General features: G+C 47.3%; 4 protein-coding genes and 1 non-coding gene across 5 annotated transcripts in view; 4 read left to right on the forward strand and 1 right to left on the reverse strand.

Annotated features, from left to right (window-relative positions):
* LOC130112225 (probable ATP-dependent RNA helicase DDX5) overlaps positions 1-4,892 on the forward strand; it is a 7,905-nt gene extending 3,013 nt beyond the window's left edge. Inside the window, exons 6-13 of the mRNA XM_056279500.1 lie at positions 1-22; positions 203-363; positions 580-752; positions 1,008-1,118; positions 1,337-1,398; positions 1,503-1,562; positions 3,063-3,284; positions 4,079-4,892. The exon at positions 1-22 is cut by the window's left edge and continues 120 nt beyond it. Of these exons, the coding sequence (XP_056135475.1) occupies positions 1-22; positions 203-363; positions 580-752; positions 1,008-1,118; positions 1,337-1,398; positions 1,503-1,562; positions 3,063-3,284; positions 4,079-4,530 (1,263 nt within the window). The 3' untranslated portion in view covers positions 4,531-4,892. The remainder of the gene's footprint in view (positions 23-202; positions 364-579; positions 753-1,007; positions 1,119-1,336; positions 1,399-1,502; positions 1,563-3,062; positions 3,285-4,078) is intronic.
* An 18,886-nt stretch (positions 4,893-23,778) lies between these two features.
* polg2 (polymerase (DNA directed), gamma 2, accessory subunit) lies at positions 23,779-36,872 on the forward strand. The gene is made up of 8 exons (XM_056280355.1): positions 23,779-24,405; positions 26,332-26,437; positions 27,421-27,526; positions 30,182-30,370; positions 31,909-32,049; positions 32,632-32,712; positions 33,050-33,150; positions 34,363-36,872. Exons 1-8 carry the CDS (start codon positions 23,949-23,951, stop codon positions 34,526-34,528), a joined length of 1,347 nt encoding a protein of 448 aa, XP_056136330.1. The 5' UTR covers positions 23,779-23,948; the 3' UTR covers positions 34,529-36,872.
* Positions 36,873-41,807: 4,935 nt separating this feature from the next.
* LOC130113518 (small nucleolar RNA U3) lies at positions 41,808-42,023 on the forward strand. Its single transcript, XR_008810307.1, has one exon. It is a non-coding gene; the product is annotated as a small nucleolar RNA U3 (small nucleolar RNA).
* Positions 42,024-46,453: 4,430 nt separating this feature from the next.
* On the forward strand, positions 46,454-63,656 carry vps37a (VPS37A subunit of ESCRT-I). The gene is made up of 12 exons (XM_056280188.1): positions 46,454-46,928; positions 50,812-50,886; positions 51,144-51,261; positions 51,794-51,897; positions 52,327-52,537; positions 53,166-53,236; positions 54,433-54,560; positions 54,700-54,758; positions 55,140-55,208; positions 61,363-61,506; positions 61,768-61,856; positions 62,123-63,656. Exons 1-11 carry the CDS (start codon positions 46,816-46,818, stop codon positions 61,846-61,848), a joined length of 1,173 nt encoding a protein of 390 aa, XP_056136163.1. The 5' UTR covers positions 46,454-46,815; the 3' UTR covers positions 61,849-61,856; positions 62,123-63,656.
* Positions 63,657-69,378: 5,722 nt separating this feature from the next.
* mtmr7b (myotubularin related protein 7b) lies at positions 69,379-116,878 on the reverse strand. Its single transcript, XM_056279664.1, has 14 exons — positions 116,855-116,878; positions 115,090-115,215; positions 104,767-104,929; positions 102,177-102,334; positions 100,523-100,651; positions 91,970-92,104; positions 88,878-89,010; positions 88,305-88,414; positions 88,026-88,151; positions 87,273-87,322; positions 85,150-85,350; positions 78,852-78,986; positions 77,178-77,304; positions 69,379-69,726 (listed from the first exon to the last, which is right to left on the reverse strand). The coding sequence occupies exons 1-14, from the start codon at positions 116,876-116,878 to the stop codon at positions 69,379-69,381; spliced, it is 1,965 nt and encodes a 654-aa protein (XP_056135639.1).
* Positions 116,879-144,179: the final 27,301 nt, after the last annotated feature.

Below are 144,179 nucleotides of genomic sequence, written 5' to 3' on the forward strand. Positions count from 1 at the left end.
CAAATCAGAGACCTGGAGAGAGGTGGGCTTACATAACTAAGTACTATGTTTCATGGATTGTTTTTTTGTTTTTTTGTCATCGGCCATTTACTGAAAATGTGATTCCATGTAATAATTTAAAACTCTGTGATTTGTTGGCAATGTCAGTTAAATGTAGATTTCCTTTAATTCTGTTTGTCTCCATTTTGTTCGGTTTTTTTAGGTGTTGAGATTTGCATCGCTACCCCAGGTCGACTTATTGATTTCTTGGAGTGTGGTAAGACTAACCTGCGCCGATGCACATACCTTGTGCTGGATGAAGCTGATCGCATGCTGGACATGGGATTTGAACCCCAGATCCGCAAAATAGTGGACCAAATTCGGGTACACAGCTGCGTTGTTTCCCCGTCACTGCCTTTTAACATTTTAAGAAATAAAAAAGGAAAAAAAGGTTCCCTTGTTTTTTAAAGAACACTAATTTTTACTAGCTGAAAGATTTTTTTTTTTTAACTGTATTTAAAGGTTGCAAAAATATCCCTAAACTTTAGTTAAACAATGAATCGGTTGTTGCTAAACTTTTCTGGGTTGTTCTGCTCTCAGCCAGATCGTCAGACCCTGATGTGGAGTGCCACCTGGCCGAAGGAAGTTCGCCAGCTGGCTGAGGACTTCCTCAAAGACTATGTCCAAATCAACATTGGAGCACTGCAGCTCAGTGCCAACCACAACATCCTACAGATAGTTGATGTCTGCAACGACATGGAGAAGGAGGACAAGTGAGTTGGCTGACTCTACAGCAAAGAATATTCATGCTGTACATTTTGTTGTACTATGTTCCACCAGCTAGTTTTTGATTATGGAGACGTGGTAAGTGGCTTATGGAATTTAGCTGCCACCATGATAAACCTAATGTGCTGCTAAGGTTGCAAAGTATTAGAAAATGGTATTATTTAACTGGATAATTGAAGGTGCCATTATCAAGTGGGTGAAGTTTGGTCTCAGACTTCTCTTTTCCCTCTGTCCTTGCCAAGACTGATCCGTCTCCTGGAGGAGATCATGAGTGAGAAGGAGAACAAGACTATCATATTTGTGGAAACAAAGAGGCGCTGCGATGAGCTCACCAGGAGGATGCGAAGAGATGGGTATGGATCACACTGAATTCTTATCATAACTGATTGTTTTTTATTGTTTTGTTTTTTTTTAAAATTATTTTTAAGAGGGGAATTGGCTTCCTTTCCCAAATAAAAGCAGAATGGTTTCGTTGCAGTTTCCTATGAGTTAATGATGTTTTCACCAGGTAGATTTTTTTTTTCTCACGATGGACTGGTGGTTTTTCATGTGCATATTTGGTGTGTTACAGCTGGCCAGCAATGGGAATTCATGGAGACAAGAGCCAGCAAGAGAGAGACTGGGTCCTCAATGGTAATAGTTGACATGTATAGCCAAATATTTTTTGTATAACCATATTGCAAGTTGTTTTAGAGTAATATTCATCTCCAAACTAATTTTGTATTCCTCTTCCTCAGAGTTCAAATATGGAAAGGCCCCCATCCTCATTGCTACCGATGTGGCTTCCCGTGGCCTTGGTCAGTATGTCTTTGACTAGTCCCAATTGGTTTCTTTTCAATGTTACAAACTCTTTTTTTAAAGAAAGTGCTTTTGCTTTCTTTAACTTTTTTCAATGCATTCTCTGAGTTTTTCTCACCTAAAGGTGCAGTCTTTGAGGCAGGCGCTAGGCATGACAGTCCCAGGCCTCGAGAGGGAGAAGGAGGACATATTGGAAGTGCACCACTGGCTTGCCACCCAGTGGGCCTAGAGAGGTGAAAGCTCTTGTGTGCCAGTGATCTTCAAAAGGCGGTGTGGCTAAGCCTTTGTCTTTGATAAGTCGTTTGATTACGCACACATCTGTTCTCTGTCCATGGAATTTACCTGACAAATGCCATCCAGCAAGCCAGCTGTTTCCAACTCAAACCTATTAAAAAAAAAGAAAAAAGAAAAAAAGACATGCTTGATGCTGTGACTTTCGCCTTGCATGCTGTTGTATTAGAGAGCACTGTATTGCAAGTCACTTGTTTGAGATTTGGAACAATTGTTGCCTTTGGAGCAAACCAAACCTGTACCAAGTAGTATGGGTGTATGCAAGCCTGTATAAGCTTTTCGTCGTCGTCGTTGTTGTTGTTTTTTCCCCTTCAAGATGCTGGTTTTTTTTAAATGGAGAGAGCAGTTAAAGCTATTGTTCATTTGTTGCTGAAATTGGTAAGACCTGGCACATGTGTTTAAGGGGTTTTGGGGACATCTAGTGAGAGGAGAGAGTGAGACAGCTCAAACCAAAGTTCCTCCCTCGCCTGCGTTTTAAAGTCATGTCGAGACCTGCCAACGAGAGACATTTTCTCAAGTGAACACCGGCTTCTGGGAAGATCTTGCCTTGACGAGTGTTGTGGGGCGGGGGGCATGGGGTGAGTTTCACAATGCAAGAGTTCAATACTTGGGCTTTTTTTGTTTTCTTTTTTTGAGGCCCCTGTCAAATTAGTACTTGGTCTTGGCAAGACATGCAGTGCGGCCTATTAATGTCAAGCTTTTTTTTTTGAGCGTACCGGGAAAAAGGGGCCTCTAGAAATGTACCACTCGATGGTCCTATATTGGCACATTACAAGGCCCAAGTGCATATAGTGGCCCAACTGCGTAGAAGCTCCTGGATATCACTTGACAATTTGTGGGGGATTTCGCTGCACTGGGAAAGGACTAGTGAATGCATACTCCTTTATGGTAAGACTTCAGATCAGTTTGTTTTCCTCCCTTGGTAACGAGAGGGAGGTCGAATGTTGTATTTCACTTTTTTGGCTCTGGTAAGCTACTGGAGTGTGCATCGTTTCTCTCTTCCCACAGTAGTAGTCCTATGGACTATTTCTGTACATGCTCTTTTGCTATGTTTTAACTCTCTTCCTCCACAGCCTGACCTAATGACCACTTTTTCCCCTAGGCTCCGCTGTTGCTAACTCATTGTCCCTTTGATTTGGCTGTTGTGGTGTGCAAAATCCCATGTGGCCGCATCCCTTTTGTTTTGCCACACTGCAACACTTTCACAGATGTGGAGGATGTGAAATTTGTCATCAATTATGACTACCCTAACTCCTCTGAGGATTATATCCACCGCATTGGACGCACTGCCCGCAGCCAAAAAACAGGCACAGCCTACACCTTCTTCACCCCCAACAACATGAAACAGGCAGCCGACCTGATCTCTGTACTCCGAGAGGCAAACCAGGCCATCAACCCTAAGCTGATTCAGATGGCAGAGGACAGAGGAGGTAAATTTTTCATGGACATGATATCTTCAATGATTTGTTGACGTAAATCGTGTGTGTCGTGGTGGCAGGAAAGCTGTGTGCAGTTATGGTTAGTGCTGTGGCCTCGCAGCAAGAAGGTCCTAGGTTCGAACCCCGGGGTTGTCCAACCTTGGGGGGGGGGGGTCATCCCAGGTCCTTTCTATGTGGAGTTAGCATGTTCTCCCCGTGTCTGCGTGAGTTTTCTCCAGGTGTTCCAGTTTCCCCCACCATCAAAAAGACATGCATGTTAGGGTTAATACTCCTGTCTCTGCCCTTAACCGAGGCTTGGCAAGACGAACTGGAGTTGGTCCCTGGGCGCTGCATGGCAGCTGCCCACTGCTCCTAGCTACACAGCTAGGATGGGTTAAATGCAGAGGAAGAATTTCCCCATGGGGATCGATGAAGTAATAAAATAAAAATAATAAAATAAATGCACACAACCATAATAACTATTGGTGTCTATGTTAGTGGATGCAAATTACGTTAGAAGTGTTTGGAGGGTATTTCACTTTTAAAAATTTTGAAACGAAGATCAGTGTTCAGGTCAGTATTGCTACCAAGGGATTTCTTTGGTGCACAACATTGAAAATGGTGGTCTTTGTTCACTGTGGATAAGAGTTGTTGGCCAAGTGTGTTTGACTTTTTTCAGGTTGAAGTTTTTGTAACTTTGTTCTTTGTGTTTCTCAACATTACTATCACATTGTTGGGTGGTCATTTCTTTTTCAATATATAAAAGTGGCTTTAGTCTGAATCTCCTCCCTCCCTTTCTTTTACAGGTCGTGGAAGGGGGGGCAGAGGTGGCTACAAGGACGACCGTCGGGATAGGTATTCTGGGGGCGGGAGGAGTAATAACTTTGGCGGTAGTTACAGGGACAGGGATGGCGATAGGGGGTATGGCAGCGGGCCCAAGGGAGGCTTTGGTGGCAATAAGAGCCAAAACGGCGGCTACGGCGGCAATAGTGGTGGCTCTAGTGGTAGCTATGGCAGCAACAACTACAGCAACAGCAACGGACAGGGAAATTTCGGTGCTCCGTCTAACCAGGTGGGTGGCTTTGGTAATCAAGGCTTTCAGGGCCCCCCTCAGCAGTTCGGGTCTGTTCAGAGGGCTGGTCAGAACGGCCTGAACCACCCACCATTCCCTTTTGCCCCTCAACCACCACAACAGGGCCAACAACCACCCCCACCTCCGATGGTGCCCTACCCCATGCCACCACCTTTCCCACAGTAGATATGATACATGCACAATATACAGAACCAACTTGATTTTTTTCTTTTCTCCGTTGTCTTCACATCTTACCGTATGATTATTATAACCCTTTATACTGCTTTTTTTTTCTTTATTTTTGCTTACAGCAGGGTTGGAATTATCGGTAACCCAGAGCATTAAAAGGAGTCAAAGTACAAGTCTCCTATAGTGCAACTATGATTGCTGCACTTTTTCCTTGACTGTTTATGTTACATTCCTCGGTAATTTATTTTTACTAGGTAATGCAATATTTTGAGTTTGTGCTATGTTTAAATTGATGTTACTAAGATCGTAAAGAAAGGGCTCACATGGCCTCAAATAAAAAGAAGATGGAAATCTTGTGACCTTTTTGTCACTGTGTAAAGTTTGGGTGGGTTAATTGCTGGAATTATGATTGTTTCAACTTGGATTTTCATGGAGCTAAGCGAGGAGTGTCCAAACCTTTAAAACTGATCCCTAGTAAGCTATACAGTAGGCCCTGAAAATCCATTTGGAAATGGTCTTGACGTTGGCTAGACCAGAAATGAAAGTCTGCTTTAATGTTAGGGAGGATGATAACTGAGAATAGTTGGCATAAAACCTTTATAACAATAGACAAATGTTCCATATTCTATCATTGTGTAGCTAAAGTCTAGCATATCCAGGAATACAGTAACTGTATTATTGTTCTACTACAGAAACTCTACTTTTGAAAAGAACTGTCTTAAAGACCTCATGAAATCCCATGGCCAAGAACAGAATTTTCTCTAGGGAGCCAACTGGATCTTCCTTGCAAAGAAAGCTTGTCTTTTAGACTTGTTTTTCAGATTTCTTTCAAAAATCCGAAGCCATGAACATATAATTCAATGGAGATAAGATAATGCAAATTTATAAAATGTAACGCATTATAATGAAATTGAGAAGCCATAGCAAAAACAAACATGGAAGATTATTTTTCCTTTTTAAAAAATTCACAGATCTAGCACAGTATCTTTCTACCTCAGCTGAAGATGTTTGGTTCTTGTAAATGTCGCAAAAAGTTGAGGGAGGTGTATTGTAAAGATGAAAGGAAATTGGATGAGGACAAAAAGTTTCTTTGGATGCCAAAGTACAACACCATGTTTAGAATGTTACTTTGTTAGGTTTGTAGCATTTTTCCCCCACAACGAGACTTGTGATAAATAACAATTCACAGCAGCAGACTAGGCTTTTTTTACATAATTGCATTATATTAAGATACATACATTCAGGGCCGTTTCTGAACATTTTGGGGCCCAAAGTGACATCTTACAGTGCCCCCCAAAACCTAAACCACTGTCACTTTAACCCCGTAACGGATGCAATTTGCGTCCAAATTCACATCCCTTCTTCTTGGTCTTATGGAATCCCTCATAAGATAGTCTCACTAATGGGGAAGTTTTTTGACCACTGGAAATGCATTTCATACTCGGCAATACCATCTCCAAGGGGTTCCCTGTACAATCTGAAGTATGCCAAGGTGGCATTCTTTCCCCCATTCTCTTCCTGTCATCGATTGGATTATGCAAAAAACAAAAACGGACCCTCTCCAGCCAGCTTGAACATCTTGCTGTCCTTTCCACAAACGTAAAACATTTGCAAGAAAAAAGTGATCGACTCACCATGTATGCTCAACAAACAGGCGTCATGATCAACACCACCAAAGCCCAAGTGATGTCCCATTAGCACCAACACACACACACACACGCATCGCTGTACATAATGAGCCACTTGAAGTCATTGATGAATTTTTGTACCTGGGAAGTCTGATTAGTTGGGACAATGGCGCCCAAAAAGATATCCAGCGCAGACTAGGGAAAGCTTGCAGCACATGATTAAGACTCCATAACAGTTGGAAGTCCAACATCTACAGTCTCAAAACCAAGAATCGCTTGTATAAAACCCTGGGCAAGCTGGTTGCTCAGTGCTAGCGAATAACCATATGCGGCTTGAACAAAGTCAGCTCATTCTACAATGACTTGTCTGCAAAAGATCTGCAATATGTTCTGGCCCAATAAGACAAAGTAAGGCACTCCATATACTCGATGCCGAAACGTAATCTCAGAAATTAAACCTAGGTGTCTAAAATGGCTTGGAGACTATGAATGCCCCCAGAGCGGATCCCCAAAGTGGCCCACAAATGGACACCACCAGGAAAAAGGAAACGAGGCCGACCGAAGATGAAGAACGGTAGAAGCTGAACTGCTGGAGGTGGGTCTCATGGGACGAGGCACAACTAGTTGCTTAAGACTGATAGGTAGAGGAACGCTATCGATGTCTTATGCCCCATAGGCTGCGAAGAGCAATCAGGACTCGGCAACAATTTATGTCATTTCATCTTATGTACTAGTACGTACACAAAAGAAACGAACTTCCGTTTCCCCCCAGCCCCACAGCAGTGCAACACAAAAGACAAAAACACATATCCAGAAACAACACCACCAAAAACTAATTAAAACTGAGAGAACAAAGCAGAAACAGCCAACAACACAGTCCACCCAGTACAACACAGTCCAAAAACTCCACTGTCCAGAGAATGAACGCCATCCAGGATGACTCGGAACTGCCGGTCTGCATGGGCTAGCAGTTAGATTAGCCTGCCCCGCTTATGCGTCCTGTCAGACCGCCCTCAGTGTTTCCTCTTCCGGCGCAGCTCCAGGCAGGGCCGTGGTCCTAGGGCCCATCGGATGTAGCAGACCAGGCTCCCTCAGCCGATCCCCCGTCAGCTTTCCAGCCAGACACCTCCGACACACCTCTCCCGTATTCCACACGATGGCGCAAATGCATACGCAGACAAAAACACTGCACAGTCGCCGCGAGGCCGCAGCCAGACCACCTCGGTGTTTCCTCCTTGGCAGGGCCGTGGGCTAACAGTTAGCTTAGCCTGCCCCGCTTGCCTCCTCTTCAAGCCCACAGGACACAGCAGACCAAGCTCTCCTAGCCACGCGAAATCAACGGTCAAAATAAAAACTTCATACGATGACGCAGACATAGACAAAGACACTGCATCATCGGTACTGGGTGAGGCCGCAGCAAACGCGAGTGTGCACCGCCATCTTCAGAGGAGATGCATGAAGAGCATACGTAAGTATTCTCTGTTGAATTGCTCACCAAGTATTTGCAGCGAGGTAGAGCGCATATCAAATGAAACGGCATGACTTGAGCATTCCAATGATGCTAGTTGCTTGTCTATGCGACATGTTCGCAAGAAAAGTAATTTTGAATTTAATCATACCAATCATTGATTGGCTCATGCGCAAACACAGGTCACCTCAAGTCACTTTGATTTATTTTGAACATGTAACAACAACAAAAATATTAAAATGAACAATAAACCTTTACAACAAACAACAAATTCTCATCAACACATTAAATATTACATGTTCAAAAAGGAGTAGGAGGAGGTATGAACTTATTCCTACCCCTTCACCATTCATCAATTAATTCATAATTTTTATCATATAGTTTATAAACAATTGTACTAATTATATGTACAACCCAAAGGTACAACCCAAATATCAACCAGTGTCAATAATAATAAAACTTGAAACAGTTATCACTGCCCTTCCTCAACGCTATGCCTACATCTTTTTGAACTGAAGTTCCACATCCAAACCATTCCACAAAATCACCCCACAGATGGAAATACACATACTCTTCATAGTCCCGTATTTCATTTTTAACATGTGCCTGCACATTGTTTTTAATGACAGTATATTGAATTGAATTGTTGTACGAGCAGTTTCTTTAAACTTTCCTCTCAAGTAACAACCCCCCTCTCTGTCGAAGAACTTTTTTTTTTGTATATTACCCGGCAGTAAATTATTTCTTGCTTTATACATTATTTGTCCTGTTAAATTCTACGAGATCCATGAACTTAAAAGGTATGGGACTTTAAAAAAAATCGTTGGTGTGTTTGTGAAATCCTACATAGTTAATTATCGTTATGATCCTTTTTTTTGCAGTACACATAATGAATATAGGTTGCTTTTGTAGGCGTTACACCATACCGCAACACAGTAATTCAGATATGGCAATACAAGTGAACTATATAGTGTGTACAATGCTTTATGATCCAGAATGTGCCTTGTTTTTCCCAGGACTGCAATACTCCTTGCCAGCTTTGCTGGCACATATGAGGTTTCCAGCAGATTTTGTGGTCTATTATCACAACTAGAAATTTATTTTCATATACTATGTTAACATCGTCTATCATCATTTGTACTTGAGTGTTTACAATTTCCGAACAACCTAATCTTTGTTTTGTCCAAATTTATAATTTGTTTGTCAAACCGCCTTTTTAATTTTATCATTTCTGTTATGATCACCTCCAAAACCTGCTATAAATTCTCCCCAGGACAGAAAATATTGGTGTCGTCCACAAATAGAAAAAACTCGGAATATTTTTGATACCCTGCATATATCATTTATGTACAGAATAAATAATTTCGGGCCTAATACTGACCCCTGAGGGACTCCACAATTAATATCCATGCATGTGGATTTATGCTCACTGAGCTTCACAAATTGTTGCCGGTTTCTAAAATAGCCTCTCAACCAGTTCAGCACAACTTCTTTGATACCATATCCTTCCAATTTATCAAGTAATCTATTGGGATCAATGGTATAAAAACCTTTTTTTAGATCTATAAATTCCTACTGCATACTTCTTTGTGTCTATGCAATTTAGTAAGTTCTATTAATTCAATTAGCACCATTGATGTTGATCTGTTTTTCCTGAGTCCATACTGGCTGCCAGTCAGCAATTTCAGCTTCTCAGTGAATTTGTCTCATCTGCCAGTCAAGAGTTTTTCCAATATCTTGGAGAATTTGGAAAGTAAAGAAACGGGCCAGTAATTTGTGAAGTGGTGTCTATCCCCAGTTTTATATAATGCTATAAGGTTTGCAATTTTCATTGTGCTTGAAAATTTACCAGATTTAAATGACAAGTTACAGATGTGAGTTAGTGGTTTTGCAATACCATCAATATCTTTTTTGATCATTATCATATCAGTTTCTTTCCAGTCAGTAGAACTGTTGTTCCTATATTTGCTTATAATGTCCATGATTTCCTTTTCTTTTACTGCTCTAAGAAAAATTGAACTCGGATTTCTATCTCCATAATCACCATTAGTCTCCTCTTTGGTTGTTTCTGGGTCATTGATATTTTTGCCAATTTTGGTCCCACACTTATAAAGAATTTATTGAAACCACTAACCACATCATCCATATTATTAATGGTCTTGTCGTTATCAGTAAAATACTGAGGGTAGCTTGAATCTGTAGATCCATTTCTAATAATGCTGTTTAATACACCCCATATACCTTTAATGTTGTTTTTATTATTCTCTAATATTTTATTATAGTATTCCTTACATAGCCTCATAATAGTAGTTAACATATTTTTATTTCTTTTCTGTCTCTTTAGTTCTATACTTTATGAATTCGCTATAGAGTACTTTCTTTTTGCAGGCGTTTTGTATCCATGTATGTTTGTAATCTTTGTGATCCATGGACTATGTATATTTTTGTTTCTTACTGTATTGTTTTATTAGGCAATTTTTGCGATATAATTGAATATTTTTAAGAATGTGTGATGTGCTTTGTCGACGTCTTCATCATATATTGTTCTCCAATTTTGTGATAGTAATTCATTTATAAGTGCATTCATGGATTCATTTGCCCTTACTCGTTTGTAGTTCAATTGGCATCCTTATCCATCTTGTAGTTACTGTCATGGACAGTAAAAACTGGTAAATGGTCACTAATGTCATTAATAACCCACTCCATATTGTCTTCCTAAAACATTTGGGAATATATTACCTATCAGCATGGCACAGTGACATAATTCTGCTAGGTCTAGTGATTTTTGGATATAAGCTCATGCTGTATATTGCATTGATAAACTTACGCTTATTTGGGTTTAACAGATCTATATTGAAATCCCCACAAATGAACATAACCCTTTGAATTGTTTTAACAAAAATGTCTTTCATCCAATCTTTGAATATTTTAATATTAGATTCCGGTGCTCTATATATACAGCTCACAATTACATTTTTATTTTTTTCCATACAGATTTCTATTGTAATGCATTCTAGCACATCATCAACCGCTGTTACGCGTTCCACCACATTATGATTGTTTGCAGATGACATTGTGCTGTGTAGTGAGAGTAGGGTGCAGGTGGAGGAGAGCCTGGAGAGGTGGAGGTATGCACTGGAGAGAAGAGGAATGAAAGTCAGTAGGAGCAAGACGGAATACCTATGCGTGAATGAGAGGGAGGACAGTGGAATAGTGAGGATGCAAGGAGTGGAGGTAACGAAGCCGGTTGAGTTTAAATACTTGGGGTCAACTTTCCAAAGGAACAAGGAGTGCAGGGGAGAGGTGAAGAAGAGAGTGCAGACAGGGTGGAGTGGGTGGAGAAGAGTGTCAGGAGTGATGTGTGACAGAAGGGTACCAGCAAGAGTTAAAGGGAAGGTTTACAGGATGGTAGTGAGACCAGCTATGTTGTATGGTTTGGAGACAGTGGCACTGATGAAAAGACAGGAGGAGGAGGTGGAGGTGGCAGAGTTGAAGATGATAAGATTTTCACTGGGAGTGATGAAGAAGGACAGGATTAGGAACCAGTATATTAGAGGGGCAGCTCAGGGTGGACGGTCTGGAGACAAAGCAAGAGAGACGAGATTGAGATGGTTTGGACGTGTGGAGGAGAGATGCTGGGTATACTGGGAGAAGGATGCTGAATATGGAGCTGCCAGGGAAGAGGAGAAGAGGAAGGCCAAAGAGGAGGTTTATGGATGTGGTGAGGGAGGACATGCAGGTGGCTGGTGTGACAGAGGAAGGTGCAGAGGACAGGAAGAGATGGAGACGGATGATCTGCTGTGGCGACCCCTAACGGGAGCAGCTGAAAGAAGAGGAAGAAGATAAGTTATTGTGTTGGTGTTACAAGTTCATAAGCGGTGCGATGTTACACCAAAAATGTTCTAATCCGCTGTGGCGTCCCCTAACAGCAGCAGCCAAAAGTTTTTTGTTTTTTTACTATACAGGTTTTTTTTTAAAACGTATTATTGAAGATGCCCCGTGAATAGAGCTGCAAACACTCCTTTCTCAAAATGTTAACGAAAAACCCCCTGTTCCCCAGCCAGTATTTAAGTTCATCTAAGCACACTGAAGGTTGTGACTACAAGTACTATTCTGGTCAAATGCATGAGTAAACCATTTGTATTTTGTAGACTTCTTCTTGCTCAAAAGTGACTGAGATGCAGTCTTGGCTAACCCTCATATTCAACTGTAAAAAGTTCACAACAATTTGAATACAATTACATTGCCACAACCACTGTTAAAACGTCTTCATATTTAAGTCACTTGACATCTAAAGTTTAAAAAACGTCTGTCTTGTTTGCCATCAGTAAGAAAAGGAAAGACGGCACTAGACGTGTTGAACGTGTTGAGCAGAGCAACACCAGGCTCTGTTTTGTTTTCAGGCTGTGGCAGTGTGAGACAGGCAGGTGACTTCAGATGCAGTAAGACAAAATGTAAGGCCTTGACTTGAGTAACAGACCATGGTAGGCAGACAAAGCAGGTCAGAACCGTTCATCATTTCCCCACCGAAGCTGGCCCAGAAGCCAATCTGAAGCAGCAGCCGAAAGTAGTAGTACTAGTAGCAGTAGTAGTACTAGTAGTAGCAGTGGTAGTAGTAGTACTAGTAGCAGTAGTAGCAGTAGTAGTAGCAGTGGTAGTAGTAGTACTAGTAGCAGTAGCAGCAGTAGTAGCAGTAGTAGTACTAGTAGCAGAAGTAGCAGTAGCAGTAGTACTAGTAGCAGTAGTAGCAGTACTAGTAGCAGTAGTAGCGGTAGTAGTACTAGTAGCAGTAGTAGCAGTAGTACTAGTAGCAGCAGTAGTAGTAGCAGCAGTAGTACTAGTAGCAGTAGTAGCAGTAGTAGTAGTAGTACTAGTAGCAGTACTAGTAGTAGTACTAGTAGCAGTAGTAGCAGTAGTAGTACTAGTAGCAGTAGTACTAGTAGCAGTAGTAGTAGTAGATGATTGCAGCTTTTATCCACGCACTAAGCCAAGTCCCCTCAGTCGTTGTTCCTCCTGTTCGTAGCAGTGGGCTGGTATCGGCTCAGCTCTCTGGGCCAGGCCAGTCAGAACATTCCACCATCGTGGTTGTGACGTTGCCAGATTCCGGACAGCTTGCCCTGCCCTGCACAGTTAGGAGAAAAGACCTCCTGCCCGCATGGCATGGTGAGATGGTGTAATCACAACTATTTCCTTCAAGCACCCCCCCCCCCCGGGGTAAAGGCTAATCTGAAAATCTGTAAGTATTATATCAAATAATGGAAGATCTGGGTAGCCTAGAGTGGGGAGGGGGGTACCACATGTATGGCTAGCCCTCAATAATAACCGGTGCTCCGGCCCACTTCGAGCACTACAAAGTCTTTTTCCTTCCTTCCTGTGCACCGGCGCTTCTCATCAGCTGCGGGACGGTGCTCCTTTCTGCCCTCTCCGTACCAGCTTCTCCGGGCACTTCATGATGACCCCAAATAATAATGACCCTACATAATAATGATCCCTAAATAATAATCACCCTACATAATAATCACCCTACATAATAATCACCCTGTATAATAATGACCCTGTATAATAATGACCCTACATAATAATGACCCTAAATAATAATAACCCTACATAATAATGATCCTACATAATAATGACCCCAAATAATAATGACCCTACATAATAATGACCCCAAATAATAATCACCCTACATAATAATGATCCTACATAATAATGACCCTACATAATAATGACCCTACATAATAATGTCCCTACATAATAATGACCCTACATAATAATGACCCTAAATAATAATAACTCTACATAATAATGACCCTACATAATAATGACCCTAAATAATAATGGCCCTACATAATAATGACCCTAAATAATAACCCTACATAATAATGACCCTACATAATAATGACCCCAAATAATAATCACCCTACATAATAATGACCCCAAATAATAATCACCCTACATAATAATGATCCTACATAATAATGACCCTACATAATAATGACCCTACATAATAATGTCCCTACATAATAATGACCCTACATAATAATAACCCTACATAATAATGACCCTAAATAATAATAACTCTACATAATAATGACCCTACATAATAATGACCCTAAATAATAATGGCCCTACATAATAATGACCCTACATAATAATGGCCCTACATAATAATGACCCTACATAATAATAACCCTACATAATAATGATCCTACATAATAATGATCCTACATAATAATGATCCTACATAATAATAACCCTACATAATAATGACCCTACATAATAATGATCCTACATAATAATAACCCTACATAATAATCACCCTACATAATAATCACCCTGTATAATAATGACCCTACATAATAATGACCCTACATAATAATTACCCTGTATAATAATGATCCTACATAATAATAACCCTACATAATAATGACCCTACATAATAATGATCCTACATAATAATACCCTAAATAATAATGACCCTACATAATAATGACCCTACATAATAACTCTACATAATAATGACCCTACATAATAATGACCCTAAATAAGTTAACACAGCAGTTAGTTTCCAGTAAAAAGGAAACTACAAAGCATTCGTATCAAGTTGGTAAATCTCTACTCATATGAACCGTCAGCGGCGCCGCGCCCGCCGAACCGAACCGAACCGAACCTTGTTCCGGAGACGGACCAAGTCCTCCTGAAGCCCGGCGCTTAATAAAGTGGACGATGCCGAGTGGCAGGGAATACTCAGGGAGGGGGGGAGGTGGGAGAAAAGAGAGGGAGAAACGTCCAAACTTGCCGAACAGACTCGCTCCTGCTGCAGCGCGGTCCGTCCCCCTCGGCCGGCCGGCCGCCTCCCTCTCGGTCCAGTAGGCCCACGGCTCATGACGGTCACCGATCCGCCGAGGAAGCGCCCGCCCACCACCCGGAGGCAAGGCTTGACCCTACATACAAACTGCATTACCCAGGGGGCACCGCGGGACGTCACCTGTTTCCGCTCTCGCCTGCCTGCTTTCCTCTTGGCGGCGGCCCGTCTCACAGGCGGTTCTCCGGGCCAAACGAGCCCCGCCAACTTCCGCCTCTGCTGGGACGATGACAGCCTGGAGGACCACCGGACATGGAGCCCGGTGGCGCAGGGCTGCTTAGTTTGGGTAATGCGCTATAGAAGTGGAGAGAAGAGAGCATCCGGGTCCGCCGGGGATACAAGGACCGTGGTGTTACGTAAGGCCACACGTGGCTATCATGACTAGAGTGACAGCTGTGGCGAGAAGCACCAGGCCGCATAACCAGGACAGGAAGTTCTTAGAAGATGAGCTCACATATGCTCAAAGGCAGGATAAGCCAGATTCCCTTATGTAAGGAACCATTTTTATTATTGTTGTTAGAATGTCAAGACCACCATTAGAGTTGGTCATTATAACCTTTGTTATGCAGAGAACACTAGCAGCACATCAAGACCACCATTAGAGTCGGTCATTATAACCTTTGTTATGCAGAGAACACTAGCAGCACATCAAGACCACCATTAGAGTCGGTCATTATAACCTTTGTTATGCAGAGAACACTAGCAGCACATCAAGACCACCATTAGAGTCGGTCATTATAACCTTTGTTATGCAGAGAACACTAGCGGCACATCAAGACCACCATTAGAGTCGGTCATTATAACCTTTGTTATGCAGAGAACAGTAGCGGCACATCAAGACCACCATTAGAGTCGGTCATGTAACCTTTGTTATGCAGAGAACAGTAGCGGCACATCAAGACCACCATTAGAGTCGGTCATTATAACCTGTGTTATGCAGAGAACACTAGCAGCACATCAAGACCACCATTAGAGTCGGTCATTATAACCTTTGTTATGCAGAGAACAGTAGCAGCACATCAAGACCACCATTAGAGTCGGTCATTATAACCTTTGTTATGCAGAGAACACTAGCAGCACATCAAGACCACCATTAGAGTCGGTCATGTAACCTTTGTTATGCAGAGAACAGTAGCAGCACATCAAGACCACCATTAGAGTCGGTCATTATAACCTTTGTTATGCAGAGAACACTAGCAGCACATCAAGACCACCATTAGAGTCGGTCATTATAACCTTTGTTATGCAGAGAACACTAGCAGCACATCAAGACCACCATTAGAGTCGGTCATGTAACCTTTGTTATGCAGAGAACACTAGCAGCACATCAAGACCAGCATTAGAGTCGGTCATTATAACCTTTGTTATGCAGAGAACACTAGCGGCACATCAAGACCACCATTAGAGTCGGTCATTATAACCTTTGTTATGCAGAGAACAGTAGCGGCACATCAAGACCACCATTAGAGTCGGTCATGTAACCTTTGTTATGCAGAGAACAGTAGCAGCACATCAAGACCACCATTAGAGTCGGTCATGTAACCTCTGTTATGCAGAGAACACTAGCAGCACATCAAGACCACCATTAGAGTCGGTCATGTAACCTTTGTTATGCAGAGAACACTAGCAGCACATCAAGACCACCATTAGAGTCGGTCATGTAACCTTTGTTATGCAGAGAACAGTAGCAGCACATCAAGACCACCATTAGAGTCGGTCATGTAACCTTTGTTATGCAGAGAACAGTAGCAGCACATCAAGACCACCATTAGAGTCGGTCATGTAACCTTTGTTATGCAGAGAACACTAGCAGCACATCAAGACCACCATTAGAGTCGGTCATTATAACCTTTGTTATGCAGAGAACAGTAGCAGCACATCAAGACCACCATTAGAGTCGGTCATGTAACCTTTGTTATGCAGAGAACAGTAGCAGCACATCAAGACCACCATTAGAGTCGGTCATGTAACCTTTGTTATGCAGAGAACACTAGCGGCACATCAAGACCACCATTAGAGTCGGTCATTATAACCTTTGTTATGCAGAGAACACTAGCGGCACATCAAGACCACCATTAGAGTCGGTCATTATAACCTTTGTTATGCAGAGAACACTAGCAGCACATCAAGACCACCATTAGAGTCGGTCATTATAACCTTTGTTATGCAGAGAACAGTAGCGGCACATCAAGACCACCATTAGAGTCGGTCATGTAACCTTTGTTATGCAGAGAACAGTAGCAGCACATCAAGACCACCATTAGAGTCGGTCATGTAACCTCTGTTATGCAGAGAACAGTAGCAGCACATCAAGACCACCATTAGAGTCGGTCATGTAACCTCTGTTATGCAGAGAACACTAGCAGCACATCAAGACCACCATTAGAGTCGGTCATTATAACCTTTGTTATGCAGAGAACACTAGCGGCACATCAAGACCACCATTAGAGTCGGTCATGTAACCTTTGTTATGCAGAGAACAGTAGCAGCACATCAAGACCACCATTAGAGTCGGTCATTATAACCTTTGTTATGCAGAGAACAGTAGCAGCACATCAAGACCACCATTAGAGTCGGTCATTATAACCTTTGTTATGCAGAGAAAACTAGCAGCACATCAAGACCACCATTAGAGTCGGTCATTATAACCTTTGTTATGCAGAGAACACTAGCAGCACATCAAGACCACCATTAGAGTCGGTCATGTAACCTTTGTTATGCAGAGAACAGTAGCAGCACATCAAGACCACCATTAGAGTCGGTCATGTAACCTTTGTTATGCAGAGAACACTAGCGGCACATCAAGACCACCATTAGAGTCGGTCATTATAACCTTTGTTATGCAGAGAACACTAGCGGCACATCAAGACCACCATTAGAGTCGGTCATTATAACCTTTGTTATGCAGAGAACACTAGCAGCACATCAAGACCACCATTAGAGTCGGTCATTATAACCTTTGTTATGCAGAGAACAGTAGCGGCACATCAAGACCACCATTAGAGTCGGTCATGTAACCTTTGTTATGCAGAGAACAGTAGCAGCACATCAAGACCACCATTAGAGTCGGTCATGTAACCTCTGTTATGCAGAGAACAGTAGCAGCACATCAAGACCACCATTAGAGTCGGTCATGTAACCTCTGTTATGCAGAGAACACTAGCAGCACATCAAGACCACCATTAGAGTCGGTCATTATAACCTTTGTTATGCAGAGAACACAAGACCACCATTAGAGTCGGTCATTATAACCTTTGTTATGCAGAGAACAGTAGCAGCACATCAAGACCACCATTAGAGTCGGTCATGTAACCTTTGTTATGCAGAGAACAGTAGCAGCACATCAAGACCACCATTAGAGTCGGTCATTATAACCTTTGTTATGCAGAGAACACTAGCAGCACATCAAGACCACCATTAGAGTCGGTCATTATAACCTTTGTTATGCAGAGAACACTAGCAGCACATCAAGACCACCATTAGAGTCGGTCATTATAACCTTTGTTATGCAGAGAACACTAGCAGCACATCAAGACCACCATTAGAGTCGGTCATGTAACCTTTGTTATGCAGAGAACACTAGCAGCACATCAAGACCACCATTAGAGTCGGTCATGTAACCTTTGTTATGCAGAGAACAGTAGCAGCACATCAAGACCACCATTAGAGTCGGTCATGTAACCTTTGTTATGCAGAGAACACTAGCAGCACATCAAGACCACCATTAGAGTCGGTCATGTAACCTTTGTTATGCAGAGAACACTAGCGGCACGTCAAGACCACCATTAGAGTCGGTCATTATGACCTTTGTTATGCAGAGAACACAAGACCACCATTAGAGTCGGTCATGTAACCTTTGTTATGCAGAGAACACTAGCGGCACATCAAGACCACCATTAGAGTCGGTCATTATAACCTTTGTTATGCAGAGAACACTAGCAGCACATCAAGACCACCATTAGAGTCGGTCATGTAACCTTTGTTATGCAGAGAACAGTAGCAGCACATCAAGACCACCATTAGAGTCGGTCATGTAACCTTTGTTATGCAGAGAACACTAGCAGCACATCAAGACCACCATTACACTGTCAAAGAGGGATGATTGAAGACATCCTGACGTCATCCTTGTGTTGATAGAGAGGCACCTGCTCCGCCAACATGTCCTGATCAACAAGGTCCCTGGCTAAAAGCAGGACTCCGCCCTGTGTGATGGACTGGCGGCCTTTCCAGGCCGCCTGTCCAGGGTGTCTCCCCGCCTGCCGCCCAGGGACTGCTGGGATAGGCTCCAGCTGGGATAGGCTCTAGCTGGGATAGGCTCTAGCTGGGATAGGCTCTAGCTGGGATAGGCTCTAGTTGGGATAGGCTCCAGCTGGGATAGGCTCTAGCTGGGATAGGCTCCAGCTGAGATAGGCTCCAGCTGGGATAGGCTCCAGCTGGGATAGGCTCTAGCTGGGATAGGCTCCAGCTGGGATAGGCTCTAGCTGGGATAGGCTCTAGCTGGGATAGGCTCCAGCTGGGATAGGCTCTAGCTGGGATAGGCTCTAGCTGGGATAGGCTCTAGCTGGGATAGGCTCTAGCTGGGATAGGCTCCAGCTGGGATAGGCTCCAGCAGTCAGGAGAAGCGGTTCAGATAATGGATGGGTGGATGGCATTTACTGATGCAAGTAGATTGTTGACTAGATCTGTAAATGGTGTAAAGACAGGGAGGCCTTTGTCTGAACTCTAGTCGCTCTGCAGACCGACTCAGACTTTGTTGATGCGTCAGTAAAAGTCTTATTGTGAAGGATCCTCGTCTCATTGTGTGTGTGTGTGTGTGTGTGTGTGTGTGTGTGTGTGTGTGTGTGTGTGTGTGTGTGTGGTTTTCTTTCCAATTGCCCTGTATCATTGGCCACCACAGGAACTAAGGGCATCCCGGTCTGATGACTTTAGTGTACATAGTCAAATATCTTTTACTCACAATCAAGGGGGCAACCATTTCAGTGATCGATCAGTTCATGTGGTGAACATCCTCAGCAACATCTCCTACTATCTGTTATCCACTGCAGCAATTCGGAGGGGCATAATGATTTGCTGATGTCGTCAATACACACGCCAATACGTGGTGGGGGGGGTGGGGGGTCCGTAGCCAAATGGCTAAAGAGCATACCACATGACCACACTGTCACAACGTCGCCCGTTCGAGTCCAGCCGGAGACTTCTGTTGCATGACATACCCTCCCCCCCCTTTTTCCTGACTATCTCTCCACTGCCACGGACAAATAAAAAGGTCAAGAAAAAACCCAAACAAACAAAATAATAGTAATAAAAAACAGCCGTGAATAAGGGGAGCACTGACACTTCTCCCACTTCAGGCATTGATAATGGCCGAGATAAGAGCTTAACGAGACAGCTCACCCCCAAAATAAAAGCAATACTGTTTTCCTCGTATCTGCTGCGCTCTTTATCCACCCAGGTTGTTTTGGTGCGGGTTGCAGAGTTCTGGAGGGATGTTGCCGTAGAGATGTCCGCCTTCTCCCCAATACAATAGAACTGGATGGCACAAAGCGCCCAAAAATACATGTGAGAAACTGAAACTGCAATGTGTGTTCCCAGAAGTCCTGAGCTGGTTACCCGAGATGGTCCACAGACCCTGTGAGCAGCTGCTTCATGTGGGAACTGTTCTGCTAGTGTAACGGGGGGAACCAGCTACACCTACGGGAAGCTGATCTGTGGCCTTTGGTTTTGGGGTGAACTGTCCCTTTAAACCTAAAGGTAGTGTAGGTTTCCAAAGAATGAAGCCTCGGCTTGTCGCTCTAACCACTCCCTTCGTCTGTATCCACATTAGAACCAAACAAACACACACACACTATATATATATATATATATATATATATATATATATATATATCCCCCCACAGGACCACTCTGTAAAGGTTAACTGTTTACTTCGACTCAAGATATATTTGGTACAGACCGGCTGTCGATTAGCAAAAAAAAAAAAGAAGAAGGTTAATAAGAAGAACAGGGGCCCAGAGGTCAAAACACTGTGGCTCCACGCGCTCCTCGCCTGACTCCACCCGCATTAGTCTCCAACCCTCCTCGCGAGAGGGTCAAAAGACAATTAAAGGTGCTTGCAGCTACTGAGAAGCAACAATTATTCACACACCTTTTCAGTGCAAGGAATCAAACAATTAACTCATTGCATGCTAATTATTCAAATATTTATATTTCATATTTTATCAATAAACCGGTTAGTGCGGTCGCCTCACTGCAAGAAGGTCCTGGGCTTGAGCCCCGGATGGTCCAGCTTTGGGGGTGGTCCTCTGTGTGGAGTTTGCATGTTCTCCCCGTGTCTGTGTGGGTTTTCTCCCACAGTCCAAAGACATGTAGGAGTGTGTGTGTGTGTGTGTGTGTGTGTGTCCCTCTCGGCCGGCCCTGTGATGGCCTGGCGGCCTGCCCAGGGTGTCTCCCCGCCTGCCGCCCAGTGACTGCTGGAAGAGGCCCCGGCGACCCTGAGAGCAGGATGAGCGGTTAAGATACTGGATGGATGGATCAATAAAGTGCATTAGGCTCCTACATACAGGTAGTGAAATGACCCTGACACTATCCTAGGAGGCTCACAGGGTTAATGACCCTGACAGTATCCTAGGAGGCTCACAGGGTTAATGACCCTGACACTATCCTAGGAGGCTCACAGGGTTAATGACCCTGACAGTATCCTAGGAGGCTCACAGGGTTAATGACCCTGACAGTATCCTAGGAGGCTCACAGGGTTTATGACCCTGACAGTATCCTAGGAGGCTCACAGGGTTAATGACCCTGACAGTATCCTAGGAGGCTCACAGGGTTAATGACCCTGACAGTATCCTAGGAGGCTCACAGGGTTAATGACCCTGACAGTATCCTAGGAGGCTCACAGGGTTAATGACCCTGACAGTATCCTAGGAGGCTCACAGGGTTAATGACCCTGACAGTATCCTAGGAGGCTCACAGGGCTAATGACCCTGACAGTATCCTAGGAGGCTCACAGGGCTAATGACCCTGACAGTATCCTAGGAGGCTCACAGGGCTAATGACCCTGACAGTATCCTAGGAGGCTCACAGGGTTAATGACCCTGACACTATCCTAGGAGGCTCACAGGGTTAATGACCCTGACAGTATCCTAAGAGGCTCACAGGGTTAATGACCCTGACAGTATCCTAGGAGGCTCACAGGGTTAATGACCCTGACAGTATCTTAGGAGGCTCACAGGGTTAATGACCCTGACAGTATCCTAGGAGGCTCACAGGGTTAATGACCCTGACAGTATCCTAGGAGGCTCACAGGGCTAATGACCCTGACAGTATCCTAGGAGGCTCACAGGGTTAATGACCCTGCATGAGAATGAATGACTAGGCATACTTCAGCAATAAAGCTTTTCATTGACAAAGCACGAAATAACTAGGACATGTTCAAGAATATTAACAAATCAAGTATATTAATGTAAAAACGACAAAATAAATACAAATAAATATAATTAAAAGTAATTAAAATCTTAACGTTTAAACACATATCAACAGTTTAAAAACTGCATCTCAGTGAAGTGAATTCAGTGTGCTAAGGTGATAGTCTGCGAGGGATGTGTTCATCACGTTCACGTTTCCTATTTCTCTTTTCTGCCAAGTCATCAGTGACGTCATCGTATGGCAGCCCCATCTGTGAAAAAAACCCACCCCTAACCCCTCTAGTGGTTAGGGGTGGCTATTGCAGTTGCGTATAACGCAAATAAAACGACCCCACCCCCAGTACATTATTATAGATTTTTAAAAATAATTTATTTAACAATTTCAAATGTACAAACAACATGGCACTAACGTTTCCATATTAGAAGCATAGGACCAGGTGCATACAAAGGAAAGATAGAAAAAAGGAGAAAAAAAAACTAAAACAGATGAGAGGTTGAAATAACATCCATATAAAATACATTAAAACAAATTAACAGGGCTAGGGCTTTTTTTTGGTACATTATATTCCTTTATACCAAAAAGCTGCACTGCATTTTTGTTTTTCATGACTTTAAGTGTCTTTGTATAAGCAAGAATTTCCTTGTGAAACACGCAAAAGTTGGGTTTCACGTTCCTATATATTTTGATCTGTGTATATAAAACTTCCCAAAAATAAGAATGTTGTTGACCAAAAAGTCAACGTTGCTATTGCTCATGACGAGTCCATAAACAGTGTCCTTCAGGGAAAAGGTCTCCAGCTGAAAACCCCTTGGGTAAAGCCACGCATGCGCCTCAAGCCATGACGTTTCTGCATACACGCAGTGGAAAAATAAATGATCCGTCGTTTCACTATCATCACAAAACACACAATTAGGTTCAGACAACTTTTGACAGTTATTGGTTTCGATTCCAAATCGCTGTCGTCACAGTTCAGTGGATGGATACACTCCATTTAACATTTTAACATGGATTTCCTTTGCGTTTGCAACATTATTAGATAACTAGAAGAACCCCGCTACATTGTAGCGGTACCCCACTTCAAGTGGGGGTGGAAAGGGGCTAAATGGCAAGTAGTAGACGATGGTCACCAAGCATATTTCACATACATGACATTGCATACACGATAACATTAAAGGGGGAGAGGGTCACATTTTCCAGGTTAAGGGGGGGGGGGTCCCCAGAAAAAAATGTTAGGTGAAAAAATCAAAGATGCTCAGAATCATCTGAAATGCCGAGAAAAGTGGTTTTTAGACATTTTTAGAAAAATGCATATTTTGCATATTTATGCATAATTATGCATAATTTTAATTTTCTGGGATTTTTCCCTTACTCTCCGAGACAACACCTACCACCTCCAAAAAGAATTAGGATCATAAGTGCTTTAGTTTTCGGTCCCGCTATCTACACTAAAACACACACACACACACCACACATTGTGACAATATATGAGTAGATTAACGTCGACATCGAGATGCCAGACGCAAACGGGCCACGCATCACCCGGAAGTGCCGCATTCACATCCGGGTTCATAAACCAGCGCCATGGAAGACTTCGCGGAGACTTTCTCTCTGAAACCACGTGACAAGATGTCGCCAAAGGCGCCGCAGCTTTACTACCTAACCGTAACCACAAACTACTTGTATGGACTTCCGAGCTTTACTCATAAACCCAGTGACTGAGTCTGTAGACGGCACGAAAACCGACTTTTGCGGATCCGCCTCGCAACCGCCCCGGGGTCCCTGCCGGTCACGTGGTTTCCGAGAGAACGTCTACGGCGGGCGGGACGCGTGTTCGCCCTGGAGTTCAGGTCATTGAGGGGCCGTCGCAGAGTTTTACCAGCTGTTCTGTAGTTTCCCAGCGGGGTGCCATTTGAAAGAGGAGCCGGTTAAATCATGAGGTCACCGGCCACGGTGAGCCACCACACCGTCTCCCCCGGTCTCCAGGATCAGCTGTCGGGTTGACCGCGGTCTTGCCGGCCGGCTTGAGAGCATGTTTAGACCCGCGCGGCGCGGGGCGGCGCGCTCCCTGTCGCATGGCCGCACATGGTGCACGGCGGCCGGTCTCACCACCAGAGACTCCGACCACGCCGCAGCACTGATGGAGCTCTGCGCCGACAGACACTACATAGCACGGGGGCGGAGTCACAGAGACTCGTTCCTGCGGGGACTGAGCTGCAGCTACGGGCCCCTCGGAACCGAGCTGCACAGGAACATACTGGATCAGTGGTGGAACTCGGTAAGCAAGTCCAACGCTCGGGTGTTCGGGATAGGCACTCTGAATGCCCGCCGGGACGGGGCTGATGCAGGGAATGGGACCTTAAAGGTTGTCGACAGTAGGAGCCTGAACCAAGTACTGGACCTGCAGGAGTTAAGCAAGGAACAGCTCGTACAGAGGTTGCAGAAACTTCTCAAGAGCTCTGCGTCTCTGACAACAAACTTCCTGACTGGTAAATTATTTACTATATATATATATATGTATATATAAGCTTTATTATGTTATTATTTAATAAAATATTTATTGTGTTGTCTATATCACTGCTTATGTCCAGGAGATAGGGACCACCAGGTACTCCCCCTACTGAAACACAATGATGACTCAACCTGTTGAGGCATCAGCTGTGCTCCTACGACCTCCAGAGGTTACGGAAATGGTGATGATGATTACTGCTTGGCATCCCCCTCATCACATTTTCTTTTTGCATATATTATAAATCCATATAGAGCAGCACAGTGGTTATCACGATCGCCTCACAGCAAGAAGGTCCTGGGTTCGAGCCCCGTGGTAGTCCAACCTTGGGGGTCGTCCCGGGTCGTCCTCTGTGTGGCGTTTGCATGTTCTCCCTGTGTCTGTGTGGGTTTCCTCCGGGGGCTCCGGTTTCCTCCCACAGTCCAAAGACATGTAGGTCAGGTGACTCGGCCGTACTGAATTGTCCCTAGGTGTGTGTGTGTGTGTGTGTGTGCGTGCGTGGCCCCTGTGTGATGGCCTGGCGGCCTGTCCAGGGTGTCTCCTCACCTGCTGCCCAATGACTGCTGGGATAGACTCCAGCGCCCCACGACCCTGGGAGCAGGATAAGCGGTTCGGATAATGGATAATGGATAATGGATGGATGTTATATGCCACATAATGATCGTATAATTGTGTAGCTCAGTACAGCAGCATTACCAGGCATACAACTAGTTGGTGGAAAAACACATCGTGTCAGGAACCAGTCATGTCAGAACCGTTTCACACATCTACAGATTATGAGGCAGTGGGCCCCTGGGAAGGATGTCGAAGTCAATTAAGTTCACCTTTAATATTAACAAAGACATAGCCTAAAAACTGACAGCACGCTGTCATTGACAGGAATGACTTGTGTCCTTCACAAATCACAACTCTGCAGTGTGAAATAAAAAGTTACTAACATGCCCCCCAAGACCCCACGGGCCCCTGGACTTGTACCTGCTAAGCCTTTTCAGTAATACATCGGTGCACAGTATAGAAATCTGATTTTGTGAATCAACAAAAACTGCGAGTGCTGTTGCATTACGTTTGTCTGTGGGCAAAAATGGTGTGATGGGGGCGTCCGGGTGGCGTGGCGGTCTACTCTTGTGCCTACCAACACAGGGATCACCAGTTCGAATCCCCGTGTTACCGCCGGCTTGGTCGGGCGTCCCTACAGACGAATTGGCCGTGTCTGTGGGTGGGAAGCCAGATGTGGGTATGTGTCCTGGTCGCTGCACTAGCGCCTCCTCTGGTCGGTCAGGGCGCCTGTTCGGGGGGAGGAGGGGGAACTGGGGGGAATAGCGTGATCCTCCCACGCACTACGTCCCCCTGGTGAAACTCCTCACTGTCAGGTGAAAGGAAGCGGCTGGTGACTCCACACGTATGGGAGGAGGCATGTGGTAGTCTGCAGCCCTCCCCGGATCGGCAGAGGGGGTGGAGCAGCGACTGGGGACGGCTCGGAAGAGTGGGGTAATTGGCTGAGGGCAATTGAGGAGAAAAGGGGGGAACCCCCCCCCCCAAAAAATGGTGTGATGTAATTGACATTGTCCTTACCATCCTCGTCAAATCAGAATCGGAACCTGTTGTATTCACCAGGCATGTTTCCATGTCACTGTGAATTGGACTTGCGGCATTGCTCTCTGTGGTGTGGCGGCACCACGTTTTTAACAGAAGTAATATAGAACATCAGAAATATTAGAAATGTGTTGTAAGTTCTTTCCTTGTATATCAGCGTGCTAGATCTCTGTATCTGCAAAGATTAGTGTGAGTGCAAAATGAGTAAGGAAAGATCGTCCAATGCTCATTCCTTTGTCTTTCCTGAAAGTCTGGATTCTTCTGTCTTGATGCAGCAGGTAAGCTTCCTGTGTCATACTTGTGTTGATCTCAGGTGCCTTGGATCAATACCTTCCCTCGCTGGAACTGGTGAACAGGAAGCTGCCCTTCGGCCTGGCTGAGAGCGGTCCGTGTTTCCAGACCTCCGATGGCCGTGGTTGGTGAGCTATCAGCTATCAGTGTTGTCACGTTCATAAACGGCCTCTCTCTTTCACATTCGACGTTTCTGCAACGCTGAACCTGCAGCCAGCTAATTTGGCCAACTGGCATCAGAGCAGGAAGAATGATGTTGATTGATTACATTTATCACTACTACTGCTACTGACACTACTACTGCTACTACTACTACTACTTTCGGCTGCTCCCATTAGGGGACGCCACAGTGGATCATCCGTTTCCGTATCTTCCTCTGTCACACCAGCCACCTGCATGTCCTCCCTCACCACATCCATAAACCTCCTCTTTGGCCTTCCTCTTCTCCTCTTCCCTGGCAGCTCCATATTCAGCATCCTTCTCCCAACATACCCAGCATCTCTCCTCCACACATGTCCAAACCATCTCCATCTTGTCTCTCTTGCTTTGTCTCCAAACCGTCCAACCTGAGCTGTCCCTCTAATATACTCGTTCCTAACCCTGTCCTTCTTCATCACTCCCATGGAAATCTTATCATCTTCACCTCTGCCACCTCCAGCTCCTCCTCCTGTCTTTTCATCAGTGCCACTGTCTCCAAACCATACAACATAGCTGGTCTCACTACCATCTTGTAAACCTTCCCTTTAACTCTCGCCGGTACTCTTATGTCTGTAATGGTTGATTAATGGATTAATTAATGGATGTTTAAATAATAATTCCCAGTTCCAGCTGTGCTCTGCAAACAGGGTCTGAGGGAACCAGTTTTAAAACATAGTGGCTGTAATTTCCTGTAAACGTGCCCAGTGTGGAAAAACGTTCACGTATTTGCAGTAACAGTTTCAAGTGATTATTTCCGCTGTGCAGTGCATGAACCTATTTAATACAGTCAGATCTGTGGCTGATTGTAAAGCACACAGTGGACGGTCACAATATTCCTGCAGTGCTTTATAGATCTAAACTGTTCTTTTGTATTTAATAAGATTTGTTTCTGCTGCTCCTTCCGTTCTGCCAGTCCAGCTGAGGTCACCCAGACGTCGCTGGTATGGTTCTGCTCCCCCCGTACGTCCTCCCAGTGGCTGGACCACTGGGCACGACAGAGGCTTCAGTGGTGGAGGAAGGTGAGTTGGTGAACAAGTGTGATTCCCCTGAGTGTCCAGGTGGCGGTCTATTCCGTTGCCTACCAACACAGGGATCAGCGGTTCGAATCCCCGTGTTGCCTCCGGCTTGGTCGAGCAACCCTACAGACACAAGTGGCCGTGTCTGCAGGTGGGAAGCCGGATGTGGGTATGTGTCCTGGTCGCTGCACTAGTGCCTCCTCTGGTCGGGCGGGGCGCCTGTTCAGGGGGGAGGGGGAACTGGGGGGAATAACGTGATCGTCCCACGCCTGGTGAAACTCCTCACTGTCGGGTGAAAAGAAGCGGCTGGTGACTCCACATGTATGGGAGGAGGCATGTGGTAGTCTGCAGCCCTCCCCAGATCGGCAGAGGGGGTGGAGCAGAGACCGGGATGGCTCAGAAGAGTGGGGTACTTGACCAAGTACAATTGGGGGGGGGGGGGGGGGGGAGAAAAAACCTTTTTAGGGCAAACCCAGTCTTATAATTTGCCCTCCACAGGCTAAGGAATGGTTGTCCATCGTATCCGATGATGACCATCTTCTCCTATTTGTGAGTTCTTTGGTGGGTGAATACTCCACTCCGATCCTGGATGCACAGTTGCGGTTGCAGACCGGGCATGTAAGAGTGGTGCTGGGGGGGAGGGGGTAGGGGGGGTAGCTTTGTGAGCATGCCTCTTCACACGCTTTGCTACACGGTGTTGTGTGCGCTGGTTTTCCATGTTCTTCACTCCCTGTGAGACGTGAGAGCGCCAGATGGTGCGGCAGGAGGTAAGTTCCTCCAGAGAAGAGGGGCTGGTCTGGCATCTCTTCAGTCAGTGTGGTCTTCATTTGGTCTTTGAGCTGCTCCTTCTGCCCACCAGCAGTGCGTTGACCAAGGTGTAGTTGGCCGTACAGCACTTCACGGGGGAGTCGTTGGCTGGGTGTGTGAATGACACCCCCAAGCCACCTGAGTTGATGGTGGTTTAGGGTAGACTCCACCCTGCAGCTGCCTGCCCGCTCCAACACCTCTGTGTGTGGCACCCTGTCCTCCCAAGTACTGCCGAGGATCCTCTGCAGACACCTCACGTGGAAGGCCTCCAGGCTTCTGAGATGGTGGCTGTAGATGGTCCACGCCTCACATCCATAGAGTAGTGTGGACACACACACACACACACACACACACACACAGATCAGGCTATTTCAGTTCCACGTAGCTGCTCCTCTTTGTTGCCCGGATGACTCCCTCCTTGTTCTCCCTGCCTCCAAACTAAAATTCAACAAAATGATGTTGAGAGTTTGATCGTCATGCCGTTGCTACACCATCCACATACCAGAGAGATGATTACTGTCGTGAGAAATGTCCTTACCGTCAGCGTGTCTTGTAAGTGTTATATGAGGTGTAAGTAGCTCGTTTAGTTCCTGTGTTTTTAGCTGAGTTCACCGTGTAAAGTGCAGGAGATAAGCAAGAGAGACGCTTTACAAAAGAAATTAATATGCAGTCCTCGCGTTGGCCCATAGGAGTATAAAAAAAATAGCAGGGTTGATTACTTACTGCTTTTCATGGTTCATTCATTCATTCATTCATCTTCAGCCACTTCTCCGGGGTCGGGTCGCGGTGGCAGCAAGCTAAGTAGGGCGCTCCAGACCTCCCTCTCCCCAGCAACGCCCTCCAGCTCCTCCTGGGGGTCCCAAGGTGTTCCCAGGCCAGATTGGACATGTAGTCCCTCCAGTGAGTTCTGGGTCTACCCCGGGGTCTCCTCCCAGTTGGCCGTGCCTGGTAAACCTCCAAAGGAAGGTGCCCAGGAGGCATCCTGATCAGATGCCCGAACCACCTCAACTGGCTCCTTTTGATGTGAAGGAGCAGCGGCTCTACTCCGAGCTCCCTCCGGATGTCTGAGCTCCTCACCCTATCTCTAAGGCTGAGTCCAGACACCCTACGGAGGAAACTCATTTCAGCCGCTTGTATCCACGATCTCACCCTTTCAGGTGCTTCACAAAACTTCCAGTCAAATATTTTATCCATCCATCCATTATCTGAACCGCTTATCCTGCACTCAGGGTCGCGGGGATGCTGAAGCCTATCCCAGCAGTCATTGGTTGGCAGGCGGGGAGACACCCTGGACAGACCACCAGGCCATCACACACACACACACACACACACACACACCCATTCATACCCACGGACAATTCAGTACGGCCAAGTCACCTGACCTACATGTCTTTGGACTGTGGGAGAAACCGGAGTCCCCGGAGGAAACCCACGCAGACCCGGGGAGAACATGCAAACTCCACACAGAGGACGACCCGGGATGACCCCAAGATTGGACTACCCCGGGGCTCGAACCCAGGACTTTCATGCTGTGAGGCAACCGGGCTAACCGCTGTGACACTGTGCCGCCCAAATATTTGATAACTTAACAATATGTGGAGATGAATCACATCCATTTAATTATTATTCCTGTAATTCATATTACAACTACAACATTTACAAAAGCGTGTTTGCTTCATCAGTATTTGATGGCTTTAGCTTGGACACCAAATTACTACCAGCTTGAATAAAAATGAAATCATGTCTATTCTCATCCACTTTTCTACCGTCCTTTTATCTGCCCACCATTCATTCCTCAATTCATCCATCCATCTACCCACCTCACTCATCTTTCAACCCATCCTTTTACAGTTTGCTTTGGCTCCATCGGACTTCAGCTGCAGTGACATCTCGGGGGAGGAGGAGCCGGGAGGGAAGGCGTGGCGTGGGGTGAAGATCGTCTACCATTTCCCGTGGGGGCAGGAACCGCTGGAGACGCTACAGAGCCGAGGAAACGCTGAGCTGCTGCAGATGCACGAGAGCGTGAGCGCCAAATTGCAGGTGCCGTTTACATTGTGTGGTTCAAACATGAGCGCCACATAACCTGGCAGGCCAGACCGGTCTCCAGTCTCCAACTCAGAAACATGGGTCTTCACAGACTGAGCCTGGCCTTCCTCTCTTAGAAACATTCCCCCCCCCCCTTTTATCTCCCCCAATTGTATCTGGCCAATTACCCCACTCTTCTGAGCCGTCCCGGTCTCTGCTCCACCCCCTCTGCTGATCCAGGGAGGGCTGCAGACTACCACATGTCTCCTCCCATACATGTGGAGTCACCAGCCGCTTCTTTTCACCTGACAGTGAGGAGTTTCACCAGGGGGACGTAGCATCACGCTATTCCCCCCAGTTCCCCCTACCCTTGAACAGGCGCCCTGACTGACCAGAGGAGGCGCTAGTACGGTGACCATGACACACCCACATCCAGCTTCCCACCCGCAGACACAGCCAATTGTGTCTGCGGGGACACCTGACCAAGTCGGAGGTAACACAGGGGTTCGATTCCCCCGTCCCCGTGTTGGTAGGCAACGGAGTAGACCGCCACGCTATTCTACCTGGACGCCCCTTAGAAACAGTTTCATGTAAAATTTTGCTGTTTGGTTTTTTTGATGACAAATCCCCCTGGGATCTGACTTGGGCTTGTTCTTTCTTTGGACATGTGATTTATTTCTTTTTAAATCTCCATCAGTGAAACGGAGGCCCGACCCGATCTGCAAGAAAAACCAAAGGGACTGAGCAGCCAGATTGGTACGACTCGTGAAGCTAACTCTGCACCCTCCAGCACCACTGTTTCACAGCAGCTGTCAAGACACCGTCACTGGGGGGTGTCCGCGTGGCGTGGCGTGGCGTGGCGTGGTGGTCTATTCCATTGCCTACAAACACAGGGATCGCTGGTTTGAGTCCCCGTGTTACCTCCGGCTTGGTCGGGCGTCCCTACAGACACAATTGGCCGTGTCTGCGGGTGGGAAGCCAGACGTGGGTATGTGTCCTGGTCGCTGCACTAGCGCCTCCTCTGGTCGGTCGGGGTGATTGTTTAGGGGGGGGGCAAAGCGTGATCCTCCCATGCACTACATCCCCCTGGTGAAACTCCTCACTGTTGGGTGAAAAGAAGTGGCTGGTGACTCCACATGTATGGGAGGAGGCATGTGGTAGTCTGCAGCCCTCCCCGGATCAGCAGAGGAGGTGGAGCAGAGATCGGGACGGCTCGGGAGAGTGGGGTAATTGGCCGGGTCCAACTGAGGAGAAAAAGGGGCAAAATCCAAAAAAGGAAAAAAAAAGGCAGTTTTGAAGCGATGTACTCTGCGTATGTAACAATACGGAGGAGAGTACAGTCCGTACAGAAATAAAGGGACAGACTCCTGTTCAAGTACTGCAGAGGACACCACAGCATCATCAGGTTGATCATATTCGATGAGGAGCGACTGCTCTTGTCTTTTGACTTGAGACATTACATCTACACTGCATGTTGTAAACCCACGATGCCCGATGTGCTGGCAGCGATGGGATAACCAAGCAGCGTTCATGTTCTTCTGATCCTGATTCAGTGTCTGGATGATCATAAACTGGTGGTGCCCCACGTTGTCTCCATCACTGGGAACATGGACCGCGGTATGTTGGCCTATCTCTTTAATTCACTGCAGCAACAGAAGAAAGAGGACACCGAGCAGAAGCTGCAGCAGAGAAAGGTGAAAATCCAGAGGAAAAGTAGTTGTGTTCATTACGCTTCTGTTGGTGTATTTTGTGTGTGTGAGAGTTTTCACAGGCAGAGGTTTTTTGGCGCCACGGTGACGCAGTGGTTAGCGCGGTCTCCTCACAGCAAGAAGGTCCTGGGTTCGAGCCCCGGGGTAGTCCAACCTTGGGGGTGGTCCCGGGTCGTCCTCTGTGAGGAGTTTGCATGTTCTCCCCGTGTCTGTGTGGGTTTCCTCCGGGGGTCCAGTTTCCTCCCACAGTCCAAAGGCATGTAGGTCAGGTGGATCAGCTGTACTACATTGTCCCTAGGTGTGAATGTGTGTGTGTGTGTGTGTGTGTGTGTGTGTGTGTGTGTGTGTGTGTGTGTGTGTGTGTCGGCCCTGTGATGGTCTGGCAGCCTGTCCAGGGTGTCTCCCCGCCTGCTGCCCAGTGACTGCTGGGATAGGCTCCAGCATCCCCGCGACCCTGAGAGCAGGATAAGCGGTTTGGATGATGGATGGATGGATGGATGAGTTTTCACTTCCATGTTTACCTGTGGCGTTACTCTTAAGGGAGATGTATTTTCCTGTTCATTCGAGGTCCTGAAGTTGCATCCGTTGTTGGCTCCTGTTAAAGTGGCTTTACACCTGGGCGGGGCAGCCACTGTGGAGCTGAGACAGGTAAGATGACCACCTGGTTCTGGCAGAACACTTGGTTCTGGCAGAACACTTGGTTCTGGCAGAACAGAGCAGATTGGTTGAATCGTTGTTGTTGTGTTGTGTAACCGCATGCTGACAGCCTGATGAAAAGAACGTACCAGGTCATGCACCTGAGTCATCACAAAGCCATTTATCGAGAGGCTTTTTTCATGAGGAACAGTCAATGGTTTTTATTCATTTATCTATCTGTCTGTCTATCTGTCTATCTGTCTATCTGTCTGTCTATCTGTCTGTCTGTCTATCTATCTGTCTGTCTGTCTGTCTGTCTGTCTGTCTGTCTGTCTGTCTGTCTGTGCAGGTTTGTGAAGGTCTGCTGCAGGACTTGGTCGAGGCCGGGATCTCCTCGTGGCCTGGGTATCTAGAAACCACAGCGACATCAGGGGAGCAGTCAAGCGCCAAGTAAAATTCTAATTGAAAAAAGTTGTTTGAAACAACTGAACGGAATGGCTCCTTACAGAGTAATGTGGTCTTCTGGAACCTGGAACCAAAAAAAAAAGAAGAAAAAAGGGGGGGGGGGGCTATAGAACCTGATAATGTAATAAAGTGCATTTGCATGTCCAACTTTGACCTGTTGGTGGCGCTAGAGCTCTGGAGCTAGAGTTGCCAACACAGTATCACCACTTGAACCCATTAATAGGTGGTCTGCTGTTAAATTATTACAATATTGGGGAATTATTACATTATCAGGACCTGCAAAATGAAGGCTAACCTGATCATGTAATAACCTCCTGTTAATGCAATGCTTTATTACATTATCGGTAAAAAGTTTGTTACATTATCGGGAAATGCACTTTATGACATTATCGGGAAGTTATTACATTATCAGGTTTATTGCATTTTCAATGGCCTCAAGTGCATTTTTTATTACATTATCAGGGTTATTACATTATCGGGGATGTATTACATTATCAGGTTCTACAGGGGCTTCCTTAAGTATTCTGTGTGTGTGTGTGTGTGTGTGTGTGTGGTTACGTGTGCTCAGATGTGAAGGACTCACAACTAACAGGAGATGCACAACTGAAAGTTAGAACAACAGGATGGTCGAGGGATCATTATAGAAGCAACAGATACGGACCGAATAAGAGCCTGAAAAAGGAAATGGCGGGACGTCCGCGTGGCGTGGCGGTCTATTCCGTTGCCTACCAACATGGGGATCGCCGGACTGAATCCCCGTGTTACCTCCGGCTTGGTCGGGCATCCCTACAGACACAATTGGCCATGTCTGCAGGTGGGAAGCTGGATGTGGGTATGTGTCCTGGTCGCTACACTGGCTCCTCCTCTGGTCGGTCGAGGCATCTGTTCGGGGGGGGGGGGTTAGCGTGATCCTCCCACGTGCTACGTCCCCCTGGTGAAACTCCTCACTGTCAGGTGAAAAGAAGTGGCTGGTGACTCCACATGTATGGGAGGAGGCATGTGGTAGTCTGCAGCCCTCCCCAGATCAGCAGAGAGGGTGGAGCAGAGACCGGGACGGCTCAGAAGAGTGGGGCAATTGGCCAGGTGTAATTGGGGAGAAAATCCAAAAAAAAAGGAAATGGCTTTAGACAGCGAGAAGGAAGCATACCAGAGGGATGCTGATTCACTGTGCTGGTGTTTGGGTCCCTGTGTCTCCAGGTATGACGAGATGGGGGTTCTGTTCACCGTGGTGATCGACGAGAGCACCCTGGAGAGCGGTCTGCTGCAGGTGCGCAGCAGAGATACGACCGTCAAGGAGATCATGCACATATCAGAGGTCAAGAGGTCCCTCAACAGATACATAGCTGCTGCCAAGAACGTCTGAAACGGCGTTTTCCCCGAGGGCGGCTTCATTTTGAACAGTACCCCCCCCCCCCCCCCGCTGTCGCCGTACCGCCAACACCAACTCCACCTCCCGCAGCACAGAGCTGAATGGCTTGATATGACCGTTTCTGCTGCGTCTGGACCACATCTGTTACGGTGCCCGAGCTGATGGATAAGATGTGACCCACTCTGCCACGGTGCAGGATGTGGATTATGTTGTTTGTTTTGGTGACTGGTTATCTGGGACGATATCCACTTTATCCTGTGCAGGATCAGAGGCAAGAGGCAGTATTGTCACAGTCGGTCAGAATTTAGGAGTTGCTAAATCAATCCCTCAACCGGATCATCAGGCCCACGGCCCAGTGTTCAGTTCCACAGTCTGCTGATCTGATATTGAATCATTGTGTCTTTATTATGTTTTACATTTTGGTAATTTCATGCTACTTCCTTTTTTTATTGGTGGCTCTGATATGCTAAAAAATGTGCATTTCTGCAAAGTCACTTGTTAGCGACTCTTAACCAGAATAACAGCCTCAAAACAGTAAACATTTCCACAGATTTTTTGGTTTGTTTTTTTTTTTTTTTTTTTGGCTCATTGGAAATAGAAGGGGCAGCATGGTGGCGCCTCACAGCAAGAAGGTCCTGGGTTTGAGCCCCGGGATAGTCCAACCTTGGGGGTCGTCCTCTGTGTGGAGTTTGCATGTTCTCCCCGTGTCCATAATAATGTCTGTGTTTTATTTTGAACGGCCTCGTTTTTCCCAGTAAAGAAACTGTCATCACAATTCCCAGATAGCAGAACTGCTGTGGCCCCGACCCGTCCCACACCCGTCACTTCATCCGGCCCACATACCGCGTGGACTGATGGCACTTGGGCGTTCCGCTCCTGTTTGTCAGATCTGGGCCAGAACCAAGCCATAGCAATGCTGCATGTGCCACATATTTGCCAAAGGTGGCCATATTTGTGTTGTGATATTTGGGGCCAGATCCACCATTTACCACACGGGCCACTTCAGGGTCACATCCAGATCACATGTTGTCCAGAGCACCGCATCTTTGCCAGAAAAGGCCCACATGTGATTTGGCATATTTGGGCCATATTTGCTACTGTACATGTGGGCCACTTCAGGCTCACATCCATGTTGTCAGGACCAGAAGAAGACCATCAGTGCCGCATCACTGCCTGAAGTGGCCCACATCCGGATGCTGTCTGGGTGGCGTTGTTGGTAATTTACTCATGTTAAAAAGGGTTGACAAGTTATTTTAAGAACATGACTGGATCCTAAGATTTCCCCTGTATTTTATGGTTGAGACTGTATCTGTATTTATCAGAGCAGGAAGTTAGAAACGCTACACAGCGAAAACTAAGTGAGGAATGAGTTGGGGACATACGTCATTAACATGGATGGATTTGTTTTGCTTTACTTGAGTTGTTGAAGTGGGTTGTTGAAGCAAAAGTTACATACATGTTGTCTTTATTGGTGAACAATTTGTCCACATTTTAAGAACGACTGTACCTGCGGTGGGTTTCTGAGTGGCGAGGCCGGTGGTTTATGACCTAACGAGTTCTGTAAATTCATTGAAACAGATGAGGAAACTTAAGGCTTTGCATGCCCAGGTTGGGAACATCACAATCTCAGATGTTTGCAAAAATGGCAAGACGAAAAAGTTTCAAGATTTAGTTTATTGTCATTTCTTTGTGTACCTGCACACATGATAAAAACGAAGTGCCGTTTCTGCCAGCTCACAGCAGTGCAACAGAAAAGACAAAGAACATATATCTAAAAATTCCCTAAAAGTGATACCACTAAAAACACAAAAACAGAGAAAAAAAACAAAAAAGCACAAACAATTAACAACGCAGTCCATTTACACCGTTTGATTTACAATCCACATTTGGGCCTCAAACTCAGTTTACCTTCCTAATTTCAACAGGTGCACTTCCGTGTTGACGTTTTCCTCTGACTGCTGACAGCTCTGTAGTTCCTCCCCCATTGCCTCAGGTTGAGAGTCTGGGTGTCCTCCTGGACAGCACATTGTCTTTTGAAGCCCACACCAACAATGTTACTCGGTCTGCATACCTCCACCTATGCAATATTAACCATCTTCGCTTGTCACTGACACCTACCAGCACCGCCATACTCACCCACACCCTGGTTACATCCCATGCTGACTACTGTAATTCTGTCCTCTTTGGTCTTCCCCTCAAGTGTCTTCATAAGCTTCAGCTGGTCCAGAATCCAGCTGCCCGTATCAGTACCAGAACTCCTTCCATAGATCATATCACTCCTGTTCTGCAGCAGCTCCACTGGCTCCCTGTTAAATACTGTACTGACTTCAAGATCCTGCTCCTCCTCACCTTTAAGGCCCTTAATAACCTAGCTCCTTCCTATCTGTCTGAACTCCTTCATATCCACATGCCCTCCCGCACTCGCAGATCCTCTTCTGCTCTCCAACTCACTACACCATCGGCCCGCTGGACTACCATGGGGTCTAGAGCTGGACTACCATGGGGACTAGAGCCTTCAGTCATTCTGTCCCCTGCCTATGGACCTCTCTCCCACAAGACATTCACAACACTGACTCTCTTTCAACCTCCATATCCCATCTCAAAACGCACCTTTTCACACTGGCATATTCAGTCTGATCCACGCTGCACTGAGTTTTGTGCAGATGATGATTTTATATTATCTGTTGTGTTAACTTTTTATTGTCTACCTGCTTTGTTTTGACTTTATGCTGTCTGATACAGTGCTGCTGGGTTTTTTTTACTGTGTTTTCTGTAAGGTGTCCTTGAGTGCTCTGAAAGCTGCCCACAAATAAAATGTATTATCATTATTATCTTTGTGTGGCACTATGACTGGTAAAGGGAGAGAGGTGGCTGACATGATGGAAAGAAGAAAGGTAGGCATACTGTGTGTGCAAGAGACCAGGTGGAAGGGGAGTAAGGCCAGGAGTATCGGAGGTGGGTTCAAACTCTTCTACCATGGTGTGAATGGGAGGAGTAATGGGGTAGGGGTCATTCTGAAGGAAGAGTATGTCAAGTGTGCTGGAGGTGAAGAGAGTGTCAGACAGAGTGATGAGTATGAAGCTGGAAATTGAAGGTTTATTGCTGAATGTTATCAGCGCATATGCCCCGCAAGTTGGGTGTGAGATGGATGAAAAAGAAGAATTCTGGAATGAGTTGGACGACATGGTGGAGAGGGTACCCAAGGAGGAGAGAGTGGTGATTGGAGCGGACTTCAATGGACATGTTGGTGAAGGGAACAGAGGTGATGAGGAGGTGATGGGAAGGTATGGAGTCAAGAAGAGGAATGTGGAAGGACAGATGGTGGTGGATTTTGTGAAAAGGATGGAAATGGCTGTGGTGAATACATATTTCAAGAAGAGGGAGGAACACAGGGTGATGTACAAGAGTGGAGGAAAGTGCACACAGGTGGACTATATCTTATGAAGAAGGCACCATCTAAAAGGGATTGGAGACTGCAAGGTGGTGACAGGAGAGAACGTAGCTAGGCAGCATCGGATGGTGGTCTGTAGGATGACTTTGGAGACCAAGAAGAGGAAGCGAGTGAAGACACAGCCAAAGATCAAATGGTGGAAGTTGAAGAAGGAAGACTGTTGTGTGGAGTTCAGGCAGGAGGTAAGACAGGCACTGGGTGGTAGTGAAGAGTTGCCAGATGGCTGGAAAACCACTGCAGAAATAGTGAGGGAGACAGCTAGGAAGGTACTTGGTGTGTCATCAGGACAGAGGAAGGAAGACAAGGAGACTTGGTGGTGGAATGAGGAAGTACAGCAAAGTATACAGAGGAAAAGGTTGGCAAAGAAGAAGAGGGATAGTAAGAGAGATGAAGAAAGTAGACAGGAGTACAAGGAGATGCAGCGTAAAGCAAAGAGAGAGGTGGCAAAGGCAAAGGAAAAGGCGTATGGTGAGTTGTATGACAGGTTAGACACTAAGGAAGGAGAAAAGGACTTGTACCGATTGGCTAGACAGAGGGACCAAGCAGCAGAGGATGTGCAGCAAGTTAGGGCGATCAAGGATAGAGATGGAAATGTGCTGACAAGTGAGGAGAGTGTGCTAAGAAGGTGGAAGGAGTACTTTGAGGGGCTGATGAATGAAGAAAATGAGAGAGAGAAAAGGTTGGATGATGTAGGGATAGTGAATCAGGAAGTTCAGCGGATTAGCAAGGAGGAAGTGAGGGCAGCTATGAAGAGGATGAAGAGTGGAAAGGCAGTTGGTCCTGATGACATACCTGTGGAGGTATGGAGATGTTTAGGAGAGATGGCAGTGGGGTTTTTAACTAGATTGTTTAACACAATCCTGGAAAGTGAGAGGATGCCTGAGGAGTGGAGAAGAAGCATACTGGTACCGATTTTCAAGAACAAGGGTGATGTGCAGAACTGTAACAACTACAGAGGTATAAAGTTGATCAACCACAGCATAAAGATATGGGAAAGAGTAATAGAAGCTAGGTTAAGAGGAGGAGAGGTGATGATCAGCAGCAGCAGTATGGGTTCATGCCAGGATAGAGCACCACAGATGTGATGTTTGCTTTGAGAATGTTGATGGAGAAGTATAGAGAAGGCCAGAAAGAGTTGCATTGTGTCTTTGTAGATTTAGAGAAAGCATACGACAGGGTGCCGAGAGAGGAGGTGTGGTATTGTATGAGGAAGTCAGGAGTTGCAGAGAAGTATGTAGGAGTGGTGCAGGATATGTATGAGGGAAGCGTGACAGTGGTAAGGTGTGTGGTTGGAATGACAGATGGGTTCAAGGTGGAGGTGGGATTACATCAAGGATCGGCTCTGAGCCCTTTCTTGTTTGCAATGGTGATGGACAGGTTGACGGACAAGATCAGGCAGGAGTCTCCGTGGACTATGATGTTCGCGGATGACATTGTGATCTGTAGCAAGAGTAGGTTAAGGAGAGCCTGGAGAGGTGGAGGTATGCACTGGGGAGAAGAGGAATGAAAGTCAGTAGGAGCAAGACGGAATACCTATGCAGGAATGAGACGGAGGACAGTGGAATGGTGAGGATGCAAGGAGTGGAGGTGACGAAGGACTATGAGTTTAAATACTTGGGGTCAACTGTCCAAAGTAACGGGGAGTGCAGGAGAGAGGTGAAGAAGAGAGTGCAGGCAGGGTGGAGTGGGTGGAGAAGTGTGTCAGGAGTGATTTGTGACAGAAGGGTACCAGCAAGAGTTAAAGGGAAGGTTTACAAGATGGTAGTGAGACCAGCTATGTTGTATGGTTTGGAGACAGTGGCACTGATGAAAAGACAGGAGGAGGAGCTGGAGGTGGCAGAGATGAAGATGATAAGATTTTCACTGGGAGTGATGAAGAAGGACAGGATTAGGAACCAGTATATTAGAGGGACAGCTCAGGTTGGACGGTTTGGAGACAAAGCAAGAGAGGCAAGATTGAGATGGTTTGGACATGTGTGGAGGAGAGATGCTGGGTATACTGGGAGAAGGATGCTGAATATGGAGCTGCCAGGGAAGAGGAGAAGAGGAAGGCCAAAGAGGAGGTTTATGGATGTGGTGAGGGAGGACATGCGGGTGGCTGGAGTGACAGAGGAAGACGCAGAGGACAGAAAGAGATGGAAACGGATGATCCGCTGTGGCGCCCCCTAACGGGAGCAGCCGAAAGTAGCGGTAGTATTATTGTTATCTTGGTAACTCTAGTTCCAGAGACATCACTGGTGTGAATATCAGGCCCTTGTTTGGTTTTACCCGGCATTAGAAGGGTGATATTAGCGACGGCGTCCATGGGATTTGCCTTTGTATCTGGGTTTGAGTTTGTGTCTCTGCAGATCAGCAAGAGGGCCATTTGTGCTTCTAATGCCCTGTTCCTTCACGGCCAGCGGTACGCCACTGCCATCTGGTGGTAGGAAAAAGATTGGCAGATTGGCAGCGGTTTTGAAAGAGGATGTCAACATACGATCCCATGCATTCCAATGAACAAAGTTAATTAACTTTTCAGAGGTCTCCAGTTTTTATTGTTAATTAGGTTATTTGGGCTTACAGCTTTTTTGTATCTCTTTCATGCTTCGCATCGTATGTTGGCTGTAGCTTGGGACACAGTGCTCTCAGTAGCGACGCCACGCCCATGCGGGTTTTCATCGCAAGCAAATACAGAAATAACCGCTTTCACTAATTAACGGACGTTACGCAAGGTGTTCTAATACATGCAGCCGCTTGATGGGATGTGTGGTTAAAATGACAAAATACAACACACATGTACCGAACCAACAGGGGAACAAGACATTTTACAAACTCTGCAGAATCAAAGAGGACAAGAATCAGAAAATCCCAACGCAGGCAGACAAAACAGACAACAGTGAGGTCACCTGTAGGCCTTGGCGTGGCTTCCAGCCTACACCCCACCCCTCCACCCACCACCACCACCAAGTCAAAGAAATACACATGTAACACACACAGTATTCTGTTCAACCAGAATCCAACAGCACCCTCCCTCCCCAGTCACAACAAACGTGCCCCCCCCACAAATCCACAACAAACTTCTTCTCTAACACAGCCATACAACACATGTTAACATCTCTTCCCATTATTCTCCTAAAACACTCCACACCTCAGCTTTCAGAGTTGACGCGCCGGTCAACGACAGCGAAGGGTCGCGTGTGAGTCTCGCGGAACCTAACAGCAGTGCCACGTTTCAGTCCGGAAGATATTATTCGTTGCACCGCGAGTCCGTTACAGCATTCCCCTCCCCTGCCCATCTACTGTAACGTAATTACATATATAACTGGACAGAACAATACGGAATATAGATAATTGTGTATTGGTAATTTTGTAAGAATTACAAATATCCCATAAATGATTTGAAATGAATGAATGAGTGAAAGACACTCGGACGATCGTAACGGACGTGACCACGTCATGCGTATGCTAACGCCTTCGGCGGGCGCAAAGGATTGTGGGAGCTTCCAAATTGCGGATTGTTTGATAGAAATAAGGACGTTGCGTGGCGCATTCCGCGTCTTAATTGCAGGGTTGTGGTCTGCATAATAAGCCGCCGGAGGTAATCCCAAAATTGAAATTAAGTGACCAATTAATCCAGACAATCCTTTATTTAATGGGTTGATTGACGTGAGTCGCTCAGCGGGGGGGCTCGGCGTATCGGAACCGGCGGACGGGCTGAGGTTTCGGCCGCGCTGGTTGTTGTCCGCCGCTGAAGTCTGCCCGGGTCTTGCGCCGCCGTGCGGAACCCGGACCCAGAAGCCTGTCCCGGGAGGTGGGGTGACGCCGCGGCGGAGGTGGCGGGTTAAGACTATACTTTCAGGGATCATTTCTATAGTTCCTAACTTGAGAGATGTGTTTCGAAAGTGACGAGTCCCGCCAACCACGATGACGAGACGTGGCGTTCTCCTCTGAGCGCGAAGCGGGCGGCCGGTAGTGATTCAATTCACACGCCGGCCGCCATTGATGACCGTTCTGCACCCCCTAGCGGAGCGCAGAGGAGGAGGACGTGTTCTGAGTGGTTGTCGCTTTGTGTCCAATATTAAACGATCCGGATCACCTCCGAACCTCCTCCCAGCACCTATAGTCTGTAGTCGCTTTGTGTCCAGTATTAAATGATCCGGATCCGAGAGCCGGATCACCTCCAAGCCTCCTCCCAGCACCCATCACCCTGCAGAGGGGTCCGCAGGGGACCCGTCACCCCGCTGTCTGCAGGTGGAGGGAGGGAGCCCCGAGAGGGAAGCTCCAGGTCGGAGGCAGAAATCCCCCGGCGGTGCCATGACAACACTTATTATACACCGCATATCAGCGCGTGTACTGTCCGGTTACTTTGTAACTACCACACATACTAAACAAGAGCATACCTGAGTATACTTGCAAGTATACCACCAGTACAGGTACTTGAATCTTACTTGACCTTTAGCTGAAGTTGACTTAATAAAACAAACTTCCGGATGAGGGAACGTAAACACGATCTCGGAGGAAGATTATGTATCGTCAGAAAACACCGAGGACAAGCGCAGAACTTCCCAGTGTATCCACCAGAGGCGCTCGTCTACGGAACAGCTGCAGGAGAGGGGGAGACGTGTTTAACGGCAGCGCGCTGAGCGGGTGGATGGGTGGGTGGATGGACAGAGAGGTGGACTGCAGTAACGTGACGCATGACGCATGACGGGGGAGGTGCCCTGTTGGACCCGTGCTGCGTTTATTTTGGTTTCTGTGCACGGGCCTTTCTTTTCTTCTTTCTTTCTTTCTTTCTTTCTTTCTTTCTTTCTTTCTTTCTTTCTTCTTTTTCTTTTTTCACTTTCGTTTCGGTTTGGTTTGTTATGTTTTGTTTTGTTTTGGTTTGTTTGGTTTGTTTGGTTTTGTTTTGTTTTGGTTTGGTTTGTTTTGTTTTGTTTTGTTTTGGTTTGGTTTGTTTTGGTTTGGTTTGGTTTGTTTGGTTTTGTTTGGTTTTGGTTTGGTTTGGTTTGGTTTGGTTTGTTTGGTTTTGGTTTGGTTTGGTTTGGTTTGGTTTGTTTGGTTTTGGTTTGTTTTGTTTTGGTTTGTTTTGTTTTGTTTTGTTTTGTTTTGGTTTGTCTGGTTGGTTTTGTTTTGGTTTGTTTTGTTTTGGTTTGTTTTGTTTTGTTTTGGTTTGTTTTGATTTGTTTTGTTTTGGTTTGGTTTGTTTTGTTTTGTTTTGGTTTGGTTTGTTTTGTTTGGTTTGGTTTGGTTTGTTTTGTTTTGGTTTGTTTTGGTTTGTTTTGGTTTGGTTTGGTTTGATTTGGTTTGTTTTGTTTTGTTTTGTTTTGGTTTGGTTTGGTTTGGTTTGTTTTGGTTTGTTTTGGTTTGGTTTGTTTTGGTTTGTTTTGTTTTGGTTTGGTTTGGTTTGTTTTGTTTTGGTTTGTTTTGGTTTGATTTGGTTTGTTTTGTTTTGTTTTGTTTTGTTTTGGTTTGTTTTGGTTTGGTTTGTTTTGGTTTGTTTTGTTTTGGTTTGGTTTGTTTTGTTTTGGTTTGTTTTGGTTTGGTTTGTTTTGGTTTGTTTAGGTTTGGTTTGTTTTGGTTTGTTTTGGTTTGTTTTGTTTTGGTTTGGTTTGTTTTGTTTTGGTTTGTTTTGTTTTGTTTTGTTTTGTTTTGGTTTGGTTTGGTTTGATTTGGTTTGGTTTGTTTGGTTTTGGTTTGGTTTGTTTCGGTTTGGTTTGGTTTGGTTTGGTTTGGTTTGACTGATAACACTGGTCAACACAATGTTTCTTGCATGGGGTTTTTCAACGGATTCTAGCTCACTTTTGGGTGCTGAATCCAAATCTCGCATTAGGTTTTGCCTATCACATCAGGTTTTTGAACTATGAAAAATCATAATTTCTGAGAAAACAGCAATTTTACACTCGGAAGTTAAAAAAACACTGTTGCATTAGAAGATCGGTAGATGCAAAAATGATTACAATGAATCAATAAACACTCGGCCTAGCATGAAATTGCTTAGGAAATGAATAGGGGTAATTTTTATCCCCACCAAGATTGCCGGACTAGATGGTCAACTTTTGTAAAATGCTGAGTAAGGAGTGTACAGATAGCACGAAAACGTGATGTGACGGAACAAACCTGAGCCCAGATTTGGATTCAGCAGCCCAACATTAGCCAAAAACTGTCTCCAAAGTCCATGCAAGAAAAACAACCTATATTTGTGTAGACCAGGGTAGTGTATAAAGAGGGGGTTGGACCAGAAACGGCCTTTACTTCATCCTACACCCTTTCCGACACGGACCAGTTCTTACCTGGGTTGTTACGCTGTTACGTCCGTTTGTGTCGTGTTGCTGCCTGTGTCTTTATTGTACTTTGTTATTTTAAATGTTCAGGAGAGGAAGGAAAGAAACTAAATCCTCGGTTTTAAAGGCAGACGAGATGTTTAGGCGACATTATTTGTGTGTTTTCTCTCTGTGTGTCGGCGCCCTTACTCTTTAACTCGTGTTTAGCACGATTTCTACATGTTTCTATAAAGCGGGAAAAAGAAAAGAGAAAAAGAAAAAACTACAGTATGACGTTCAGGTTTGGGCCCCTGGTGTGCAGGACGTTCAGGTGTGTCTGCCCTTTGTGTTGTGTGCACTCTGCTGGAGGTTGGCATGGCCATGCCACACCAGTTTCCAGGTCTGGAAGTTGTCTTCATCACAGTTTAGTGTCTAGTCTGTGTGCTGGTCTGTGTGCTGGTCTGTGCGCTGGTCTGCGTCCTGGTCTGCGTGCTGGTCTGTGTGCTGGTCTGTGTGCTGGTCTGTGTGCTGGTCTGTGTCCTGGTCTGTGTGCTGGTCTGTGTCCTGGTCTGTGTGCTGGTCTGTGTCCTGGTCTGTGTGCTGGTCTGCGTGCTGCTCTGTGTCCTGGTCTGTGTGCTGGTCTGTGTGCTGGTCTGTATCCTGGTCTGTGTCCTGGTCTGTGTGCTGGTCTGTGTCCTGGTCTGTGTCCTGGTCTGTGTGCTGGTCTGTGTCCTGGTCTGTGTCCTGATGAAGAACGTTCTGGGGTGCTGCGAGCCAGTCCGAGCAGGCTGCACCGACTTTAATGAATCTTCATGCTCTGCACAGAGTATGAAAGTACAAAAGAAGACAAATCGGTATGAAGCTTAAGATCCAAACATCCTTCACTTCAAGAAAACGTGTAAGGAAAGAATAATTAGACAGTATGGAGTCGTCAGGTAACGGGGTTTCAGTTGATGGGAAATTACCGTGTGTGGCTTTTTGGTTCTTTTCATTTCTCATGTAGCTGTACGTGTTAGTTGTTGAGTGACTGGCTGACAGACCATCTAGTGTGTAGTGTGTTTATGTGTGAGTAAGGGGCAGTGTGTTGTGTGTTTATGTGTGAGTAAGGGGCAGGGGGCAGAACAAGGGTTTCTTCTCCCTGCTGCTTCTCTATCACGGAATGTGTAAACCGAGGTGTGTTTGTTCATGAGTTGCCTGTTTCTCTCTGGAGCTGTGCGTCACCACGAGCACAATAACTAATCATGAACATGACAAATTAGCTTGGTTTTGTGATCCGTGTTCCACAACAGCAGGCGGTGGTAGTGCACCTCACATCTGGATGCCTACTGCCATTAATATACAAGAATCAGAAACAAGACCATTGAGAGCGATTCAGAATCAGAATCAGAATCAGAATTATTTGTTGAGACTCCAGTTCATCGCTAGCCAGTTTACAATACAGCCATTCAGACAGCAGACCAGGCATTTTAATGGAGGTACAACAAACATGATATAGAATTCAGATGATGGGTCTTGCAGTATGATTTTTATGGGTACCGGCACACATTGGCCTTGAGGGAAATGAATAGTAGATAAGGTTGCAAAGAAGGCTACAAAGCACAATCACATTGACTTGGTAGTTACTTTAAGCTAGACAGAAATAAAGAGCACTATTAAGCACAGACTGAAGGAGAGGTGGCAAAATAAATGGGAGGAAGAGAGGAAAGGGTGATGGTTTTACAGAGTTCAGAGGAAGGTGGGAGAAATGAGGTGTGCAGGAGGGAACAGCAGAGATGAGACAGTCATGTCAAGACCCAGATTTGGACACACTGGACTAAACGGTACACTTTTCAGTACAGGCAAACGCAGTGACTACTGTGTGCACGAAGAAATATTAGAGGATGTTATGAAATGTTGTCAGAAATATGAGGCAGAAAGACTGACTCAAAATCTCAGAAAAATAAAAAAACACCATTTGATTTAGTAGATATTCTACCGAAGAAGTCAACCGAGCGTTATAAAGTCTTGTTTAAGTTTCTTAGAGTAACAAATTTAATTAAGACGAGCTGAGGTTTTTTGTTTTTAAATAACAGAAATTCATATCCACACTCCATACCAGCTGGTGGCGGTAATGCGCCGATTCGTTGTTTGCCAACCGCCAATATACACCAAGAAGAAGAGAATTAGACGCGAAGAAGAAGAAGAAGAAGAAGAAGTACGTAATAAGTTGATTAAACCGTGTCCCTACACGGCAAGTCGTCTCGCTTCTCACGCTACTTGTGACAACAATAAAAGAAAGGCGCATTAATTCCTAAGGACACAAATAAAATCCCCGTTTCCTCCGTCGGCCGGGGCTATGCCATCTTATTCAGTCACGTAGGATTACAAACTCGTTACGGCGGTTGAGAAAACCTAGTCAGTCAGCTAGCTAGCGTCAGCTAACAGCTAGCTAGCGTTAGCTAACAACAGCTGCTAAGGCGGTTAGCCCGACGCCAGGTTTAAGCTGTGCGCTAGCTAGGCGCGTAGCCGCGTATGTGTCCGTCTTCCCCTCGTAGGTGTGAGGCCGTTTTTACCCCGTCGCTCATCTCCGGACGTGGTCTCGCCAAGAGAGGATGAACTGGCTCTTCCCCCTGTCGTCCAAAAGCTCCGGACCGCTCCCACCCGTCAACAGCCTACAGCAGCAGAGACAGCGGCAGATCGAGTCCCTCAAGGCGGCTCACGCCAGGTAACCCACACCGCTGCTTGCAGACGCGCCGGTTGTTATTAACCGCCTTGTTGTCTTACGTGTTTACTGGCTGATTTGTTATGGCGGCTCTTTGTTGACCTGTTAGCTGTTCAGGCTGGTTTGTGTTTGCTGCTGACTGACTGGTTATTTCATGTTCATGTTCATGATGAGTTACTGTGCTCATGGTGACGCACAGCTCCAGAGAGGAACAAGCAGCTCGCCACCAACACACCCCGGTTACACGTTCCGTGGTAGAGAAGCAGCAGGGAGAGGGACCCCTGTTCTGCCCCCTACTCACACATAAATACACAACTCACTGCCCCCTACTCACACAGAAATACACAACTCACTGCCCCCTACTCACACATAAATACACAACTCACTGCCCCTTACTCACACATAAATACACAACTCACTGCTCCCTACTCACACATAAATACACAACTCACTACCCCCTACTCACACATAAATACACAACTCACTGCCCCCTACTCACACATAAATACACAACTCACTGCCCCCTACTCACACATAAATACACAACTCACTGCCCCTTACTCACACATAAATACACAACTCACTGCCCCCTACTCACACATAAATACACAACTCACTGCCCCTTACACATAAATACACAACTCACTGCCCCCTACTCACACATAAATACACAACTCACTGCCCCCTACTCACACATAACTACACAACTCACTGCCCCCTACTTACACATAAATACACAACTCACTGCCCCCCTTACTCACACATAAATACACAACTCACTGCCCCCTACTCACACATAAATACACAACTCACTGCCCCTTACTCACACACAAATACACAACTCACTGCCCCCTACTCACACACAAATACACAACTCACTGCCCCCTACTCACACACAAATACACAACTCACTGCCCCCTACTCACACATAAATACACAACTCACTGCCCCTTACTCACACACAAATACACAACTCACTGCCCCCTACTCACACATAAATACACCACTCACTGCCCCTTACTCACATAAATACACAACTCACTGCCCCCTACTCACACATAACTACACAACTCACTGCCCCCTACTTACACATAAATACACAACTCACTGCCCCCCTTACTCACACATAAATACACAACTCACTGCCCCCTACTCACACAGAAATACACAACTCACTGCCCCCTACTCACACATAAATACACAACTCACTGCCCCCTACTCACACATAAATACACAACTCACTGCCCCCTTACTCGCACAGAAATACACAACTCACTGCCCTTTACTCACACATAAATACACAACACACTGCCCCCTACTCACACATAAATACACAACTCACTGCCCCCTACTCACACATAAATACACTACACACTAGATGGTCTGTCAGTCAGTTACTCAACAACTAACACGTACAGCAACATGGGACATGAAAAGAATCAAAAAGCCACACACGGCAATTCCCCACCAACTGAAACCCCGTTACCTGACGACTCCATACTGTCTAATTATTCTTTCCTTACACATTTTCTTGAAGTGAAAGATATTTGCACCGCCCTTTAGATCCTCCTCTAAAGACTTCCACAGCTTGACGCCACATACTGAGATACACATCTGCTTTAAAGCAGTACGTGCGTACTGACGTTTAGAATGAAATGTCCTTCTGTGGTCCTCGTCCTGTGAACTAAAAACAAATAACTTTTGTAATCTTCTGGTAATACTCTGCTCTTTACCCTGTCCATAGCTGACACTGTCTGTAACTCAACTAAACCTTTAAGTTTCATGAATCCTGACTTAATAAACATCCATTGGTGTTCTCTTGGATCCACTTTATGAATAGTGACTACTGACTATGACTGATATGTAGTTAATGTTGACTTGTGCTGGCTGATTTTGGGCTGATTTTGGGTTTTAGTGATGGATTTATTACGACTGACTCGTCATGCCGGCTGTTTTGACTGGTTTGTGTCGTTAGCTGTCGTAAAGCGGTTGCTCCGGATGTAAACAGCGCTGGGTGTTTGCCCCCTGCCTGGACTCGGCCCCCCACTCATGGCGTGTTCCTCGGCTATGTGGCTGGCGCCCATCACCAGGCAGGCAGCGCTGACTAAAGCACACAGCTCGCCTTTTGTGTGGCGTTAACCAGCCATCTAGTAGTCTCGCCTTGTCTGTGAAACTTGATTCCGCAGTAAAAATGGGCAAATTAAAACCGACTGGAGGAACTGACGTTAAATTACTTCATCAGATCGGAACCAGACCCAGAACACTTTATTCATCCCCCGAGGGGAAGTTGGGTTCTCTTACAGTCGCTTGTAAGAAAAAACTTACAAGATAACAAGAAAATAGAAACAAATAGAAATAAAAGATAAACTAAGAAATAGAAATAAGAACAAAATATATCAACAAGCATGGTGCACATAACACCCTATCTATACTGCAGTACCGCAGGCAGCACACAACCACAGCACAGACAAACGGACAAACCAACAACCCTCATGGTAGTGGCATATTGGTTACGGGCAACAAGTGAAATGAGAATTAAATACCGGTTTGCCAGCAGCGTCATTCACCTACTCAGGACCGTTAACGTTAGCATGTAGTATTTTTGGGTTGGTGACTCTCGTGTTGTGGCTTGCTGGTACGGAGTGGGACCAGTCCTTCATTTGTCATGCTGAGAGGAGCTTAATGTTTCACTCGCAGCTCAGATTAAAGTCTTAATGTGTTTAGTGAAGGAGCCTTATCCTTCAGCGACGAATCTTCTCTCATCTGCATTCATTAATGAAATACCCCCTATATGAGAATATACTCCTGTCAGTCAGATGGAGTTCGCTGGCAGTCTCTCACTCATTGTGAAAGTTGCCAATGAGTGTAAGAGACTGAGGATTGTACAGTCTACTGTCATTTGTGTTACTATTTTGTGGTAGCACTGGGAAGAAGTGGAGATTGGGGAGGATGGATGGAAAGCTTATCTAAAATCAGTTTATCAAAGCTCTGCAAGACTTGTATATTTACTATATGTGGGGTTCTGTGCAAAATATGAAAACAAATATCCTCTCGTAGGACAAGAAAATATCTGTCTGTCTGTTTGTCTGTCTGTCTGTCTATATCTGCAGTTGACTGGGAAGAGGGTGAACCGTTTGGCATATTCTTAATAGTTTGTGGAAGACAGACACACTAGCACTATTGATAAAATGAGCAATAAAATGCTGAAGAAAATGAAACTGAAAAACTTTCCAAAGATAAAGTGGGTGACTACCAGTGAATTACAGGAAATCATTTAAACAACTGGTAAAATAAACTATATCAGGGTTGTTGCAATAAGCCAGTATTTATATATGATATCCCAACAATGAAACGGTAATATTATCTAAAAATCTTACCTGCGATGATATTTCTTATAGCTTGTAAAGTTTAGGCCTAGCAGTTGGTGGAATTTATTTTGAGAAATATATTTGAAAATCATTGCGTTCTTTCTCAGCCGCTGTATATCCTCCCACTTCACCTGCAAATGCACGCCTTACAAATTTTAAATATTATTTTGAAATGATTGCCTCGTGGCTTTATCATGTTTTGCCATAATAAGTGGAAAATGTGGATATCACCACTTCATTTATCAGACTTTACCTGCCACTCCATGTTGGATTTTTTTTTTCAATCACGTCTAGAGAGTCGTACTCTTAATTTGAGGAACTCCGTTTATTTATTTATTTTCAACAAAGTTCTGGTCTCGCAATTTCTTAATAATTTGGTCAGATCAGACAGTCATTCCAACTCTCTGGTTTGGTTTCTGTACAGAATAATTTCTACAGGCACAATTTCTTTAGCTGTGTGTGGGTCCTGAGTGGTTGTGGATTATGATATTCCCATGTCTTTGTCTTTCTGCTTCTAGCCTTGCAGAGATCCAGAGGGATGTGGAGTACAGGATACCGTTCACAGTCAACAACTCCACCATTAGTGTTAATGTGTGAGTTTATGACCTCAGATCTCTTTGCATCTTTGTAGTGAAACATGAGACTAGGCTCTGAGCTGGGTTCACTGTCCATGTGCACCACAAGTTTATATGGGGTACAAGATAACTATGAAAACACACACACATATACACTTAATAATTGTACACTATGGACAAAGCAAGAGAGCCTTCAGCTTGATTGACCTACTGGTAAACCTGAAAACCTTCTCTGCTTGTCTCCTTCTCTACCTCCCTCTCGCTTTCTCTTCTAGCCTGCTTCCTCCTCAGTTCCCGCAGGAAAAGCCAGTAGTCAGTGTTTACCCTCCTGTTGGTCACCATCTAGTTGACAGCAACAATGGCACCATGGTCACTAGCCCCCTCATCACCAATGTAAGTAGTTGGTTATTTGACTGTGTGTGGGACTGGTTTGCTAGGTAGTAGTTTACTTATGCCCCTTTTCCACTACATGGCACCGGCTCAACTCAACTCAACTCAACTTGCCCTTTTTTGTTTTCCATTACTGGAAAGTACCGACAGTTTGGTAACTGTTTCCACTTTTCTGGTACCACCTTTGTTGAGGTTCCAAAAAAACTGGAGCAGGTACCAAAATCAGTGCAGACCTCTGACTGGTCGTGGTAATGGAAAACGACACAGAAGCAAGTTGAGTCGAGTTGAGCCGATACCATGCAGTGGAAAAGGGGCATTAGTTAGTTAGTCGACTTTAGTGGGATAGTAAAGTTTACCTTAGTTAGTTGGAGCAGACTGCTCATGGTAAGGTGGTTTAGCATCTTATCAGCAAATCAAATCAAAAGATGCTTTTTTTCCCCCTCATTCCTCTCATTTTTCTAATTTAACTTTTTTGTTTTCTCTTTTCTTCCTCATCTTTTCATTTGCCCTTGTGCTGTCTCCCGGCGTGTTGTAGTTTGGAATGCACTCAGACCTAGGCAAAGTCATTCAGAGTCTACTGGATGAGTTCTGGAAGAGTCCGCCTGTCCTGATGTCTGGTGGCTCCACTGGCTTTCCATAGTGAGTACCCTTGAGTCGTATAGATTTGAGATAAGTACCATCTTGAATTGCTGGAGGTTAGTGTTACACAGAAGGTTGGAACATTTAACAAGATGTCTACTGGAACAGTGATTCATGTGATGTGACCATGCCAAATCACCTCCCGTTTAAGGTCACATACTTTCACATTAGATCATCATGTAGCATTTTTTGAGTGTCTGTTCTCTCAATTCATGTGCTGTAAAAGGTGCTATAATCAGTTGAATAGGCCCAATGCTCATCTTCTGCTTGGATTGAAAATGGCTGCTCAACACTCAACTAAATTTGAAATGAGGAGACATTTTATTTCATTTATATTTTTAAATATTTCTGTTTAATTTGATTTTATGCTCTTTGTAATCTTGGCGATCTTGTTCTGTGTCATATCTCCTCTTCTCTTTACTACCCTAGCAATTTGTACAAGCCGTCAGGCATGGCTCCGTACCCTCCCCAAAGCTATCACTACAGTCCTCGCCCCCCGGGGCCCAGCCCAGCCCCAGGCCCAGCCCCAGCTCCCATGCATCATCAGGGGGGAGACACCACGCATGGGCCACCTAGAGCTCCAGCCCCATATGGACTGATAACTGACCTGCCACTAGCTGTACCTACTGGAGACTCGCAGGTACGATGTTGATTAATACCATGGACACAGGCATTTTACAATTCATTTAACATACACACAGGCTTTTTGCTGTTTTTGAGGCAGTGTCTAATACATTCTGAGTTGAAAATGATTCTACTTTGTTGTGCTTTGAACAGAAAAATGCTCTGCGTCACTTTCATTCTATTCTCTTGTATTGTTGGACGAAAAGAGGCGGGTCTTGATTTTTTTGTTTGGCTCCATTGATAACGTTTGTAAGCAAAAATGGACCCAGATGGATCTTTTTTCTTTTTCTTTTTTTTTTTGTTTCTCGACTCTCACTTTACAGAGGAGCAAAAGCAAGGGCTCTCTGGCTGCTTATTCAGGTAATGAAAAAATAACACACCGAATTTTGTGGTGGAATAAGTCAGCTAATATTTTTAACTACACCAGCCAATTAACTGACAGTAGTGGAGTTTTTAAAGTGCCTCTGTCACAGCTGGCAAAATCGAGGCACGTGGCACACTTCGTGCTTGTGTATGGAGTGCGTCCAAGCTGATCGAGCCCTTATTCGGTCCAGTCTAAACACGTATTGTACATTGCACCAGGAAGGAACATATTGTTAGGAATCCTTAGTGTTAACATTGTCTGTTTGTCACCCTGCACGTAGGTTGGACTGAACGGCCACATGTACAAGATGCCTGAGATCCCCGAATTCTTCCCTGAACTCTCTGAAATGAGGTAGAGTCCAGGGTACCTGCTTTCACACAGTATTCAGTGTTACATTTCTTCAACAAAGCTTCAGTAGTGTGGCTTAAGGAGAACCGTTTCATGATGCTGTACACATTTTTTTAATCCCTGTGGTGAAGCTGCACAGTGTTGCAGCAGTACACATTTACAGCGCCAAAGCAAACAAGGAGCAAAACACACTATTACACAAGGCCTCCCCAGACTGATTACATAGACGTGTTTGTCTTAATGAATGAGGTTAGATGAACAATATGAGTCATGACTTTATTTCTTTTTTGTTTAATGTGCATTTTATGTGTGTTGGTGGTGGACTGTTTTGTTTTATTGCTTAATAAACTGTTTTTATAAACGGTTTTATCATTAAGTATATGATGGCGGTGCGAATTCATGTTTGTGGCGGCCTCACCCAGTACCGTCCATGCAGTGTCTTTGTCCACGTCTGCGTCTTAAGTTTTGTCTTCGTTTGGTGGCTGGGAGAGCGGGGCAGGCTAAGCTAACTGCTAGCCCATGCAGACCTGCAGTTCTGATAACACCGAGGGCGGTCTAGCGACGGCCTCACCTGGCGCTGACTGTGGTGTTTTTGGTGTCGTCGTGAGGAGTGCGGGGAGGGGTGGCGAGGGTGTCTGGCTGGGAGAGCTTGGTCTGCTTCATCTGGTGGGCCCGGGGACCACGGCCCCTACCTGGAGCCGTGCCCGAGGAGGAAACGCCAAGGGCGGTCTGACAGGACGCGGAAACAGGGCGGGTTAAGTTAACTGCTAGCCCATGCAGACCGGCGATTCTGACAGTCATCCTGGCTGGCGTTTGTTCCCTTGGACAGTGATTTTTGTTTAGTTGGATATGTGTGTTAGTTTGGATACATGTGTCAGTTTGGATATGTGTGTTCTTGTAGTTTTGGATGTGTTTATGTCTTTGTGTTGTTCTGCTGTGGGCTGGCGGAAACGGCACATGAAATGAAACGACAAACAAAGTGTTTCTGATGTCTGATTAGTTCTGCGTATATTTTTATGGTGTTTCGAAGCTCGGCTTGCACTGTTTTACTATTGTTGCTATCAAGTTTGTACCAAGTGACATAATACAAAATCTATGAATGATATTGCTTCCTCTTGACGTGCTTTTCTTTCTCTGTTTTTCTGTCACCCTCTTTTCCCCTCCATCTGTCTGATGTGTCTTCCTCTCCCTCACCTCAGCGTCTCCCAGCTGAAGGACATGTCAGAACAGGAGGATTTGTTGCTGGAGTTCTTTGTGAGCCTGCCGCAGCTCAAGCAGGTCACCAGCGACAAAGAAGACCTTGTTACCAGCATAGTGGACTTGGCCAGTGAGCCCCCCCACCCACACACACACACACACACAAAGATGCACACACTTTCCCCAACCCCTTGAATTCACACTGAAACAGAAAGCTTGGGCAGCATTCAGTTTTGTCTGGGCTTACGTGTCTTTTCTGTGCTCCTCAGACAGGAATCTTCAGATGGAGCCGCGGCTGGAGGGGAAAAGACAGGAGATGCTCTACAAGGTCAGCTATTGCACCTTTCACTCACACACACACAAGCTGAAGCCTCCAGTGATGCCATTAGCCACGTTTCTCAGACTGTTGAGCGAATGTTTGAAAAGACGAGAATGTGAATCGGGTGTTCTTCTCATTACAATCTTCATCATTCAGAACATTCTCAGAGGAAACTGAAGGGCTGATGAGATTTTTTTGTCAGTAGAGGAATTTGAAAACTCAGTTTCCATTACTTTTTAATCGCTTTATCTCTTTATTAACATGTCAGCTTTTCCACTTCCAGAAAACAATAAAAATTTATTAAATATATTTCTATTTCCTTTAAACTTGAAAATTTGCGTGGGAAACAGGTGATGATGTTCTATCTTGTATTCACGTCTTTGTCGGCAGTGTGAGCACCTGACGCAGATGAAGTGCGCCTTTGAGACAAAGACGCAGAGACAGCATGAGCTGAGTGAGGTAAGAGGCTGCCGTCTGCTAGGGGGGAGGATCACAGAGTAACTCACGATACCATACCATCACGAGACGCCGCCTACGATAACCATAGTGTCACGACCAGGGTTCGAAATTAGTTGTTTTTAGGGCAAGGCAACTTTGCCTTGGATGACGCCTAATTTTACCAGGGCACTAAGGCAAATAGCCAGGGCACCAAAGGCAACTGAGAAATCCAAGCCCACAACCCCATTGCGCAAATAAATACCACGAGAAAATATTACAAGATTGATTTCAGAGGTTACTTGAAAAGGTTTTATAACTAAAGTTGTAATAAATTCCACATATACAAACGTGAAATATTTGTCAGTAAAGGATTATACCAAACCCGCACCACCTCACACACACTAACATCTGAATGCACATGCCTAAATTGCTAGTTTGGTTAGCTAGCTAGCAGCATATAGCAGTTGGAGACATAACAAAAGCATTAAGGCAAGGGAATTACAGCGGGAAAACAAATTCGGGGGAGGTAACGTTATACAGGAATATTTGCGGAGGCTGAGTTTATTCAGAGCATGTAATCAGTTTATTCGGAATATAGGCTTAAGTACCAGAATATAGACCTAATATAGTCACATGTTATGATCGATGGGAATATGGTAAAATTATGCATGTAACTTATCTTCAAACTCACCTGTTAGAGCTGCTTAGCTAGCTAGCTAACGTAATGTTAGACCATGCGTTACACCCTACACCGCCGCTCGCCAACCCAGCAGTGATGCTGGGCAATGGTAAATGAGCACACAGGGTCAGGGGTTGTGAGTGACATAACTGAAATGGGAGGAACGTGGGGTCACTTTCGCACGGACACAGACAGCAGAAACTTGGCTTGAAACCGGTTACAATGAGGGAAAAAACGGCTACGAAGGGCACAGCAGCAATGTTGCCTTTACAACTAGTGCTTTTTACAAGGGCATTAATGCTAAACGGGAGGGCTTCCACGGCAACTGCCATAGATGCCGTGGGGAATTTCGAACACTAGTCATGACACATCGATTCTGCGATATGCGATACGCTGCAGGACAGTCATCACGATACATCGTTACATCGCGATACATCATGTTACATCACGATACATCACGTTACATCACGATACATTGTTACATCAAGATACATCACGTTACATCACGATACATCATGTTACATCACGATACATCATGTTACATTACGATACATCACGATACATCATGTTACATCACGATACATCATGTTACATTGCGATACATCACGATACATCATGTTACATTACGATACCGGAGTAGCTGAAGAAGAAAAGACACTCAGGAATTATGTCTTCGCTGCACTGTGGTCTCAGTTTCACAGAATTTGACAACTGAAATGACACAATGTTTAACAAAGTGCAGAGACTTAGCTTAGTGCCTCTTTAACACACTCACACACACACACACACACACACACACACACACACACACACACACTGACTGCAACTTGTCCGTGTCTACGCGTGCCATCATTCCAGTGTAAAATAGTCATAAACCGGTAAAAGGCCTGACTGCCAGCTAGCAGAACAGTTCTGGGGTTAAATGTTTGAAGGAAGGATACAACTGTGCTTCACTAAAATATTTTCAATCTGCATGAATTAACTTAACAGAAAAAAAGCAACAAATACATTATGCAAAAAGTGATAAATATATACACATAACAAATAAACAAACATAAAAATACTCAGCTTTGCTCTCATCATTGCATACAACTGTGGAATAGCTTCCCCCCGCCCTTTTTCTCCCCAACTGTATTGGCCAATTACTCCACTCTTCCGAGTCGTCCTGGTCTCTGCTCCACCCCCTCTGCTGATCCGGGGAGGGCTGCAGACTACCACATGCCTCCTCCCATACATGTGGAGTCACCAGCCGCTTCTTTTCACCTGACAGTGAGGAGTTTCACCAGGGGGACGTAGCGCGTGGGAGGATAATGCTATTCCCCCCCAGTTCCCCCTCCACCCCTCGAACAGGTGCCCCAACCGACCAGAGGAGGCGCTAGTGCAGCAATCAGGACACATACCCACATCCGGCTTCCCACCTACAGACACGGCCAATTGTGTCTGTAGGGACACCCGACCAAGCTGGAGGTAACATGGGGATTTGAACTGGTGATCCCCGTGTTGATAGGCAGTGGAATAGACCGCTACGCTACCCGGACTTCTGGAATAGCTTTTTCAGGGAAATATTTTCGACTCGGTACGTCATCTTGGTTCCAGTGTTTGAAGCATTCAGCGTAAACCTTCATTGTCTACGACACTGGGCGAAGGTCCTTGCAAGTAACCCCAGCGATAGACTTGGTAATACTGGTAGACTTGGTAGTACTGGTAGACTTGGTAGTACTGGTAAACGTGGTAATACCGGTAGACTTGGTAGTACCGGTAGACATGGTAATACTGGTAGACTTGGTAATAATGGTAGATTGGTAGTACTGGTAGATGTGGTAATACTGGAAGACTTGTTAGTACTGGTAGATTTGGTAATACCGGTAGACGTGGTAATACTGGTAGCCGTGGTAATACTGGTAGACTTGGTAATACTGGTAGACTTGGTAGTACTGGTAGACATGGTAATACTGATAGACTTGGTAGTACCGGTAGACTTGGTAATACTGGTAGATGTGGTAATACTGGTAGACTTGGTAGTACTGGTAGATTTGGTAATACCGGTAGACGTGGTAATACTGGTAGCTGTGGTAATACTGGTAGACTTGGTAATACTGGTAGACTTGGTAATACTGGTAGACATGGTAATACTGATAGACTTGGTAATACTGGTAGACATGGTAATACCGATAGACTTGGTAGTACCGGTAGACTTGGTAATACTGGTAGACTTGGTAATACTGGTAGAAGTGGTAATACTGGTAGACGTGGTAATACTGGTAGACTTGGTAATACTGGTGGCCCTCGGGGATGTAAAGGGACGCTTTGCTTAAAACATCGTATTTATTGTAGGTTGACTTCCAGTTGTGGTCACGTTAGCCGTTGTCTCCACGACGAGGTCAGGATGATGACGAACAAGGTGGCTGTTATGTTGGTGGTGTTGCCTGTGTGCTTAACCTTCACGAGACAGTTGTTGCATACCGCGTAGTCTCTATCGAGTTTGTTTGTCCCATCAGTATTGTAAAAGCCACAGTGGACCCAGACTTTCAACTTGAAAGATGGCGGTGCCTCTGATTTGCCTTCTCCCGTTGTCCACGCTGTCTGCCATTTCCCCCCTGTGAGTTTCTTCTTCTTCACCACAAGTTTACCTCATTCATTTGATAAGCGCCACCATGAGGAGTCACGAAGTAGTGATTTGTAAGTCAAATTGGTGGGGGAGTCCATTGAGAGCGCCTGCATATTTTAATAAGAAATATCGATGTTTGGCGCCAGTGTATCGATAACGTATTGCAAGAGGAAGTAGTAGAATATATTCCCGTATCGATATTTTGTCCCACCCCTACCATCTACCTTTTCAGAAAAACACACTTTCACAGTCAACTTTCCTGCTGCCTTTTTACACCTGTCAGCATGGAAGATAGCCTTTCTCCAGGTTTGGGTCTCGTTTGGATTTTATCAGTACAGACATTACTTTTGATACTGCTTTTCTATTCCAGTACTTATGGATACTGCTCTCCTTAATTTTGGTTGAGGGAAACACATAAAAAGCATTAACAGTACTCTTCTAATTTAGGCCGTAATTGTGCATTAGGAAGGAAATCTAGAAATCCAATGTAAGAAGTCAGTAACACAATAAAACTAATCAAAAAGGCGGAAAAACATCATGTGAGCCAAACGCAGCCTCGCTGCTGTTGTCTGTGAATATCAAGAGGGTTTAGTGAAGTACAGACACTGGGGAAACATTGCCTTGCAATCTCATTAGCTTCATAATTACATTCTAAACAATAATAACTAATTGGACTTCTTTCGTCTAATGCATGTTAACCTTGACAAACGGAGGACAAGTCGGTCTCGTCTCCTTCACGGGGCAGCACGGGCTGAGAGGCAGAAGCTCAGGCGCTACTTCAGGTTTATGCCGTACTGTGGTTGGAGATGTTTGTTAGATTCTTCGCACCCAGCAGGTTGTGAAATGAATGTGTTTTTGCAGAGTTGTTGTCAGTTGTATTAAAGTGGACCACTGAAGTTTAATGGCATTTTATTTTGTCCCACGAGTCAGGCGCAGTGTCATTGTCAGGGACCTTATTGCATTAGGAAATCGCCTATGCAGCATTTTTTTTTGTGGATTTTTTTCTCCCCAATTGTACCCGGCCAATTACCCCACTCCTCCGAGCTGTCGTGGTTGCTGCCTCACCCCCTCTGCCGATCCGGGGAGGGCTGCAGTCTACCACATGCCTCCTCCGATACATGTAGAGTCACCAGCCGCTTCTTTTCACCTGACAGTGAGGAGTTTCACCAGGGAGACGTAGTGCGTGGGAGGAGCACGCTATTCCCCCCAGTTCCCCCTCCCCCCTGAACAGGTGCCCCAACCGACCAGAGGAGGCGCTAGTGCAGCGACCAGGACACACACCTATATCCGGCTTCCCACCCACAGACACGGCCAATTGTGTCTGTAAGGACGCCCGACCGAGCCGGAGGTAACTCAGGGATTTGAACCGGAGATCCCTGTGTTGGTAGGAGACTGCATGATATTTTGTCTTTCATGGTGGTCACCATATCAGATTAGGCAATCATGGTGCCATACATTCTTGCTGTGTCTTGGCTGGGAGACTTGCAACACTACAAATATGACCCTGACCAATCATTGTATGCTGTCTTTCACGATCTTGCGCAAGTTCATAGGTCGTCGGGGAGGAGGGTCAATAAATTGTCAATCGTGGGTACAGAAATGCTGTGTGTGATGGTCTCATGTTCCGAAATGAAAAATAAAGAAACGATTGTGGACTCTGTTGCGGCTAGTGCTACTTGGGAAGTGATAACCTAGCATAGCTTAAGCAGCTACTCTCTGGGTTGCTGAAGTGTCTCTGCAATTTCTCGCCAACATTTAGCCCATCTTTTTTTTGACTCTGTCAAGGTACTCCCTCGAAGAGACCTCAAAAAGGCCTGCAGGGGTATTGTTGCCACTGCTCAGCGAACCTTTCCTCGGAGAGCACTCTATCATCCTGCTGGTCATTGTCAAGGAACATGTCGTAGGAGATTTCTGACGAGGCAGGAAAATGCAAAAAATTTTGACATATTAGCCCGACACTGGAAATTTGTCGGCAACGACAAAATTGTCTTAAAATCAGGCTGAAATCGTGTAGTCTGATCCCGGCATTAGAGAGCATGCACCTCCATAAGGCTCCCCTTGTCCAGGAGCTTATTGGTGTATCTCTCCTGATCAGTCAGGAAGCGGTACCAAATTGGCACCAGCTCAATTTCTGATTTATTTGTTTGGTTTTTTTGGGGGGGGGAAATCCCCCCCTTTTTCTCCTCAAATGTACTTGGCCAATTACCCCACTCTTGCGAGTCATCTCGGCTCCACCCCCTCTGCTGATCCGGGGAGGGCTGCAGACTACCACGTCTCCCTCCTCCCATACATGTGGAGTCACCAGTCGCTTCTTTTCACCTGACAGTGAGGAGTTTCACCAGGGGAACATAGTGTGTGGGAGGATCACGCTATTCCCCCCAGTTCCCCCTCCCTCCCGAACAGGCCCCCTGACTGACCAGAGGAGGCGCTAGTGCAGTGACCGAGATATATACCCACATCTGGCTTCCCACCCACAGACACGGCCAATTGTGTCTGTAGGGATGCCTGACCAAGCCGGAGGTAGCACGGGGATTCAAACCAGCGATTCTTGTGTTGGTAGGCAACGGAATAGACCGCTACGCTACCCGGACGCCCTATTTGTTTTTACTATGATGTTGTTTTGTCTATCCTCTGTGTTTTGTCTTATCCTCTTCTCCTTTATCTTGTAATCCCTTCTTGTTTAATGTTGTCATTTTGTCTTCATTTGATTGGTGAAGTACTGTGTAAATCTTTATAGATTATACAGATGAGGTGTTCTATTACAGATCTGCACAAGCACTCGCAAACAGAACCAAAACACCCGCTGAACCTCACTCCCTCTCTCTCTTGTCCCTCTGTATCTCCCTTGTCATTCTCTCCACCCGGTCTCTCCTCCCGTCCTCCTAAAGAGCTGCAGTCTGAGTGCGCTGCAGGCTCGCTTGAAAGTGGCTGCCCATCAAGCAGAGGAGGAGTCTGAGGAGACGGCGGAGAACTTTCTGGAGGGACGCAGCGAGATCGACGACTTCCTGGCCAGCTTCATGGAGAAGAGAACGGTAAGAGGGATATAGAATCCAGTTTACACTCTTTACATAAGGACTTCATGGAAATGCTTTTAGTAAAAGATGGATGTAGTGTGTTGGTGAAGTTGGCAGGGAAAGGCTTCTAATTGTTTTTGCGGTTGTGTAAGATGTACTGAAATGTTCCTGTTGAAAACTGAACTCACTGTCATGCAAGAGGGGGAGATTATTACCAAAGTTACATCATATTATTGCAAAAAAACGTCCGTTGCCAATTTCATGTTTGTCCTTCCACAGCTTTGCCACAGCAGAAGGGCCAAAGAAGAGAAATTGCAACAGTCCATCAACACACATGGACAGTTTCCCACTGGCCATTAAGACATAAGGTAGGATGCTCTTTTGCAATCACATGCAAAGATACACTGGCTCAGTAGCCACACAAAAAACCACACTCAACAGAAGACATCAGTCTTTCTCCATTAGTTTCAGATGGAAGGTAACTAACTTAATGGCTTTCAGCTGAACGGCAAAACGTCACCACAGATCTTCTGCTTCCACTTTATAAGATTTCCTCATTTCCTTGTCATGGAACAGATTTGTCATGTCAGCATTTTGTCCTCATTCAAACCATCCATATATCTTTGCTCCTCAGATGGGTGGAGATCTGATGGTGAATAGGTGTCATCTTAAAAGTCTGAAAGCTGGAGACATGGATGATAAGCACACTAATTCAGCAATGAGGAAGATGAAGAAAATACTGAAGGTGATGATGGCAATGACGTTTGATGATTTTTATGATGCTAGGCTTTAAGACAGTTTTATATCCGCTGTAGGGCAAAGAAAAACTATGAGGTTGTTCCAAGGACAGAAAACGGTGTGATCACAGATGCCCAGAACTGCAAGTGTGCATGACACACATCAGCTTGTGTGTTTTGCCCTTTTTTTCTTTTCTTTTTTTAAAGAATCACCAGATAGCGTGTAATTTTTACCACACATGTATTCCCCCTCCAGTATGGGTTCTTGGCAGGTATGGAGATACTATCTATCCCTTTGCTTTTCCTTAATCTTACCGCTGTCAGTTTCCTGCCAAACAAGAGCAGAGCCGGCTCTAGAGAAACAAAGCCGGCTCTAGAGAAACAAGGCCGGCTCCAGAGAAACAAGGGCGGCTCTAGAGAAACAAGGTCAGCTCTAGAGAGACAAGGCCAGCTCTAGAGAGACAAAGCTGTCTCAAAAGAAGCAAAGCCGGCTCTAGGGAAGCAAAACCACCTCTAGGGAAGCAAAGCTGGCTCTAGAGACAAAGCCGGCTCTAGAGAGACAAAGCCATCTCCAGAGAAGCAAAGCCAGCTCTAGAGAAACAGTCGGCTCTAGAGGAATAAGACAAGGTTTTGTCAATGCGTGCACATTCAGATATAATGGAAGATATTTAACTGTCTTTGCCCAGTTTTCCATTGGGCAAATAAATGCTGCCGTGAAGCTGTCATTAATGCCTGAATGTCTGTGACTGCTGTCTTCTGACACCACTGTCCAGTCCTTGCCTTATCGTCCTGGAAAGACCGAACTAAACACGGCAAACTTTGCAGAGAGAAGAAAACAATCTGGAAATGTCAAAAGATGCCTTGTTTAAAGCGGTATAAACACTAACTGTGTTTGACTGACAGAACTGATTCTTTTTTTTATTTCATGTCCCCTCTCAGGCTCAGGTTCTGTTTACATTGCTGTGTAAGTTAAACGCATATAGCTTGACACCTTATCTGTCCTGAGAGCAGGCCATGTAGTGAACTAGGAAGTAAATCAGCCCACTGTTAGTCAGAAATAAAACTGGTCCAAAGTGCCGAGTCAAGTCCACTTTAAAACAGACTGAGCGAGGCGGCGGCAGCGTTGTTATGTAAGCCCGTATTGAGGCGTGGAAAATTCTTCCTGTGAAAATGTCTGAGCAGTTTTGACCCCGGCGGCGTCCATCAAGTTGGAAACTTCCCATTTTGTTCGTAGAGGGCCGTGAATAATTGACGAGGAGTACTGTTGAATTTGAACTAGCTTATGGGCCTTTTTTAACACTGCAGAAATACTTCATTCTGATGATGAATCATGAATACTGTACGTATATGTTAATAATGGGCTTTATTGTTATCAGAGACTCAGAAATATTGTATTATACATTATTTAATTTGTTAGGGTAATAAAGCGTTTAGAATAAACCTCCTGTTTGTGACGTTGATGTACATTTGCATGCACACATACACCCAAAAGCGGGCTGCCATGTTTTTATTTTGACATTCAAACATATATTTGATAGTCAAAAACATAATCCATGTAATTTGTGTTATGTGTACACACTTTGTGTCACCACAGCCACCCTTTTTTCCCCGTTTGTTGGTGTTGAGTGTTAAAAATTTATTTATTTTTTAAATTTGCTCCCTCTGGGTTGGGGATGAGTTGTTGCCTCAAGTGAAGGAGTTCAAGTATCTCGGGGTCTTGTTCACAAGTGAGGGTAGGATGGAGCGGGAGATTGACAGGTGGATTGGTGCAGCATCAGCAGTATTGCGGACGTTGTACCGGACCGTTGTGGTGAAGAAGGAGCTGAGCTGGAAGGCAAAGCTCTCAATTTACCAGTCAGTCTTGGTTCCAACCTTCACCTATGGTCATGAGCTTTGGGTAGTGACCATAAGGGTGAGATCACGGATACAAGCGGCTGAAATGAGTTTCCTCCGTAGGGTGTCTGGGCTCAGCCTTAGAGATAGGGTGAGGAGCTCGGACATCCGGAGGGAGCTCGGAGTAGAGCCGCTGCTCCTTTGTGTCGAAAGGAGCCAGTTGGAAGTGGTTCAGGTATCTGATCAGGATGCCTCCTGGGCACCTTCCTTTGGAGGTGTTCCGGGCACGGCCAACTGGGAGGAGACCCCGGGGTAGACCCAGAACTCGTTGGTGGGACTACATGTCCAATCTGGCCTTGGAACACCTTGGGATCCCCCAGGAGGAGCTGGAGGGTGTTGCTGGGGAGAAGGAGGTCTGGAGCGCCCTACTTAGCTTGCTGCCACTGCGACCCGACCCCGGAGAAGCGGCTGAAGATGAGATGAATCAATGAATTCTTCCCCCCTTTTTCTCCCCAATTGTATCTGGTATATTACCCAACTCTTTTGAGCCGTCCCGGTCTCTGCTCCACCCTCTCTTCTGATCCGGGGAGGGCTGCAGACTACTACATGCCCCCTCCGGTACGTGGAGTCACCCGCTGCTTCTTTTTACCTGACAATGAGGCGTTTCACCAGGGGGACGTAGCGCATGGGAGGATCACGCTATTGCCCCCAGTTCCCTCTCCCCTCTGAACAGGCGCCCAGACCAACCAGAGGAGGCGCTAGTGCAGTGACTAGGACACATACCCACATCCGGCTTCCCATGCGCAGACACGGCCAATTGTGTCTGGATGCCTGACCAAGGCGGAGGTAACACGGGGATTCGAACCAGCAATCCCCGTGTTGGTAGGCAACGGAGTAGACCACCACGATACCCAGATGCCCCTAGTGTTAACAATTTGCCTGAAAAACCACATCAGACACAAAGTATAAAAGACTTCTGTTGTTGCCCTTATAACAGTGACTTTATTGATTAGGTTATTTACAGCAGTGGAAACAGCAGGGACACGTTACAGACCACAGTGAAGGAGACGGATGACGGCGGTGGGAATTTGGGTATTCAAGATCAATAGATTCAGACACGGTTGTGCTGCAACTGTATAAAGTACACGTCACACAACTGAATAAGATTTACCACGTTTTACTTTGACCGTCAGCAAACTCACGGGGGAGACTGAGAAGCCCTCTCTTAAACCGAGAGCACCTACATCAAACTCACCCACAGCTGCAGAAACACCGACAACTACGTTGAAATTCAACAGGTTTCATTGAGATTCTTTCCAAACATTTTCAGGGACAGATTGTGGCATGTCAGATGAATGGCCCCCAAGCATCTTTTCACAATAGTGACCGTTTCAAACGGTACAGTAAAGTAAGTGAACACACCAACCAGCAGAAATGTTGAACATGAAGTCGGTTTGAAGGCGGATGAAACACACGCATCTCTTTAAGACCCTTGTGTTTCACATTAACGTGTGTGGATGGTGGGAGATTAGACAACAGATTAGCATTCGTCTGCTTGTAATCTGAGGGCATGTTGCACCCCGGTAGTCTGGTTCATTCCAGTTTGTCCCATTCCCCAAATACTCAGTTTATTTGGGCAAAACATGTGCCAGTGTCTAAATGATCATTTCACTACCAAGAGTTTATTTTTGGTATAACAGCATATTCATCCCACGGGGGCCCCGGGACAAAAATGTACCATGGGCCCCAGCCAACCCAGTCTGTACATTGTGCATGGACAGAGGGGCTATGGAGCCCTCATGATGCCCGAATCATTTAATTCGACATAGTGTTTAAATGGTGCACATTCCCACAACAGTTTGCCTTTAATCAGATTAACACTAACCAATTGACAGCATCGCGAAGTGTAAGCTTTGGGGGGCCCCTGGAGGTCTGGGGCAGTTTCCCATGTTGCCCAGTCATTAAACCAGCCTTGATCCCACCCCGTCACACCACAACATCCCCAAGGAGATTCCCAATACATTTGATTTGAACTTTTGCACGTTTTTCTGCCCCCCCCTTTCTCCCCAATTATACTTGACCAGTCACCCCACTCTTCCGAGCCGTCCCGGTCTCTGCTCCACCCCCTCTGCTGATCCGGGGAGGGCTGCAGACTACCACATGTCTCCTCCCATACATGTGGAGTCACCAGCCGCTTCTTTTCACCTGACAGTGAGGAGTTTCACCAGGGGGACGTAGCACGTGGGAGGATCACACTATTCCCCCCAGTTCCTCCTCCCCCCTGAACAGGTGCCCTGACCAACCAGAGGAGGCGCTAGTGCAGTGACCAGCACACATACCCACATCTGGCATCCCATCCACAGACACGGCCAATTGTGTCTATAGGGACGCCCGACCAAGCCGAAGGTAACACGGGGATTCGAACCGGCGATCCCCGTGTTGGTAGGGAACGGAATAGACTGCCACACCACCCGGACGCCCTGCTCCTTCAGTTTTTACAGAAACGAATCTGAACCGTCCACAACAGCCAAGCCTCGTTGTGCCGTGTTTAATCTACATTGATCAGAGTTTGGTTATATAGAGTTAAAAAAGGTGTTTTGTTTGGGCGGAGCTGTGGTTGGATTGTCTTTAGGGAGAAAAAGAAAAACAATTCAAATGGATTTTTACTGGTCAACCTCACAACCACCCGTCACTTTGACGGTTTTACAAACAGACTAGTTTTCACAACAGACACGTCGGCGAATGATGTTTCGTTTCTGGTCAAGTGGCTGATGGTTAAAAGTAAAACTTGTAATCCACCAGTAAAGTACACACACCTAGTTTTTTTGTGGAAGCTTTGAACAGAGTTTCCTCTGGCGAAACTAAGCTCACACAAACGATCCTCTGTGGCAACCAGTCACCAACCTGGACGGCTGATGACGTCATCAATTACACGGAACCAAAGCTGGGATACAGGCGAGACAGTTCCGGCTCCCTGAGGTTCGTCAGGGTTCTGTGTGGGGCGCCTTCAGATGAAAGAAAAGCTTTTCTCCAATTCACCACAGGCTGCTCACCGCTGCCCCCTGGCGGCCTGGCCAACCTGCACCCACGCCTAACCGTCGCCGGGAAGGTGGATGCTGCAGACTCCAGCTATCCGTCAGTAAACACTTGTGTCCACAACCCTAAGCTTCCAGAGTATTCCTCTGAGGACATCACGAGAGAGCGCCTCCTGGCGGCCACCATGGAGAAGGGCTTTCGTCTCAAGTGGCCAAGTTGGCCGGTGGTGTTTTTAGACCCCGGTGTCACAGAAGAAGTTTCAGCACACGTGACGCGTCTGTTTGGAGCGGTTACACTCATCTTTCCATCACCTGGGATGGGAAGGTTAAAGATCCAATAACCGAAAACACAACTTGTTTTTTTCATGAACGCACACAAAATGTCCATTACAATAATTAAAAACACAACTAATACACTTAACCGACATGAATGTCATATATACTGTTTTATATGTGAAGAATTGTTCTTGATAAAAAACGAGAAAAAGAAGAAAAGTCGTTCCAGCCGGTCCCTTTAAAACCTTTTATAATTGGCTCAAAGATGCGAAGTCTTCAGCGCTGAAATATTGCACACACAAGAAAGCTTTTGAAATAAAAATGAATCCATATTTGTTCAAACTTTGCACCAGTTAGTTTCTGTAGACTGACTGTGGTCCGCTAGTGAAGAGCGCTGCATGAAACGTTGTGTTGATCAGCCTTAACACCTTCACATTCTGAATACATGACTTCCCCCGTCCGGTTCCGGCGGACTTTCCCCCTTCTGGTTCCGGCTGACTTTCCCCTTCCGGTTCCGGGTGACTTTCCCCCCCCTTCCGGTTCCGGCTGACTTTCCCCCTTCCGGTTCCGGCTGACCTTTCCTCTTCCGGTGTAATTCCTCCTTTGTCACAAAGTCCAAATGTAAAAAAAAAAGAAGCTGCCTGCAACTCTAGAGTTAATTTTAATTTTGGTATTCTTTGTTTTGACCCCCCCCCTTTTCCCTCCCCAATTGTACCCGGCCAATTGCCAATTACCCCACTCCCCCGAGCCGTCCCCCCCTGCTCCACCCCCTAACCCTAAACCAGCATCAATATCGATGCCTCCCTAATCTCAACCAAACATTTCTGTGATTTAGTAATTTTTACAATTAAAAAAAAAAAAATTAAACAATTTCCAGCTGTACCGGTAGTATTCATGCCCCCCCCCTACACACACTGCCTCTATTCAGTCATAAGAAAACAGGTCTGACAGCACACAAACGATGCTTCGTGTTTGTGTGATTGCTAAGATTTACCTACTAACTATAGAAGTCACAGACGAGGAAACTCAAGACAACTACACTAAACGACAAAACGACAGGTGAGAGAAGTTCGACCGGACATGATGTTGCCGGCCGAGCCCAAGGATGGGACACGTTAAACGGCCTCTGATGATTATTTTATTTTAGCAAGACTTCCGTGTTTTTCTACTGGTCCGCCGGAAGTCGGGCCCATAATGCCACCCAAGGTGTGATGGCGGCTAGGAACAAGGTGGATAAAAAGTGAGACTTGTGAGGAAACGCTAGCTGTGAGTAGTCTCATGGCTACACAATACTACTACCGTGAGCGTTAGTCTATGGGGCATGTGCACGGTTGGTAGTGTTTTATCTATTCAAAACAAAATAAAAAACAAAAACGTTGAAATTGGTTGTGTGTACCAAACGCCAGTCTCTGCTCCTTCCGTGTGAGGTTTGTTCGCGCCATTTTCCCGCCGTTACTCGATCGATATGTCACAGCACTGCTTAAAAAGGGTGCAACCAAACTGAGCAAGACTAAACGTTAACAACAACAACAACAACAACAATAACCACCCACATATATAACATAGCCGACTGGCTTGTGCAATAAAACCTCAAAATAGAAAAGACAAGGTTAAATAACACGTGAACTACCGGCTCAGCACTTCTTTCAACGTTCCCTCATCAAACAAGGCACAAACAATCCTCTGGCCTTCGACACGTGGCTAATATGCTATCGCCTCCTCCACACCGAGAAGGGCGGCAAGGAGACAGCTACAAACCTTCCTCTACTGAATGTAGGTACCAGGTGTCACCTGGGAGACGAGCGTTACAACCCATTCAGACGTGGGAATGACACCGTTCGCCCATTTGAAGAGTTCTCCTTTACCTAATAGTTCGTCGACCCAGTTTCCGTCTCCTTCCCGCCCGACGTTATTTGTTTTTAACTAAGTTAGAGTTGGGAATTTCAGAGGAGGCGTTATCTCTTCTGTCCTTCAGAAGACGTGTTTAACATCCGTGTTGACGTTTCCAGTCAGGCAGTGGAAAAGGCCGCCTCGTCTGAGTCGGGGTCCTTGTTGTCGTCTCCGCCGCTAGAGGAGCGGCTGCTGAGGTCGGCCACGCCCGACTCAAGGTCGCTGCAGGTGGAGAAGTCGTCGTTTTCAGGACCCTTGATCTGAACGAGATCCTTCGGCGGTGCCATGTGACTGATGGACTCGGAGGCACAGGTGGGATCGTAGTTTGGTGCAGGGCTGGTGATGGGATATATGTAAGTGGTGGGTGGGTCTGGCCCGCAGTATTTCTGCTGCAGCTGGCTAATCTTCCTCCTCTGAACCGCGACCTTCTCCCACGTCATTGGTTTCCCCATCAGGGCTGCTATTCTCTGCGTGGAGAGAAGACAACAGGGAAGGCGAGACAAGACAGGGAGAGCAAGAAGTTTACTTTCCTTCATCAGCTGATAGTGCTGTCACTTGGCACTGTATCAGTAAAGGTGGATTATAGATTAGTTTGTTTGCTATTGCACAACACTTCCATTATGAGTATGACGAGCAGCACAGTGTGTTGAACTGGGGCAGGGTGAAGGGATCTGGTGTGACTGACACATATAAAGATTCCTGCATGTGCCTGACAAGGTAAGCACTCCTGTTGGACACCATCTCCTTGAGACCCAAGGCAGAGAAGCTTAATGTGAGGTGGGGTTTTTTTTTACAACTATCAAAGCCTTTTGATCTCAAAGGGGAACTGATAACATTAGCCCAATTTTCCTATCCATCCATTATCCGAACCGCTTATCCTACCCTCAGGGTCTCAGGGTTGTGGGGATGCTGGAGCCTACCCCAGCAGTCATTGGGCGGGAGGCCGGGTGACACCCTGGACAGGCCGCCAGGCCATCACACAGCCCCCCCCCCCCACACACACACACATTCACACCTAGGGACAATTTAGTACGGCCGATTCACCTGACCTACATGTCTTTGGACTGTGGGAGGAAACCGGAGCCCCCGGAGGAAACCCACGCAGACACGGGGAGAACATGCAAACTCCACACAGAGGACGACCCGAGACGACCCCCAAGGTTGGACATCCCTGGGGTTCGAACCTAGGACTTTCTTGCTGTAAAACGAACATGCTAATCCTAACCCTAACAAATTCCTCCGGCCTTGGTCGTGTGGCTAATAAAGTAATCTATCTATCTAACCACTGCGCCACCGTGCCGCCCAATGGTCGGATCCTTTAGTCGACTGATTAACGTCGTCGCCCGTGGTGCGGGAGATCCGGGTGTGCGTCCTGGCTGCGGTGGTTCCTGCGCTGCCCCCCGAATTTGAAGTTTCCTACCATTAGGAGTCAATGCGGCTGATGGGTAGCAGAATCTTTTAAATTGATTCTGTACTGAGTAACCAAGCATCAACCAACTGCTGCATATAGAGCTGCAATGTAATCCATCCATCCATCCATTATCCAAGCCACTTATCCTGCTCTCAGGGTCGCGGGGATGCTGGAGCCTATCCCAGCAGTCATTGGGCGGCTGCAGTGTAATGTTTCACCAAATAACGTCCACTAAAAGAGCTCTTTTTTGACACTTTAAAGTGGAAGGCGTTGAGAGACTTTGAGAAGGGCCAAATTGTGATGGCTAGACAACTGGGTCAGAGCATCTCCAAAACAGCAGGTCTTGTGGGGTGTTCTCGGTATGCAGTGGTCAGTACCTACCAAAAGTGGTCCAAGAAAGGACAACCGGTGAACCGGCAACAGGGTCATGGGTGCCCAACGCTCATTGATGCACATAGGGAGCAAAGGCTAGCCCGTCTGGTCCGATCCCCGGAAGAGCTACTGTGTAGCTCAAATATCTGAAAAAGTTAATGCTGGCTACCACAGGAAAGGTATCAGAACATACAGTGCATGACAACGTGCTGTGTCTGGGGCTGCGTAGCTGCAGACCGGTCAGAGTGCCCATGATATGATAACCCCTGTCCACCGCCGAAAGCTCCTACAATGGGCATATGAGGGTCAGAACTGGACCACGGAGCAATGGAAGAGGGTGTCCTGGTCTGATGAATTATCCATTCCATTCAGCCATTTTCCAAACCGCTTATCCGAATTAAGGTTGCGGGATGCTGGAGCCTATCCCAGCAGTCATTGGGCGGCAGGCAGGGAAACACCTTGGACAGGCCACAATTCCATCACAGGGCCGACACAGTCACACCTAGGGACAATTTAGTACAACCGAGTCACCTGACCTACATGTCTTTGGACTGTGGGAGGAAACCTGAGTACCCGGAGGAAACCCATGCCGACACGGGGAGAACATGCAAACTCCACACAGATGACGACCCGGGACGACCCCTAAGGTTGGACTACCCCGGGGCTCGAACCCAGGACCTTCTTGCTGTGAGGCGACCGCGCTAACCACTGCGCCACCGTGCCGCCTGATGAATTAGTTTTCTTTTATATTAGGTAGTTGGCCAGGTGTGTGTGCGTCGTTTACCTGGGGAAGAGATAGTACCAGGATGCACTATGGGAAGAAGGCATGCTGGTGGAGGCAGTGTCATGCACTGGGCAATGTTCTGCTGGGAAACCCTGGGTCCTGGCATTCATGTGGATGTTACTGACACCTACCTAAACATTGTTGCAGACCAAGTTCACCCCTTCATGGCAACAGTATTCCCTGATGGCAGTGGCCATGTTTTGGCTGATCGGTGTATATAGATATAGATATACTAGATATAGCTAGATATAGAAATCAATCCATTTGTAACCCAGAGCAGAAATATTGCTCTGTAATCCTGCCAGGAGTGGGTTGTTGCAGCAAGACAACAGTGGAAGTGTGAGAGAGTTGAAGAGAAGTGTAAAAAAGATAATGTTCCAAAGTGGGGAGGCGTCTCCTTCAAGACTGCCGGCCGGAGAGATGCAGTTGGCGAATGCATACAGTGCGAGGGTGGGTGTTTGAACTAGAATAGGGATCGATTGGCCACTAAATTGGGGGAGAGAAAAAAAAGGGAAAAACCAGAAATTAATTTTAAAAAAAAAAGATAATGTAGAAAAAGGTCCATCACTGTAATGACCAAGTGTACTAGGATAGTCTTTTCATAAAGGAAGTTGTTTTCAGACACTTCTCAAAACGTTCTGCGCCTGTTCTTGCCCCAGGAGCTCTTTTAGTGGATGTTATTTGGTGAAGGGTCCCATTGCAGCTCAGTGCAGAACAGTCAGCTGATGCGAGTTTACTCAATACTGAATAGATTTCAAAGATTCTGCTGCCCATCACTCAGTGTGACCCCTAACAGAAGGAAAACAGGGCTTAGGTCAAACAACACCGCAGCTTCCCTTGAAACTTTAACTTCCAACTCAAGTTTGTATTCAGGGCATTCTGATTTGGACTTAATACCAAGTATTTGAGATTCACGCTGTTAGATAAGCAATTAGTGGATGTGCACATCTTACAAAATGGACTTCTTTCACTGGACAAAGAAGCTTTTCACTGCCTAGCTTAACCCGGAAAGCCTAAGACTTGAAGTCACGCTCAGATGCAGTTTTGCTCTCACATTTATCTTGCATGAGCAAGCTTGGCTGTGACGGTTATCAGGACCGACCCATACTGCAGTGTAAATCACTGAGGTGCGGTCAGGCTAGGCAGGTGATACTTTAATCAAGATAACCATACAGCAAGTTCCCCCACCCTGGTTACAAGTATGCTGTGTTGTAACGTATTTTGAATCATATTTTTATGTCCTTGTCCTTTTTAAGTCCTAAAACGTCTCAGAGCACAACGCCGTATAGCGCACGAGCTCGCCTACTTTTTCGGTGGGTAGGGTAGGCTCTGCTTTATTCAGGATCGCCTTTAACGTTGTGGATTTTGGAGTTTGCGCATGCGTATTGCGTAGCTTAAGGCGGAATCAACGGACGAGGAAAGGCGCTGCATACGGTGGGAGTGCGAGCCAATCAGAGCCATCACGATTACGTCACGTCCCGTCACGTCCCGGAGAGATTCGTGGAGAAAGACGGGCGCATGGACTTCATCTTCAAGTGAAGGTAAGCCTGCTAATGGGCGTGGCAGAGTTGAATTAAAATAATCTGTAAACGTGTTTTTCATGTAGTGTGGCTGTGTTGGGACAAGTTAACATATAAATATGACTTTTAATTTGATTGTATTCTCTAAATTTTGACTTTTTTATAGAATGTTGCCCGGCATCAGACAGCCTTCCCTGTCAGCTGCACACACTCGTTATTTCACCCTTATTATTCACAGCTCTTTATTATTTTGTAGCTATGTTTTAATTCAAGTTTCGTTGTTCATTTTGACAAATCTCTACAAATGTAGAGTTCACAAAGATATGCAGCCGTTTGCGTAGCTGAAGTGTTTAGTAATGGATTTTACAAATCTATACAACATTTGAATTGATATTTATTGTTCGTTTTTACAAACCAATACAAATGTAGAGTCCACAAAGGTGTGCCACTGTTCTTACATTCACGCACTTTTGCAGCTGTGTAGCTGAAGTGAAGTTTGTAGCTGCAGTGGATGCTTGCATGCATGCTTTGCAGCCAGTATCATTTATGATGCTTTTGTCACTTTGTCACTTCAAGATACTGGCCACATGTGAAACGGAGTACTGTGAATGACACGAGTACATATGGCTTCTTCCCAAGTCACACTTTTATTTTATTTATTTTTTTGTTACTTGTAGTTTGGCCGTGTTTTTTTCAGACTGGCTCGAGGCATCATGCCACGTTTTCTTTTCACTGATTGACAATTCATCTCCCACTAATACGTCCAAAACAGCCCTGGAAGTTGTCAACCAGTTTGAAGTTTGCAGATTTGTGCAAGTCATCTCAGTTTGTCTTCCATTTCAACGAATCAGTTCAGTTACTCATAAATAATATTTACTGTTCACTTTCACTATACCATGGTTGTGATTATGTTGACTCACTAGTTGTAATATGATGTAGTCGAACTGGACGGGGATCTAACTGCACAGGAGCAGCAGCAATGATGGGATACATGCTGTTATATGTTCACCTTCTCACCATTTGTCACCTCATATGCTGATGATGTCACTGTGTATCTTATAAGTTGGCTTCGAAATAGTTTTGGGTAAAAGCATGCCCTAAGTGACTAACTGCTATTTCCACATGTATTGCCCAGAAATGAGTGTTTTTAATTGATCTGTAGGTGACCTCAATACACATGATCTCAACTTTGTGTCACCTCAGCACCCGGTTTATTTGCATGAATTCCCTCTCAGTTCTGCTATCAGTCATTTTATTATACATCATAATACTGGACATGAATTAATGAAATTTAAATATATGTATTTTTATATATATATATTTTTTTTTTTCAATTTCCCCCCTTTTTCTCTCCAATTGTACCTGGCCAATTACCCCGCTCTTTTTGAGCCGTCCCGGTCGCTGCTCCACCCCCTCTCTGCCGATCCGGGGAGCGCCCCGACCGACCAGAGGAGGCGCTAGTGCAGCGATTAGGATACATACCCACATCCAACTTCCCACCCGCAGACACAGCCAATTGTGTCTGTAGAGACACCTGACCAAGCCAGAGGTAACATGGGGATTCGAACCGCCGACCCCCGTGTTTGTAGGCAACGGAATAGACCGCTGCACTACCAGGGCACCCCTTGTGTATTTTACATATATTAAATTACTCATTTTTACCACAAATGTTGTTCTTTGTGTTGCGTTTGTGTTCTTTTCAGGTAATGTTTCAACAATATTTACAAATAGTATCTCATAACTGCTGTTTGTAGTGACCACAATGAAATCCACAGTGGTTTGGGAGCTCTAAGGAAAGGCAATGGTGCTACTTAGTCATTTCACAAAAACCATATAAAACAAGAAAAAAGTACTTCATATATACTTTGACAATATTTTTGCGTAGGTTTTCATTTGGAATGTAGTTCAGCCAGGGGGCGCAATATTCTAGAATTCTGTGGCAGTTGGAAGAATGAAGAAGGATCAGATTGTTATAAAACACCAGAGAGCACAAAAGGATGTCATTTGGATTTGTGACTACCCCTCACTGCCTACCCAGCCACTGACCTCACCGCCCCTCACTGCCTACCCAGCCACTGACCTCACCGCCCCTCACTGCCTACCCAGCCACTGACCTCACCGCCCCTCACTGCCTACCCAGCCACTGACCTCACCGCCCCTCACTGCCTACCCAGCCACTGACCTCACCGCCCCTCACTGCCTACCCAGCCACTGACCTCACCGCACCTCACTGCCTACCCAGCCACTGACCTCACCGCCCCTCACTGCCTACCCAGCCACTGACCTCACCGCCCCTCACTGCCTACCCAGCCACTGACCTCACCACACCTCACTGCCTACCCAGCCACTGACCTCACCACACCTCACTGCCTACCCAGCCACTGACCTCACCGCCCCTCACTGCCTACCCAGCCACTGACCTCACCACACCTCACTGCCTACCCAGCCACTGACCTCACCACACCTCACTGCCTACCCAGCTACTGACCTCACCACACCTCACTGCCTACCCAGCCACTGACCTCACCACACCTCACTGCCTACCCAGCCACTGACCTCACCACACCTCACTGCCTACCCAGCCACTGACCTCACCGCCCCTCACTGCCTACCCAGCCACTGACCTCACCGCCCCTCACTGCCTACCCAGCCACTGACCTCACTGCCCCTCACTGCCTACCCAGCCACTGACCTCACCACACCTCACTGCCTACCCAGCCACTGACCTCACCGCCCCTCACTCCCTACCCAGCCACTGACCTCACCACACCTCACTGCCTACCCAGCCACTGACCTCACCGCCCCTCACTGCCTACCCAGCCACTGACCTCACTGCCCCTCACTGCCTACCCAGCCACTGACCTCACCGCCCCTCACTGCCTACCCAGCCACTGACCTCACCACACCTCACTGCCTACCCAGCCACTGATCTCACCACACCTCACTGCCTACCCAGCCACTGACCTCACCGCCCCTCACTGCCTACCCAGCCACTGACCTCACCGCCCCTCACTGCCTACCCAGCCACTGATCTCACCACACCTCACTGCCTACCCAGCCACTGACCTCACCGCCCCTCACTGCCTACCCAGCCACTGACCTCACCACACCTCACTGCCTACCCAGCCACTGACCTCACTGCCCCTCACTGCCTACCCAGCCACTGACCTCACCGCCCCTCATTGCCTACCCAGCCACTGACCTCACCGCCCCTCATTGCCTACCCAGCCACTGACCTCACCGCCCCTCACTGCCTACCCAGCCACTGACCTCACCGCCCCTCACTGCCTACCCAGCCACTGACCTCACCGCCCCTCACTGCCTACCCAGCCACTGACCTCACCGCCCCTCACTGCCTACCCAGCCACTGACCTCACCACACCTCACTGCCTACCCAGCCACTGATCTCACCACACCTCACTGCCTACCCAGCCACTGACCTCACCGCCCCTCACTGCCTACCCAGCCACTGACCTCAACACACCTCAAGTCAAGTAAATGTTATTTGTATAGTCCAATATCACAAATTACAAATGTGCCTCAGTGGGCTTTACAGCAACACAACATCCTGTCCTTAGACCTTCTCATCAGATAAGGAACAACGCCCTAAAAAAAAACCTTTAACAGGGAGAAAAAATAGGAAGAAACGTCAGGGAGAGCAACAGAGGAGGGATCTCTCTTCCAAGACGCACAACATGTAATAGATGTTGTGTTTACAACATTACAACCCTTTCCAGGGTTACGGGTGATAAAGGGGGAGTGTGTATTTGTGTGTTGTATGCCTTGTCTGGAGCCCGGGTTGTGGTGATGGGCGGTTCCTCCTGGCGGTACCTCCTGATGATTGGTCAGCTCCTCCTCCAGCTGCTGTGACTCCTCCCTCACGGCAGTCAGAAGGTCTGCGGGGGACTGGTGAGGAGGCGCTGACTTCTCTGCTCGGTTGTAGAGGCCTTTCCACATTCTGCAGATGGGGAGTAAAGGAGGGGAGACGAGGAGGAAGCGGAGAGTCAGAACCGTTTATGAAGATGCCTTACGAGTAAGGAAATGCCCCAAAACAATCAACCCTGTCATAGTGTAACCATGGTGATCACGCTTAAAGGGACATTTCGCCAATTTTCAGCCTTTCACGTATTAATTGTAGTTGAGGCATCTCTATAAAGTACACAATACTGGTCAATGTGTTGTGTATCGCCACAGCCCGCTATAGCAAACTGGTTTACTGGTTTGCTTCCATCATCCACGGCAGCCACGTGGCTGAGATGTCTGTTTTCTAACCTCTGCTGCTGAGAAACTCTCACGTCCTTCATTACGGTACATGTAGGCATTCTCTGCCAAGTGATTTTAGAAAATTAGCACACTTCCCCACACAAATGGGGAACATGTTAGACAACTGTTGCTAACTGCTTTTGCGTTTCAAAACTGTCCCAACTTTTGAAACTCGGATCCAAATATAAATTCGAACTCACCTGCGTTCTGTTGCAAACACTGAACAGGCTTTTTTAGCTAACGTGACAGCCCTCGTGCTGAGTTGTGCAAGTAGGGGTGCGTTTCATGCCGTGGCCCTGAAGCGCGAATCACAACGGCAAATAGGAAATCACAATGACCAACTGAGAATCAAATGGACAAACCGGAAACACAACAGAAAACCGGAAAACACAACAGAAAACCGGAAAACGCACCGACATTAACTCCTACCAGACAACGTGGGTGCCTAGCGACATGGATCGTCGCTGATTGGACGAATGTACCGCTTGAAATACTGGAACCTACAAAAAGACTCACTGGCCGATCGCCAGGCGGTTAGTGATGTCGCCTTGTGGTGCGGTACACCCGGATCGAATCCCGCAGCGGGCGGAAATACGCCCGGTTACATTGTGGCAGCAGTGGGAACCGGAAGCGCGCAGATCCTCATTCCGGAGCGCGGGAATAAAGAAACGAGAGGGCGGGGCTTCCGGGAGAGGGTGACTACTGTAACCTACAGAAAGACTCATTGGCTGATCGCCAGGGGGTTAGTGACGTCGTCTTGTGGTGCGGTACACGCCGGATCGAATCCCGCAGCGGGCGGAAATACGCCCGGTTACGATAAATAACAAGAGTTTGGGAACATGTTTCCCTGCTGCTCTCACGTGTCAACACGAGCGGTGCCGAAGATTCAAGTCCTTCGTGTGGCCGCGTGAAAGTGTCCTTCCTTCCTCTTAAAGAGACGGGCAGCGCGTCCAATCAGGGACGATCCTTGTCGACAGGCACCCACCCACCTTTCCCGGTAGGAATTAATGTCATTACGGTTTCTAGTTTGTTGTTGTGTTCTCTGATTTGTGGCTGTTTCCTGATTATTACTTGTGTGTTCTCTTTTTTTAAGCTGATTTGCAATATTTCGTTGTGTTTTGTTATTTGCTGTTGTGTATTTTGATTTGCTGTTGCGCTTTTCTATTTGTCGTTGTGATTTGCGTTTCAGGGCAACTGTAGTTTCTACCCTTTTCAGTGCAAGCGATTAGTGCAGTTACTCACTTGAAACAGTAGGGGGTGGTGTTGGGCCTCAGCACGCCTTGCGTCTGGCCTTGTTCAGCTTTGTACAGCGGGTTTGTGTAGTCCGCCCTGTCCCTCCACAAATGGCTCCACATGGAGTGGCTCCTCTCACGCAACCTGGAACAGCAGCGCACCCAGTCCAAATATCCAATTATCAGTCTCGCAATGCCGTATTCATCCATCCATCCATCCGTTATCCTGCTGTCAGAGTGGCGGGGATGCTGCAGCCTATCCCAGCAGTCATTGGGTGGCAGGCGGGGAGACACCCTGGACAGGCCGCCAGGCCATCACACACACACACACACACACACACACACATACCTAGGGGCAATTTAGTACGGCCGATTCACCTGACCTGCATGTCTTTGGACTGTGGGAGGAAACCCACGCAGACGCGGGGAGAACATGCAAACTCCACACAGAGGACAAACCGGGACGACCCCCCCAAGGTTGGACCCCTTAGCCAAGGCCTAAGCGAGTCTATTTATCCGTGCACGTTACAATATATATAATATAAACAGGGATCGACCGATTATCGGTATGGCCGATTATCGGCTCAGATATTTGTCATTTTTCATATTACCGTTATCGGCAAGACGCGCGCTTCCGACGCAGCCTTCACTCTCCTGCAGCACAGCACGGGGGTGAATAAAGTTGGACTGATTGACGTGTTTTTCTTTGAATATATTGTTTATGTAGCTTCACTCTCCTGAAGCACAGCACGACACTCACGCCAACTACACAAACACAGCAGAGAAGCATCGAGGAGTCGGACCGCTTCTCTGAGGTAAGAGGAGCACGCCGGGTGCCATAAAACCCACTGGGTTGGTAAGAAAAGCATGCCATAACGTTAGTAACAAAACCCACTGCCGTAACGTTAGTTCCTCCATCTCTCTCCGACCCCCCCCACACACACACACACACCAAAGAGTTTAACATCGGCCCGACATGAACTCGACAACAGGTTGTCAGAGAACACAACTTCCACTGCTGTGCTAAACCTTCAAATGCAACTAGGCTAGAAGAAAACTCTAGTGTGTGATATTTTAGTCACATGCAGAGTGTTGTTGTCAGTGTTGTGCATGAACGCCCTAAAAGAGTGGTGGTCATTAAACGTGGTATCTTGATGTCGTATACAACATCGTTAATCCCAGACAACGACATCGGCTGGTAAGGCGTTGCTAAGAGCAGTGGTCGTTGCTAAGAGCTGTGGTCGTTGCTAAGAGCAGTGGTCGTTGCTAAGAGCAGTGGTCGTTGCTAGGAGCAGTGGTCGTTGCTAAGAGCAGTGGTTGTTGCTAAGAGCAGTGGTTGTTGCTAGGAGCAGTGGTCGTTGCTAAGAGCTGTGGTCGTTGCTAAGAGCAGTGGTCGTTGCTAAGAGCTGTGGTTGTTGCTAAGAACAGTGGTCGTTGCTAAGAACAGTGGTCGTTGCTAAGAGCAGTGGTCGTTGCTAAGAGCTGTGGTCGTTGCTAAGAGCAGTGGCCGTTGCCAAGAGCTGTGGTCGTTGCTAAGAGCTGTGGTTGTTGCTAAGAACAGTGGTCATTGCTAGGAGCTATGGTTGTTGCTAAGAGCTGTGGTCGTTGCTAAGAGCTGTGGTCGTTGCTAAGAGCAGTGGTCGTTGCTAAGAACAGTGGTCGTTGCTAGGAGCTGTGGTCGTTGCTAGGAGCAGTGGTCGTTGCTAGGAGCAGTGGTCGTTGCTAGGAGCAGTGGTCGTTGCTAAGAGCAGTGGTTGTTGCTAAGAGCAGTGGTCGTTGCTAGGAGCAGTGGTCGTTGCTAAGAGCTGTGGTCGTTGCTAAGAGCAGTGGTCGTTGCTAAGAGCTGTGGTTGTTGCTAAGAACAGTGGTCGTTGCTAAGAACAGTGGTCGTTGCTAAGAGCAGTGGTCGTTGCTAAGAGCTGTGGTCGTTGCTAAGAGCAGTGGTCGTTGCCAAGAGCTGTGGTCGTTGCTTAGAGCTGTGGTTGTTGCTAAGAACAGTGGTCATTGCTAGGAGCTATGGTCGTTGCTAAGAGCTGTGGTCGTTGCTAAGAGCTGTGGTCGTTGCTAAGAGCTGTGGTCGTTGCTAAGAGCAGTGGTCGTTGCTAAGAACAGTGGTCGTTGCTAGGAGCAGTGGTCGTTGCTAGGAGCAGTGGTCGTTGCTAGGAGCAGTGGTCGTTGCTAGGAGCAGTGGTCGTTGCTAAGAGCTGTGGTTGTTGCTAAGAGCAGTGGTCATTGCTAGGAGCAGTGGTCGTTGCTAAGAGCTGTGGTCGTTGCTAGGAGCAGTGGTCGTTGCTAAGAGCTGTGGTCGTTACCCCACGTTCCCTCGGGGGTGAATAAAGTTGGACTGATTGACGTGTTTTTCTTTGAATATATTGTTTATGTAGCTTATTCTCATGAATATGGATGCATTTCGTATTAGAACTACACAGGAAGTACGTCTACGTTCTACGTTGCACAGGGACACATTTAGTTGTTGCAGTTTCCTGCAAGAGGAAACGTGAAGCGAGAGATGTTTTTCTACTCCGCTTCAGAGTTTGAGTTTGAAAGTGATATTTAAACATCGCCCGTTTGCAGATTTTATGTTTGTTCATTCGGTCGTGTGCAGCCAGCGAGGTGTGTTCATTTCCCTGTGTTGTGTTTCGTAGCTCATATTTATAGTCAGGTTTCTACAGCCATGACGACCAGAGTCCAGGGAGATGGAGACAACGTGTTTTAGAGGTGATACAACACTGACAGAAGTGCCTTTGAGACACAGAATCAAATTACTTCTGCAGTGTTACAGACTGACAAGAAGCAAGTTACACAAACTTCTTCACAAACGTGACGTGAGACTGGTTGTCTATCTCTGTAGTGTCTCTGTAGTGTCTATAGTATCTCTGTAGTGTCTCTGTAGTATCTCTGTAGTGTCTCTGTAGTATCTCTGTAGTGTGACTGTAGTATCTCTGTCTGTCTCTGTAGTGTCTCTGTAGTATCTCTGTAGTGTCTCTGTAGTGTCTGTCTGTCTCTTTAGTGTCTCTGTAGTGTCTCTGTAGTGTCTTTCTGTCTCTGTAGCGTCTCTGTAGTATCTCTGTCTGTCTCTAGTGTCTCTGTAGTGTCTCTGTAGTGTCTGTCTATCTCTGCAGTGTCTCTAGTATCTCTGTAGTGTCTGTGTAGTATCTCTGTAGTGTCTTTCTGTCTCTAGTGTCTCTGTAGTATCTCTGTAGTGTCTGCAGTATCTCTGTAGCATCTCTGTAGTATCTCTGCAGTGTCACTGTAGTATCTCTGCCTGTCTCTGTAGTATCTCTGTCTGTCTCTGTAGTGTCTTTGTAGTGTCTCTGTAGTGTCAATGTAGTATCTTTGTAGTGTCTCTGTAGTGTCTCTGTAGTGTGACTGTAGTATCTCTGTCTGTCTCTGTAGTGTCTCTGTAGTGTCTGTCTGTCTCTTTAGTGTCTCTGTAGTGTCTCTCTGTCTCTGTAATGTCTCTGTAGTATCTCTGTCTGTCTCTAGTGTCTCTGTAGTGTCTCTGTAGTGTCTGTCTATCTCTGCAGTGTCTCTAGTATCTCTGTAGTGTCTGTGTAGTATCTCTGTAGTGTCAGTCTGTCTCTGTAGTATCTCTGCAGTATCTCTGTAGTATCTCTGTAGTGTCCCTGTAGTATCTCTGTCTGTCTCTGTAGTGTCTCTGTAGTGTCTGTCTATCTCTTTAGTGTCTCTAGTATCTCTGTAGTGTCTCTGTAGTATCTCTGTAGTATCTCTGTAGTGTCTCTGTAGTATCTCTGTGGTATCTCTGTAGTGTCTATCTCTGTAGTATCTGTAGTGTCTCTGTAGTGTCTCTGTAGTATCTCTGTCTGTCTCTGTAGTGTCTGTCTATCTCTGTAGTTTCTCTAGTATCTCTGTAGTATCTCTGTAGTGTCTGCAGTATCTCTGTAGTGTCTCTGTAGTGTCAATGTAGTGTCTGTCTTTCTCTGTAGTATCTTTGTAGTGTCTCTATAGTGTCTGTCTGTCTCTGTAGTGTGTCTGTAGTATCTCTGTCTGTCTCTGTAGTGTCTCTGTAGTATCTTTGTAGTGTCTCTGTAGCGTCTCTGTAGTATCTCTGTAGTATCTCTGTAGTGTCTGCAGTATCTCTGTAGTGTCTCTGTAGTGTCAATGTAGTGTCTGTCTGTCTCTGTAGTATCTCTGTAGTGTCTCTATAGTGTCTGTCTGTCTCTGTAGTGTGTCTGTAGTATCTCTGTCTGTCTCTGTAGTGTCTCTGTAGTATCTCTGTAGTGTGTCTGTAGTATCTCTGTCTGTCTCTCTAGTGTCTCTGTAGTATCTCTGTAGTGTCTCTGTAGTATCTCTGTCTGTCTCTGTAGTGTCTCTGTAGTGTCTGTCTATCTCTGTAGTGTCTCTAGTATCTCTGTAGTGTCTCTGTAGTGTCTGTCTGTCTCTGTAGTATCTCTGTAGTGTCTCTAGTATCTCTGTAGTGTCTCTGTAGTATCTCTGTCTGTCTCTGTAGTGTCTGTCTGTCTCTGTAGTGTCTCTGTAGTGTCTCTGTAGTATCTCTGTCTGTCTCTGTAGTGTCTGTCTGTCTCTGTAGTGTCTCTGTAGTGTCTCTGTAGTATCTCTGTCTGTCTCTGTAGTGTCTGTCTGTCTCTGTAGTATCTCTGTAGTGTCTCTAGTATCTCTGTAGTGTCTCTGTAGTATCTCTGTCTGTCTCTGTAGTGTCTGTCTGTCTCTGTAGTGTCTCTGTAGTGTCTCTGTAGTATCTCTGTCTGTCTCTGTAGTGTCTGTCTGTCTCTGTAGTGTCTCTGTAGTGTCTCTGTAGTATCTCTGTCTGTCTCTGTAGTGTCTGTCTGTCTCTGTAGTATCTCTGTAGTGTCTCTAGTATCTCTGTAGTGTCTCTGTCTGTCTCTGTAGTATCTCTGTAGCGTCTCTGTAGTCTTTGTAGTGTCTGTCTGCCTCTGTAGTGTCTCTGTAGTGTCTCTAGATGCTCCCCATTCATTTACATTAGGGTGGGCGTAGACATTTTGCAGAGAATTGTGGGAAAGTGAGCATCAAAACATTGCATGTGTAGCATCAAGAGGAGTTATCGAAAGTGGAGGAGACGCAAACTTCAGGTTACTGTCAGCCGTCAAAAAGCAACTGAGGAAAAACGGATTATTGTGCGTTTCAAGTTGCCCGATCCTACATGATGCGTCTCCTTAGTCTCATCACTGATGTCCTTCCTCTAACACACACACACACACACACACACACACACACACACACACACACACACACACACACACACAGACGAGCAAACCATTCCCTTGTGAGGCTATCTCATGGTAACACAGACGTTGGGTCATTTATTCGGTACGGGTGACACCACCGCAAAATCTCTAATGGCCAATTATAGGCCACATCGCCCACATCATTTAAGTGTAATTAAACCCCAAATCACATTTTTTCAGCTGCACACATGTCTGACTAATTCAAATTTGGCAAAGAAAACTTCACCAAACCACTTTCATTGAAATAAAACAGCTGTGTTCGGTTAAAAATGTTGCATCCGCTGCAGTGACCGCCCCGATCTATTTGCGATGTCATAACAGATTTTGAGATTTTGGGGAAAATGGGGGGTGGCACGGTGGCGCAGTGGTTAGCGCAGTCGCCTCACAGCAAGAAGGTCCTGGGTTCGAGCCCCGGGGTAGTCCAACCTTGGGGGTTGTCCCGGGTCGTACTCTGTGTGGAGTTTGCATGTTTTCCCCGTGTCTGCGTAGGTTTCCTCCGGGGGCTCTGGTTTCCTCCCACAGTCCAAAGACATGTAGATCAGGTGACTCGGTTGTACTAAATTGTCCCTAGGTGTGAATGTGTGGGCCGTGTGATGGTCTGGCGGCCTGTCCAGGGTGTCTCCCCACCTGCCACCCAATGACTGCTGGGATAGGATCCAGCATCTCCGCGACCCTGATTGGGATAAGCGGCTTGGATAATGGATGGATGGATGGATGGATGGATAAAATAAGACAAACAAATGCATGGAGCTCAGTTGCTGAATTTGTAGGAGTGGATAGAAGGTGCACACACACACACACACACACACATTTTCTCGGCAATTATATGCTAAGTGGTGTTAAATCAAAATGTTCTTTTGGAACAGCCCCCAGTGAATTTGCCCATGACCATTTCCAAACCCACAAAGCATCCACATTTTTCAGACATTCACCCCAAGAACCTGGAACCAAATGGATAGTTGTGATCCGTTATTTTGGTTTTCATACTGTGCATTTTGCATGAATGCCTCCTTCTGTGTGTGTGTGTGTGTGTGTGTGTGTGTGTGTGTGTGTGTGTGTGTGTGTGTGTATCCATGCTACCTCATATCCCTGCGCTCCTTCTGGCAGTTGCCCAGGAAGGTCCCATACTGGCAGGAGTAGACATGTGTATGAATGGCGATGAGGAAGCGCTCATTGAACTCAAAGGCACAAGGGAACTGCTCAGAAAGCTGCCAAACACACTCCAGGAACTGGTCGATGACCGGTGACACCTCTTTGGGGTCGCCATCCAGGTGGGCGTACCTGCGGAAGAATTCAACGGAAATCGGTGGTGAAACTGAATCTCTCTCATGCTTTTCCATTTTAAACATGCGCACAGCCTTGAAGAGAACCGGTGCTGATGACCCGGGAGTCAGACACATGTTTCCCCAGCTTCACGTGCTGCTTCCTGTCTGATATGAAGTTGGTGATCCACCTGCAGGTGGAGTCAGGGACGTGCAGCTGGGAGAGCTTGTCCTGCAGCAGATCCAGGATGATGGTGTTGAAAGAGGAGCAGAAATCCACAAACAGGATCCTGGCATAGGTTCCTGCAGAGTCCAGGTGCTGGAGGATGAAATGGAGCGCCAAGTTAACTGCATCATCCATAGACCTGCTGGCTCTGTAGGCGAACTGCAGGGGGTCCAGGAGTGGGTTGGTGATGGTTTTAAGGTGGGACAGTACAAGGGGCTCAAAAGACCTCATTATCACAGAGGTCAGGGCGATGGGTCTGTAGTCATGTAGTCCTGTGGGCCTTGGTTTTTTGGGGGATGGGGATGATGGTGGAGGTCAAGAAGCAGGCTAGTATGTGGCATGACTCCAGGGAGGTGTTACAATGTCTGTGAACACTGGAGACAGTTGATCGGCACAGTGCTTCCAGAAAGAGGGAGAGACAGAGTCTGGTCCAGCTGCTTTGCGGGGGTTCTGTCTCTTGAACAGCCTGTTAACGTCCCTTTCCAGGATGGATAGAGTTGTCATTGGGAAAGGGGAGGAGGGGTTCTCCAAGGTGGGCAGTTTTGTGAGCAAGCCCGGGCCCCTGCTGAGGTGGGGGAGGAGGAGCTGGTGGATGGAGTCACAAGGGGGATGGTTTCAGCACTGACCCATTATCTTTCAAATCGATAATAGTACTCATTCAGATCATTGGCCAGGCGCGGGTCATTAGTGGAGTGTGGGGCTTTCGGTTTGTAGATGGTGATCTGTCTGAGGCCCTTCCAGACAGAGGCCGAGTTGTTTACTGAGAACTGTTGTTGACGTTTCTCAGAGTGGTTAAGCATCTCACCGCCTCACTAAACCTGTATTTAGACTCTTTAAACCAGACCTTGTCCCAACTCCTCAAGGCTTCCTCCTTTTCGAACCTTAGCTTTCTGAGTTTAGCTGTAAACCAGGGCTTTTCGTTGTTGTAACCAACCCTGGTGTGGGCATCTAGGTAGCGTAGCAGTCTATTCTGTTGCCTACCAACATGGGGATCGCTGGTTCGAATCCCTGTGTTACCTCTGGCTTGGTCGGGTGTCCCTACAGACACAATTGGCTGAATCTGCAGGTGGGAAGCCGGATGTGGGTACGTGTCCTGGTTGCTGCACTAGTGCCTCCTCTGGTTGGTCAGGGCACCTGTTGGGGGGGAGGGGGAACTGGGGGGAATAGCGTGATCCTCCCACGTGCTACACCCCCCCCGGTGAAACTCCTCACTGTCAGGTGAAAAGAAGCGGCTGGTGACTCCACATGTATGGGAGGAGGCATGTGGTAGTCTGCAGCCCTCCCCGGATCAACAGAGGGGGTGGAGCAGAGACCGGGACGGCTCGGAAGGGTGGGATGATTGGCCAGGTACAATTGGGGAGAAAAGGGGGGGGGGCGAACCCTGGTGCATCATGGTACCAGGGTTAGTTTGTGATTTGTGATTTTGTGTGTGTGTGTGTGTGTGTGTGTGTGTGTGCGTGCGCTTGTCTTTACTTTTTTGAATAGTGAGGCCCTATGGGTGGGGTACATGGCGGGAGCACGCCACCACATCCTGAATGCTCCCTCTTCATGACCAGTAGTTAGCACGTGGAACACTTTACGGAGGCTACATCTGAAGATGCCCTGACGGAGCCAGCGGATGAGGTATAATTACACTGTGACATATCAGAAACACGGCTACATGTTGCTTTCACAGTGTCTGTGTGACCACAAGGCTGGCTGCTGTAATCACCGACCTGTGGGAGAACTTGTGCCCGAAGGAGACCCAGTCCCTCTCGATCAGCACCTGGACGATTACAGAACAGAGTTGGAAGAAAAGGCGGAGCAGGAAAGACGTAGGACAACAGGAAGGGAAGGAGAAGCTCATTAAACGGACATGTTTTTTTTTCTTTGTATTAGAATGACAGCCCTCTAAAGTGAATCGAGCCTATCTTATGTTTTATATTCTTGTCTGGGTTCAACGGTGTCACCAGCCCAGCTAGCAAAACTGCTGTGGCCCGGACCCGTCCCACACCCGACACCATCATCCGGCTCACATACCACATGGAATGATGGCACTTGGGCGGTCCGCTCCTGTTTGCCAGATCTGGGCCAGAACCAAGCCATGGCAATGCTGCATGAGCCACATATTTGCCAAAGGTGGCCCATATTTGTTTTGTGATATTTGGGCCATATTCACCATTTACCACACGGGGCGCTGCAGGGTCACATCCAGATTACATGTTGCCCAGAGCACCGCGTCTTTGCCAGAAAAGGCCCACATTTGATTTGGCATATTTGGGCCATATTTGCTATTATAAACGTGGGCCACTTCAGGCTCACATCCATTTAGTCAGGGCCAGAAGAAGACCAGCAGTGCCGCATCGCTGCCTGAAGTGGCCCACATCCGGATGCTGTCTGGGTGAGGCCTTCACAAGTATGGTAAAAGCGTATATGTGTGCGCTCACATGTGTGCATGAGGGTGTAGGTGTGCGTGTGTGCCCTCATACCATGAGTCCTTTGATTGTTCTGTAGTATGGGTCCAGCAGGACACTGGCCACAGAGCAGGCCTGGGCTGTCCTGTCCCAGCCGTCTGAACAATGGACCAAAACACTGACACCCTCGTCAGCCACCGCCTGGACAGACAAACAAACACAGCTGCGTTGTCTTTGTGGTTCTGTTGGAAGGCGACAATAAAAAAAACAAGCAAGTGTGGCGGTAGTATGGGTGTCTATGCGTGTTGGTTTCTCTATCTACATGTGTGTGCGTGTGTGTGTGCGTGCACACACCCTGGCTATGAAGACACCAGCGTCCAGCACGGCCTTGATGTGTTTGAGCCAGCCGGAGTTCTCCAGACCCCACAGGAAGTCTGTCATGGAGGGAGAACGCATCTCGCCCACTGGAGGAGAGATGTGACAGATGAGACAGGTGTCATGAAAACGTCTGGGTGCGTCTTCCTACTCACAATGTGTGTGTGTCTTACTCACAGACACACACACAACTCACCCCAGTACATCAACAGTCTGCACGAGTCTCTAAAGCCGTGACACCCCAGGTCGAGCGTCTGTGGCCCTATTTTTTGCGGCGTGTCCCGCACCGTTGGCACTAGTCGGACCCCTGTCGGCAGCTTTTCAGCCGACCAGAGGAGGCGCTAATGCAGCGACCAGGACACATACCCACATCCGGCTTCCCACCTGCAGACACGGCCAAATGTGTCTGTAGGGATGCCCGACCAAGCCGGAGGTAACACGGGGATTCGAACCAGCCATCCCCGTGTTGGTAGTCAACAGAATAGACCGCCACGCCACCCGGGTGGCGCCTGAAGGACATGTACTGGACATGTGTAGGTCTTTTCCTCTTACTGTCTATGATCTTCTGCTGGCTGTTCCTCATGACATGGATGTTTTCTATGCCGATGAACTGCAGCTTGATGTTGGTGTAGTGGTCCTCACTCTCATAGCCTTTACCTGCTGCTCGGTTAGCCATCGCATTCAGCTTCGCACACACACACACACACACACACACACACACACACACACACACACACACACACACACACAGAGTTTTTTAATAAGTTTTAGCGAAGTGAGTTGGCCCTTCATCGTTTTTTTTTTTATAAATTTATTTCTGATTTTTCCCTTTTTTCTCCCAATTTAGTGGCCAATTGATCCCTATTTTAATTCAAACACCCACCCTCGTATTGCATGCATTCGCCAACTGCATCTCTCCGGCCGGCAGTCTCGAAGGAAAGCGCCTCCCCACTTTCGTGACAAGGCGAATCCAAGCCGAACCACTGTTTTTCCGACACACACAGAGACGCATTCACATGACGAACACAGGCCGACTCCGCCCCCCTCCCGAAGACAGCGTTGCCAATGATTGCTGCTTCACCGAGTCCGGCCATAGTCGGATCTGAGCCCTTCATCGTTTTTGTTCGGGTTTTTGGTTTTCTGTTTGTACTTCCTGCCCCGTGTGTAGCGATATTTGAGATGGCGTGAGATGGCACATGACAAGACATTTGACAGGCTGCCAGTCCATCACAGCAGCAGCATCACATGTCTGATGGAGTGATGACTGACTTGTAGTGACTCAACAACAGCAGCAGCATCACATGTCTGATGGAGTGATGACTGACTTGTAGTGACTCAACATTAGTGTTGAGTCACTACAAGTCAGTCGTCACTCCATCAGACATGTGATGCTGCTGCTTTAATAACATGAACCGAGTCCTCAGAAGACTTGTGGAGCAAGTCGTCCTCTGATAGCCGTGTTGTGTAATCAGCACTGCTTTCTGTGGCTGAACAACACAACATTTTGTTCTCGGTGAGAAGAATCCAAGACACATTTACAGCTTACATATACTACTATCTGGTAATGTACTGTGGCAGAGTGGGCTGTGGACGGACTGGGTCCACCCCAAACAATGGCACACCAGAGACGGGGGTGGGCTGGTGGGGGGTGGCTGAAGGCTGTGGGGGGCAGCCCTGCAGAATTCTCTCGCCAACAAAGAGACTTTTGATGCCAGTTTATTTTTAGATGGTTTTAATTCTGGTGTTTTCAGGTCTTGGTTTTAATAAATGGGCTTCTGTGCTCTCATCAACCCTCTGTGTGTGTCTGTGTGTGTGTCTGTGTGTGAGGCGCAGATTTGCCACACACGTATTACAGTCATTATTCATTCATTATTCAAACTGCTTATCCTTACTTGGGGTCACAGGGATGCTGGAGCCTGTCCCAGCAGTCATTGGGCGGCAGGCGGAGAGACACCCTGGACAGGCCGCCAGGCCATCACAGGGCCCACACACACACATTCACACCTAGGGACAATTTATCCCAGATAGCAAAGAATCTTTGGCCCAAATATGGCCCACATCTGCAGTTATCTTACAGCCCACATTTGGCCTTGAATGATGGCGCTGACTCAGGGTGAGTGTGGCTGCCTCAACTCAGCCACATTTGGGCCACATCTGGCCCACATAGTATGTGCTGTAACCCAAGTCAAGCCTGGTTCATTACATTTGGGCCACGTCTGGCCCACACAACAGTTGCTGTAACCCAAGTTAGGCCCGGTTTATGACATTTGGGCCACATCTGGCCCACACAACATTTGCTGTAACCCAAGTCAGGCCCGGTTTATGACATTTGGGCCACATCTGGCCCACACAACACTTGCTGTAACCCAAGTCAGGCCCGGTTTATGACATTTGGGCCACGTCTGGCCCACACAACACTTGCTGTAACCCAAGTCAGGCCCGGTTTATGACATTTGGGCCACGTCTGGCCCACACAACACTTGCTGTAACCCAAGTCAGGCCCGGTTTATGACATTTGGGCCACGTCTGGCCCACACAACACTTGCTGTAACCCAAGTCAGGCCCGGTTTATGACATTTGGGCCACGTCTGGCCCACACAACAGTTGCCAGTACTGTAACTGAGCCATAAGTACCAAAAGTGCCCCAGATTAGGCCCAAATGTACACGAACCCGTACCTCCCGCACCGCGGGCGACATCGCTAACCGCTCGACTAAAGGCTCCGACCCGTTAGCCAAGCGGTACCGAGCCTATTCATCCGTGATCGTTACTCCCCCCCCTCCTTCGGGAAGTGCATCCGATGGAGGAGACCGCCACAGCCGGGGCGCGAACTCGTTTCTGACACCAACGTAGCGAATTCGGGGGGCAGCCCGGCCAGACCATCACAGCCGGGACGCGAACTCGGACTTTCCGCACCGCGGGCGACAACGTGGGGCCCCTATATTGCTGTCAGAAGTGGGATGCGCGCTTCCCGAAGGAGGGGGGTAGTGTAACGTACACGAAGAGGCAGAGTCCGACCCGTTAGCCCTTAGCTAACCGTTAGCCCTTAGCTAACGGGGGCTAACGGGTCGGAGCCTTTAGTCGACTGGTTACCGTTGTCGCCCGGGGTGCGGGAGCCCCAGGTTCGCGTCCCGGCTGTGACGATTCGCGGGAATCCCGAAGGAAGGGGGGCACGATCACGGATGAACAGGCTCGGTAGCCCTTGGCTAACCGTTAGCCCTTGGCTACCAGGCCGGACCCTTTAGTCGACTTGTTAACGTAGTCGCCCACCGTGCGGGAGATACGAGTTCGCTGCCCGGCTGTGACGGTCCGGCCGGGGCTTCGGTTCGGCCCCGGGGCCGGGGCCGAACCGAAGCCCCCGTAATCCGCTACAATGTAAAGTCGACGCGAATTCGCGTGTGTTCGCGCGAGTTGAAAATATCCAATTTGAGCGAGAAGTTCCCGTGACGCTGCGTCGCGAAAGCCTATCAGCGTTGAGCTTCTCCTGACGTCACTGGCGCCCCGTTAAGCCAGGAAATGGAGGACAAGCTGGTCGCGTACTCGATGCTGCGGCTGAACTCGCGCGAGCAACGCGAAAATTCGCTTGGCGTTTGGTGGTGTGTGTGTGTGTGTGTGTGTGTGTGTGTGTGTGTGTGTGTGTGTTACCTTGGGCCTGGTATCCACCACGTAGATGAAGTCGCTGCCCGGGTTGGCCCTCATGACGGCCTGCAGCATCAGCTCGTCCTCCTGACAGCGGCCGCTGAACCCGCACAGCGGCTGGCTGCACCGGCACACCGCCGCCTGCAGCACGCGGAGACACGCGGGGGGCTGAGTGATCTGGATTACACAGACCCGAGTCCCGACCTTCTCATAGACCTGCTCCGGACTCGGGTTTGTTTGCATTGTTGTTTGAAAACAACACAAAAGGAAGCTACTGATGACGAATGAGCAACACACCAGGATGATGAACAATCAGGTAGGTTAGAATGTACCTACGTGTGCCCCTGTGTGTGTGTGTGTGTGTGGGTGGGTGTGGGTGTGTGGGTGTGGGTGGGTGTGTAAGAGAGATTCTGACCATTTAACCTGACTAAACAGATGTCTATACCAGCACTGGCTGAACAATGATAACCATCCATCATCCTAACCGCTAATCCTGCTCTCAGGGTTGCGGGGATGCTGGAGCCTATCGCCAGGCCATCACACAGGGCACACACACACACACACACACACACACACACACACACACACACAGGGCACACACACACAGGGCACACACACACACACACCTAGGGACAATGTAGTACAGCCGATCCACCTGACCTACATGTCTTTGGACTGTGGGAGGAAACCAGACCCCTCTGAGGAAACCCACACAGACACGGGGAGAACATGCAAACTCCACACAGAGGACGACCCGGGATGACCCCAAAGGCTGGAACTACCCCGGGGCTCGAACCCAGGACCTTCTTGCTGTGAAGCAACCGCGCTAACCACTGCACCACCGTGCCGCCCATAGTCAAGTCAAGTCAAGTTTACTTGTACAGCCCAAAATTGCCAGGTAGTCCGGAAGGGCTTTACAATCAGTACAATATACAACAAGAAACGACATCCTCTGTGCTTGGACCCTGGACACCAATGAGGAAAAACTCCCTAAGATGGAGGACACAGATATAAATATATTACCAAACCGTCACCGGCCCTCCAGGGCACACAGGCTACTGATACAGGATTTACCATGCCGAAGGCCTGGCCACTTCTCCTGGCAGGTCCCTAGGTGTCCTTAGGTGTGAACGTGTGTGTGTGTGTGTGTGTGTGTGTGTGTGTGTGTGGGCCCTGTGATGTCCTGGCAGCCTGTCCAGGGTGTCTCCCCGCCTGCCACCCAGTGACTGCTGCTGAACATGATATCATGGTTAAAATTTGCATAATGAATGATCACGAGTTTTATCATAACGTATGCAAAATTATTATTTACCTAAAACTTCAAGGGCTAACTTTGCTCCGGTGGGAAAGATGAATATAAATCAGACAATAGTGCTGTTGTGGCAGTTATTTAAATGCCACTCTGACAATAAATGAGGTGCGAGATAAAGTCCCTTACATTATTGTCATGCCTGCAAGCACAGCTGACATGAAGTCAGCCTTCCAGTCCAGCACAGTCTCTCTTAAATGCCCCTTCTCCACTGCATGGTCCTGGCTCAACTCCACTCTACTGTATTCAACTCTACTCACTTTACTGTGTGGGATGTGGTTTTCCACTGCAGATAGTACCCCTCACGGTGAAGCCCTGCTGGTCATTTGTGGGTGCGGTGACTAGTTTTCCCTCCCTTAACTAGCAGCGCCCCACACCAGTGTTTTATTTTCAACAAAACCAGCAAGACCAACTGTAAATGTGTGCTTCACATGAACAACATTAGTGTAACTAAGAGACTCACTGACAACACATCATGTTTTACATGGACAGATTATCAACTATCATACAAGTTTCATAAGACTCACTTTGGCATTTCCTGTTATAAACACAGCTGTTCAATTTCTCTCTGACCAACCAGTGGTCAGAGTTTATTTGTATTTAAATAGATATAAATAATTTTATTTATAGTTTATTTATTTAAATTTAAATACTTTTTATTTATTTTATAAGATGAGTTTATCTCAGGCTAAGCATCCTTGTTCTCCCTCAACTTTCTTGCTCTAACTGAGACCTGGATCATGCCAGAAAACAGTACCACACCCGCAGCTCTGCCTGATGTGTACTCTTTTTCTCACACTCCCAGAGCTGGGAGGCGGGGTGGTGGTTGGTACTGGCCTGCTGATCTCCCCGAAATGGAAATACGCTCTTGTTTCCATTTCACAATTTTCTCCGCCCTCTTTTGAATTTCATGCTGTTACTGTCTCTTATCCAGTCAAACTCACCATCGTGGTTGTGTACCGCCCACCAGGCCCCCTTGGTGAGTTTCTGAAGGAGCTTGACACACTTGTCTCGCACTTCCTTGTTGATGACTCTGCACTTATCCTTCTCGGTGACTTCAACATCCACACTGACAAGCTAGATCCTCTTCTCTCTTTCCTCTCCTCCTTTGACCTTCACCTCTCACCCTCTCCTCCTACCCACAAGGCAGGCAACCAGCTGGACCTTACCTTTACTAGACACTGTCCTATTTCCAATCTCTCTGTTACTCCCCTCCAGCTCTCTGACCACTATTTCATGTCCAACTCTTTCTCCCTCTCTTCACCCCCCTCACCACCTCCCTCTACCCACATCGTTTCCACCCCTAGACACATCTGCTCTCTCTCCGCCACTGAACTTTATTCCTCTGTTACCTCTATCCTCCCTACACCGGAATCTTTCTCTGTCCTACCCCCTGACACAGCTACTGATCTTCTTCTCTCTACCTTCTCCTCTTCTCTGGACAATCTCTGTCCCCTCACCTCCAGGCCTGCCCGCCCAACTCCATCCGCCCCTTGGCCGTCCGACTCAGTACGTACTGACAGACGGAGCCTAAGAGTGGCAGAGTGCAAATGGAGAAAAGGCAAACTCCCAGAGGACCTTCTCAACTTCCAATCTCTTCTTTCCACTTTCACCTCCTCCCTTTCTGCTGCTAAAGCTGCCTTCTACTGCTCTAAAATCCTATCCTCTGCCTCTAACCCTAAGAAACTCTTTGAAACCTTCTCTACACTTCTTCAACCCCCACCTCCTCCTCATACTTCCTCCCTTCTCCCTGATGACTTTGCTACCTTCTTTGACAAGAAGGTAAACGACATCAGATCCTCCTTTTCTCACCACCCGGTTAGTGCTCCTTGCACTAGCCCACCCTCTGCACCCTCCCTCACCTCTCCACGTCCCACGCTGTCCCACCTCGCGCCCCTCTCCCCCGATGAGGTCCTCAACCCCATCACATCCAGTCGCCCCACCACATGCTCCCTTGACCCGGTCCCGTCCCCTCTTCTTCAGTCTATAGCACCTGAACTCCTTCCCTTTCCAACCCATCTCACCAACACCTCCCTCCAAGCAGGATGCTTTCCATCTGCCTTCAAGACTGCTAGAGTCACCCCCCTTCTCAAGAAACCATCACTTAACCCCCCTGATGTCAAAAACTACAGACTGGTTTCCCCTCTACCCTTTCTATCCAAAACTCGAATGTGCTGTCTTTAACCAACTTTCTTTGTACTGCAACCAGGACGACCTCCTGGACACCAACCAGTCTGGGTTCAAGGTGGGTCACTCGACAGAGACGGCCCTCCATGCAGGGACAGAATCCCTGCACGCTGTGAGAGCAAACGCTCTCTCCTCTGTCCTGATACTCCTGGACCTGTCAGCTGCGTTTGACACAGTGAACCACCAGATCCTCCTCTCTACCTTCGAGGGGCTGGGTGTCACAGGCTCTGCACTCTCAATGTTTCCATCCTACCTGACGGGTCACTCCTACCAGGTGACATGGAGGGGATCTGTGTCGGAGCCTCGCAGACTGACTATAGGTGTTCCACAAGGTTCGATTCTGGGTCCTCTCCTTTTATCCCTGTACACGACATCCTTGGGTTCTGTTATTCGCTCGCATGACTTCTCTTATCATTGTTATGCTGATGACACCCAGCTGATCTTGTCCTTTCCTCCCTCTGACACACAAGTAGACACATGCATTGCTGCGTGCTTGACTGACATCTCGGAGTCGATGGCTACACACCACCTGAAGCTCAATCTGGACAAGACAGAGCTGATGTTCCTCCCGTGGAAAGGTTGCCCGCACCGAGACCTGGCCATCACCATTGACAACACCGTGGTGATGCCAACTTGGACTGCGAGGAATCTGGGTGTGATCCTGGACAACCAACTGTCGTTTGCTGCAAATGTTGTATCGGTTGCTCGCTCCTGCAGATTTCTCCTCTATAATATCAGGAGGATTCGCCCATTCCTCACCGACGAGACAGCACAGGTGCTCATCCAGGCTCTGGTCATCTCCCGACTGGACTACGGCAACTCCCTCCTTGCTGGTGCCCCGGCGTCGGCCATCAGACCTCTGGAGCTTGTTCAGAAAGCTGCAGCTTGTCTGGTGTTCAACCGCCCTAAGTTCTCCCACACAACTCCTCTTCTCATGTCCCTACACTGGCTCCCAGTAGCTGCTCGCATCCAGTTTAAGACTCTGGTGCTAGCCTACAGGGAAGTGAAAGGAACAGCTCCTTCCTATCTCTAGGTCATGGTCAAGCCCTACACCCCCGCCCGACCACTTCGCTCTGCTGCCTCGGGACACCTGGTTGCCCAGTCGCTCAGAGGCCCTTGCTGCCGATCATCTCGGTCACAGCTCTTTTCTGTCCTGGCCCCACAGTGGTGGAATGAACTCCCCACTGATGTCAGGACAGCGGAGTCGCTGCCCATCTTTCGGCGCAGGTTGAAAACTCACCTCTTCAAGAACTACTACCCTGTTACTTGTTCTTAGCACTTATTGTATTCACTCATTAAAAAAAAAATCTCTTTCTTACGCTTTGACTTTAACACTGGTTTTGCTCTTAGATGCTTGTTTAGAGAGAAGATGTACTTAGGACCTCTGATGACTAGTAGTTCTCCTGATCTCCTACATTAAATGCACTTATTATAAGTCGCTTTGGATAAAAGCATCAGCTAAATGAATGTAATGTAATAACATTTAATTTATATTTAAATAAATATAAATAAATACACATATATTTATATTTTATTTATTTATTTATTTATAGTGGTATTTTCATGTCACCTTTTAGTATCGGCTCAGCTCACTTGGAACCTTGACAGAGGCGGTACCAAAAAAAAGTTCCTGGTACCAGGTACTATCCCTAACTTTTGCCCAAGGAAAACCAAAAAAAGCAAGTAGAGTAGAGTTGAGTCGAGCTGGTACCATGCAGTGAAAAGGGGCATTATAGGGCAGTCGTTTGTACCCCTCCTCCTCATATCATGTCTTCTAGCTCGTATCCCACCAAGGCCATTTCTCCCATTACTGTGTACCGACTTTGTTACTCCCGGTGAGTTTTGAATACCTTTGTGTGATATCAGCTAACGGTTAACAACAGGCCTTTATTTGTTCACAAGACGCTTTATAACATCCCCTTTGTTCTGGTACATGTGAACTTTAAACATCCATCCATCCATCCATCCACTATCTGAACCGCTTATCCTGCTCTGAGGGTCACGGGGATGCTGGAGCCTATCTCAGTGGTCATTGGGCGGTAGGTGGGGAGACACCCTGGACAGGCCGCCAGACCATCACACAGGGCCCACACACACACACACACACACACACACACACACACATTTTTTAGTGTTCACACAGGTATTTTGGGAGTTGTTCCTTATCCAGTGCGAGGGTCTAAGGACAGGATGTTGTGTTGCCGTAAAGCCCCTTGAGGCAAATGTGTCATTTGTGATACTGGGCTATACAAATAAAATGGACTTGACACATTCACACCTAGGGACAATTTAATACAGCCGATTCACTTGACCTACATGTCTTTGAGTCACCTGACCTACATGTCTTTGTCTGTGGGAGGAAACCGGAGCCCCGGAGGAAACCCACGCAGACACGGGGAGAACATGCAAACTCCACACAGAGGACAACCCGGGACCACCCCCAAGGTTGGACTACCCCAGGGCTTGAACCCAGGACCTTCTTGCTGTGAGACGGCCACGCTAACCACTGCGCCACTGTATCTAAGCAATATAGACTAAAAACATGGTCCAGGTCATACATGCTCAAAGATGAAAAGTAAGAAAACATCATGTATGATCATATGGCAGACACATGATCATCTGAGTACACAGGTCACATGATCCTTCATACAACTGCCATCCCCCCCCCCCCTTTTCTCCCCAATTGTATCCGGCCAATTACCCCACTCTTCCGAGCCGTCCTGGTCTCTGCTCCACCCCCTCTGTCGATCAGGGGAGGCCTGCAGACTACCACATGCCTCCTCCGATACATGTGGATTCACCAGCCGCTTCTGTTCACCTGACAGTGAGGAGTTTCACCAGGGGGACATAGCGCGTAGGAGGATCACGCTATTCCCCCAAGTCCCCCCCCCCCTTCAAACGACCAGAGGAGGCACTAGTGCAGCGACCAGGACACATACCCACATCCGGCTTCCCACCCTCACACACAGCCAGTTGTGTCTGTAGAGATGCCTGACCAAGCCGGAGGCAACACGGGGATTCGAACCAGCGATCCCCGTGTTGGTAGGCAACGGATAGACTGCCACGCCACAACTGCCATCTTGAAATAAGAATAATAAAAACAACAATGAATAACATTTTGATCAAAAGTTCAAGTTCAACTTTATTGTTTTGTGTACTGGAACACAGTGAAATTCTTGTGCTCTTGCTTTCTAATAAAGTGGAAATCAAATCTACGGGCCTGCTGCGCTGTCCGTCTTCTGCACGCCAGTCAACGTGAGAGGATTTCTGATTTCTTCTGTCACCAGTGTTAAAATAACTAGCGTATTTATTTCCAAACTGAGGAAAACACATTGGAGATATTTCTCTATGGTGGATCAAGGGTTGATTGTGTGTGTGTGTGTGTGTGTGTTTTGTGTAACAGTGAGAGAGACATGTATGTGTGTACTGCTTCCCAGTCAGTTTCGGGGGTTGTGGGTAGAAAATGCTATCTGAAGGGGACAAGAGAGACAGGCAGCAGGTGTGGTTCCACTTTTAATGACGTATGAGCTGCACTTGCAGGGGTTCGTGTGCACGTGTAGCTGTTTGTGTGTGTGTGTAACTGAATGTTTGTGTGTCTGTGTGAAGGTTACTATAAGTTTGTGCACATGTGTCTATGTGTTCAAGCATATTAAAGTCTACGTTTGTGTGTGTGTGTGTGTGTGTGTGTATGTGCACTGGCATGTTTACCTGTACGTTGTGTGTATGTTTGTGTGTGTCTGTACGTTTGTGCACGTGCATCCTTATGTTTATTTGTGTCTATCTGAACAGCTGTACAAGTGTATCTGCATGTTCGCGTTGTGTGTACCATAGGGGTGTTAGAAAACGTCGATACACTCGAGTATCGCAATATTATCTGTTGTGATACTGTATCAATTCTCAAAACCACTATATCCATTTTAATTGTTTACATGTAAAGGTTCGTGACAAATGTGTTGTGTTGTGTGTAACCCCACGACCCCTAGATAACAGGTTGTAATCTGTCTTCAGCCATGTGACTCTTCCACTCCAACCCAACAACGTAAACTGAGACAGGAAGTAGCATAAGCACAAAGAACACAGGCCTATGAAACCACAATATATCACCTTTCTTACAGTATCACAATATATCGCCTTTCTTACAGTACCACAATATATCACCTTTCTTACAGTATCACAATATATCGCCTTTCTTACAGTACCACAATATATCACCTTTCTTACAGTATCACAATATATCACCTTTCTTACAGTATCACAATATATCACCTTTCTTACAGTATCACAATATATCACCTTTCTTACAGTATCACAATATATCACCTTTCTTACAGTATCACAATATATCACCTTTCTAACAGTACCACAATATATCACCTTTCTAACAGTACCACAATATATCACCTTTCTAACAGTACCACAATATATCACCTTTCTTACAGTATCACAATATATCACCTTTCTTACAGTATCACAATATATCACCTTTCTAACAGTATCACAATATATCACCTTTCTTACAGTATCACAATATATCACCTTTCTAACAGTATCACAATATATCAGCTTTCTAACAGTATCACAATATATCACCTTTCTAACAGTACCACAATATATCACCTTTCTAACAGTATCACAATATATCAGCTTTCTAACAGTATCACAATATGTCACCTTTCTTACAGTACCACAATATATCACCTTTCTAACAGTACCACAATATATCACCTTTCTAACAGTATCACAATATATCAACAGTACCACAATATATCACCTTTCTAACAGTATCACAATATATCACCTTTCTAACAGTACCACAATATATCACCTTTCTAACAGTATCACAATATATCACCTTTCTAACAGTACCACAATATATCACCTTTCTAACAGTATCACAATATAGCACCTTTCTTACAGTATCACAATATCATGATATATTGAATCGTAACCCTGTATCCAGCCAGAGTCTGGCCAATACACAGCCCTAGTGTAGCAGTATACTTGTGCATGTGAATCTGTGCGTTTGTGTTTCTGCCCGTGCATGTGCGTGTGAATCAACTGACCAGTGTGTCCTGGTGGAAGTAGGTGAGGGCGGGGAAGCGTCCCCGACTCCTAAATTTGGAGCTCCCGACGATGACAGCCGGTGTGGCGGACTTTGGAACAAACAGCTCTGATGGATACGTTTCACAAACCTACCGGGGAGGAGAGACACAGTGTCAAAAACTCTGTTTCAGTCATACAGGAAGTACTACACAGGAAGTACTACACAGCTGAATAGTATCTTACATGTGTAATGACTGATGACCCTGCTGTGCTGTGTGGATACTAGAACGAGAAGCCATTCGAGCATCTCTTGAACAATCCAATAAACCTTTTAATTAAAACAATGCCTTTTGTGTGACCATCCTCAAAAGTTGGCAACATGCAACCCTACAAATATTTATTTTTTTTGTGGATTTCCCCCCCCTTTTCTCCCCAATTGTACCCGGCCAATTACCCCGCTCTTCCGAGCTGTCCCGGTCACTGCTCCACCCCCTCTGCTGATCCGGGGAGGGCTGCAGACTACCACATGCCTCCTCCCATACATGTGGAGTCGCCAGCCACTTCTTTTCACCTGACAGTGAGGAGTTTCACCAGGGGGACGTAGCACATGGGAGGATCATGCTATTCCCCCCAAGTCCCCCCCCCGAACAGGCACCCCGATTGATCAGAAGAGGCGCTAGTGCAGCAACCAGGACACATACCCACATCCGGCTTCCCACCCACAGACACAGCCAATTGTGGCTGTAGGGACGCCCGACCAAGCTGGAGGTAACACGGGGATTCGAACTGGTGATCCCCGTGTTGGCAGGCAATGAAATAGACCGCCACATCACCCGGACGCCCTCACTCGCATTTTGGATGAGGTGAAAAAAGGAGGTGGAGACAAAGAGGATAGTTAAAGAGCCAATCAAATTTGCACAGACAAGGATCCTGACTCGGTTTGACGCTGACATAAACAAGGATAGATGCATCATTCTATCCATCCATCCATCCATCCATCCATCCATCCATCCATCCATCCATCCATCCACCCATCCATCCATTTTCCAAACTGCTTATCCTGCTCAGGGTTGTGGGGATGCTGGAGCCTATCCCAGCAGTCATTGGGCGGCAGGCGGGGAGACACCCTGGACAGACCGCCAGTCCATCACAGGGTCCACACACACACACACCTTCACACCTAGGGACAATTTAGTATGGCCGATTCAGCTGACCTACATGTCTTTGGACTGTAGGAGGAAACCCACGCAGACATGGGGAGAACATGCAAACGCCACACAGAGGATGACCCGGGAAGACCCCCAAGGTTGGACTACCCCGGGGTTCGAACCCAGGACCTTCCTGCTGTGAGGCGACTGTGCTAACCACTGCGCCACTGTGCTGCCCAGCATCATTCTAATATTCAAAAAGCAAGATATGGAAACGCGTACTTGAGAAACCAAGGGTCTCTTCATGTCTAGGAATGTCAAGCAGGCGAGACAACAAAGAAAAGAAAATCATCCAGATAGAGCACAAAAATGAACAATTCCACGAACACCAACATCTGAAGGACAGCGGATCTCGATTGTGCAGGATCCAAACTTGTCATATTCACATGTTGCTGCAGGTGCTGTCAGATGCTCTGGCTACGAGTGGAGGTGAGAGGAGGAGGAAGATAACACGAGTCAGACGCACCCTGTATTCACTGTTGGCGGCAGTAGTAACCCAGAGATTATTAGGCACTCCCATCCTCCTGTAGTCGGCCGTGAGGTCTATGAAGTCCCACGACTCCTCTCGCTCCTCTTTGTTCACGTTGGGGTTGAAGGACAGGCAGTAGAGTTCTCCGTACTTCTCTGGGGAGGAGATAAAGGTGAGTGAGAGGAGGAGAGGAGGAGGAAAGGGAGACGGAAGGAGAGGAGAAGGTTTCATGTGGAGGGGATGGGACAGACGGCACAACACTTCTACCTCTCTCTGAAAATAATGACCACAGGTGTGTAGACTTGCTCGCCCTTGGTTAACGGGTCAGAGTCAGACCCTTCAGTTGACTGGTTAGCGCAGTCGCCCGTGGTGCGGGGAACCCAGAATTCTCGCTACATTGGTGGCAGTGGTGGGATTCGAACCCACGCCGTTGAAATGACCGCAACCTGTTAGCCAAGGGTTAGCGAATGTGCACATCTGTGGTCGTTACACTCTTACACTAATAATGATGACAATGATGACGATGAGGGCAAAACACAGTTCATGAAAGTGCATTTTGAGAAGAAGTCAGCCTCCTACCCAGCACCCTGACAGCAAGGACCCAGTCAGTCTTAGTCTTAAACCTGGTCTCCTTTCACTCACGAAAGGGGCTGCTGCACAGTGATCGTTATCGATCGGATATCGGGATTTCACTTTTCGACGATTAATAACCACGTAATCCGGCAAGAAACCTGTGATATGAATTACACCCCCCCCCTTTCCCCCAATTGTACCCGTCCAGTTACCCCACTCTTCTGAGCCGTCCCGGTCTCTGCTCCACCCCCTCTGCTGATCCGGGGAGGGCTGCAGACTACCAACAAGCCTCCTCCGATACATGGAAAGTCGCCAGCCGCTTCTTTTCACCGGACAGTGAGGAGTTTCACCAGGGGGACGTAGCGCGTGGGAGGATCACGATATTCTCCCCCCAACCAGAAGAGGCGCTAGTGCAGCGACCAGGACACATACCCACACCCAGCTTCCACCCACAGACACGGCCAATTGTGTCTGTAGGGATGCCCGACCAAGCTGGAGGTAACAAGGGGATTCGAACCGGCGATCCCCGTGTTGGTAGGCAACGGAACAGACCAGTACGCTACCCGGACGCCCTTTATTCTGAAATATTTTGAAGACGTTGCAATTATTTATAAAAGAAAAAATCTGGTTTGCTGCAACCTCCACAAAAAAGCTGAATAATAAAAACTAAGTTTTAAAGGTGCGATATTTAAATTGATCTACTTAAACAAATAATTCAATGAAAATAGCATATCCATGGAAATCATATAAATATGCCGATCATATTATCGTGGAAAAAAAAATAATATTACCGATTTATTTATATGTTCTAAAAACTGACAACCCAACAAAATCTGTTGTGTTGAGGTCTGATTTCAAACACAACTGAGGAGTCCCGCTGGGAAGGGACAACGTAGCAGCTAGAGAGGAGCACCGGCGAGGCTGGCGATACGGTACGTATCACGATACAGGGCTACCATTCAATACATCGCCACATATTGTGGTACTGTAAGAAAGGTGATATATTGTGGTACTGTAAGAAAGGCGATATATTGTGATACTGTTAGAAAGGTGATATATTGTGGTACTGTAAGAAAGGCGATATATTGTGATACTGTTAGAAAGGTGATATATTGTGGTACTGTTAGAAAGGTGATATATTGTGATACTGTTAGAAAGGTGATATATTGTGGTACTGTAAGAAAGGTGATATATTGTGATACTGTTAGAAAGGTGATATATTGTGGTACTGTAAGAAAGGTGATATATTGTGATACTGTAAGAAAGGTGATATATTGTGATACTGTAAGAAAGGTGATGTATTGTGATGCTGTAAGAAAGGTGATATATTGTGGTACTGTAAGAAAGGTGATATATTGTGGTACTGTGAGAAAGGTGATATATTGTGGTACTGTAAGAAAGGTGATATATTGTGATGCTGTAAGAAAGGTGATATATTGTGATACTGTAAGAAAGGTGATGTATTGTGATACTGTAAGAAAGGTGATATATTGTGATACTGTTAGAAAGGTGATATATTGTGGTACTGTAAGAAAGATGATATATTGTGATACTGTAAGAAAGGCGATATATTGTGATACTGTGAGAAAGGCGATATATTGTGGTTTCATAGGCCTGTGTTCTTTGTGCTGATGCTACTTCCTGTCTCAGTTTACGTTGTTGGGTTGGAGTGGAAGAGTCAGATTGCTGAAGACAGATTACAACACTGTTGTCTAGGGGTCGTGGGGTTACACACAACACAACATGTTTGTCACAAACCTTTACATGTAAACAATTAAAATGGATACAGTGGTTTTGAGAATCGATAAGGTATCACAACAGATAATAACGCGATACTCGAGTGTGTCGATAATTGCATGCTGAGGTGTACGTCTAGGACCTGGTAGGATCTGGATTTGAGATTTAGTGATGGAGAGAAGACACACACACACACACAACACACTCACATAATTATTTATGGTCGTGACAGTCTGACAATGAGGGAGGTCTCTCTCTCTCACACACACACACACACCTGGTCGTGACAGCCTGGCCAGGGAGGCGTGTACGTCCATACAGTCTTTCTCCTGTGGAATTAGCAGTTGGATGACACGGAAGTCCTTACAGCGCAGGATAAGTTGACTTCCTGTGGGGGTGGTGGGCGGCCTGTCCACACCGCTCACCATGCTGTGCAACACCTGACACACACACACACACACACACACACACACACACACACACAGAAATATTCAAACAAAGACACACCGACACTTCCATATCTTGTTCCTAGTAAGGGTTATATTTACCCCATCACCTTTTCACTTGGCGCCTTCTCCGCTACATGGTACCGGCTCCACTCGACTCCACTCCACTCGCCTCTGTGTCGTCGTTTTCCCTTGCCGTAACAGTATCCCCCCACCCCCACCCCACCCCACCCCCCGTGTAGCTGGCTTTCTGGCTCTACGTTTTTCTCTTTCACTTTCAAAACGAACTTTTAACATAACGCCGCTTCGACTGCTACGGTATTCAAAATGTCGGGCGATGTCACATGCGCGCATTGATGACGCACTGACGCAAAATGACGCAGTGACGCGTTTCTCTGACCAATCACAAGTCACAAATTACAAATTTGCCTCTGAGGCTGCCAATCAGAGGGGTTTCTTTTCTTTAATTTCATTTTTTTGCCTTTATTATATAAACAAAATCTGGTCATAACTATAACAAATGATCAGATAGTACAACTCAAGACTATTACACATTTGTTTTGTATTTCACAGAACAAAAAACAAGGAAATGATAAAAAGACACAAAGACAGAGGTCTAATCAGAAATCAATATATGTATGTATGTTTTGTAAATATTCAAAGCTTGTTTGGTTTGTATACATTTCAGTGCTCTCTTAAAATGTATTAACTCATTCATGAAGACTGAGAATAGTGGCCTGGCATTAGTAAATCTAGATCTATGGATAAATTAAGAAATCTATAGATAAATTAATGAATCTATATCTATAGATAAATTAATAAATCTATGCACACATTAATAAATCTAGATCTATGGATAAATTAATAAAGCTATAGATAAATTAATAAATCTAGATCTATGGATACATTAATAAAGCTATAAATAAATTAATAAATCTAGATCTATGGATAAAGTAATAAATCTATATATAAATTAATAAATCTAGATCTATGATAAATTACTAAATCTATGGATAAATTAATAAATCTAGAACTATGGATAAATTAATGAATCTATGGATAAATCTAGATCTATGGATAAACTAATAAATCTATAGATAAATTAATAAATCTAGATCTATGATAAATTAATAAATCTATGGATAAATTAATAAATCTATGGATAAATTAATAAATCTAGACCTGTGGGTAAATCAACAAATCTATGAATAAATCTAGATCTATGGATAAATTAATAAATCTGTGGATAAATTAATAAATCTAGATCTATGGATAAATTAATAAATCTATGGATAAATTAATAAATCTAGATCTATGGATAAATTAATAAATCTAGACCTGTGGGTAAATCAATAAATCTATGAATAAATCTAGATCTATGGATAAATTAATAAATCTGTGGATAAATGAATAAATCTAGATCTATGATAAATTAATAAATCTATGGATAAATTAATAAATCTAGATCTATGGATAAATTAATAAATCTAGACCTGTGGGTAAATCAATAAATCTGTGAATAAATATAGATCTATGGATAAATTAATAAATCTATGGATAAATTAATAAATCTAGATCTATGGATAAATTAATAAATCTATGGATAAATCTAGATCTATGGATAAACTAATAAATCTATAGATAAATTGATAAATCTAGATCTATGATAAATTAATAAATCTATGGATAAATTAATAAATCTAGATCTACGGATAAATCAATAAATCTAGACCTGTGGGTAAATCAATAAATCTGTGAATAAATCTAGAGAAATTAATAAATCTGTGGATAAATTAATAAATCTAGATCTATGGATAAATTAATAAATCTATGGATAAATCTGGATCTATGGATAAACTAATAAATCTATAGATAAATTAATAAATCTAGATCTATGATAGATTAATAAATCTAGACCTGTGGGTAAATCAATAAATCTATGAATAAATCTAGATCTATGGATAAATTAATAAATCTATGGATAAATTAATAAATCTAGACCTATGGGTAAATTGTTTAGCCATAATAATCAGGATACTGTACAACATTTCCATATTTTTATCCTCGATTATAACTCCTAATTTAATATCCTTATAATTTAAATTGGGTAGATGAAAGTCCTTTTCAGATAACAAATTCTGAGATGATTCCCTAAAGACTCTAGTATAATTACAAGTAAAAAACAAAACAAACAAAAAAACAGATGTTCTAACGTTTCAATAACAGAATCACAAAACACACGGTTGTTTTTATCAATCTGACCAATCAGAGGTCTGCCTTGATTTGGTACCTGCTCCAGTTTTTTTGGAGCCTCGACAAAGGTGCTACCAGAAAAGTGGTAACAGTTACCAAAATGCCGGAACGTTCCAGTAATGGAAAACGAAAAAAGGGCGAGTCGAGTCGAGTCGAGTCGAGTCGAGCCGAGCCGCTACCATGTGGTGGAAAAGAGGCATAGGCGTCACCACCACATGCAAAACGTTCACCTTTACCATCACGTCAGTTAGAGCAGTGTTTCTCAACCGGGGGTCCGCGGACCCCTAGTGGTCCGCGGTGTAATTGCAAGGGGTCCGTGAAAATAAAATGTCTTTAAAAAAAGATCCTATGACATTTATAGAAATAGGATTATTTTACTCAAATGTGACTGAGACCTTTATCTACCTAAACTATAAAGGGTAACAGGACTTTTTTCTCTAATTACATCTGTTTCACAAGTGTAATTTATTGTATTTTAATAAGAGATCTCGCTCCCGTTTGCATTGTTAAAAGTTACTGCATAAAAATTCTGTTGTTACATATATCTGAAAGTTACTGAATACATATTCTGTTTTATTAACTATATCTGAAAGTTACTGAATACATATTCTGTTTTTGTTACATATATCTGGAAGTTACTGAATACATATTCTGTGTTGTTACATATATCTGAAAGTTACTGAATACATATTCTGTTTTGTTACATATATCTGAAAGTTACTGAATACATATTCTGTTTTGTTACATATATCTGAAAGTTACTGAATACATATTCTGTTTTGTTACATATATCTGAAAGTTACTGAATACATATTCTGTTTTGTTAACTATATCTAAGTTACAACTGAAAGCTCTTATTTTTGCCCCAAAGAGTGAATAAATGCTATAATGCAATTTAAAATATAGTTTCTACTGTTTCTACAAAGTGCAACCCCCCTCCCCCAAGATCAGGTGGAGGGGTCCTCAGGGTAGATCAAAAATACGCAGGGGGTCCAGGACCCCAAAAAGGTTGAGAACCACTGCGTTAGAGCATGCAGACCCAGCAGAAACTCCGGGGATGCTGGCTTAGAAAATATTCCTGATTGGCTCAAGTTAATGATCCAATAATGAGCGTTTGCTGGGCTCCACTTGCTGTTAACTCTCGGGAGTTTGTGAGGCCGGGTGTAAACGACTTGTTAAGTCTTTACTTCATTGATACATGTAACTGATAGTAATCCATATAGTTAAAAACATACAGTTAAAAAGGTAACATATTGTGAATGCTGAATCATTTTATTTTGTTTATGACGAATTGTAATTGTGAACAGTGACTAATGCCGACCACAAGGTGGCAGTGACGTTTTGAGTGCAAAGTTACAAGTGCCACGAAGAAGAACTTTACTTAACACGAGTGAGATGAAAACAATTGAACGCCGCGCAATTTGTTAATGTAATCGGCTCTGTGCATAACTGTAGCCCACTGACTTCCGGTTTCAACTGCAGCGGTCATACCAGTTTCCTGTTGGCGTGCGCTGTTAACAATGGCATATTTTTCGCGAGGGCTGCAAGATGGATAAATGTCAACAGAATGGTCGACAAACTTTCACCTGCGCCTCCCGGCAGACGGGTGAAGCGTTTCAAGTTGGACATGTCAAGTTACGTCCCCCGTCCTCTTCCCCGTGTGTGGACAGCTGTGTGCATGTGGTGGACACGTATCCGTGGTAAATCCTGCAGGCGTCGCGAAAGATGTGCCACCGTCAGCAGCACGCGCCAACAAACAGGAAACTGGTATGACCGCCGCAGTAGAAACCGGAAGTCAGTGGGCTACAGTGACGCACAGAGCCGTGGGGACGCCCCGCCAAGCCGGAGGCAACGCAGAGATTCGAACAGACGATCCCCGTGTTGGTAGGCAGACCGCTACCCGGATGTCCCGACTTGACTTATTGATCAGAGTATGTCTTTGTGTAACGTGGCTCGGTAATAACACTTATATAATGTGAACTCTGATGTCATTATAAAACAATGAACAATTGTGAACACACGCACACACACACACAGAGTAAGCCTGTAACCACATGCGGAAGTGTGCAGCAGGAAGCAGCTAGCGACCACGCGTCAGCAACGTCACTGTGTGATTAAACCTTGGGATCTAACATAAGGAGGGAGCAGCGCCACCAAGTGTTTTATCTGGAAACTGCCGGGCTTGTCTCTCCGCAAGCAGTTGCCGAGTGGTGGCAAGGGAGACGAGGATCACGCCTCTGGCTCCTTCACACAAACCACCGGGAAACCATTTTCTCTGCTCCTCCTCGGGCCAGCGGGGGACGTCATCGTCTGTGACGTGAAATGCGACTCCTCCGGATGTCTGTTTTATCTGGTCTAATCTCCACAGACGTGGCAGCCTCCCCCTGTGTTCCTCAAAGGGGAGATCTGACGGGACATGGGGTGGGGTCGGGGTAGGGGGTCCTCCTCCCTCTTCTCGGTCTCTGAATGGTGGGGGGGTCCTCCTCCCTCTCCTCGGTCTCAGAACGGTGGGGGGGGGGTCCTCCTCCCTCTTCTCGGTCTCAGAACGGTGGGGGGGTCCTCCCCCCTCTCCTCGGTCTCAGAACGGTGGGGGGGGGGGGTCCTCCTCCCTCTCCTCGGTCTCAGAACGGTGGGTAGGGGGTCCTCCTCCCTCTCCTCGGTCTCAGAACGGTGGGGGGATCCTAACGGTGGGGGGGTCCTCCTCCCTCTCCTCGGTCTCAGAACAGTGGGGGGGGGGTCCTAACGGTGGGGGGGGTCCTCCTCCCTCTCCTCAGTCTCAGAACAGTGGGGGGGGGTCCTCCCCCCTCTCCTCGGTCTCAGAACGGTGGGGGGGGGTCCTAACGGTGGGGGGGGGTCCTCCTCCCTCTCCTCGGTCTCAGAACGGTGGGGGGGGTCCTCCCCCCTCTCCTCAGTCTCAGAACGGTGGGTAGGGGGTCCTCCTCCCTCTCCTCGGGCTCAGAACGGTGGGGGGGGGGTCCTCCCCCCTCTCCTCAGTCTCAGAACGGTGGGTAGGGGGTCCTCCTCCCTCTCCTCGGTCTCAGAACGGTGGGGGGGGTCCTCCTCCCTCTCCTCAGTCTCAGAACGGTGGGTAGGGGGGTCCTCCTCCCTCTCCTCGGTCTCAGAACGGTGTGGGGGGGTCCTCCTCCCTCTCCTCGGTCTCAGAACGGTGGGGGGGGGTCCTCCCCCCTCTCCTCGGTCTCAGAACGGTGTGGGGGGGTCCTCCTCCCTCTCCTCGGTCTCAGAACGGTGGGGGGGGGTCCTCCTCCCTCTCCTCGGTCTCAGAACGGTGGGGGGGGTCCTCCCCCCTCTCCTCGGTCTCAGAACGGTGGGGGGGGGGGTCCTCCTCCCTCTCCTCAGTCTCAGAACGGTGTGGGGGGGTCCTCCTCCCTCTCCTCGGTCTCAGAACGGTGGGGGGGGTCCTCCCCCCTCTCCTCGGTCTCAGAACGGTGTGGGGGGGTCCTCCCCCCTCTCCTCGGTCTCAGAACGGTGGGTAGGGGGTCCTCCTCCCTCTCCTCGGGCTCAGAACGGTGGGGGGGGGGGTCCTCCTCCCTCTCCTCAGTCTCAGAACGGTGGGGGGGGGTCCTCCCCCCTCTCCTCAGTCTCAGAACGGTGGGTAGGGGGTCCTCCTCCCTCTCCTCGGTCTCAGAACGGTGGGGGGGGGGGTCCTCCTCCCTCTCCTCGGTCTCAGAACGGTGGGGGGGGGGTCCTCCCTCTCCTCGGTCTCAGAACGGTGGGGGGGGGGTCCTCCCTCTCCTCAGTCTCAGAACGGTGGGGGGGGGGGGTCCTCCTCCCTCTCCTCGGTCTCAGAACGGTTAAAGGCACGTCAGCCCTCACAGGGGAGCCCCAGCGAACAGCACAGGGACCCCTTTTCTGCAGAAGTAAGGCGGAGCGCCGCATGTCCTCTCTGCACAGAGCTCATGCTGTAAATGCACAATACTAATGGCAAGTACACAAGGTCCTGGGTTCGAACCCCAGGGTAGTCCAAATTGGGGGTCATCCCGGGTCGTCCTCTGTGTGGAGTTTGCATGTTCTCCCCGTGTCTGCATGGGTTTCCTCCGGGGGCTCCGGTTTCCTCCCACAGTCCAGAGACCTGTAGGCCAGGTGACTCGGCTGTAGGTGTGAATGTGTGTGTGTGTGTGTGTGTGGGCCCTGTGATGGCCTGGCGGCCTGTCCAGGGTGTCTCCCCGCCTGCCGCCCGGTGACCGCTGGGATAGGCTCCAGCATCCCCGCGAAGCGGTTTGGATAATGGATGGGTGGATGGAGGGATTTTGATATACTATGTGACCATCCCGGCTGAGTAGCCAGGAGCCGTGGGCAGCCGCCCTGCAGCACCTGGGACCAGCTCCAGTTCTTCTTTCCATTGCCGTGGTCGGGGGCTCAGACAGGCCTATTAACCCTAACATGCATGTCTTTTGGACATGCATGATGAAAGCGGCCTGATGAAGGGCCATGTGCCGTGAATTATGGCCCACACGGCCTTAAGAGAGGGTGTGTAGGCCACTGTTCTCAGCTACACGCTCTCACACACTACTTAGGCCCTGTGATGGCCCGGCGGCCTGTCCAGGGTGTCTCCCCGCCTGCCGCCCAGTGACCGCTGGGATGGGCTCCAGCCTCCCTGCCACCCTGAGAGCAGGATAAGTGGTTTGGATAATGGATGAATGTTAGGGTTCATGTCAGGTAACGTGCATGTCTGCGGTTTATAGATTCTGCTTAGTGCCGTCATGAGTGGAAATGATCGGCAGGCTCCATTCAAGCCACAGTGACCCTCAACCAAAGTGAATCAGGAGAGATTAGTCGTTCCCACCCCGGAGGTAGAGATGGATTATGGGGAGGTGCAGACCGTGCCGTTATCAGACGCTGGGGTTTCTCCCTCCAGCATGGAGGAAGGAGTACGCTATGTGCGGTACGCGTGATTGAGTAATCGTACGGCGGGCGTGTCTGGATTAGTCGCCGAGCTTTCTGACACCTGTCAGTTTGCATACCTGTGCCAGACGGGTTAATGGACTCCCTGAACTCGCTGACGCTTTCACCAAAACAACACATTCCAACACGCAGTCGTCATGACGACACCGTCATTATAATGACATAACTGCGATCGCTCCGCCTATGTGGGGAATGATCCGGGAAGGTGGCCAGATTCCCACAACATCAGGTTGGTGTACCTACAGGGTCAGTCGCCCGCCTGCTCCTTCCTTAAATAATGTGTACAGGGCAACAAGTCCTCCAACCCATACCACCAACGGTCACGTGTTCCTGCCCTCCAATACGACCCACAGGAGCGTTTCCTAAATTAGCGCCCCTACCGGCGGCAGCAGATATGCCACAGATACTTTTTGCCTCTGTGCATTGTGGGTATTTATCTACTTGTTGACGTCCTTTTTACTACGCCTCATAGAGGCTAATTAAGGCACGTGGTCAGTAAATACTGATACAAACCAACCGAGAACAATAGCATGTGTAGTCAGTGCGTTTTGTGTTGTTTCGCCCTCTAGTGTCGTCACTAGGATTGCTATTGGCAGTACGTTTACTATGAACAACACGCCCCCCCCCCCGAGACGACCCCCCCCTCATATGAGGACATGCTACACGTGCACATCTCTGCACCTTACTATACGTCATTCTGCTTAACCTAGACCCGTTGTCCTCATTCGCAGACACTTTTGCTACCACCGCTACGACCGCTAGAGGGCGCTTAACTGTAAAACGCAGCTGTAGGTCGTCGTAATAGGCCGCTTGTAGAACCACCTATGGGGTGGGGTGGTTGGTGGAGGAGGACAGTGTGCAGCTGCATACATCTGGGTTTTATTACAAGCTGTCGGCATGGACCTCTTATTCACCTCGGCAGTGTCTTGGGACAATACGGGCGGAGGACTACAGGTGCTGCTGCATTGCTCTTTGCCGCCATCACTGGCAGCTCCACCATCACGGGCAGCTCCGCCATCACTGGCAGCTCCACCATCACTGGCAGCTCCACCATCACGGGCAGCTCCACCATCACAGGCAGCTCCGCCATCACTGGCAGCTCCACCATCACTAGCAGCTCCACCATCACGGGCAGCTCCGCCATCACTGGCAGCTCCACCATCACTGGCAGCTCCGCCATCACTGGCAGCTCCGCCATCACTGGCAGCTCCACCATCACGGGCAGCTCCGCCATCACTGGCAGCTCCACCATCACGGGCAGCTCCACCATCACTGGCAGCTCCGTCATCACGGGCAGCTCCGCCATCACTGGCAGCTCCGCCATCACTGGCAGCTCCGCCATCACTGGCAGCTCCACCATCACGGGCAGCTCCACCATCACTGGCAGCTCCGCCATCACTGGCAGCTCCACCATCACGGGCAGCTCCACCATCACGGGCAGCTCCACCATCACTGGCAGCTCCGCCATCACTGGCAGCTCCGCCATCACTGGCAGCTCCACCATCACGGGCAGCTCCACCATCACGGGCAGCTCCGCCGTGCGGTGAACGTGTTGCAGCTGCACCAGATGAGCTTTTATTTGTGGAGGCGCCTGCGAATGTGGCCCCACAGCAGGGCCACATTCGCAGGCGCTGAAAGGCTGTTGTGTGTCGGCGCTCCTCCAACCCCACTTGCTCCACGGCTGGTTTGTGTAACAGTAGTGTGACGCGACAACGCGTGCTTGTGTTGTCGGTGACAGTGGAGGGCCTGTGATCCAATCTGAGCGGTCAAACTGTGGCCAATCCGCTGAAATGTGATTTAGAAAGTCAACCGTGTACAGAAGTAGACGCTTCAAACCAGATATGGGGGGGGGGGGGAACCAAGAAAAGAAGAAAGAAAAGGATTTGTGCTGCCATTTCATCCACCCATCTTCAGCCACTTCTCCGGGGTGGGGTGGCGGTGGCAGCAAGCTAATTAGGCCACTCCAGGCCTTCCTCTCTCCAGCAACGCCCTCCAGCTCCTCCTGGAGGATCCCAAGGCGTTCCCAGGCCAGATTGGACATGTAGTCCCTCCAGGTAGTTCTGGGTCTACCCCGGGGTCTCCTCCCAGTTGGACGTGCCTGGTAAACCTCCAAAGGAAGGTGCCAAGGAGGCATCCTGATCAGATGCTGAACCACCTCAACTGGCTCCTTTCGACGTGAAGGAGCAGCGGCTCTCCTCCGAGCTCCTCACCCCATCTCTAAGGCTGAGCCCAGACTCCCTACGGAGGAAACTCATTTCAGCCGCTTGTACCCCCCACCTCCCCCTTTGGCTCAGCTTCTGTGCTGCCAGTCTGACCACAGCCTTCACCTTAACTGTCCCTCCCTCCCCTCTCTTTAGGTTCAGCCCAATACATCTAGGCTGGCTCTCTGTTTTCAGTTTCTTTCTTTCACACCCCTTTTCCTACCCAATTGTATCCGAGCCGCCATTCCTCCCAGCCCCCCGCCCCCCCCACCGAACAGGTGCCCCGACCGACCAGAGGAGGCGCTAGTGTAACGACCAGGACACACCCACATCCTGCTTCCCACCCGCACACACGGCCAATTTTGTCTGTAGGGACGTCCGACCAAGCCGGAGGTAACGCGGGGATTCGAACCGGCGATCCCCGTGTTGGTAGGCAACAGAATAGGCCGCTACGCCACCCGGCGGCCTGGTTCTGTGTTTTGAAAAACACAATCATGTCGATTGTTTATTCACTCAAAACCATCTAATGGAGAGGAACCGGTTTGCGTCGTCCACGTGTGGCTGGACGGCGCGCGGTGCAGGCGGTTGTGCAGCGGGGCGCCCGTCCATTGTGTATTCACGCGTGTGCGCATGCGTCAGACTCGACGGCGTGAAGGGTGGTTGTTTGCAGCGGGCCGTTCTTGTGCGTGCAACGAGACGAGATTCTGCAGGCGCCCCCGATTCAGGTCTTATCCCCCGCCCCCCCCCCCAACACCTCCGCCCGTGCTCCCCACTTACCCAGGTCTCCTTGCGCGTCTCCGGGTTGCTCTCCACAAAAATGGTGTGTGTAGCAGAGAGGTAGAGAGTCCCGACGCTGACCTTCCTCTGGCCTGACCAGCGGTCCAGCAGGCGCACATTCTCCACCTGGTGGTGGTGGGGTGGGGGGTACACACACACACACACACACACACACACACACACACACACACACACACACACACACACACACACACACTGTCAGAGAAACGGAAACACACGGGCTTGAGAGAGGCATACGGTGGTCACAACCGGAAACTCTCATCCAGGGGTCGGAAACCTTATCCAGAACGGGCCGGTGTGGGTCCAGGTTTTGGTTCCGACCGAGCACTTACACACCTGGCCCCGCTAATGGACCAGTGGAGTCTTTGCTGGGGGACCCGATTCGGAGACACACGGGCCCTTGAGAGGGATAAGACCGCCCACCCCTGCTCTAAGGGCTGTCCACCGTATGACATCTTCTCCACTTCCGGTGTGGGAAGATGGCGGCGCGAATTCGCCCAGTACCGTCCATGCAGGGTCTTAGTCCACGTCTGCGTCTACGTTCGGTCTTGGTTTGGTGGCTGGGAGAGCTGGTGCCGGATCGGCTGGGAGAGCGGGGCAGGCTGAGCTAACCGCTAGCCCGTGCACACCGGCGGTTCCGATGGCACCGAGGGCGGCGTGGCGGCGGCCTCGCCTGGCGGTGATGATGTGGTCGTGAGGGAGGAGTGTCGAGGGTGTGTGGCTGGGAGAGCTGGTGCTGGATCGGCTGGGAGAGCTTGGTCTGCTTCGTCCGGTGGGCCCGGGGACCACGGCCCCTGCCTGGAGCCGCGGCCTGACGGGACGCGGAGGCGGGGCGGGCTAAGCTAACCGCTAGCCCATGTAGCCATCCCGGATGGCGCTCGTTCCCTTGGACAGTGATGGTGTCTGTGTTAGCTTGGGTGTGTGTGTTGTTGTAGTTTTTGGACGTGTTTTTGTGTCTTTGTGTTGCGCTGCTGTGGGCCGGGGGCTGTGGGCCGGGGGCTGTGGGCCGGGGGCCGTGGGCCGGGGGCTGTGGGTCGGGGGCTGTAGGGGGGTGAGGGGGGGGTGAAATGACAACGTATTCCTGATCTGGGTAAACATGGTGCACATAATGAAGCAGGAGTGTGTATTATGTGTCCAACAATCAAGGTCACTCAGGAATGCATGGTTTTAAGTGAAGGTGTGAGTGTGTGTGCGTGAGTGCGTGCGCGTGAGTGCGTGCGTGTGTGTCTAAAGGCTTTATGAGCGTCTTGCAGCTCATACGTGTGTTGATGCGGGCGCCACGACAGGCTTATGGACACCGTAAGCAGGTTTATGCGGCATGGTGTCCTGCCGGCGGCCTGGAGGGAGGAGGAGGGAGGAGGGAGGAGGAGGGAGGGAGGACGCACGACGCGGTCCGGAGCGGAGCGCTGAGGGAAAATGGTGGTAGGCAGCAGCACGATGCACCGTCACGGCGGGGCAGATGGGGCCAGATCCTTCCCCCCCACCCCCACCCCCACCCCCCCAAAAGCGGAGCAGCGCAGAGGGGCGTCGATGGTGACGGCGCTGCACCGCTGCACCGCCCCGGCGCGCGCTAGTTAGCCACGTTCGGCGTCAGTTAAAGCGGTTTCAGGATGGAGACTCGCGGCGTCTCGCGGACGGTACCGATCAGCATCCGAGGAGAGGGAGATAACTGACACCCCCCTCCCCCCCCCAAATAGACCCAACCCGACGGGACGGACCGCAGTCGGCAGACGGACCTACATACCTTGGGCGTCCGGATGTGCTCCATCACCGCCACCCGTCCTCCCTCCTCCCAGCCAAAATGGTGCGCCGAGGACAATTAATCCCACCGGGGGTTGTTGTTGTTGTTGTTGTTGTTGTCGTGGTGACTGACAACGGTTAAAATCCCGCCCGTCTGGCTGCCGGCGTCATCCGACAAGAGGCGTGTTCCGAAGGCCGGGCTGGAAGAGGTGCCATGTCTCCCGTCCGTCCCGGGTCGTCCCGGTTCAGGTGGTACTGCTGCGCGCTACCCGATCCGCCTAGCAGAGCGCAGCAGCAGCAGCACGCCGACACGCTCGCCCAGGATCACCAGCCACTGCGCATGCGCGTACCCCCCCCCCCCCTGTAGATTAGCGGCTAGAGGACAGGGGAAGACTGGCTTTATTCTGCTCTAGTCTGTTGTATCCTGTCCCGTTCTTGCCATGAGCAGTCTTTCAAAGAGAACGTCAGGACAGCAGAAGAGATAATAATAAACAATATAGAGACGAAAATAAAATATAAATAATCATGCATATAGAAATAATAACCACAAATATAAATAATGCAAATAATGATGTAAATAACAAAGAATAAAAATACAATTCCGTTCTATTGTGTTATTCTCTTTTTTTATTCTATTCTGTTCTTCTCACTTCTATTCATATTCCTCTGTTCTATTCTATTCCCATTCTATTCCTGTTCAAGTCTATTCTATTCTGTTCTATTCCCGTTCTATTCCTGTTCTAGTCTGTTCTGTTCTATACTATTCTATTCTTCTTGGTTCTAGTCTATTCTATTCTCTGTTCTGTTCTATACTATTCTATTCTTCTTGGTTCTAGTCTATTCTATTCTCTGTTCTGTTCGGTTCTATACTATTCTATTCTTCTTGGTTCTAGTCTATTCTATTCTCTGTTCTGTTCTATACTATTCTATTCTTCTTGGTTCTAGTCTATTCTATTCTCTGTTCTGTTCTATACTATTCTATTCTTCTTGGTTCTAGTCTATTCTATTCTCTGTTCTGTTCTATACTATTCTATTCTTCTTGGTTCTAGTCTATTCTATTCTCTGTTCTGTTCTATACTATTCTATTCCACTCTATTCTTCTTGGTTCTGTTCTATTCTATTTTTCTTGGTTCTAGTCTATTCTATTCTCTGTTCTGTTCTATACTATTCTATTCCACTCTATTCTTCTTGGTTCTGTTCTATTCTATTTTTCTCTGTTCTGTTGTATTTTATACCATTCTATTCTATAGTTCTCTGTTCTATGCTATTCTCATTCTAGTCCTGTTCTAGTCTATTCTGTTCTGTTCTATACTATTCTATTCCACTCTATTCTTCTTGGTTCTGTTCTATTCTATTTTTCTCTGTTCTGTTGTATTTTATACCATTCTATTCTATAGTTCTCTGTTCTATGCTATTCTCCTTCTAGTCCTGTTCTAGTCTATTCTGTTCTGTTCTATACTATTCTATTCTTCTTGGTTCTAGTCTATTCTATTCTCTGTTCTGTTCTATACTATTCTATTCTTCTTGGTTCTAGTCTATTCTATTCTCTGTTCTGTTCTATACTATTCTATTCTTCTTGGTTCTAGTCTATTATATTCTCTGTTCTGTTCTATACTATTCTATTCCACTCTATTCTTCTTGGTTCTGTTCTATTCTATTTTTCTCTGTTCTGTTCTATTTTATACCATTCTATTCTATTCTATAGTTCTCTGTTCTATACTATTCTCATTCATTCCTGTTCTATTCTGTTCTGTTCTATACTATGCTATTCTATTCTTATGTGTTTTATTCTATACTGTACTATTCTATTTTATTTAATTCTTCCGTCTTCTATTTTATTCTATGTCCCCACAAGGTAGGTGGTTTCAGGTTTTTGTATGCTGATGGGGACTTTTGGCCCCCATTAGGATAAGAAAACCTGGTATACACACACACACACAGACAGACAGACACACACACACACACACACACACACACAGACACACACACTGCAGGTGAGTTAGGCCCTGTCCCGCCACATGCATGAAGAAACGAGCTGCAGGCAGAGCAGGGAGTAACTGTAATCTGGAGTGTCAGACACAGCACACCTTCACACAAACTCACGACTCTTATTTTAAGATCCCTGTTACGTAACGACACGTCTGTGTTTTAACACCATGTCACTCGATGCGTTTGTTAAAGGTGTGTTATGGTCACGTTTAACCGGCTTGTACAGTTGGTCAGAGAGACAGCGTTGCGGGGTCGGCGTGGCAGACGGGGTCACTCATGACGTGGTTAGGCTGCTGTGCTGTCACGCCGGGACATAATCACGCTGTTGACGGCCACATGTGTTACTCTGACAGTCAGACAGACGGTGGCGCTGCAGAGCACAGAGGACGGACACGACATGACCTGAATTCATGACGTTTTATGTAGCGAGGTTAGGAGGACAGAAACCCTGCCCAGATAGCAAAACTGCTGTGGCCCGGACCCGTCCCACACCCGACACCTCATCCGGCCCACACACCGCGTGGAATGATGGCACTTGGGCGGTCCGCTCCTGTTTGCCAGATCCGGGCCAGAACCAAGTCATAGCAATGCCCCATGTGCTACATAGCTGCCAAAGGTGGCCCATATTTGTGTTGTGATATTTGGGCCATATTCACCATTTACCACACGGGGCCACTTCAGGGTCACATCCAGACCACATGTTGCCCAGAGCACCGCATCTTTGCCAGAAAAGGCCCACATGTGTAACGCCACTTCAGGCTCACATCCATTTAGCCAGGGCCGGAAGAAGGCCGCCAGTGCCGCATCACTCACTGCCTGAAGTGGGCCACATCCGGATGCTGTCTGGGTGACGGACAGATAGACAGGCAGATAGATTGTCTGCTCCTTCGTCCAGTAATACTGCAAAAACAAATATCGTCATACGCAAACGTTTGGCTTCTAAATCATTATTTGTTAAAAATGTGTTTTACTGGGAAAGACTATCTTCAAGTTACACGGCCTGGTGGCCTGTCCAGGGTGTCTCCCCGCCTGCCGCCCAGTGACTGCTGGGATAGGCCGCAGCATCCCCGCCGCCCTGACAGCAGGAGAAGCGGTTGGGATGACGGATGGATGGCTGGCTGTAACAAGTCAAATCAAGCGCCCCAAAACGGACGCGTTTCCATATTTGACCACTAGATGGCAGTCTATCCATGGAAACGTCCCCAGGTGTAGCCGCTGGAGAAGCCGCTCTCTACATGCGGCCTTAAACCACCGTCTTGATGCAGCGACGCACCTGGAAGCCGCGCTGACAACAATAAAGGAATGATAATAATAAAAAAACAATAACGAACTAAATAAAAACAGTCGTCGCAGCGGGAAACGTGATCGCCACAGCGGAGACGGACACGACCCGCGTGGGAGCTGTACCAGATGTGACGTCACCGTGCGGCCAGGTGAGCGTTGCGGACGGCGGAATCCCACGTTGGCTTTGCGCGTGATACGCCAGTAAACCGAGAGAAGAAGAACAAGAACAAGCAGAAGAAGAACCAGCAGAAGCAGAAGAAGAAGAAGAAGAAGAAGAAGAAGAAGAAGAAGAAGAAGGCTGTTTGTTGTTTGTTAAGAAGAAGACTCGGCGTGTTGAGCGACCAGGCGACCCAGGTAGGAGGGAGTGACGCGTTTGGACCCGGACGCCCGGTTCTGCCGCTTGTCGCCGGTCCGTGTGTAAAGAGCGCGTGACTACTGGGCTTCGGGCTCGAAACTGTTTGTAATATCCAGGAAAGTCTGTTTGTGTTCTGGTGTCAGGCGGCGGGGGGGGGGGGGGCGTGACGTACCCCCACAGCAGTCCCCTAGTGGAGCCGGAGCTGACGCGTAACGCCGGTCTCGGCGGTAGATCCGCCGGGGTCGTCTGCGGTGGGCGCCCTGCGGCTCTGGCTCGGTCGGGCTGCACGGACGTCAAGGTGCTGGCCGGTACCGCCCGGGTGTCCTGCAGCGGGCCGGAAGAGCGCCTCGCAGACCAACCAGCGGGGAACCCGTGGCCAGAATGAACGCTGGTGGGGAACGCTGACGGGCTTAATAACAGAGTCGGAGACCCCGCCGGTCGCCCAGCTGTGGCGCACCACCTCCAGCCTGAGCCGGGAGGCCAGTCTCACTCTCACTCTCACTCTCACTCTCACTCTGGTCTTGCCACAAGCATCCCTGCCGATGTTTGTTGTGCTTGCAGGTTCTTCACCCCTGCTCATGACCGGCAGGGCTGACACTAAGTAGTATTAGACGAGCTGCGTGGTGCGCTGTCCTCTTATGCTGCGGCACTGCACTGCAGTGTGTGTGTGTGTGTGTGTGTGTTTGGACCACATCCACAAAATAACAAACTATATATGTACATGCTTGCAAGTCCTTTGCGTGTCTCCTGCAGAATCCATGCAAAATGCACACCTCCTTCTCGCCTCTCCGTTTGTGTGTCTGTGAAGTGTGTGTCCTTGCAGCTGCGGATGGGTGGCTGTAGTGGGAGAGCCTGCAGCCGGAGCTTCCTCGGTGTTACGTAACGCTGTCCTGAGCGTCACCCTGCCTGCAGGTCTGGGATTACATCGGGGATTCGTGCGTCTTAAATGGCACAGCAGGGAACTGGAAAAATGTGAGTCTCTTGGTGCAACTTTCCCACATCCGTGTGCACTTAATGCATCTGTGCACATCTACTTATGTTGTCCTTTTGCTTTACTTGCTGCTAATTACTTTCTGTATAGCATCGGTTTTATCTGTTCACTGTAGTGCACTTTGAAAACTTTGTGACGTGTAAAAGGTGCTGCACAAGTAAATGCTGTATCGTTTTCTTGGCTGCATGTGTCAGATTCACATCAGGTAGCCTATTAAGTAGAGCTGGACGGATTTGGGTTTTTTTTTTATAGGATTCATAAAACATGGCGTTTTCACTCGTCAGCTGTTTTTGTAGCTCTTGATATATTAGATATGGCAAACTGAAACGGATGTCCCATCTCCTTGGTGGTCTCCTGAACCATCTTTCATTCGCCAGTTTTCTGAGGGCCGTGCAAAACCCCCCTGCGGTTAGTGGATGACTTCATAAACCACGAGTTAATCTTTCCATCGTAACTTGGGTGGACAGTAGAGGCTGGCAGTAAGTGATACTAGGCCCACAGAGCTCGCACAGGGGGAAAAGATGGTGTGGGGTACATCATAATAAAGTTTCCTCGATCTCTTTCTGTCTGTCCCCGTCTGTCTCACCCTGCTTTACTTTGTTGAACTGTACACAGATTTGTCTGATGACGACTCGCCGTCCAAATGCACAGTTATTACTGGGGTGTCTGGGTAGCGTAGTGGTCTAGTCCATTGGCTACCAACACGGGGGTCTCCAGTTCGAATCCCCGTGTTACCTCCGGCTTGGTCGGACGTCCCTACACACACAGTTGGCCGTGTCTTTGGGCGGGAAGCTGGATGTGGGTATGTGTCCTGGTCACTGCACTAGCGCCTCCTCTGGTCAGTTGGGGCACCTGGTCAGGGGGGAGGGGGAACTGGGGGGAATAGCATGATCCTCCCATGCGCTACGTCCCCCTGGTGAAACTCCTCACTGTCAGGTGAAAAGAAGCAGCTGGCGACTTCACGTGTATCAGAGGAGGCATGTGGTAGTCTGCAGCCCTCCCCGGGTCAGCAGAGGGGGTGGAGCAGAAACCGGGACGGCTCGGAAGAGTGGGGCGATTGGCCGGATACAATTGGAGAAAAAAATACCCCCCCCAAAAAATGCTTTTATTGTGCCATGTAACTTGTATTCATTGGAAATACTTCATAGTTTGGTCAGATCCACCTTGCTCAGTATTGGCTCCTTCTGCTTCTTCCGCTGTTAGAATTCCTCAGTATGCGTCGTTCACGGGGTGCAGTGCCCCTTGAATTTGACCATCTAACGCTGACCTAACGTCGAGCTTCATTAGAGATTTCATCTGCTTGCATGGAGAGTTGTGGCTTTGGCTGACGGGAGTCAAAGGGACATCGGCTGTCGCGTTACTGCATGTCGACCCAAGCCACTCCTCTTTCCAAGTGTGTCTGGTACTCTCACGCAGCCCTGCACGTTTTCTTTACTGTGATTATGCATGTGGACAAGGTAGTGCGCCCACATGTGGGTCTCTGTGAGAACTTTCGTGTGCACGGGTCCTTGATGTGTGTTTTCGGCCGTGTGACCGAGTATGACTCTATCTGCCCAGGCTTGTCATGATGATTACATAGAAACCACCCATGATTGATGCTGTTATTAGACGGATTAACCAAACCGTTTCTCTATGTAGTCTTATTTACTCCTCTAACCCAGCCCTAAACCTCCACAGCCGTTGATTGTAGTACATAATTGCTGCCCGTTAAATTAAATCAAAATTGCAGTTACCCAACCAGTTAAACTAAAACTGTCTCAAGACTGCCCAAAGTTTGGATTTCCTAGAGACAGTGCACTGCATTATTCGGACTTCAAACTAGCATCATTTCGTCTATTTGACATATGAAGATGTGGTGATTCGGTTGGTCAGCCGATCAATATTACGGTCGACTAATGTTCCAAAATAGTTGGATGTAGGGGCCAGAGGGAAATAGACACTGATTGTTGAAACTGATTTTCTTGGACTCTAAACGAGGTGTAACAACCGCTGTGGTTCGTGTGCCATCAGCTCAGCAGTTGATAGTTTGCACCCTTTTAAAAAGGATCTCGGACTAAAGCTAACACAGGGGGTCTACGCTTCAACCTACATCGTCACTGGAGTAGTTTGCAACACGTTTGCTGCTCCACCAGTGTTCGTCCTACCCGGTGAAAACATTTAGGTGGTGCTATACGGAGACTGAAGAGTGTCTCCAGTGTCTCCAACCATGGTACAGATGACAGTCATTAATATTCATCCATCCATCCATCCATCCATCCATTATCCAGACCACTTATCCTGCTCTCAGGGTCGCGGGGATGCTTGAGCCTATCCAAGCAGTCATTGGTTGGCCGATTCACCTGACCTACATGTCATTGGACTGTGGGAGGAAACCGGAGCACCCGGAGGAAACCCATGCGGACACAGAGAGAACATGCAAACTCCACACAGAGGACGGCCCGGGACCACCCCCAAGGTTGAACTACCCCGGGGCTCGAACCCAGGACCTTCTTGCTGCGAGGCGACCCCGCTAACCACTGCGCCACTGTGCCGCATCCATTTACTACAGACTACCGAAAATAAACAGAGGTTCATTGAAGAATTTTTAAACTGTTTTTCACTGCCCAACTTCGCTAGAATTCTCACTCTAGGGGATTTTAACACTCACTCTTGTCCCTCCGAGAGACTTTTGAGTTCATAAATCTTTTAAATCATTTGGAATCCATGCATGCATTAGGGAAATGCCGATGTCTGCATATCCGACCACAAACCTCCAGGGCTCGTGCATGTTTACCGTACCCTGTCTCTAACAAATGGGAACCTGTCTGCTCTCGTTTTTCAAATTGGCTATTACCTCCTACATTAACATAAGGATAAAGAAGCCAATATGAGAAGTACTGCCATGGGTAAAGGAGAACATGTAGTCCTTAAAGAGCGAGTTTAGGTTAGCCGACTTGACTTCCTTCAGTGAAGTGTCCTTTTTATTCATTTCCCAGAAACCCCTCCTTCAGTTTTAGTATGGATGCTGTCTCGAAGGATTAGACGTTGACTTGTAAAAAGGTTAAGCACGTTGACTGTTACGCCATATCAGGGGACCGTCTGGAGTTTTTAGCAGTTTTGAATCTATTTGTGGTGGCACGGTGATGCCTCACAGCAAGCAGGTCCTGGGTTCGAGCCCCAGGGTAGTCAAACCTTGAGGGTCATCCCGGGTCGTCCTCTGTGTGGAGTTTTCATGTTGTCTGTGTGGGTTTCCTCCGGGTGCTCCGGTTTCCTCCCACAGTCCAAAGACGTGTAGGTCAGGTGAATCGGCCGTACTAAATTGTCCCCAGGTGTGAATGTGTTGACCCTGTGATTGTCTGGCAGCCTGTCCAGTCATTGGCCTACCGGCCAGTAACTGCTGGGATAGGCCCCATTGTCCCGCCACCCCAGTTGGGATAAGCGGCTTGGATAATGGATGGATGGATGAATCTATTGGTTGAATGCTAAGGTGCACCGCGTGCCCCCTGGATGTTTTTCCAGCAAAGTTGCTGTGAGAGGTCTTTGCACCATTAGTTCTTCTGTTTTTCATTGAGAATAAGAATGAATGAGTCTCTGGCTACATGTCCTTTCCTGCTGCTTTTAAACACACTGGTTCAAGCTGTTTTTATTGTAAAGAAAATATAAACCTTGAGGTATGGGCGATATGGAGAATATCATGATAATCAACTTTACATGATATCGATGTATATCTTGATAACTACTCGCATATGCAGAAGTTTGATGTTTATGAATCCAAATGCAGATGATGTGGTCTTGTTGGCTTCATCAGAACGTGACCTCCAGTGCGCACTGAGGCGGTTTGGAGTTGAATGTGAAATGGCCGGGATGAGAGTCAGCACCTCCATGTCTGAGGCCATGGTTCTCTACCGGAAAATGGTGGATCGCTCCCTCCGGGTTCAGGATGAGTTGTTGCCTCAAGTGAAGGAGTTCAAGTATCTCGGGGTCTTGTTCACGGGTGAGGGTAGGATGGAGCGGGAGATTGACAGGTGGATTGGTGCAGCATCAGCAGTAATGTGGACGTTGTACCGGACCGTTGTGGTGAAGAGGGAGCTGAGCTGGAAGGCAAAGCTCTCAATTTACCAGTCAGTCTTGGTTCCAACCCTCACCTATGGTCATGAGCTTTGGGTAGTGACCAAAAGGGTGAGATCGTGGATACAAGCGGCTGAAATGAGTTTCCTCCGTAGGGTGTCTGGGCTCAGCCTTAGAGATAGGCTGAGGAGTTCGGACATCCGGAGGGAGCTCCGAGTAGAGCCGCTACACCTTGGCGTCGAAAGGAGCCAGTTGAGGTGGTCCGGGTATCTGATCAGGATGCCTCCTGGGCGCCTTCCTTTGGAGGTTTACCAGGCACGGCCAACTGGGAGGGGACCCCGGGGTAGACCCAGAACTCGCTGGAGGGACTACGTGTCCAGTCTGGCCTGGGAACACCTTGGGATCTCCCAGGAGGTGGAGGGCGTTGCTGGGGAGAGGGAGGTCTGGAGTGGCCTACTTAGCTTGTTGCCACCGTGACCCGACCCCGGAGAAGCGGCCGAAGATGAGATGAGATGAATGCAACTGAGGTTCATCATATTTAACTGTTTGGTAATGTAAAGTACAATATCAAAGCAAAAGTCGTTTTAAATGATCCTCCGGTTCAGATCTCATTTTGTGAGAAATATTGGCTAAATGATTCTTGATAGCATCATTGCAGACTACAAAATTGTGTATCACGATATGGTAATGTCCAAATTTCCTCCCAATACAAATCTGATGAAAGATGATAAACTATAATACTGAATTATCACCCTGCCCTAGATATCATTAATTTAGACCAGGGGCCCCCAACCGCCGGGCTATGGACCGGCACTGGGCCGCAAAGCATTTGCTACCGGGCCGCCAGGAGACAATACGATATACAGTATTCAAATAAAAGCCCAGCTGGACCGTGTAACGCTAGTGGGCTTTTAATTTGAAATGGATACTTGAAGTGTGTACAGCGATGTAGTTCTATCACTCTTTCACGTGGCATTCAGCAGGCCGATAGTAACTAACTTCATAACTGAGAGACCTCTCAGCCAACTCGCTGCTAGCAGCTAGCTAGCTACCATGAGTACCGGTAAAAAACGAACGTCGCTTGAGAATTTCTTGGGAAGAGGTAGTGGAGATAAAAAGTCGAATGACCTATGGCCGGACTCGATGAAGCAGCAATCATTGGCAACGCTGTCTTCGGGAGGGGGGCGGAGTCGGCTTGTGTTCGTCATGTGAATGCGTCTCTGTGTGTGTCGGAAAAACAGTGGTTCGGCCTGGAGTCGCCTTGTCACGAAAGTGGGGAGGCGCTTTCCTTCGAGACTGCCGGCCGGAGAGATGCAGTTGGCGAACGCATGCAATACGAGGGTGGGTGTTTGAACTAAAATAGGGATCAATTGGCCACTAAATTGGGAGAAAAAAGGGAAAAATCAGAAATAAATTTAAGGAAAAAGTCGAATGACGATGATGACGCGGAGACAGCAGAGCCAAGACAGCAAAAATAACGAAAACGGAAAGCTTCCTTCAGTAGGAAATACGACGAGTCGTACCCCTAAAATACGGCTTTATTGTGACCGAGCCCCCTGTGTGTGATGTGTGGAGACAAGCTGTCTGATGAGTGCAAAAAAGTTTGGGTACCCCTGACTTAGACAGCCAAGTTGTATATCATATCACAAGGTCTGAATTTCATCCCAAAGAAAAACACCATGGACTGTAATAAAGGGTTGCGTTGGGTTTTCCATCACTGCCTTGGTGACTGAATCCCCAGCAGCCACAGGCTCTCCAAGCGGCTGATAGTGTTACAGAAGTGGTTTCAACCCAATTTAAAGTTTTCACAGACAAACAGTTTTGTATAGCAATTCCAATCTGGTTTTTTTTTAAAATTCATTTCTAGTTTTCCTCCTCATCCCACCCGACTAACCCAATGGCATATGGCCGGAACCCTTGTGGAATAACTCCCCTGGCTCACGTTTCCACAGGAAGGAGAAAGTCGTAACACCAGCTTCCTTCACACTCGTGTCGGCTGCTCTCGCTATCTCACACGCTGAAGCCTCCTCGCATGGATTGCATCACCTTCAGGCCGCGAAGGAGGTGTAGGGAGAACGCTTCCGGTTGTTTGGCTGCAGGTGCCCAGAGGGGTCGCTGGAGAACGACGAGTCCCCGAACACTACACCGAGCTACACCCGCTACCCCTCGGGTAAGGGTGGCCTAATCCATGCCTTACCCCGTGGACGCTCTGGCCGGGACCGGTTATGGCGAGTCTGGGATGTGAACCTCCCAGCCAGGTGACGAGCGGACTGCAGGAACGGCGGGTTATTCCGCGCCGCCATGAGAGCGGCCAAATCTGCTTTTTTGAGGAGCTGTATAGTTGTGTCTGCCCTCATCTGCATAACCCTGACTTTCGTATAACGTGTGACCTGGGTGAGAGTTCAGTGTTTAGTCATGGGTTCAGATCTCATCCTGGCCGTGTATCATCAGGAGCCCAGACCGAGGAGGTCTGGCTACGGGACGTGAGTTTTCATTTGAACAGTTTGGCAAAACGGCCACAATTATGTGTGGCGCAGGAATCAATTGATCACGTATGTGATCGATTGGCGGCAGCCTGAGAGAAACCCCCCCCCCCCCCCCCAGAGTCGGATGACTTGTCGGAGAGAAACTGCAGGACATTGTGTGTCTTGGAGAAAGTGTGTTTATCCCCGATGGCTGGTTATGCACATACACAGGCATGTACACAAAGACTGACACTTGTAAAGGCCACACGGGGACACTTCTTCAGCGAAGTAGCCTGTGAGAGACACACACACACACACACAGTCACACACACACACACAATCACGTACACACACACACACACACAGTCACGTACACACACACACAGTCACATACGTGCATGCTCACACACACACACAGCCACATATGTACACACACACAGTCACACGTGCACACACAGTCACATAAGTGCGTGCGCACACACACACACAGCCACATATGTACACACACACAGTCACACGTGCACACACAGTCACATAAGTGCGTGCGCACACACACACACAGTCACATACGTACACACACACATTCACACGTGCACACACAGTCACATACGTACACACACACAGTCACATACGTACACACACACAGTCACATACGTACACACACACAGTCACATACGTACACACACACAGTCACATAAGTGCGTGCGCACACACAGTCACATACGTACACACACAGTCACATAAGTGCGTGCGTACACACACACACACAGTCACATACGTGCACACACACAGTCACACGTGCACACACAGTCACATACGTACACACACACAGTCACATAAGTGCGTGTGCACACACACACAGTCACATACGTACACACACACAGTCACATAAGTGCGTGTGCACACACACACAGTCACATACGTACACACACACAGTCACATAAGTGCGTGTGCACACACACACAGTCACATACGTACACACACACAGTCACATAAGTGCGTGCGCACACACACACACACACACAGTCACATACGTACACACACACATTCACACGTGCACACACAGTCACATACGTACACACACACAGTCACATAAGTGCGTGTGCACACACAGTCACATACGTACACACACACAGTCACATAAGTGCGTGCGCACACACACACACACACACACAGTCACATACGTACACACACACATTCACACGTGCACACACAGTCACATACGTACACACACACAGTCACATAAGTGCGTGTGCACACACACACAGTCACATAAGTGCGTGCGCACACACACACACAGTCACATACGTACACACACACAGTCACATAAGTGCGTGCGCACACACACACACACAGTCACATACGTGCACACACAGTCACACACACACACACACAGTCACATACGTACACACACACAGTCACACACACACACACAGTCACATACGTACACACACACAGTCACATAAGTGCGTGCGCACACACACACACACAGTCACATACGTGCACACACAGTCACACACACACACACACAGTCACATACGTACACACACACAGTCACATAAGTGCGTGCGCACACACAGTCACATACGTACACACACACAGTCACATAAGTGCGTGTGCACACACACACAGTCACATACGTACACACACACAGTCACATAAGTGCGTGTGCACACACACACAGTCACATACGTACACACACACAGTCACATAAGTGCGTGCGCACACACACACACACACACAGTCACATACGTACACACACACATTCACACGTGCACACACAGTCACATACGTACACACACACAGTCACATAAGTGCGTGTGCACACACAGTCACATACGTACACACACACAGTCACATAAGTGCGTGCGCACACACACACACACACACACAGTCACATACGTACACACACACATTCACACGTGCACACACAGTCACATACGTACACACACACAGTCACATACGTACACACACACAGTCACATAAGTGCGTGTGCACACACACACAGTCACATAAGTGCGTGCGCACACACACACACAGTCACATACGTACACACACACAGTCACATAAGTGCGTGCGCACACACACACACACAGTCACATACGTGCACACACAGTCACACACACACACACACAGTCACATACGTACACACACACAGTCACACACACACACACAGTCACATACGTACACACACACAGTCACATAAGTGCGTGCGCACACACACACACACAGTCACATACGTGCACACACAGTCACACACACACACACACAGTCACATACGTACACACACACAGTCACATAAGTGCGTGCGCACACACACACAGTCACATAAGTGCGTGCGCACACACAGTCACATACGTACACACACAGTCACATAAGTGCGTGCGCACACACACACACACACAGTCACATACGTGCACACACACAGTCACACGTGCACACACAGTCACATACGTACACACACACAGTCACATAAGTGCGTGTGCACACACACACAGTCACATACGTACACACACACAGTCACATAAGTGCGTGTGCACACACACACAGTCACATACGTACACACACACAGTCACATAAGTGCGTGCGCACACACACACACACACACAGTCACATACGTACACACACACATTCACACGTGCACACACAGTCACATACGTACACACACACAGTCACATAAGTGCGTGTGCACACACACAGTCACATACGTACACACACACAGTCACATAAGTGCGTGCGCACACACACACACACACACACAGTCACATACGTACACACACACATTCACACGTGCACACACAGTCACATACGTACACACACACAGTCACATAAGTGCGTGTGCACACACACACAGTCACATAAGTGCGTGCGCACACACACACACAGTCACATACGTACACACACACAGTCACATAAGTGCGTGCGCACACACACACACACAGTCACATACGTGCACACACAGTCACACACACACACACACAGTCACATACGTACACACACACAGTCACACACACACACACAGTCACATACGTACACACACACAGTCACATACGTACACACACACAGTCACATACGTGCACACACACAGTCACATACGTGCACACAGACACACACACACACAGTCACATGTGCGTGCGTGCGCGCGCACACACACACACACAGTCACACACACACGCACTGGTCACATGCACTGGTCACACACAGACACACACACAATCACATGTGCGTGCGTGCGCACACACACACACACACACAGTCACATGCACTGGTCACACACAGATAGGGCCATTCTTTCATACTTGTGTGCTCTCTGTGAACTGTCTTGGCTGGCAGGAGTTGATTAGGACTTCTATATCTGTCAGTGGTGGAGTTCCCCACATAGAATTGTGTGGAGGAGATTAAGTTATCTGTTGTTGCCATTGTGTGTGTGGTGGTGGTGGTGGTGGGGAGCTAACTTTAGAAAAAAAAGTTCAGATGGAAATTTTCCTTTGGCTTCACTGTGGTTGAACAGACAAGACACAAGAGTTCAAAACAGACAAGATACAAGAAACAGACAAGATTTCAAAACAGGCAAGACACAAGAGTTCAAAACAGACAAGATACAAGATTTCAAAACAGACAAGACACAAGAAACAGACAAGATTTCAAAACAGGCAAGACACAAGATTTCAAAACAGACAAGACACAAGAAACAGACAAGATTTCAAAACAGGCAAGACACAAGATTTCAAAACAGACAAGATACAAGAAACAGACAAGATTTCAAAACAGACAAGACACAAGAGTTCAAAACAGACAAGACACAAGAAACAGACAAGATACAAGATTTCAAAACAGACAAGACACAAGATTTCAAAACAGACAAGACACAAGATTTCAAAACACAGACAAGATACAAGGTTTCAAACCACAGACAAGATACAAGGTTTCAAAACAGACAAGCTACAAGAATTCAAAACAGACAGTATACAAGAAACCCATAACCCGGCCTGACCCTGTTCTTTTTTGACTCTGTGGCCACATCCAAGTCTAGAATCTAACCAGGTTATTAATATGAGATTGTGGTGATACACAATTAAGGGTAGCTTCACCAGGGGCTGCTGCTCCTTTAAGGCAGACGTTCAGAGTGCTGACGTAGGCACTGCTTAGAGTTTCCGGGGTGGAGCCATGTTTGCAGCAGCCTAGCGGCTAGCTGGTTGCCAGGAGAGATTGTGCTGTATCGGTGTCGTTTTGTGTGGCGAGTAAACGGAATTGACTCGACTCGATCTCTCCATCTCCTCATTCCTGCACTCGCACAAGATAATATTATTGTTTATTGTCTTTCAGTGGAATTGTGTTGGGATGAAATTTGGATATTGTCATATCATGACGCACCATTTTATGGCCTAAATTGATAACAAGAATCTCTTGTGTAAAATTTCTCTTAAAATGAGGTCTGAAATATCTGAGGAATTATTATCTGAAAACTAGTTTTGGTTTGATATTATGCTTTAAATTACCATGCAGTTCAGTGAGATGAACTTAAGTTAGATTCTTAAAACATGGTATTTTTGCATGTTTGGCATGGTATCGTGATATACGGTAATATTGTGTAAAATTTCTTATGATTGTTGTGATAATGATTTTTTTCCATATTGCTTTTTGTTGCATAAGACCTGAGCCTCTCAGAGGGCAGCTTAACACATCCAGTAAAAACATATGATACAAAGGAATCACCCAAATGGCGTGGGCGGCACGGTGGCCCAGTGGTTAGCGCTGCCACCTCACGGCAAGAAGGTCCTGGCTTCAAACCCTGGGGTTGTCCAACCTTGGGAGTCATCCCAGGTCGTCCTCTGTGTGGAGTTTGCATGTTCTCCCCGTGTTTGCGGTGGGCTTTCTCCGGGTGCTCCAGTTTCCTACACCGTCAAAAAGACATGCATGCATTCATTCATCCATCCATCCATCCATCCATCCATCCATCCATCCATCCATCCATCCATCTATCTTAAGCTACTTCTCCGGGGTTGGGTTGTGGTGGCAGCAAACTAAGTAGGGCACTCCAGACGTCCCTCTCCCCCAGCAACGTCCCCCAACTCCTCCTGAGGGATCCAAAGGCATTCCTGGGCCAGATTGGTCGACCCAGCAAGTTTTGGGTCTACTCCAAGGTCTTCCCCCAGTTGGCTGTGCCTTGACAACCTCCAAAGGAAGGCGCCCAGGAGGCATCCTAATCAGATGCTCGAACCACCTCAACTGGCTCCTTTCAACACGAAGGAGCGGCGGCTCTACTCCGAGCTCCCTCCGGATGTCTGAGCTCCTCACCCTATCTCTAAGGCTGAGCCCAGACACCCTACGGAGGAAACTCATTTCAGCCGCTTGTATCCACGATCTCACCCTTTCGGTCACTACCCAAAGCTCATGACCATAGGTGAGGGTTGGAACCAGGACTGACTGGTAAATTGAGAGCTTTGCCTTCTGGCTCAGCTCCCTCTTCACCACAATGGTCTGGTACAACGTCCACATTACTGCTGATGCTGCACCAATCAGCCTGTCAGTCTCTCTGATGAAGCCAACAAAACCACATCATCTGTGAAGAGCAGAGATGCAATTCTGAGGTTCCCAAAACGGACACACTCATCACCTTGGCTGCGCCTTGAGATCCCGTCCATGAATATCACAAACAGAATCGACGTCAAAAAGACATGCATGTTACGGTTAATACTCCTGTCTGTGCCCCTGACTGAGGCAATGGGAAGACGAACTGGAGTTGGTCCCCGGGTGCTGCACGGTGGCTGCCCACTGCTCCTAGGATGGGTTAAATGCAGAGAGGCATTTCCCCACGGGGATTCATATCAAAATCAAATCAAATGTGTTGAGCCTAGTCTGAAACATGTGCTACTCAAACAGTTGGATATTTTTTTTCTCCAAAAATCTTACCCTGTGGCGGACACTAGCGGCTGTGCCTCTCACCCAGCAGGGCTGTGAGATGGGGGCGTGGTTTCTGTGAGCTGGGGGCGTGGTTTATGTTCCCGGGCTCTCTGGTGCAAGGTTGTTCCTGTTTCAGTTTGGTTTTGGAGCTGAGGAATAAAGCTCAAACTCGCCTTCGTCTCCTGTGTTTTACCTCATCCTGCCACAACCCGATATATTCCAATCCACTTCTATTGTTGACCACAAGGGGTTAAAAATGTCAAGTCAGGTCAATGTCATCAATGCTTTTATGTGCCAATGCTAAAATGTCTTTGCTTGAAGCCAAAATATTTGGCCTCCTGAAGAGATGAAAGCGTCACATAACCTGTTCTGGGAGGTGCTTTGCATTTGCTGTGAAGCTGCTTTTTATTCAGTTGACTGCGTCAAGTTCTTTGGGATCTCTACTTCTCTTACATGCTGGCCCATGACTGTTAAGGGGTGACTTGGACCCCCCCCCTTTTCTCCCCAATTGTACTCAGCCAATTACCCCACTCTTCTGAGCTGTCCTGGTCATTGCTCCACCCCCTCTGCTGATCCGGGGAGGGCTGCAGACTACCACATGCCTCCTCTGATGCATGTGAAGTCACCAGCCACTTCTTTTCACCTGACAGTGAGGAATTTCACCAGGGGGACGTAGCGCGTGGGAGGATCACGCTATTCCCCCCCAGTTCCCCCTCCCCCTCGAACAGGCGCCCCGACCAACCAGAGGAGGCGCTAGTACAGCGACCGGGACACATACTCACATCCGGCTTCCCACCCACAGACACGGCCAATTGTGTCTGTAGGGACACCCGACCAAGCCGGAGGTAAGACCGGGATTCGAACCGGCGATTCCTGTGTTGGTAGGCAACAGGATAGATCGCTATGCTACCTGGACAATCGCTGCTAATAGGAAAACAGCATTTCTTTGACAGCAGAAAGGACTCCGCACTTTGAGCTGCATTTTATGTATGAAAAATGCGATTATCGATAAAGTTTGAATCTAGATGTTCTGAACTGCCAGTGCCCAATGTCTCAAGAAGTTAAACATCGGATCCTGTGTGTTACTGAACGTACAACTGTGTTAGAATAGGAGCTGGCAGCCTGTGGAGGTGATGTCTGTATCATGTTCACCAGATCACATTGCCTGGACATATCTTAAGGTTTCATTCCAACGCCAGACGTGAGGAGTTGCGCCAAAGTGTAGAAGGACAAGTGTGGTGATCGTTGGGCTGTAAACCGATTGATGATCAGACACTTTGTTTAATCTGCTCCGAAACTCACCGAGGACTCGCAGGTAAACACACACACATACATACTAAACACACGTTTCTGGCAAGAAAACACACGTGCAGTTGTGAACAGAACATGCACACAGTGCCTTGCCAAAGTATTCAACCCCCTTCACTGTCATGACTATGTTCTGGTTGTAAAAGATACTCCAACATATGTTCCTGAACAATATTAATAGCATGTTACCAAAGCCAAAATAAGTTGTGTTTTGCTGAATTTGTATTAGTAAATTAAAAGTATTCAAACCCTTGTGCTCTGGAAGCGCCAAGTTTACACAAATGACAAATTATTCCTAAAACAAACACAGTTGGACATAATTAGTGTGCACCTGAAAGATATTGAAGTAACGGTCTAGTTTCTGCATATGAAAAGCACTCTGTATAACTTCATTAGCCGGGTGTGAACTCCCATAAGAAAATGAAGACAACCTCACCTCACCTGGGTCGACCGTCAGGACGCCCCAATAGGGTTTTGGTTGTGCATGTTAGTTTAAAGCATGGGGGCGCTACTCCACCTGCAGTTCTCCGGTTCTCCCCTAACAGGAGATTTTGTGCCTTTCCATTGTCAAGATGCATTGATCATCTACAAAGCCACGATGTCCCCAGTCCATAACATCAGTCTATCGATGACTGCACCTCGGACTACTGCTGCCCATAGGAGTAGCAGGATTTATTATCCAGGTTTACTCCTCCAGATCCACCATGTTCTGCTCTGTTGTCCCCTGACAACGTTAACAGGATTACCGCGAGGAGGGTGTGGCTCTTCACCACGCACGGATGGTCATTCGTCATGGAGAGGCTATATTTTGTGCTTCACATGATGCTGGGGTGTATGGAGACCAGTCTAGGATGCCACGAAAGGCCATCTAGGAAAGCTATTACTCCTATACCTAATCCCTTAACCCCATTGAATAACCAGTGTAGCAAATTCGGGGGGCAGCCCACGAACTGCCGCAGCCAGGATGCAAACCCGGATCTCCCGCACCACAGGCGACAATGTTAACCCGTCAACTATAGGGTCCGACCCGTTAGCCAAGGGCTAGCGAGTCTACTCATCTGTGGTCGTTACACTACCCCTCCTCCTCCGGGAAGCGTGTCACTGCGCTTCAGCATACAAGCTCCCTCACGCCTCTGGGCGCACACGCTTCCATTGGCATGATGGCATAGCAATGAAGACAAAGCAGCATAATACTGACGTAAGAGACGAAGTGATTAAAACGCAGAGGACGGGTAAGGGATACAAAACAATATCCAAGTGTTTGGATGTCCCATGGAACACTGCTGGATCCATTGTCAGAAAGTGGAAGCTGGGTCACACCACCCAGACGCTCTGTAGGACAGGCCGTCCCTCCAAGCTAAGTGTCCGAGCAAGACGTGGGCTGGTGAGGAAAGCCACAGATGATCCTGCAATCACTTTGAAGGAGCTGCAGAGGTCAGTGGCTGAAACTGGAGTAACTGTGCATGAGTCAACCATATTACAGGTTCTCCATGAATCTGGCCTGTATGGGAGGGTGGCAAGAAAGAAGCTGTCGCTCAAAACTATGCATATAAAAGCATGCTTGGAGTTTGCTATCAAACACAAGAGAGACTCAGTTAGGGTGTTGGAAAAAGTTTTGCGGTCAGATGAGACGAAAGTTGAGAGTTTTGGCTGAAACTCAAAAGCATTAGGGAAGAATGGATGGAGCTAAATACAGGGAAATATTGGAAGAAAACTTGAGGAAAACCAACAAAGAGGTTTATGGATGTGGTGAGGGAGGACATGCAGGTGGCTGGTGTGACAGAGGAAGATGCAGAGGACAGGAAGAGATGGAAACTGATGATCCATTGCGGCGACCCCTAACGGGAGCAGCCAAAAGTAGTAGTAGATTGGAAGAAAAGCTGTTGCAGTGTGCGATAAATCTGAAGCTTGGGAGACGATTCACCTTCTAGCAGGACAATGATCCTAAGCACAAGGCCATCAGAAAGACATGCATGTTAGGGTTCATACTCCTGTCTGTGCCGCTGAGCAAGGCAATGGAAAGAAGAAATGGAGTTGGTCCCCGGGCGCTGCAGCTGCCCACTGCTGCTATTCAATAGGATGAGTTAAATGCAGAGAACAAATTCATTGTTAGAATACAGTTTGTTGTAAGAATACAATGACAAAATAAAGTTGCTTTCTTTCTTAACATTAGAATGACCGGGATTTCACTCCTACCTAAAACGACCATGGGCGGTCAAAATGGCGGCTGGTTTTTAAACTCGGTGAACATAATAAAATACACAGACGACACAACCATTGTAGGCCTCATCCCTAACAATGATGAAACCCAGTACCGCACTGCAGTAGACCAAGCTGTCACTTGGTGCACAAACACCCACCTTCTGCTTAATACAGCCAAAACCCAAGAACTCATTATTGACTTCCGATGCATGCTGAATCCCAAAACACCCATACAAATGAACGGAGACCCCCATCACCACCACTGACTCTTTTAAATTCCTCTGAACATACGTCAGCAAGGACCTGAAGTGGAAAATTAACACTGAACACATCATTGCAAAAGCTCAACAATGACTTTACTTTCTTAGGCAGCTTAAAAAATACCAGCTCAAACATCAGCTGCTTGTTCTGTTTTACTCGGCCATTATCGAATCCATCATAACCTCTTCTATTGCAGTATCGCAGTATTATAGTATTACAGTATGATATGGTGGCACGGGCAGTCAAACATGAAATAAACTGCAGCGGATTGTTAACAAGGCCTCAAAAATCATAGGCAACCCACTCCCCTCAGTTGAATCTCTACATGCTAACTGGGCGGTAAAGCGAGCAAAGAAGATCATCTCCGACCCCTCACATCCTGCTCATCACCTTCTCTAGCTCCTTCCCTCAGGGAGGTGCTACAGGTCACTGTCCACTAAGACTAAACGCTTCGCAAACAGTTTTTTCCCCTAGCTATCAGGACTCTGAATTCCTTCCTATAGTCCCTCCTCACTCACCACTGCCATGCATACCGCCATTCCCCTATTTGTTGTGTGTAATAAGTTTTGCTTCTGCTACTGTGTGACTGTATTGTTCGTGGTAATATGTGGAGTATCTGCTGTTGTCCATGGGTGTATTGTGCTGCAGAGTTTAACGTGTACAGAAAACAAAGTCCGCCGGCCTTGGTCATGTGGCTTATAAAACAATCTAATCTAGAGTGCCGCGTGCTGTCCTCGGTGCTGAAGCGTTTGAAGGCAACTGGCAACCTGTTTTCATTTTTTTTGTTCTTCAGAACAGGCTGTCAAAAGTGGCTTCACTGTATGTTTTCTTAGACCTAGGCCGGCTTGGCTCAACAAGTGAGAATTTGTGTTCATGGATAGGATAGGATATATCAGCTATTTTAGCTGTGAATTTTAAAATTACTATCAGAAGGGCCCCTCGAGAATGCTTCGCCCCCTCTGTGCTGAGAGCCTAGCTCCGCCCCTGCCTCATCCCCATCGAAAATCCTTGGCACAGGCTAAAAATCACAGTCCAGGGGTGCCATCGCAATAACCAGCAAGACCTGTACGAATTCTGCCAAGAAGAATGGGCAAAAATGACTCCAGAAGAATGTGCAAAGCTTGTACGTACCTACCCCAAGAGAGTCATGGCTGTTATCGCAGCAAAATGTGGGGATTGAATACTTATGCATGAATCCGGTTGCAAACAGGCTCAATAAGCTGATCTGCAAGGCCGGTGACATTGTGGGGGTGGAACTGGATTCTCTGGCGGCGGTTTCTGAGAGGAGGACGCTGTTGAAGTTATGTGCCATCATGGACAATGTCTCCCACCCACTCCATGACGTGCTGGTCGGGCACAGGAGCACTTTTAGTGATAGACTCATTCTGTCGAAATGCACCACAGAGCACCACAGGAGGTCATTCCTGCCTGTGGCCATCACACTTTACAACTCCTCCCTCAGAGTGTCAGACACTCGGAGTTAATGGTCACTGGACTGCCCTTCCACTTGTGTTACCCTGTCGGGTTTTGTTTGTGCTGTGGTTGTGTGCTGCGGTGGTGCAGTATAGATAGGGTGTTATGTGCACCATGCTTGTTGATATATTTTGTTCTTATTTCTATTTCTTATTTTATCTTTTATTTCTATTTGTTTCTGTTTTTCTTGTTTCTATTCTCTTTTTGTCTTGTATCTTGTTAGTTTTTTCTTACTGGAGCATGAGTATCTGTAATAGAACCCAATTCCCTCTCGGGGATGAATAAAGGTTTCTGATTCTGATTCTGATTATGTAAACGGCTTCTTCTTTTTTTCCAGCTTATACATTTGCTAGGCAGTGTACATCTGATTCCCATGCAAAACAGCAGATGATCATTACAAGAAAGCTTGCAGTGTCTCAGCCTTACCTGCAAAACTAACAATCTTTCTGTCTGTCTGTCTGTCTGTCTTTCTCTCTTTCATGTGTATGAGCCAGGGATCTTGTGATCCCTAAGTCATTACTGCACCAATCCTATTGTGTCTGTATGCTTAGAAAGCTTAATAAAAATCCAGCACATGTGACTGTATAAACTCAGTACTTAGAATACCTAAATGGCTTTTTTTATTAGATCAAAAGTTAATCAGATTATTGTAGGAGCAAGGATTTTGTACGTCAGGTATTTCTGCAATGGAGAAAATGTCATAAAAAAACCCCATGAAAGTTTAGATTTCACGCTTGCTATAATATTTTCAGTTTCAGGGATGAGGGCCTGTACAACGCAAAACAAATCGTGTTTATTGTCTTGCGTGTTATCTTTATTGTGTTAAGTAATTGTTCATTTGAAGGGCTACAGGGGGCCCATCTCACTCATTCTGGAGTGACGTCTTTTACATGGTCCACTTGTGCACAATGAAGTGGGACTATAGTTTATGATTTTTTTTTTCCAGCCAATCAATAGCGTTTGCAGCATTGGTAGAATTAGCATTCATAACAAACGAGTCAAAAACTAGTTTGGGTGGCACAGTGGCCCAGTGGTTAGTGTGGTCACCTCACAGCAAGAAGGTCCTGGGTTCAAACCCCGGGGTTGTCCAACCTTGGAGGGTCATCCCAGGTCATCCTCTGTGTGGAGTTTGCATGTTCTCCCCGTGTTTGCGATGGGTTTTCCCCGGGTGCTCCGGTTTCCCCCACCATCAAAAAGACTTGCATGTTAGGGTTTATACTCCTGTCTGGAGGGTTTCCGGTATGGCGGCATGCTAGACAGACGTGTTTCTCTCTCCTCCGCAAAACCTGGTTAAAATTCTATTTCAGACCAAACTAATCACGGTTGGAAAGTGAGCAGCAACACTGCTAAACATACTCTGATGTCGTCTACATTAGGAAGACCGAGCAGAAGTCGTGGAAAAATTACACAATCGAAAATAGAATTGGGCTCGACCAAGCAAAGTAGGGAAGCTAAAGCTAACGTTAGCATAATGCGGGGGACGTGAATGTTGAAAACGCTGAAGATGAAGGAACAAAAGACGTGCCAATTCTCGAAGCTATCAAAGACCTGAAGGCCGATTTCTCCAAAAGACATGACGGAATACTGGCTGCAATAGAAGGAGTGAGGAAGGAGGTTGGGGAGTGTATGGAACGCGTTAAAAGCGCACAGATCCGCATTTCTGGCACTGAGGACAATGATGCTACCCTTCAAGCTAAGGTCCAGGTCCTTGAAAGTAAAAACAGAGACTTGGAGGACAAAGTTGTTGACTTGGAGGCAAGGTCCAGGTCTAATCTAAGGCTGGTGAACTTGCCAGAGAAAGCGGAGGGTGACGACCCCTGCTCCTTCCTCGAAGCTTGGATACCCGAGGCACCAGGAATCACTGCATTAAACTCGAAATTTGCCTTAGAGAGAGCCCACAGAGTTGGCCAGAGAACAGACCCCTGTCTGTGCTCCGGACCGAGGCATGGCAAGACGAACTGGAGTTGGTACCCGGATGCTGCACGGCGGTTGCCCACTGCTCCTAGCTACACAGCTACGATGGGTTAAATGCAGAGGAAGAATTTCCCCACGGGGATTAATATAGTATATCAAAATAAAAAAATCCAAAGGCCTCATGGCCATATGACCTCCTTTTGCTTTCTTATGCACACTTGACACGGTGAGCTTTCTACAGTCAACCAAACACTTAATCAAACTTTATTCGTGTAACACTTATGTATACAGATGCAAGGCAATGCATTTTACATGCACCTCTGGAGTTTGCTATCTATGCATATGTCTGACTGGTAGTCTCTTTGGTTCTCTCACTCTCTGTAGTATATGGTCAGTGAAAGAAAGTCCTCTCTGTAGTCTGAATAGGCCAGCGGATTGCTCACTGTGCTCACTGAACCATTGAGCGCATTGTTGGATATAGTCTTGTTGCTCTAGAGGAGGAATTTGTGCTGCAGGCCCTAAATATTTTCTTTCCTCAGTCTAAGTGTTGGGATGAAGGGGTTATGCAATCCGTAGTGATTCCAACATCGTCCGCATTTTGGTGTCATGTTTGAATTCAACATTACCGTGCTTGCTTGGTGAGGACTTTTTCTTTTCCCCCTTTTTTTAATGATTGATTTTTTTTTTACCAATGCTATTTACCATAATGTAGAACTTTCCGTGGTTTTGGCTAGCTAGTCTCTCTCATCTTCCAAGGGCAGTTTATCAAAACATCTATTACTACTAATACTTTTGGCTGCTCCCGTTAGGGGTCGCCACAGCGGATCATCCGTTTCCATCTCTTCCTGTCCTCTGCATCTTCCTCTGTCACACCAGCCACCTGCATGTCCTCCCTCACCACATCCATAAACCTCCTCTTTGGCCTTCCTCTTCTCCTCTTCCCTGGCAGCTCCATATTCAGCATCCTTCTCCCAGTATACCCAGCATCTCTCCTCCACACATGTCCACACCATCTCAATCTTGCCTCTCTTGCTTTGTCTCCAAACCGTCCAACCTGAGCTGTCCCTCTAATATACTCCTTCCTAATCCTGTCCTTCTTCATCACTCCCAACGAAAATCTTATCATCTTCATCTCTGCCACCTCCAGCTCCACCTCCTGTCTTTTCATCAGTGCCACTGTCTCCAAACCATACAACATAGCTGGTCTCACAACCATCTTGTAAACCTTCCCTTTAACTCTTGCTGGTACCCTTCTGTCACACATCACTCCTGACACTCTTCTCCACCCACTCCACCCTGCCTGCACTCTCTTCTTCACCTCTCTTCTGCACTCCCCGTTACTTTGTACAGTTGACCCCAAGTGTTTAAACTCATACGCCTTCTTCACCGCTACTCCTCGCATCCTCACCATTCCACGGTCCTCCCTCTCATTCATGCATAGGTATTCCGTCTTGCTGCTACTGACTTTCATTATCAAAACATGTCTAAAGAATTTGAAGTAAGACATTAGAGGCTATAAAATGGCAATTGAAACCATGAAAACAGTGTGTTTGCACTGAGATCTCATGGTGCTAATGGTTTCTAATCATTGCTGACAGTTGTACTATGGAAGATTGACTCCTGCAAATATGCAACGCATCTGAATCAAAACAACAACGGGGCCTGACTCCCCCCTTCCCCCTCGCCAAAGAGCGCCGCCTACATGCCTCTCAGAAAAGGTTGAAGCACTGTTATTTAAATGGAGGAAGAAAAAAAAGCTATCCTTCTCAGTATCATCAGAAAACTTGAATGTGCATAATTACGTATTCACCTTTTCTTTCTTTTTTGTTTTTGGATTCCCCCCCCTTTTCCCCAATTGTATCCGGTCAATTACCCCACTCTCCCGAGCCCATCCCTCTGCCGATCCGGGGAGGGCTGCGGACTACCACATGCCTCCTCTGATACATGTGGAGTCACCAGCTGCTTCTTTTCACCAGTGAGGAGTTTCACCAGGGAGATGTAGCAGATGGGAGGATCACACTATCCCCCCTCCCCCCGAACAGGCACCCCGACCGACCAGAGGAGGCGCCAGTGCAGCGACCAGGACACATACCCACATCCGGCTTCCCACCCGCAGACACGGCCAATTGTGTCTGTAGGGACCAAGCCGGAGGCAACACGGGGATTCGAACCGGGATCCCTGCGTATTCACCTTTCCTGGTGATACTGCTATTCTCAGCCTACTGTACAGAAATGGTGATACGTCATCCCACCACTATAATCGGGTGTGTTCTACAACTACCTTGGTGTCGATGCTGATAACACACCAACTTGGCAAGCCCACGTTGAAAGCCTGTTCTCCGAGCTACAGCAAAGAATGTGGTTTTGAAAAGGCTCGGAGCGTATGGGGTTAACAGAAAACCCGTGTTCTTGCCCTAGCAGGCAGTTTGGGAAAGCCTGGTTAGCTGTGGCTTACTGGCATGCTATGGTAATCTTAAAGTTGAGTTAAAATGTAAGCTTGCCTGCCTTGTATCGACCACCATGAAGGCAGTACGGATGAAAGAGCAGCAGGCTGACCCGTCCCGTGTACTTTATTGCATACGAGCGTCGGCCCTCTGGCAGACGGTAGGCTGCAGGCTGACAGTAGACTCAACTGGTTTAAAAACTCATTTGCGCCGATCTCTGTTGACATCATACGGCCTAAAAAGGGAGCCAGCACGAGAGTGTAGGGACTGCAGTCGTAACTGAGGGGTGTGCAGTAAGGCTAGGCTGTAATGCCGAGGGGACTCGTGTGGAGTTGTTGTCAAGGGGAAGGATTGTTAAATGTGGATTACATTTTAAAATGTCTTGTTTTTGAATTTGTGAACAGGCTTCGCAACATCTTTGCTCTTAAGGGGAATGGTGGGGCAATATGTTCATTTTTTTTGGACCCCCCCCCCCACTTTTTCTACTCAATTGTACTTGGCCAATTACCCCATTCTTCTGAGTTGTCCCAGTCGCTGCTCCCCCTCTGCTGATCTGGGGAGGGCTGCAGACTACCAACATGCCTCCTCCCATACATGTGGAGTCACCAGCCGCTTCTTTTCACCTGACAGCGAGGAGTTTCCCCACGGAGAAGAAGCACGTAGGAGGCTCCCGCTATTCCCCCCAGTCCCCC

This window comes from Lampris incognitus, chromosome 5, assembly GCF_029633865.1.
Source record: "Lampris incognitus isolate fLamInc1 chromosome 5, fLamInc1.hap2, whole genome shotgun sequence".
NCBI lineage: Eukaryota > Metazoa > Chordata > Actinopteri > Lampriformes > Lampridae > Lampris > Lampris incognitus.

Coding starts and splice junctions, on each gene's coding strand:
- polg2 (XM_056280355.1), top strand. CDS start 23,949: ATGTTTAGACCCGCGCGGCGCGGGGCGGCGCGCTCCCTGTCGCATGGC. Junction 26,438..27,420: donor ACCTCCGATGGCCGTGGTTG/GTGAGCTATCAG, acceptor CCGTTCTGCCAG/TCCAGCTGAGGTCACCCAGA. Junction 30,371..31,908: donor GCGTGAGCGCCAAATTGCAG/GTGCCGTTTACA, acceptor ATCCTGATTCAG/TGTCTGGATGATCATAAACT.
- vps37a (XM_056280188.1), top strand. CDS start 46,816: ATGAACTGGCTCTTCCCCCTGTCGTCCAAAAGCTCCGGACCGCTCCCA. Junction 52,538..53,165: donor TACCTACTGGAGACTCGCAG/GTACGATGTTGA, acceptor CCCTGCACGTAG/GTTGGACTGAACGGCCACAT. Junction 53,237..54,432: donor CCTGAACTCTCTGAAATGAG/GTAGAGTCCAGG, acceptor CCCTCACCTCAG/CGTCTCCCAGCTGAAGGACA.
- mtmr7b (XM_056279664.1), bottom strand. CDS start 116,878: ATGGAGCACATCCGGACGCCCAAG. Junction 88,415..88,877: donor CCAGCAGAAGATCATAGACA/GTAAGAGGAAAA, acceptor TCTCTCCTCCAG/TGGGCGAGATGCGTTCTCCC. Junction 85,351..87,272: donor GGGCACAAGTTCTCCCACAG/GTCGGTGATTAC, acceptor ATTCTTCCGCAG/GTACGCCCACCTGGATGGCG.